At 43.3% G+C, this 116249-nt stretch overlaps 1 protein-coding gene across 5 annotated transcripts; it reads left to right on the top strand.

Moving 5' to 3' along the window:
- Positions 1-14391: 14391 nt before the first annotated feature.
- On the top strand, positions 14392-65974 carry ston2 (stonin 2). Of its 5 annotated transcripts, XM_024436842.2 has the most exons (9): positions 14392-14484; positions 20765-20942; positions 30118-30267; positions 33557-33766; positions 56418-57856; positions 58638-58970; positions 59069-59291; positions 61187-61389; positions 62669-65974. In XM_024436842.2, exons 2-9 carry the CDS (start codon positions 20852-20854, stop codon positions 62756-62758), a joined length of 2739 nt encoding a protein of 912 aa, XP_024292610.1. In that variant the 5' UTR covers positions 14392-14484; positions 20765-20851; the 3' UTR covers positions 62759-65974. The 5 variants fall into 5 exon arrangements, with proteins under 5 accessions (XP_024292610.1, XP_024292611.1, XP_024292612.1 ...); XM_024436843.2 differs by lacking the exon at positions 30118-30267; XM_024436844.2 differs by lacking the exon at positions 14392-14484 and having other exon boundaries at positions 20804-20942; positions 30118-30260.
- The last annotated feature ends 50275 nt before the right edge of the window (positions 65975-116249 follow it).

The raw sequence follows: 116249 nt of genomic DNA, 5'->3' as shown, positions 1-116249 counted from the left end.
CATCATCAATCAACACTAGGTAACACTGGCCAATTGGCTGTGCCTTTATGTGTTTTCCACCCTTCAGTCCTACATTTTAGTGTCAGTTTCCCAGACTGTGGAAAGAGAAGATGGGAAGAGGAAAGAAGAATAAGGACAGGAGGAAGAGGAAGGGAGAGATAAGAGGTGAAGGGGGTGGTATGTACTCATTGTCTGATACACTGGGTATCACACAGTGTGCTATGGACCCGTTCCTGTAGAGGAAGAGAGGGAAAGGACAGGGAGGGAAGAGGAGAACAAGAGTATGCTTCTCTGTGTACACATGTTTTGAGACACAGTGCGTCTCTCACACTGTGTGACATGTTTTCTCCAGCCCCATAACTCACAGCCTGTTTGTGTTGCACTGCACACTGTGGACACACTAATTACAGACCAACAGTCCTAATCATAGACCACTATAAATCTCTCTCTCTCTCTCTCTCTCTCTCTCTCTCACTCTCTTCCTCTCGCACACTTTCTCTCCTTTTCTCTCACTTTCTCTCCCTCTCTTACCCATGCGCCACACCCTCTACCAACCTCCATTTTTATGCAACAGCAGCAATAAACGAAGGAAAGAAAGTGCATTTAACCAGTCGCTGTTCTACCACTCTCTAATATTTGGCTCCATGCATGGTCCTCCACCATGGTAGCCCGACCTATCATCCAACCTGGTTGTTGACTGTTTGTTCTGTCTGCTGTGCTCTTTTTACACAACACGTGTGGGAAAAATCGATATAAATGCTCATGTTAAACAAGTAAACTTCTCATTGAGAATTCATTTTTATTTTACAATAGCAACCTAGCAGTACAATAGACCTGCAAACAGAATATTTGGAATATGCCATTCATGTTTTTTTGTTAAGTGATCATCTGTCCACTTTCTGACAGTCAACCTCTGTGTCCAAAATCGCACCCTATTCCCTTTGTACTGCACTACTTTTGACCAGGCCCCTATGTGGCTAACCAAATGAGGCTCTGGTGAAAAGCAGTGCACTATACACTGAATAGGGTGTGATTTCAGTATTCCAGACGAGCCGCTGACCAGTGTAATACTTCCTGCATGGTGATGTCATCCCATAGGCCCTGTCCTTCCCGAGAACGCTTGATTGGACATAGGTCACCGCCACCGACCTGCTACCTGACACCAGTCCAATCGCTAATGACGTGTTGCTTGACTTTGATGACGGGGAAAGACACAAGAGGTGGCGATCATTTGGGCTTATGTCTTACTTTCTTCCTGGTGCTCTGCTTGGCCTGGCTCTGCTCAGTTGTCATGGATACAAAACACTCGTTTCTGAGAAGGGTGGGGAAAGGTGACAACTGGTGAACATTACTCAAACGCTCAGCTATCACTGTTAACTCCTACCTGAAATGCCATGTTGACATTAAAGGGGTATGTTATGGTTTGAGTTAGTATCATCTCAGATGTCGTCTTTATTGCTGCTCCCTACACAGATGAGGATGGGGTTTTAAGTGGATACGTGTGTCTGTGTGTGCGCACGTGTGTGTGTGTGTGTGTGTGTGTGTGTGTGTGTGTGTGTGTGTGTGTGTGTGTGTGTGTGTGTGTGTGTGTGTGTGTGATGCCAGATGTTTCATTGTTCACACCAACACCCCACAATCCTTCACTACTGAGAACCCACACGGGAATCACCCCACTGCTTTCTCCCGTTGTTGCCAAGGTAGCATAGAAATGGAGGTGTTCATTACATCAACGAATCAATAACCCCCCTCAGATAGAAACACATACACACCCCAATCCGCAGACACCAGATAATAACCTGACAAATCCGTGCCCGTCCCCCTAATGCGTCCCAGGGTCCCTGTAACTCAGACACAAATACAGCAGCATTACATGAAAGCCCCAGTATTAGGCTGCCTGTGTTTGAATACATTTGCAAGTCTCCCTATCTGTGGGAAGAGGGCTTGATTTGCATGGGGCTGCAGGCTAGGGGGATTTGAGAAAAGATTGAAGGCTTTGGTGGCAGCCTTGAGGAACGTGCCATGACTTCATGTAAGGACACCGACTGGAGTCTGGGAGGGAAGGGAGGGTGTGTAATGGATGCTTCAGTACTGGCACTGTGTCACTGTAACTAGACAAGAGGCTTGTAGTGCAAAACAGGGGTGGGCAACTCTGGTCCTGGGGGGCTAAAGAAGGTACTGGCTTTTGTTTCAATAAATCAAAGTGTCATGGTCTTCACTTCGGGTGTGTTAGAGCAAGGCCTGCATACAAAAGCCTGAATACATTGAGCTGTGACTCCAGTGTACCCCTAAGGTTGTAAAAAGACAGTTGGTGTCTTCACATTGTGCCCTAAAAACATCACAAAACACTATCTATGTTTGTTTACAGTTTGTTTTCACTGCCATGGCCTGGCCCTGAAAGCTTTTCTGTTTGTGTGTGCGCGCTTGTGTGTGTGCGAGTGTGGTGCTTGCATCTGTGTGTCTGTGCATGTGTGTCTGTACTTGCCTGTGTGTGTGGGTGTGTATGGTGTGAATCACGTTGAGGAATGTGACTGCATGGAGACAGAAGGTAATGAAGCTGGCATTCCATGCAGCCACTGCTGACAAAGCACCTGCAAATGCCAACCTATGTTACTCCCATTCCCTCGCTCTCTCTCTCTCTCTCTCTCTCTCTCTCTTCCTCTCTTTGCCTCGCTCTTTCTTCTCTCTCTCTTTCTCTTTCTCTCTCTCTTGCTCTCTGTCTCTCTCCCCCTCCATTACAAATGAGGCTGCAGTAAAGTTAATGTTCTGTGTCGGAGCGTCTAACTGCAGGTAACCCACTTAGCTTTCCGCTGAGCTAATGCCCTTGATCTTTCATTAGGAGTCTACCTACGGCACCTAGGGGAGAGGAGGAGCAGCCGAGCGAGGGATGAGACAGAGAGAGAGAAAGAAAGAGGGGAGGGGGGAGAGCCCTTCCATACTCCTCTGCGTTTATTTTTCTACACCCTAGTAGTACTCATTCTCTTAACGGTATTAAAACTTTTGTCTTGAGCTTTCACTGTACCTATCTATATGTGCTATGGTAAGAGATGTGTGTGTTGACAGGGAGAAACTTCCTGTTGAAATAGACTGGTGTTAATGATTGTTTTGTACGACAACACACTTTGTTTTGGTAGCAACCAACGTCCTGAAACCTGTTCAGTGGGCATGAAAGCTGTGTACCGGTAAAGGTGCCAACGATGTCCCCGTGTGTTCTTGTTGGTTACATAAACGGGAATGTTCTTATAACAGTCACTACTACATAACAGTAATGATCCCTGTGACATCTGGATATGTGTGTGTGTACAGGATTGGGGAGTAACTGGTAACATGTAATTAGTTACATGTAATCTGATTACTATTTTTTTTAACTGTAATCAGTTACCAGCTAAAATATTGTCATTAGATTACCAATACTTTTGAAAAACTTGATGATTACTTCTGGATGACTTTTGGATTACTTTTCCCTAAAGAGGCATTAGAAGAAGACAAAAGGACTCATCAAATGGGCCTAAATACCAGCAACAGTGTGTGAAAACCTTGTGAAGACTTACAGAAAACGTTTGACCTCTGTCATTGCCAACAAAGGGTATATAACAAAGTATTGAGATAAACTTTTGTTATTGACCAAATACTTATTTTCCACCATAATTTGCAAATAAATTCATTAAAAATCCTACAATCTGGATTTTTTTTTTTCATTTTGTCTGTCATAGTTGAAGTGTACCTATGATGAAAATTACAGGCTTCTCGCATCTTTTTAAGTGGGAGAACTTGCACAATTGGTGGCTGACTAAATACTTTTTTGCCCCACTGTATGTGTGTGTGTGTGTATAGGATAGGATAAACTTAATCGGAAAATTATCTTTGACACACTGTACTGCTGTATACATTACACATTCAACATAATATAGCACTTTACCCACATACACATTACTTCTCACACAGCTACATAGATAATACATATTGCACATTACCTTACATTTAGTCAGTGGCGAACTAACACAGCTCAGCTTTACTTATTGTCATTCAGGTATTTGATGGACATGGTAATGAAAGAGTGCTTATAACTGTTTTTATAACTGTTTTTACTTATAACTGTAACAGCTTACACATAGGGACCCTATAGAGTCTGTCTGAGGGGAGGAGGGACCCTATAGCGTCTGCCTGAAGGGAGGAGGGACCCTATAGCGTCTGCCTGAAGGGAGGAGGGACCCTATAGCGTCTGCCTGATGGGAGGAGGGACCCTATAGTATCAGCCTGAAAGGAGGAGGGACCCTATTGCGTCTGCCTGATGGGAGGAGGGACCCTATAGTATCTGCCTGAAGGGAGGGGGGACCTTATAGCATCTGCTTGATGGGAGGAGGGACCCTATAGTATCTGCCTGAAGGGAGGAGGGACCCTATAGCGTCTGCCTGAAAGGAGGAGGGACCCTATAGTATCTGCCTGAAGGGAGGAGGGACCCTATAGTGTCTGTCTGATGTGAGGAGGGACCCTATAGCATCTGCCTGAGGGGAGTCCTGATACTTTATTTTATTTTATTTCACCTTTATTTAACCAGGTAGGCCAGTTGAGAACAAGTTCTCATTTACAACTGCGACCTGGCCAAGATAAAGCAAAGCAGTGCGACAAAAACAACAACACAGAGTTACACATGGGATAAACAAACGCATAGTCAGTAACGCAATAGGAAAATCTATATACAGTGTGTGTAAATGTAGTAAGATTAGGGAGGTAAGGCAATAAATAGGCTATAGTGGTGAAATAATTGCAATTTAGCATTAACACTGGAGTGATAGATGTGCAGATGATGATGTGCAAGTAGGGATACTGGGATGCAAAAGAGCAAAAATAAATAACAATATGGGGATGAGGGAGATGGGTTGGCTATTTACAGATGGACTGTGTACAGGTACAGTGATTAGTAAGCTGCTCTGACAGCTGATGCTTAAAGTTAGTGAGGGAGATATAAGTCTCCAGCTTCAGTGATTGTTGCAATTCATTCCAGTCATTGGCAGCAGAGAACTGAAAGGAAAGGCAGCCAAAGGAAGTGTTGGAAATATACCTGCTGGAGCGCGAGCTACGGGTGGGTGTTGCTATGGTGACCAGTGAGCTGAGATAAGACGGGCTTTACCTAGCAAAGACTTATAGAGGACCTGGAGCCAGTGGGTTTGGCGACGAATATGAAGCGAGGTTCAGCCAACGAGAGCATACAGGTCGCAGTGGTGGGAGGAATATGGGGCTTTGGTGACAAAACGGATGGCACTGTGATAGACTGCAACCAGTTTGCTGAGTAGAGTGTTGGAGGCTATTTTGTAAATGACATCGCCGAAGTCAAGGATCGGTAGGATAGTCAGTTTTACGAGGGTACGTTTAGCAGCATGAGTGAAGGAGGCTTTGTTGCGAAATAGGAAGCCGATTCTAGATTTCATTTTGGATTGGAGATGCTTAATGTAAGTCTGGAAGGAGAGGATACTCAGAGTGACGTACATGGGAGTCTGTTCAGAAATAGTCTGTAGGGAGGGATGGTGCCTCACACCCATGACCTTCAGGACAGTTTGTATCAGGCAGGACATTTGAGATTTTAGTTGAACTGATAAACTGCCAAACCAGACTGTGACGCCACATCTCAGGATACTCTCTACTCTCTAAGGAGCGTCACTTTCTTGTCACCTCCGGAAACTCAGAGTCTACGTAGGAAATTGTTGGACTCTGCAGCAGACACTCTCTACTTGGAGATTCCCGCTAAGCGCATTGTCCAAATGTGCATTCATGTACTTGTATGAGTCTCTCTGAACTAACCTGTGTTATGTTGACATTGTGGACAACCACACACGAGTGGCCGACAGGTTTGGGGACAAACACAATCCTCCGTTTTCTTCACATTAAGGATGAGATAGATGGTGGCCATCACACCACTGGACAAGCCTCTGGATCGTTGACCTGTACACAGCAGTATCAGCATCTTTATACATCAGACCAAGAATGGCAAGAACTTGAAAATATAGTTATTGTGTGTGTGCATGTATACCCATGTGTGTGTGTGTGCATGTGTGTGTGCCACAGGTGGCTGGTGGGAGGAGCTATAGGAGGACGGGCTCATTGTAATGGCTGGAATGGAATCAATGGAACGGTATCAACCACATCAAACACATGTTTGACTCCGTTTCATTTGTTTCATTCCAGCCATTACAATGAACCCATCCTCCTATAACTCCTCCCACCAGTCTCCATGTGTTTGTGTGTGTGTGTTTAACTTAGTCCAGTGCAGAGGCCCATTGATTGACCTGTGATTTTAATAGTGGTGAATCAGTGTGTGTCAGTGGACAGCTGCAAACACTGTAATCCCCTGTCAACACTCTTATCAAATCAGGGACTCATCAGACACTGTTTACCAATGCAATGCAATGCAATCTCAGCTGTGTGTGTGTGTGTGAGAGAGAGAGACTCAACTACAATTCCAACTAAGGCAACAGATGTATTATCCCTCAGCAGCCAACCACATTCAGTGTGTACGTTTAGTGGAGAATGGGTATGGGGAAGAGATGAGCATGTTTGGACATAGAGTATGTACTTGCCCGCTGGTACAGTTCCTGGTACGGGTATGGGAGCATGGCTCAGCAACTGTTACTGCATCGTCTCCTGTTCTCCATTCCATTTCAGAGAGGAGCACAAGCCTTGTTAGATCAGCCTGTTTATTGACCCTCTCAGGATAGTAAAGGAGTAGGTGTAAGTTCTCTCTCTCACCTGCTACAATGCTGCATAGTGTGTGTGTGTGTGTGTGTGTGTGTGTGTGTGTGTGTGTGTGTGTGTGTGTGTGTGTGTGTGTGTGTGTGTGTGTGTGTGTGTGTGTGTGTGTGTGTGCGTGTGTGCGTGCGTGCGTGCGTGCGTGCGTGCGTGCATGCGTACGTACGTGTGTGTGTACGGACCTATACAGGCTATAATGTGCGGCTCATCCATACAAATTGGAGGTAATTTAATAAAAAGTTCCCACTGATGTCTCCTTTGATAGTTAGACAGTGTATCAGCGCCTCACTTGTCCCTAATGTCCTCCTCCTGTTTCATCTATTACACTGGAGAGAACGAGAGAGGGAGAGGGGGGAGGGGAAGGGAGAGGGTAGAGGGGAGGAGAAGGGAGAGGGGAGAGGGGAGGGGAAGGGAGAGATGGAAGAACAAGGAGAGAGGGGGGTGAGAGGAAGATGGAAAATGAGATAGATAGAAAGAGGGAGGGAGGGAGGGAGAGACTAGTGCATGAAGAAAGAGAAGAAATATAGAGAAATTGAAAAAGGTTGTGAGAGAGAAAGAGAGAAGGATGGAGAGAGTGACTGAGATGTCGAAGTGTTGTGTTTTGTGTGCTGTGTTGTTCTGTTCATTTGCATCATTTACATATTGTACTGTACTGGGTATTGAATTGACAACGTTTAGATTTCAACCTACTCCCCATGCCAATAAAGCATGTTTGAATTAGAATTAGATGGAAGGAGAGGTGGAGACAGAGTGAGAGAGATGGAGAAGAGATGGATAGAGAGAGAGAAAGAGTGCCTTGGGCATTTTAATTGCTTTGAAAGTAGGTTAACCAGAGGGATGAATTAGCTGCATGTGGAGTGAATGAAGTACAGAGGAGGAGGGGAGGAGTGGTAGAGAGGAGAGGAGGAGAGGAGAAGAGAGGAGCTTGAGAGAAGAGGAAAAGAGAGGAGCTGGAAAGGAGATGAGAAGGGAAGTGAGGAGAGCTGGAGAAGAATGGAGAGCAGAAGTGAGGAGAAGAGAGGAGAGGAGAGGCAGAGAAAGGAGAGGACAAGCGATGAGAGACAGGAGAAGGGGAGGAAAGGTAGGGCTGGAGAGGAGAGGAGGTTGACAGTATTGTGTGTGTGTGTCTGTGTGCAAGTGTGCGTGAGTCTGTGCATTCCCGCCCGCGCCCGCGCACGTGTGTGTTTGTATGAGGATAAAGGTATATGATAAGACAATAGTGGTCACATCTAACACAACTTTAACTGTAAAGATGGCAGACAGGTGGTGTCCCTCGTAGGCAGCGGCAATGTCACTTTACAGGATTTTGAGCAACGACCTAGTCTCACCGGCTGTCCATAGGTTACATAGCATGCGTCCCAAATGGCACCCTATTCCCTTATATAGCACACTACTTTTGAACAGGGCCCATGAGGCCGAGCAGGGCCCATAGAGCACTGGTGAAAAGTAGAGCACTACACGGGAAATAGGTTGCCACTGTACAGCAGTGGAGGCTGGTGGGGGGAGCTATTGGAGGACGGGCTCATTGTAATGGCTGTTATGGAAAAATGGAAATGAGTCAAACACGTGGTTTCCATATGTTTGATGTGTTTGATACCTTTCCATTGATTCCATTCCAGCCATTACAATGAACCAATCCTCCTGTAGCTTCTCCCATCAGCCTCCACTGGTATACAGTATGTACAGTACATTTACAAATGCATGTCTAGCAATGAGCTAACCAAGCAGCAACTTGGTAGATGTTGCCCTCAGGCATACATGGACTTTAGAATCTCAGATCAGCCTGTACTACACCAATTTAAACTTCAGAAACCATGAGGAGAAAACAGAAATCTGACCATAGATCAGTATGAATTCTACTCCTCCCGTGGATGCTAACCATTTAAGGCACTAGCTATCTAGCTTTGCCAGAGCAACTTGATCTTATTTAGTGTCGTGTAAAGAGCCAAAATGTATCTTAGTGGGTGGTCTCCTCCATTGAGTGTGTGTGTGTCTCTGTGTGCGTGTCTCTGTCTCCCTCCCTCTGTGTGTGTGTGTGTGTGTGTGTGTGTCTGTGTGTGTGTGTGTGTGTGTGTGTGTGTGTGTGTGTGTGTGTGTGTGTGTGTGTGTGTGTGTGTGTGTGTGTGTGTGTGTGTGTGTGTACTTGTTTGACAGTGAGAGAAGGGAAGTCACCCCTGAGCTCTTGCCTCTGTTCATGGTGGTAAATGTAGATTGCGTCTTCTGGCAGATAGGCTAACCTTGAGGGGCTCACCTGGGAGGCACAACACAGACAAAGAGAGGAGGTTTAGTGTGTGTGCATGCATGTGCGTATGTGCGTGTTTATGCAGTTTAAAGGCTGAGGGTGGAAAGAGGTTTGCTTTCCCTTTCATGTGGATAGATAGATAGTAAGTGGTTCCCTGTAAATCAAGTTCAAGTAAAGGGGGTCATTTTCTCCCTCTCTCTCTCACTCTCTCTTTCTCTGTATGTCTCTCTCTCTCTCTCTCTCACTCTCTCTTTCTCTGTATGTCTCTCTCTCTCTTTCTCTGTATGTCTCTCTCTCTCCCCATCTCTCTCTCCCTCCCTCTCTCTCTCTCTCTCTCTCTCACACACATTCTCTCTAATGATACCTGATGCATGCTTTTATCTGTCTCTTCCCTTCCACCTTCATGAGTCTCCATCCCATTTTTTCTGTCCCTCCCTCCCTTTTCCTTATTTAACCCTCTTTGCCCATGCGCAGCATCTATATCCACTTCCTCTCAAATGATAGTCTTGCAATATAGCTTTATTCAGTGGGGGAAAGGGGCAAGTGTCAATCGACATACAATTAATACATAACGGGAAAGATTTCCATGACTCTGGCGCTATCTACTGGCAAATGAGGAATGCACTCAATATTGCTGTTGATAAAGAGTCCTTAATTTCAAACCCACCAGGTGCCTCTAAATATCTACTGAATTTGTCAGTAGACCTATGCTACTAGTTTATGAAAAACACATCTAACAGCCTTATCGCACTGTCAATTGTGGCTCGGTGAAATACATACAAAATACATTCTGACAAAGGAAAAAAGGATGTTTAAAATATTTTGACTTAGGGCAAAGTACATGAGGTCTGGGAATTTAACAAAAGGAAACACTGGCCAATAGGCTACATTTTAATCAGAAACTCACTTTATAGCAAAATAAAGACACCACAGTGACAATGAAACAGTACGATAATACACTACATGGCCAAAAGTATGTGGACACCTGCTCGAACATCTCATTCCTGAAATCATGGACATTAATATAGAGTTGGTACCCCCTTTGCTGCCTCCTTTCTTCTGGCAAGGCTTTCCACTAGATGTTGGAACTTTGCTGCGGGGTCTTGCTTTCATTCAGCCACAAGAGCATTAGTGAGGTCGGGCACCGATGTTTGGCGATTAGGCCTGGTTCGCAGTTGGCGTTCCAATTATTCTCAAATGTATTCGATGGGGTTGAGGTCAGGGCTCTGTGCAGGCCAGTCAAGTTCTTCCAGACTGATCTTGACAAACTATTTCTGTATTGACCTCACTTTGTGCACGGGGGGCATTGTCATGCTGAAACAGGAAAGAGCTTTCCCCAAACTGTTGCCACAAAGTTGGAAGTACAGAATCATCTAGAATGTCATTGTATGCTGTAGCTTAACATTTCCCTTCACTGGAACTAAGGGGCTGAGCCCGAACCATGAAAAACAGCCCCAGACCATTATTTATCCTCCACCAAACTTTACAGTTGGCATTATGCATCCGGGCAGGCAGCGTTCTCCTGCGTTCTCCAAACCCAGATTCGTCTGTCAGACTGCCAGATGGTGAAGCGTGATTCATCACTCCAGAGATCGTGTTTCCACTGCTCCAGAGTCCAATGACATCAAGCTTTACACCCCTCCAGCTGACGCTTTCCATTGCGCATGGTGATTTTAGGCTTGTGTGCAGCAGCTCGGCCATGGAAACCCATTTCATGAAGCTCCCACTGAACAGTTATCAAATCAAATCAAATCATACTTTTCACATACACATGGTTAGCAGATGCTAATGTGAGTGTGGGTGAAATGCTTGCGCTTCTAGTTCCGACAATGCAGTAATATCTAACAAGTAATCTAACAATTCCACAACAACTACCTAATACACACAAATCTAAAGGGGTGAATGAGAATATGTACATATAAATATATGGATGAGCGATGGCCGAGCCGGCATAGGCGCCATAAATCAAATCAAATCAAAGTTTATTTTTCACGTGCGCCAAATACAACAGTGAAATGCTTACTTAAGGCTCTAACCAACAGTGCATTTTTAAAAAGGTATTAGGTGAACAATAGGTAAGTAAAGAAATAAAAACAACAGCAAAAAGACAGTGAAAAATAACAGTAGCGAGGCTATATACAATAGCGAGGCTATGACAGTAATGAGGCTACATACAGGCACCGGTTAGTCGGGCTGATTGAGGTAGAATGTACATGTAGATATGGTTAAAGTGACTATGCATCTATGGTAAACAGAGAGTAGCAGTAGCATAAAAGAGGGGTTGGCGGGTGGGTGGTGGCGGGACACAATGCAGACAGCCCGGTTAGCTAATGTGCGGGGGCACTGGTTGGCCGGGCCAATTGAGGTAGTATGTACATGAATGTATAGTTAAAGTGACTATGCATATATGATGAACAGAGAGTAGCAGCAGCATAAAATAGGGGTTGGGGGGCACACAATGCAAATAGCCCTTGTAGCCATTTGATTACCTGTTCAGGAGTCTTATGGCTTGGGGGTGAAAACTGTTGAGAAGCCTTTTTGTCCTAGACTTGGCACTCCGGTACCGCTTGCCATGCGGTAGTAGAGAGAACAGTCTATGACTGGGGTGGCTGGGGTCTTTGACAATTTTTAGAGCCTTCCTCTGACACCGCCTGGTGTAGAGGTCCTGGATGGCAGGCAGCTTCGCCCCAGTGATGTACTGGACCATTCGCACTACCCTCTGCAGTGCCTTGCAGTCGGAGGCCGAGCAGTTGCCATACCAGGCAGTGATGTTGCAGCTGTAGAAGGATCTGAGGACCTTTTGAGGATCTGAGGACCCATGCCAAATCTTTTAAGTTTCCTAAGGGGGAATAGGCTTTGTCGTGCCCTCTTCACGACTGCCTTGGTGTGTTTGGACCATTCTAGTTTGTTGGTGATGTGGACACCAAGGAACTTGAAGCTCTCAACCTGCTCCACTACAGCCCCGTTGATGAGTATGGGGGCGTGCTCGGTCCTCCTTTTCCTGTAGTTCACAATCATCTCCTTAGTCTTGATCACGTTGAGGGATATGTTGTTAGGTTGCACCACCCGGCCAGGTTTCTGACCTCCTCCCTATAGGCTGTCTCGTCGTTGTCGGTGATCATTCCTACCACTGTTGCGTCATCTGCACACTTAATGACGGTGTTGGAGTCGTGCCTGGCCATGCAGTCGTGGGTGAACAGGGAGTACAGGAGGGGACTGAGCACATGTAACTGATGTGGAATGGCTAGCTAGTTAGCGAGGTGCGCGCTAATAGCGTTTCAATTGGTGACGTCACTCGCTCTGACACCTTGAAGTAGTTGTTCCCCTTGCTGTGGAGCGATGGGTAACGATGCTTCGAGGGTGGCTGTTGTCTATGCGTGCAGAGGGTCCCTGGTTCAAGCCCAGGTAGGGGAGAGGAGAGGGACGAAAGCTATACTGTTACATTGATGCTGTTGACCCGGATCACTGGTTGCTGTGGAAAAGGAGGAGGTCAAAAGGGGGGTGAGTGTAACCGATGTGAAATGGTTAGTGGGGTGCGTTTCAATTGGTGACCTCACTCTGAGACCTTTAAGTAGTTGTTCCCCTTGCTGTGGAGCGATGGGTAACGATGCTTCGAGGGTGGCTGTTGTCTATGTGTGCAGAGGGTCCCTGGTTCGAGCCCAGGTAGGGGCTAAGAGAGGGATGGAAGCACTCCTGAGGGGCTCCTCTGTTGAGGATCAGCATGGCAGATGTGTTGTTACCTATCCTCACCACCTGGGGGCAGCCCGTCAGGTAGTCCAGGATCCAGTTGCAGAGGGAGGTGTTTAGTCCCAGGATCCTTAGCTTAGTGATGAGCTTTGAGGGTACTATGGTGTTGAAAGCTGAGCTGTAGTTAATGAATAGCATTCTCACGTAGGTGTTCCTTTTGTCCAGTTGGGAAAGGGCAGAGTGGAGTGGAATAGAGATTGCATCATCTGTGGATCTGTTTGGGCGGTATGCAAATTAGAGCGGGTCTAGGGTTTCTGGGATAATGGTGTTGATGTGAGCCATTACCAGCATTTCAAAGCACTTCATGGCTACGGACGTGAGTGCTATGGGTCTGTAGTCATTTAGGGAGGTTGCCTTCGTGTTCTTGGGCACAGGTTGCCTTTGTGTTCTATGGTGGTCTGCTTGAAACATGTTGTTATTACAGACTCAATCAGGGACATGTTGAAAATGTCAGTGATATATGGTATAAAATACAGTATACACATGATATGAGAGATGTAAGATATGTAAACATTATTAAAATGGCATTATTTAAAGTGGCATTGTTTAAAGTGACTAGTGATCCATTTATTAAAGTGGCCAGTGATTGGGGCTCAATGTAGGCAGCAGCCTCTCTGAGTTAGTGATTGCTGTTTAGCAGTCGGATGGCCTTGAGATAGAAGCTGTTTTTCAGACTCTTGGTCCCAGCTTTGATGCACCTGTACTGACCTCACCTTCTGGATGGTAGCGGTGTGAAGTGGCTCGGGTGGTTGTTGTCCTTGATGATCTTGTTGGCCTTCCTGTGACATCGGGTGCTGTAGCTGTCATGGAGGGCAGGTAGTTGTGCACGCCGAGGAACTTAAAACGTTCCACCTTCTCCACTGCTGTCCCTTCGATGTGGATAGGGGGGTGCGCCCTCTGCTGTTTCCTTAAGTCCACGATCATCTCAATGTTTTGTTGATGTTGAGTGAGAGGTTGTTTTCCTGACACCACACTCCAAGTGCCCTGCTGTCTCTACGTTGTTGATAATCAAGCACACTACTGTTGTGTCGTCTACTAACTTGATGATTGAGTTGGAGGCGTGCATGGTCACGCAGTAGTGGGTTAACAGGGAGTACAGGAGGGGGCTGAGCACGCACCCATGTGGGGCCCCAGTGTTGCGGGTCAAGTTCTTGTGGTAATGTTGCTTCCAGTGGCAATTTGGAACTCACCTTGGTTCCAGAGGCAGTTTGGAACTCAGTAGTGAGTGTTGCAACCGAGGACAGACACCCTAAGCACTTCAGCACTTGGCTATCACGTTCTGTGAGCTTGTGTGGCCTACCACTTCCTAGCCAAGCTGTTGTTGCTCCTAGACATTTTCACTTCCCAGTAACAGCACTTGCAGCTGACCAGCCGGCCCTAGCCGGGCATAAATGTTTGTCTATGGAGATTGCATGGCTGTGTGCTCAATTTTATATGCATGTCAGCAACGTGTGCTGCAATAGCCGAATCCACTAATTTGAATAGGGTGTCCACATACTTTTCGCCATGAAGTGTATAATAATGACTTCCTCTTCACACAGATAAACAAATAATAATAGTTGTTTTATTGTTCACGTCGACGTGTGAGTATTTCACGTTAGGCGATTGACCAATCACAAGCCGCGAGGGCAGCGCATGGTGCGTGCCCAATCCTTCCGCGTCACCGGTCTCACTCTCCAGGTCTCGTTCTGGTCGACAGTCTGGCTCACTGGAACACGGAGAGACTGCAGCGCATATAACACCAAACAATATCGGTACGTAACATTGAATTATTTGTTTTTCCCAAACCATTTTATATCACCTTTCCATGTAAGACTACCGGGCTACGTTGTTGCCAAGTGTTGCTCTTTCTCGAAGTTAGTAGAGGCTCTGATTCGTTGTGTGTCTGTGATACAATGTTGCGTGCAAGTGCGACAGGGCAAATCGGGTCGGTCAGTTGATCAACAGGTTGTTGCAGAGAAAGCCAACTGCCGTGAGTGTCGATCGAGAATCTGTCCGTAACCTGGTTGGAGAGTGAGAGGAAGTTGTTATTCTGTACCAAGACTGTGGGCAAACTTGAGTCTCTTGATCAATGCTTGCAGGATTCTGTCAATAGTTGCAGAGGAGTAGCCTAAAAGCATGTATTGGGTTATGGCCGCTAAATACATCCCACATTAACTGGTCTATATAGTCAATAGATTACACCAGACTACTTAGCCTACAGTTTAAATTGTGGAAATAGTAGGTTACGGTGATACATTGCCATAGCTCTCCTACATTGCGTTACCCTTATATGCCAACACAGGTAGAAAGTAGTCTGAAGCAAAGTAAACAGACTCACATACAGACCAACTGTAGTGGTGCTAGTTATTTAGCATGTCCCGGTGACTTTATGTCAACATTGTGCCAGCAGTATGTTTACATTAGCGGAGGGGGGTAGGGAGCATGCCACAGCAGAAATGATGAGGAGGGGGGTTCGGGGTCACTGCCGAATGCTATCACAACTATGTGACAGACTTACTGATGGAAGTGTGTGTGTTTAGACACTACCCCCACACAAACATATGGTTGACAGTGCATGTCTGGACCCTTGGCCTGGCAGTGGTGTGTGTGTCTCGGCTGGGCGCTGAGTCAGGGTTTGGAGTGCGCCCAGGGTTAGAACAATCCACCCCTCTGTTCTCCTCCTTCGTTGACTCCCTATATCCCTCTCTCCTTACCTATCCCTTCATACTCTCACCCCTCTATCCCTACTTTCACTCACATCTCTAATCCCTTGCACTCTATATCATCTGTATCATTACTCCTTCCCCTTATCCCTTCATTTACCCATTCCTTTCATTGCATATTAAATTAAAGAAGAAACACCCCAGCCAGCCAGCCATTTATACTGCATTCATTTCAATGGCCATGAAGGAACACAGAGCACAGGAGAGGAATCACTGAAGACAATTAAACCATAGCCATCTGTTGGATTTACATGGTTGTTTTGGTTAGGGTTCATGTCTACTAGCAAGAAATTTAGCCTACCCCTTTTGGCAAACAGATTTGAAGAGGCTCCCCAAGGAGAGACAGTCTTGTAGACCATTAGATATTTTTCAATAATCAAAGTTCGGTCTAACCGTGTGTCGTCGTTCATTACGTAATTATTTTGGGTCAGAGACAGAATAGTAGAATAGGATATGAGTTTACATGAGTACAGTTTTGAATGCTTCACTACCTGCCCAATGAGCTGAGAGAGCTGTCGAAGAGCAGTGGGCTAGTCTCTCACAATCACCTTGATCTCTTCAGTTATCTCTCTCTCTCTCTCTCTCTCTGTGTGTGTGTGCACGCGTACAATTGTTACTGTTAGGCTACTACTCCGTTTCTCAGATATGACACCTTCTTTGTCACATCGAAATCATGCAAATAAGCATGTCAATTGTGTATTGTGGTGGATTTGGAACCATAGTGTCTTTTTGGAGTAAGTGTGAGGGTGTGGGCTTGATTGAAACCAAGCCTGGATGTTTGGTCTAGGCCAAATACACTGTCAGTTATCATTAGAGACGGGGTGTGTACTTGGTCTGTCAAGCAGACTGTGGGAGGGAGAGAGAATCCACCAGAGAGAGGAAGAGGAAGGAGCTGGAAAAGTGTCTTTCTCTCTGTGAGAAAGAGGAGAGACATTGGCAGAACAGATGTGCATGGAAGGATACAACCAGCCATCCTCCAGAGAAAATGAGCGAGGGGGGAGAAACTAGAAATGGAATGAGTCAGTAATGTTTATCGGGCAGTTACAGAGACTGTGTTTCCTTTTAACGTTTCCTGTCACTGTCGTCCCGCCCCCCCCCTTCTCTTTATCCACCTCTTCCACCCTGTATCTTTCTCCTACTCTCTCGCTTTGTTTCTCTCCACCTTGCTCTCTTGTATTTCTGCTGCGTCTCCCCGTCTTCTCCCCCCTCTCACTTTTCTCTCCTTCGGAGTGTAATATGGAAAAACTGTATGTGATGGTTTTCGGCCGAATATGTATTTTCCTCTCTCCTGACCTTTCCTGACATTTTGAAGACTTATCTGTGACCTTTGCGGTGCATATCCGATGTGAATCCTCTATTACACACACTGTGACTGTGCCCTGGTACAAAAATATGTTTCCTCGCTATCCCCAGTATTACAGTGGGAACTTAGTGACTTCTAGTATTTAAAGAGCAGGAAAACTCCCATGATCTTGTTAATGAGGATTTTGATTTTGGGATTCTCAGGAAAACATGTTTTCATATCCGGTGAAAGTGTTTCCTAAGTAGTGGGATGGGGTTGGGGGACAGGACAAACAGGTTGATTGTGTCCAACTCAAACGGGGTTAGGGATATTTCATTTGAAAGGTTTTAGGTGGTTCACATCAGTAATGGTTAGGGAGCCACTGCTCCAGCAGACACACTGTGTATTTTGTATTTATTATGGATCCCCATTAGTTGTTGTCAAGGCAGCAGCTACTGTTCCTGGAGTGCAGCAAAATTAAGGCATTTATATACAATTTAAAAAACATTACATGAGATTAGATAACAGATTTCATAACACATTACGTGTGTGCCCTCAGGCCACTACTCTACTACCACACACAGTATCTATAACACAAAATCCGTGCGTATGTTATCGTGTGTGTGTATGCGTGTGTGTCTTCACGGTCCCCGCTATTGTGTAATGTGTATTTTTTATCAATTTTTAAAAAATATGATTTTACTGCTTACATGAGTTACTTGGTGTGGAACAGCATTTCATGAAGTCATTGCTCTATATAGTGCCTCCCATAGTCTGTTTTGGACTTTGGGACTGTGAAGAGAACTCTGGTGACATGTCTTGTGGGGTATACATGGGTGTCTGAGCTGTGTGCCAGTAGTTTAAACAGACAGCTCAGTGCATTCAACATGTCAATACTTCACACAAATAGTAACAAAGTCAATCTCTCCTCTACTTTGACACAGAAGAGATTGACATGCATATTATTAATGTTAGTTCTCTGTGTACGTTTAAGAGCCAGCCTTGCTGCCCTGGGAACCACACATGCGGAGATCATCCGTTCACCTACTCTGCGTCTCACAAGACTTGTCGGTTGGAATCAAAAATTTCAAATTTGGACTCATCAGACCAGACAGATTTCCACCGACCCGTACACAGAGAACTAACATTAATAATGTCCATTGCTCATGTTTCTTGGCCCAAGCAAGTCTCTTCTTCTTATTGGTGTCCTTTAGTAGTGGTTTCTTTGCAGAAATTTGACCATGAAGGCTTGATTCACGCAGTCTCCTCTGAACAGTTGATGTTGAGATGTGTCTGTTACTTGAACTCTGTGAAGCATTTATTTGGGCTGCAATTTCTGAGGCTGGTAACTCTAATGAACTTATCCTCTGCAGCAGAAGTAACTCTGGGTCTTCCATTCCTGTGGCGGCCCTCATGAGAGCCAGTTTCATCGTAGCGCTTGATGGTTTTTGCGACTGCACCTTGAAAGTTCTTGAAATGTTCTGCATTGACTGACCTTCATGTCTTAAAGTAATGATAGACTGTCGTTTCACTTTGCTTATTTGAGCTGTTCATAGCTGTAATATGGACTTGGTCTTTTACCAAATAGGTCTTCTGTATCCCACCCCTACCTTGTCACAACACAACTGATTGGCTCAAACGTATTAAGAAGGAAATACATTTCACAAATTAACATTTAACAAGGCACACCTGTTAATTGAAATCCATTCCAGGTGACTACCTCATGAAGCTGGTTGAGAGAATGCCAAGAGTGCAAAGCTGTCATCAAGGCATCTGAAATATAAAATATATTTTGATTTGTTTAACACGTTTTTGGTTACTACATGATTCCATATGTGCTATTGTCTTCACTATTATTCTACAATGTAGAAAATAACTCTTTAATGAGTAGGTGTGTCCAGACTTTTGACTGGTACTATACATTTTTCCACCAGCAGATTATGATTGATAATCTAATATGCTCCACTTAACTCAAACAAAACATCTCCCACAATCTTTTTATTATCAATTTGTCTCAGCCAATCATCAGTCATTTGTGGTGATTGCTGAATGCCCTTCCCTATAAGTGTGCTGAAAATATGTGTTTACATTGAAATAGCATTGTATCTGGTCATTCTTGGGTAGTGGAATTACTTTTGATTCCTTCCAGGCCTGAGGGCACACACTTTCTTGTAGGTTTAGATAGAATAGATGGCCAATAGGAGTGGCAATATTGTCTGATCTCATCCTCAATAATTTTCCATCCAAGTTGTCAGACCCAGGTGGCTTGTCATTATTGATAGACAGCAATATGTTTTTCACCTCTTACACACTAATTTTGCGCAATTCAAAATTGCAATGCTTGTCTTTCATAATTTGATCAGTTATGCATGGATGTGTAGGTAGTTGGCAATATCAGTGGTGTTTGATGAATAAGCCATCTGATTCAATGAATGATGCAGCCGAGTTTTGCTTTGATGAATGATGCAGCCGAGTGCTCCAAAACTTTTACTATCATTCTTTATATAATTTATATTTGTTTCATAGTACAGTTTCTTCTTATTTTTGTTCTGTTTAGTCACATAATTTCACATTTTACAATATGTTTGGGCTGTGCAGCCTGACTTATTTGCCATTCCTTTGGCCTCATCCTTCTCAACCATACCATCTTTCCATTCCTCATCAATCCACAGGGATTGAACCGTTTTTAGTAATTGTATTAATGGGTGCATGCTTATTATTAACTGGAATAAGCAATTTCAGAAATGTGTCAAGTGCAGCGTCTGGTTGCTGTTCATTACACACCACAGACCAGCAAATATTCTTTACATCTTCCACATAGAATATGTTTTGTAGTGATTCCTATGACCTCTTATACGGTATCTTAGGCCAGGCGTTGGAACTTTTGGTTTTCCTAGATATGACTACTATATTATGATCAATACATCCAATGGATTTTGATATTGTTTTTAGAGCAGATTTCTGCAACATTAGTAAAGATGTGATCAATACATGTGGATGATTTCATTCCTGTGCTGTTTATAAATACCCTGATTGATTGACTGACAATCTGATCCAGGTTGCAGGCACTGGTTACAGTTTGAAGCTTTTTCTTCCAGATACTGACTGTTCGCATTTGGTCGTCTATAGCAGCTTCCCATATTAATGGGCTTTAGGTGAGGCAGGTAAAACTGTAGCCATATTACTTCAACAGCATTAGAAGTTAAGAACTTAACTCAATGGGAACTGAAGTGGTTAATTAAGTACTCATAAGAGCAGGAAACAACCACTTTAGAATCAAGGTTTTGTATAGAGGATTCTGTGGAAACCAACTTATTTCATAGCCAGCATCATGGTCACATCAGATCTGTGGGCTCAGGGGCTGGTAGACTAGGGTTGAGGTCTGGGACTGGCAAGCAGGGGCTGGAGAGCTGAGGCTTCCCGGATTTCAAAAGTTCCTGACACAGACACACTGACAGTGTCTTCCTGTCCTGAAGAGCACGACCCCCCATAAATAGAATGGACACGTATTGTCAACAGCTCGATGCCGACTTTTGTTATGGTGAACTGAATGCTCATTCTGTCTCTGCTGGTTAGTCAACAGTGAGTCAGTCTATAGCATGCATCCCAAATGGCACCCTCTTCCCTATATAGTGCACTATGTAGGGAAGATGCTGCCATAGACTTCCAGAAAGTGTCTGTGTTGTGTTTGAGTGCAGCACATGGGAAGGGGAGTTTGCTGTCTTGTAGGTGAGACCAACGTTGAATCTTTACCAAGAGTAGCTTATCAAACCAATATGCTTGTTGTCCTGTAGTTGGTGTCTAAGCAACTTTATTACAGGACTGCCTCTGGTACACACACTTCAAACGCTTAAACAGTCTGCTATGACTCCTAGGTGTCACACCTGATGTGTTTGAATGCAGCTGAGGGTTTCTTGGTTCTCAAACAAACCTTGGTCCTCAGACCTATGTGTCAGCAGCAGGTGGCTGCCAAGATTGTGCTTCAGTTTATCATTCCTCCATGTTAACTCTCTCTCTCTTTGTCTCTCTCTTTTGTCTCCTCCTCAGCGTGTCCAGTTGTGCATGGATGCAGACAGGTGTGAGGGCAGGAACTAGTGGAATCTAGTGGAGTGTATACACACACACACACAAACCATGGCCACTGCCAGCAGAGTGGGCTCGGGAAGAGCTGGTTGGGTGGCGTTTGCAGATGAAGCCTTCGGGACGAGCACAGAGCATCAAGCAGGTACGAGTCATATTGTGAAAGTCATTTAAATCCTATACTGTAGGATGAAGTTCAGGAGTAGATGTGTTTTTTTTAAATGTCATCATTTTATGCATATATACAATTAAGCACATATTTACCTGGCAAGGAGATGTCTGGGTCAGCACGCTAACAGACTGTACATCAATAACACACTTAGTGAATTTGGCAGGTATCCTTTAGATCCCTGAACACAACTCTGGACCATGAAGCCAGTTCCACTGCATTTTTCATTGTTCCCTTCCAATCAGGGACTTATTTAGACCTTTGACACCAGGTGTGTGCAATTAATTATCAGGTAGAACAGAAAACCAGCAGGCTCTGGACCTCGTAGGGTTCGAGTTGAGTGCCCCTGCTTTAGATTCCCCTGAGGAACTTTGCCGGTGTGTATGGATGTGTGTTAGGGTTGGGCGGTATTCAGATTTCCATACCTTCATACCGGGATATACGGTATTACAGCAGTGCACACAAGGGGCCCTATTTATTTCTTATACTATCAAAGTACTAGCAAATTCCCATTGTGGATGCTATCTAGCAAGTGCAAGCAAGCATAAACTATTTGAAAGGTCAGACAACCTAGCTTAAAATGTTATACAATTATTTTAAAAGGCTACTCACAATTGATCCAGGAGGGAATTGATTGTCTCTGCTCTAACCAAGAAGCGTGATCTTGCAAGCTAGCCACCTATAGCTAGCAAGTTGGCAAACCAAATTCATAGCTGGAGCCCTGAGCTACAGAAAATATGTTTTACACATCTTAAATAGTTAACTTATAAGATATTAGCTGTCAAACATTAATGGGGAATTTCAAGTGTAACTTGTTCACCTCTTGTGGATCCCCATGATTCTTCCATTTGCTCCATGTGCTCTTCGTAGTGCATCTTTTCCTTTCAAGAGGATTCAACATGTATCTAGATCGATACGATACAGGTACGATACCTTTTAGTTTGAAAAGATTCAGTGCGATTTGGTTCAATGCGATGCGATGCACTAAGTTTTGTTGCTTAACTTCTCTGGGATATGTGGGACAGTAGTGTCCCACCTCATCAACAGCCAGTGAAATTGCATGGCGCCATGTTCAAAACAACAGAAATCCCATAATTAAAATTCCGCAAACATACAAGTATTTTACACCATTTTAAAGATAAACTTCTTGTAAATCCAGCCACAGTGTCCGATTTCAAATAGGCTTTATGGCGAAAGCACACCAAACGATTATGTTAGGTCAGCACCTAGTCACAGAAAACCATACAGCCATTTTCCAGCCAGGGAGAGGGCTCACAAAAATCAGAAATAGTTATTAAATTAATCACTAACCTTTGATGATCTTCATCAGATGGCACTCGCAGGGCTTCATGTTACACAATAAATGTGTGTTTTGTTCGATAAAGTTAATCTTTATGTCCAAAAACATCATTTGAAATTGGTGTGTTATGATCAGAAATGCATTGCCTCAAACAAACATCCGGTTAAAGTGCAGAGAGCCACATCAGATTACAGAAATACTCATAATAAACATTGATAAAAGATACAAATGATATGCATGGAAATATATATTAACTTCTCCGTAATGCAACCGTTGTGTCAGATTTCAAAAAGGCTTTACGGCGAAAGCACACCTTGCGATTATGTTAGGTCAGCGCTAGTCACAGAAAGACATCTAGCCATTTTCCTAAGAAGGAGAGGTGTCAGAAAAGTCATAAATAGCGTTATAAATATTCACTTACCTTTGATCATCTTGATCGGAATCTCAGTTCCACAATAAATGTTTGCTTTGTTCGATGAAGTCCATCATTTATGTCCAAATACCTCCTTTTTGTTCGTGTTTAGCCCAGTAATCCAAATGCATAATGCGCGATAATTTGTTCAGACAAAATGTCAAAGTTATTTTACAGTTCATAGAAACATGTCAAACGATGTATAGAATCAATCTTTCGGATGTTTTTATCATAAATCTTCAATAATGTTCCAACCGGAGAATTCCATTGTCTTTAGAAATGCAATGGAACGCAACTACCTCTCATGGGCGCGTGCGTGATCAGCTCATGGCACCCTGCCAGACCTCTGGCTCAAACAGCTCTCATTCTCTCCTCCTTCACAGTAGAAGCCTCAAACAAGGTTCTAAAGACTGTTGACATCTAGTGGAAGCCTTAGGAAGTCCAATATGACCCCATAGACACTGTATATTTGATAGGCAATGACTTGAAAAACTACAGACTTCAGATTTCCCACTTCCTGGTTGGATTTTTTCTCAGGTTTTTGCCTGCCATATGAGTTCTGTTATATTCACAGACATCATTCAAACAGTTTTAGAAACTTCAGTGTTTTCTATCCAAATCTAATTATATGCATATTCTCGCTTTTGGGCCTGAGTAACAGGCAGTTTACTCTGGGCATATTATTATCCAAGCTACTCAATACTGCCCCCCCAGTCCCAAAGAAGTTAAACACATTCATTTTCCATTCTAAATTCAAATCTGCTGCTTATGATTCTCATGAGATGGGCCTTTCTGTGCTGGATCTATCTGAGCTGACTTCTCTCTCTCGTGTGTCTCTGTGTGCCTGCCTCCCTCCCATATGAGAGACTAGGCATCTAACACTCCACTAGACTAGGCATCTAACACCCCACTACCAATATCAGATTAGGGGTGAGGGGCAATTTCACCCCATCTCCAAATCAAATGTTTTTTTCCTCTCGCTTCGGCCATGCAGTGCGCCTCACAAAAGTGACTGCTCTCCTCATTCTGAAATTATTAAATTTACCCGGTATATCAAAAAATATACAGCAAAGCTATGTAAACTATTGCTGATGGTGAACCTGAACAATCAAAGTAAAATATGTTGTACGCCCTGGTCAGCAGGTACTGTACAGTCAGATGAGTTGCCTCTTATTTTATTCCGGTAAAACAACATTTTCAACAGCACGTAGAGTGCCTTCAGAAGGTTTTCAAACCCCCTGACTGTTTCCACACTTTGTGTTACAGCTTGAATTTAAAATGGATTAAATTTAGATTTTGTGTCACTGGCCTACACACAATACCGCATAATGTCTAAGTGGAATTATGTTTTGACACATTTTTTCAAATTAATAAAAAATGAAAAGCTGAAATGTCTTGAGTTAATAAGTATTCAACCCCTTTGTTATGGCAAGCCTTAAGTTCAGGCGTAAGAATTTGCTTAACAAGTCACATAATTAGTTGCATGGACTCACTATGTGTGCAATGATGGTGTTTAACATGATTTTTGAATGACTACCTCATCTCTTTACCCCACACATACAATTATCTGTAAGGTCCCTCAGTCGAGCAGTGAATTTCAGACACCGATTCAACTACAAAGACCAGGGAGGGTTTTCCATGCCTCATATAAAAAAAACAGACATCGAATATCCCTTTGAGTATGGTGAAGCTGTTAATTACACTTTGAATGGTTAATCAATACACCCAGTCATTACAAAGATACAGGCATCCTTCTGAACTCAGTTGCTGGAGAGGAAGGAAACCGCTCAGGGATTTCACCTTGAGGCCGAATTAAAACAGAGTTTAATGGCTGTGATAGGATAAAACTGAGGATGGATCAACAACATTGTAGTTGCTCCACAATACTAACCTAAATGACAGAGTGAAAAGAAGGAACCATATACAGAATAAAAATATTCCAAAACACGCATCCTGTTTTGCAATAAGGTGCTAAAGTAAAACTGCAGCAAATGTGGCAAAGAAATGTACTTTATACCCTGAATACAAAGCGGTATGTTTGGGGCAAATCCAACACATCACTGAGTACCACTTGATATTTTCAAGCATGGTAGTGGCTGCATCGTGTTATGGGTGTGCTAGAGTTTTTTGGGGGGAGCGATAAAAAGAAACTGGTAGCGCTAAGCACAGTCAAAATCATAGCGGAAAACCTGGTTCAGTCTGCTTTTCAGTAGACACTGGGATACATTTACCTTTCAGCAGGACAATAATCCAAAACACAAGGCCAAATATACACAGGAGTTGTTTACAAATACTACATAGAATGTTCTTGAGTGGCCAAGTTACAGTTTTGACTTAAATCAGCTTGAAAATATCTGGCAAGACTGGAAAATGGGTGTCTAGCAATGATCATCAACCACCTTGACAGAGCTTGAAGAATTTGGAAAAATGATGTGCAAATATTGTACAATGCAGGTGTGCAAAGCTCTTAGACTTACCCAGAAAGACGCACAGCTGTAATCACTGCCAAAGGTGATTCTAACATGTATTGACTCAGGGGTGTGAATACTTATGTAAATTAGATATTTCTGTATTTAATTTTGAATACATTTGCAAATTTTTCCAATAACCTATTTTCACTTTGTCATTATGGGGTATTGTGTGTAGAATGATTGAATCCATTTTTAATTCCGAATGCACAGTATACGGTATATCGCCCAAACCTAGTGTGATGAGTTGGCCTAAATGGATAAGGCTAAATTGAAATGTTTCTAACAGAATAAATATTGTAATGAAACAGCAGGGAGAAGGTCTCGAACCCTCGACCTTCTAGCCCGAGGTCCGGCGCGCTATCGACTGTGCCGCAAAAGCATGCTTGTGCGGCTGAGTCGATTTCCGCGCTTATAAACCCAGGGTCGTTATACTATGGAAAGCATATGCATAACCATGGTAGCCATTAAAAGGGAACAGTTTGGAGATTATGGAAACATTATTAGACTAAAGGTGAGGACACAACAGTTCACCTGACAAAAGATTGAATCCAAACATTGCACTGTTGATATTCTGTGCATTTTACATTTATTGGAATGTGCATTTTACATTTATTGGGGTATTTAGGGTAGGTGCAACATGAGACGAAGGGTTTGAGTGAGAGGTCTAACTGGTATCTCCAAGTGGCCACCTCCTCTGAAGTGTGCACAGCTCCTAAGTACATTCAATGCATGTTTATGACTCAAAGAAGCAGGGGTTGAGGTTTCGTTCCACTGTTCAACATAAAGTTCTGAACCAGTCCGAACCCACAAAAAAGTAACGGTTTATATCGTTCCTTTCTGTTCCTTTTTAACCTGTGAAGTCAATTATTATTATTATTTTTTACATTGAGCTCATTAAATGACTTCACCAATCAGTGTTGATAGAGCAGGAAAGCTAGTTGTTTACATGCATGATGGATAGGCAAGTGCAGCCTATGGCGTGAGATGCGAAATATTTTGCGTATGGGGAGAGAGCGAGAGAGAGTTGAGGATGCTTGAAGTGCTGGGCATCTTGTTATGACTAGCATTATATGAATTAGGTCCACAGGATTAACCTAGGAGTGGCTTCTATTGAGAAGCCTCTCCTAGGTTAAGCTAGGTTGAGTTGAGCTAGCTAGCGAATACACTTTAGCGAGCTAGCTAGCGAACGCGCTTGAGCTAGCTAGCGAACGCGCTTGAGCTAGCTAGCGAACACGCTTGAGCTAGCTAGCGAACACGCTTGAGCTAGCTAGCGAACACGCTTGAGCTAGCTAGCTAACACGCTTGAGCTAGCTAGCTAACACGCTTGAGCTAGCTAGCTAACACGCTTGAGCTAGCTAGCTAACACGCTTGAGCTAGCTAGCTAGCTAACACGCTTGAGCTAGCTAGCTAGCTAACACGCTTGAGCTAGCTAGCTAGCTAACACGCTTGAGCTAGCTAGCTAACACGCTTGAGCTAGCTAGCTAACACGCTTGAGCTAGCTCGCTAGCTGGATAACACGCTTGAGCGAGCTAACAAATTATGGCAGGGGAGGGTCAACAATTTATAGAGAGGGTCTAATGGGTGGGGAGTGACTAATGGGTGTGTTTCCCTGTGGGTCCTGTTTTTTATTTTACATCCACGGGAATTTAGACGTTTTCTGAACAGCATATTGTTAGAATTAACTGAATTCCAACTGGTTATTGGGACAAACATGATTGCCATTCTAATCAAATCAAATCAAATCACATTTTATTTGTCACATACACATGGTTAGCAGATGTTAATGCGAGTGTAGCGAAATGCTTGTGCTTCTAGTTCCAACAATGCAGTAATAACCAACAAGTAATCTAACTAACAATTCCAAAACTACTGTCTTATACCCACAAGTGTAAGGGGATAAAGAATATGTACATAAATATATATGAATGAGTGGTGGTACAGAGCAGCATAGGCAAGATACAGTAGATGGTATCGAGTACAGTATATACATATGAGATGAGTATGTAAACAACGTGGCATAGTTAAAGTGGCTAGTGATACATGTATTACATAAAGATGCAGTAGATGATATAGAGTACAGGGATGAGATGAATAATGTAGGGTATGTAAACATTATATTAGGTAGCATAAAGTGGCTAGTGATATATTTTACATAATTTCCCATCAATTCCCATTATTAAAGTGGCTGGAGTTGAGTCAGTGTGTTGGCAGCAGCCACTCAATGTTAGTGGTGGCTGTTTAACAGTCTGATGGCCTTGCGATAGAAGCTGTTTTTCAGTCTCTCAGTCCCAGCTTTGATGCACCTGTACTGACCTCGCCTTCTGGATGATAGCGGGGTGAACAGGCAGTGGCTCGGGTGGTTGTTGTCCTTGATGATCTTTAAGGCCTTCCTGTAACATCGGGTGGTGTAGGTGTCCTGGAGGACAGGTAGTTTGCCCCCGGTGATGCGTTGTGCAGACCTCACTACCCTCTGGAGAGCCTTACGGTTGTGGGCGGAGCAGTTGCCGTACCAGGCGGTGATACAGCCCGCCAGGATGCTCTCGATTGTGCATCTGTAGAAGTTTGTGAGTGCTTTTGGTGACAAGCCGAATTTCTTCAGCCTCCTGAGGTGCTGCTGCGCCTTCTTCACGATGCTGTCTGTGTGGGTGGACTGTGATGTGTATTCCCGAGGAACTTAAAACTTGCTACCCTCTCCACTACTGTTCCATTGATGTGGATAGGGGGGTGTTCCCTCTGCTGTTTCCTGAAGTCCACAATCATCTCCTTAGTTTTGTTGATGTTGAGTGTGAGGTTATTTTCCTGACACCACACTCCGAGGGCCCTCACCTCCTCCCTGTAGGCCGTCTCGTCGTTGTTGGTAATCAAGCCTACCACTGTTGTGTCGTCCGCAAACTTGATGATTGAGTTGGAGGCGTGCGTGGCCACGCAGTCGTGGGTGAACAGGGAGTACAGGAGAGGGCTCAGAACGCACCCTTGTGGGGCCCCAGTGTTGAGGATCAGCGGGGTGGAGATATTGTTGCCTACCCTCACCATCTGGGGGTGACCCGTCAGGAAGTCCAGTACCCAGTTGCACAGGGCGGGGTCGAGACCCAGGGTCTCGTGCTTGATGACGAGCTTGGAGGGTACTATGGTGTTAAATGCCGAGCTGTAGTCGATGAACAGCATTCTCACATAGGTATTCCTCTTGTCCAGATGGCTTCGCGAAAGTCATATTCTTGGTCGTACTGATGGTGAGTTGACGCTGCTCTTATATTCAGTAGTTCTTCTCGACTGTATGTAATGAAACCTAAGATGACCTGGGGTACTAATGTAAGAAATAACACGTAAAAAACAAAAAACTGCATAGTTTCCTAGGAACGCGAAGCGAGGCGGCCATCTCTGTCGGCGCCGGTTGGTGGAGTGCTACAGAGATGGTTGTCCTTCTGGAAGGTTCTCCCATCTCCACAGATAAATTATGGAGCTCTGTCAGTGACCATCGGGTTCTTGGTCACCTCCCTTACCAAGGCCCTTCTCCCCTGATTGCTCAGTTTGGCCGGGCAGCCAGCTCGAGGAAGTCTTAATGGTTCCAAACTTCTTCCATTTAAGAATTGAGGCCACTGTGATCTTCAATGGTGCATAAATGTTTTGGTAACCTTCCCCAGATCTGTGCCTCGACATAATCCTGTCTCGGAGCTCTAAGGAAAATTCCTTTGAACTCATGGCTTGGTTTTTGCTCTGACTTGCACTGTCAACTGTGGGACCTTAGACAGGTGTGTGTGCCTTTCCAAATCATGTCCAATCAATTGAATTTACCACAGGTAGACTCCAATCAAGTTGTAGAAAAATTGGAAATAGGATGCATCTGAAGTCAATTTCGAGCCTCATTTTGAGCCTGAATACATATGTAAATACGTTTTTTTTATTTTACGTTTATTTTTTAAATCCTTAACCTGTTTTCGCTTCGTCATTATGGGGTATTGTTGATGAGGATTAAAAAAAATCCATTTTAGAATAAGGCTGTAACAAAATGTGGAAATAATGTGGGAATACTTTCCGAATGAACTGTATACCATGGCTTTAATTGAACTAATTTGATGGTAGAAATGTGTTCAACATCCACTGAAGTAGCTAGCAAGTTTACTAGATAGGACAGTAGTTGTCTTGGCAACCAAACAAACAGACCTGCTAGTTTAGCTAACCAACCATCAGTCCAAGCTTCCTATTATGAAAATTGAAATAACAATGCCAATAATGTTTTCAATTTGACATTTACTTGCAAAAGCAGCTCAAACATAGAACATGTAAGAATAAACTATATCCATATATTTTTCTACTGTGCAAATAGACTCTGCGTCATAGGGAAATGATGTACACTCTAGATGTACACTCTTTAAGCCAATCAGAAATGAATATTCAACAAAGCCATTGTATACAACAAAGCCCCCCTCCCCCCCAAAACAAATATTTTTTCAGAACAAATCATGTGGTCAATAAAAAAATAAAAAATGTTAATGTGACACTGTATATTACATGAGTTTTATTATATGGAAATGTGACGTGCACATTTGGACTCACAGGTGTTTAGCTTGCTTGTATGACATCAACACAATATTTATTGTAGTCCTCTTAATTTACAGCATTTCCCTCACTCAGACAACAAAACATTTGCAAAAGTTGCCCAATTAGCAGGAGGATGGGGGCAACTTCTTGTAACGAGTGGTGCTCAAGTTCAGAAGACTGTCAGTCAAAACCCATACAGAGCTGTGAAGTGGAGGCCCTGAGCTCTGACAATATGTATAGCATGTTACTGGTACAGCCACTACAGTCCAATTTAGGTGCTTATCAGTGTCTAAACCTGCCATTTTCAACCCGTATTACAGGATGTAAAGGGTTAAACGAGGAATAGGGCAGAAATGTTGTCATAGAAAGACATTCCCTTGGTTCATTCTGCGTGTGTGTGTGTGTGTGTGTGTGTGTGTGACACATTAGATGTGGACAGCAGCTTGCAGAGGCCTAGCCCCGCCCCTTCTGAGAACTCTTCCAGTGTCGAGCTGTTAGCCCCTCCCCCTCAGCAGAACGCATGGGTCTTATTCGAAGAGAAGCCCTGGCCCTCGCCCAATCCGCAGTCGCAGGTAAAAGGTAATTACTCGCTCACTATCGCTTTCTAGCTCTGTAGAATTCTATACATTGTGAAAGGGACTCTCGCATACTCTGTATACTTGCAAAAATATCCTTTATTAAAAGTACACAGGTTTTGGTCACAGGTTCCCCCTATCATGATGATTTGGTCACCTCCTATTTCTCCTTCTGTTCTTCCTCTTCCCTACCGTCCCTCTTGTCTCCATCCATGCTTTGATCTCCTCCACTGTTTTCTTCTCCTCTGTTGTTTTTGCTTTGTTTCTCCCAGTCATCTTCGTCTTAACACGAATGTCTCCCTCCTCTTCTCTCTCCTTCATCTCCACCTCCCTCTGTGTTCACTCGTCCTACTCCTTAGTATTTATCGCTGCCTTCCTTCCTTCTCCACCCTCCTCCTCTTCACCTCTGGCGTCTCCCTTGAAAACGACAGACCGAGATAGGCGGCTGTTGTCTATCCAGTGCAGTAGAGAATGCTGGGTAATGGCACCATACTCGATGGCTGCCACCCAGGAGTGTACAGTATGTGTTGCTCTCTCTGCTGGTCTCTGAAGTGGTGCACTAACACACACTAACACGACACAGTCAGCACCAACACACACCAAGACTGAAAAGTAGCCATTATACCACACATACCCACATGGGGGGGGGGGGTGAATCAGGGAAATTGATTGCAATCTCCAATTATTTGATCTTTAGAAAATTGAAAAACATGTATTTTTGTATAGTGTACACGACCAACGTTAAAATCACAGAATCGTAATTGCAACAAAACATTATAACCATAGTTTAATTATTTTTTTGTGGTTGTTTATGGAAGTCATTCTTGATGACCAAAACGGCATTTAAACTAGCAGACAATCATCGTTGGTATTGGGGGTATCTATGCCCCATACTCATTTGTAAAAGTCTTAGTTAACAAAGAGTACATACTCCCATTGAGTCATTAGAACACTAGCTAACTGCATGTAACTGAACATTTTCTGGGGGGCTTGGTCATTACCTAATGCAGCGGCTATGACTGAAGCCAAACGAGCGTTGTCTTGGGGGTTGGTTTAATGTGTGTGTCTCTTGTGTGTGTTCACACATGGAAAGTGTTTATACATTCAGTCGCTCAGCCTTTCACACCAAAAAAAATGTAAACTCAACACGCAACAATTTCAAAGATTTTACAGATTTACAGTTCAGGAAATCAGTCAGTTGAAATAAATTAATTAGGCCTTAATCTATGGATTTCACATAACTGGGAATACAGATCTGGATCTGTTGGTCACAGATACCTTAACAAAACAACAAATAGGGACATGGATCAGAAAACCAGTCAGTATCTGGTGTGACCACCATTTGCCTCATGCAGTGCAACACATCTCCTTCGCATAGAGTTGATCAGGCTATTGATTATTGCCTGTGGAATGTTGTCCTACTCCTCTTTAATATCTGTGTGAAGTTGCTGGATATTGGCGGGAACTGGAACACGCTGCCGCACATGTCGATCCAGAGCTTCCCACAATTGCTCAATGTGTGACATGTCTGGTGAGTATGCAGGCCATGGAAGAACTGGGACATTTTCAGCTTCCAGGAATTGTCTACCTCTGCATGTGACATGAGACTGTGCATTATCATGCTGATACGTGAGGTGATGGCGGCGGTTGAATGGCATGACAATGGGCCTCAGGATGTCGTCATGGTATCTCGGTGCATTCAATATGCCATTGATAAAATGCAATTGTGTTCATTGTCCCTAGCTTATGCCTGCCCATACCATAACCCCACCGCCAACATGGGGCAGTCTGTTCACAACGTTGACATCAGCAATCCGCGCGCCCACACGACGCCATGCATGCCGTCTGGCCGGTACTGTTGAAAGCTGGCATTCATCTGTGAAGAGCACACTTCTCCAGTGTGCCAGTGGCCAGCGAAGGTGAGCATTTGCCCACTGAAGTCAGTTATGATGGCAAACTACAGTCCGGTCATGGGCCTGGTGAAGTTGACGAGTACCCAGATGAGCTTCCCTCAGACGGTTTTTGACAGTTGTGCAGACATTCTTTGGTTGTGCAAACCCACAGTTGTCCGGGGGGGGGCTGGTCTCAGATGATCATGCCGGTGGAGAAGCTGGATGTGGAGGTCCTGGGCTGGCGTGGTTACACTTGGTTTGCGATTGTCAGTCCGGTTGGACGTACTGCCAAATTCGCTAAAAGGACATTGTAGGCAGCTTATGGTAGAGAAATGAAAATGAATTTCTCTGGCAACAGCTCTGGGGAACAGTCCTGCAGTCAGCATGTGAAATTGCACGCCCCCTCATGACTTGATATGCCACACCTGTCAGGTGGATGGATTATCTTGGCAAAGGAGAAACGCTCACTAACAGGGTGTAAACATTTGTGCGCAACATTTGAGAGAAATACGCTTTTTGTGCTTATGGAACATTTCTGTGATCTTTTATTTCAGCTCATGAAACGTGGGACCAACACTTTACATATTGCGTTTATATTTTTGCTCATTATAGAATCGTTCCATACTCCAAGTCGATATTTGCGTCTTAAGAAGGTATGCCCCTCCTGGTCAGAAATCCCGATCTACGGTTTGCAATGCTCCCACGTAGGGAAATAGGGCCTGGAAGAAGAGCCCAGTGGCTTCAGGCTACTCGGCGTGTGAAATGTGGGGAACCGGTGTCCAAGTATGCTACACGTAGCTATGTGTGTGGAAAACATTTCATCACAGGTAAGACATTTTAACTTGTTTAGTATAGTCTGTATCTCCACTCACTACTTGTAGCTATATAGTCTGTTGTTGGTCTTGGCTAGCTCAATGTTCCGGCCGGTAGCTAGCTAGCACTCACTCGTGGCAGCTCGCACCGCCATAAATGGGGCATAAGGGAAGCCCTACAATATTATGTTTGCCTAAGTAGTGAGGAGGCTCGGGAGCAGGCCGTGTTGAAAGGTCATCTGTAGACATGTTGTACTTTTCTTACATTTTGAAATGGTCTAAAACAAGAAGACAATGTTTTTCTGAACTTTGTTTTCTGTTATGAGGAATCTCCTTTATATGAATCTGTATTTCTAAGGCATTCTGGTAGATTGAGTTATTATTGTAGGTTCAAGTACAGATAAATAGATGGCCCTCTCATATTAATTACAGACGTGTTAATTAAAATCTCCACAGCCAATGATCAACAGCAAAGGGGGTTGAATGACACTCCTATACATTGGTTTATTTATGTGGTAAAAAAAAATAAGTATAGTGTTTGCGTGTTTATGATAGTGTGTGTAACCATGTGTCTCTGCCTCTTTGTCAGGTACTTCTAGACACAGTGTCTGTTCCACGGCCAGTTTCTGGAGTGCCGTCCCGCCCTCAGAGAGCAGCTGGACCCAATCAGAACCAGGCTCAGTCTGGACCACACAATCAGGGAAGAGCTCTGTGAGCATGGGGGCGTCATCTTGTGATCTTCCCTCCCTAAACGCAGAGGAACGGCACAATGAGTCGTCATCCCGACCCCAGTCACCCAGTGAGTATGCACGTACACACACACACACACACACACACACACACACACACACACACACACACACACTTGTTGGGAAATAGTTAGTTATTGGGAAAGAGTATTTGACCTCTAAGCCCCTCAGGTGTGCTACAGAAAGGAAGTGGGCAATGGTAGTCATAGATTGCTGCCTACTTAAATTATTAGATAAGGTACACACACACACACACACACACACACACACACACACACACACATTGCGCTTACAAGACCACACCTTCCTCTGACTCTCTCCCTGTCTGTGACTCAGCTCAATTGCTTTCAGCCACTCCCTCTGTCAGAAACAGAGAAGGGGAAGGGAGAGAAGAGGTAAGGAGAGGGGAATGAATTTAGAGGAGAGCAGAGTCCAGCGGCCTGCTCCCTAAGGATGAGGGAGCTTAGAAGGAAGTTTGGTAGGGATGAGGAGGACATGACTTATACTGGGTGGGACAGCGAGAAGCTGCCTTAGATATAATGTTTTTCTATCCACGTTGAATTGATTTGCTACAGTAAGTCACACAGAAAAGTGAAGTAAAGCATGTGTTGGAACCGCTAGGAATAGTGTTTGAGGAAATGTTCTATGTGTTTAGGGATGTGGTCTGTTCTTGCTGGTATATTTCAACAGAAAAGAGAGAGACTAAGGGAGAAATCTCAGGCTGATGGGACACGCACGCGCAAGTTTCCATAGAGACAGGGTTAGAGGGGACAGAGTCTTGGCGAGTTGAATATTTCTCTTGATGAGATAAATGGGCTTGTCCTCATAGCCGGTCTCTCTCTCTCTCTCACTCACTCACTCACACACACACACAGACACACACACACACACAAGAATGCTGTTAATTAAATGCAGCGCACTATTCAATACCATAGTGCCCTCGAAGCTCATCACTTAGCGAAGGACCCTGGGATTTAACACCTCCCTCTGCAACAGGATCCTGGACTTCCTGACGGGCCTCCCCTAGCTGGTGAGGGTAGGCAACAGCATATCTGCCCCGCTGACCCTCAACTCCGGGGCCCCTGAGGGGTGTGTGCTTAGTCCTCTCCTGTACTCCCTGTTCACCTACGACTCAAACACCATTAAATTTGCCGACGGCGGTAGGCCTGATCACAGTGAGACAGCCTACAGGCAGGAGGTCGGAGACCTGGCAATATGGTGCCAGGACAACAACCTCTCCCTTAACGTCAGCAAGACAAAGGAGCTGATTGTGGACTACAGGAAATGGAGAGCCGAGCAATATTTGCTATTTATTTGCTATTTTTCTTACATTTTAACTCTGCATTGTTTGGAAAGGGCTTGTATGAGGCCAGTGGTGACTTTAAAACAGTTATAGTTTAATGGCTGTGATGGGATAAAACTGAGGATGGATCAACAACATTGTAGTTACTTGACAATACTAACCTAAAAGACAGAGTGAAAAGAAGGAACAAAAGAAGGAATAAAAAATATTTCAAAACATGCATCCTTTTTTGTAGTAAGACGCTAAAGTAAATCTGCAACAAATGTGACAAAGAAATTAACTTAATGTCCTGAGTACAAAGCATTATGTTTGGGTAAATCCAACACATCACTGAGTACCACTTTTCATATTTTCAAGCATGGTGGTGGCTTCATCATTTTACGGGTATCCTTGTCATTGGGGTGGACTCGTTTTTTTTTAGGATAAAAAGAAACAGAATAACACTAAGCACAGGCAAAATCCTAGAGGAATACCTGATTCAGTCTGGTTTCCAACAGACACTTGGAGAAAAATTCCCCTTTCAGCAGGACAATATTGTAAAAAAACAATGCCAAATATATGGACTTGCTTAAGAGATAACGTTGAATGTTCTTGGGTGGCCTAGTTACAGTTTCGACTTAAATCATCTTGAAAATCTATAGCATGCCTTCATAATGGCTGTCTGGCAATGATCAACAACCAACTCGACAGAGCTTGAAGAATTTTAGAAAGAATAATGTGCAAATATTGTACCATCAGGTGTACAAAGCTCTTAGACTTACCCAGAAAGACTCACAGCTCTAATTGCTGCCAAGGGTGATTCTAGCATGTATTGACTCAGGAGTGTGAATACTTATGTAAATTAGATATTTCTGTATTTAATTTTCAATAAAGTTGCACACAAAAATAATACATGTTTTCACTCTGTCATTATGGGGTATTGTGTGTAGGTGGGAGAGAGAAATACTTAATACATTTTGAATTCAAGGCTGTAACACAACAAAATGTGGAATAAATCAAGGGGTATGACTACTTTCTGAAGCCACTAAGTATTCAATCTTTCTCTCACTCACCCTCTTTCTCTCACTCTTTCATGATATGTTCATTTTCTCTTCCCGGTTCCCCTCTGTCGCTCCCTTTTTTTCTCTCACTCTCTCTCTCATTAATCCTTCCATAACTAAGCAGTAGTGTTAACAGGAAGTGGATTTGTCTGTTGATATGATTATTGTGTATACCCGTCTGGAGCACTAGAGACTCCCAACGTGTGGCTGGCTGCGTCTCAATAGTCTCCTCTCATGGTCTCCTTTCCTTTTAATAGACAGATGAGGAGAGAAAAACACTTTTGATTATTGAGATACAACTTTAATGTTGACTGAGAAGTTCTATATTATATGGAACAGACTGCCTTATCTTCTGTCTCTTCTCTGGAGTAACCTAGTCCTAGTATACGAGACAAGGGAAAGACACACACACACATTCCCAGCAAGAGGGGAAGGAAGCGTTGAAGTGGCTGCTTCTTCTTTCTTAATGAGGGGTTGTGACAGAACTTTTGTTGTTTTGGAGGGAAGGGTGGTAATTATCCCTGTGTTTATGGTGGAAATTGGACAGTGGGAGAGGTGTGTGTATATCTCTGTCATTCTAAACTGCGCTACACTAGTAATAATTCTCTGACAGATGTGTGAGGTTCGGGGCAGAAGTTTTTGCGAGTGTGTGTGTCCATGAATTATGGATTGTGTGTGTTCAGCTCTGCTTGTCAGTTCAGCTAGGAAGGCAGCCTTAACAGGGAGAGACATAGTAGAGGAGACTAGAGATGCACAGTCTGGCTCACACTCACTCAATCACTTACTCACTACCACAATGGTTTGGGGCGAGTTCCAACATGAAAATATAGGTTGTCCCGTTACACCGAATCCTCCACCCCTCCCCTGTAATTACCTTTTCCCTAGAGCACTATTTATTTTTTATTTAACCTTTTATATAACCAGTAAGGGCTCATTGAGATTTGAAATCTCATTTTCAAGCGCGTCCTGGGCAAGATAGGCAGCACCAAGTCATTACACAATTACAGACAGACAACATGAAAAACTACAAGTAATCCAGTAAGAACAATAGAATTCACAAGAGTATAACAAAATCATAAACCAGCAAATTAAAAACATTGACGGGTCAGGGAATCAGCCTCAAAATTCTTCTTCAGTGATTTAAAAACACCAATCGGGACAAGTTCTTCCAGTTTAAAAGTATTTTGTAAGGCGTTCCAAGCCGATGGCGCAGAGTACATAAAAGCCCTTTTACCAAATTCAGTACGGGCGTTTGGAACAGTTAGCAGGATAAAGTCCTGTGAACGAAGAGATTACCCATCACATTTCTGAACAATAAAAATGGCCAAGTAAAATGGTAGTAAACCCAAAATTGCTTTGTAAATAGAAGTATACCAGTGACTGAGCCTACGAGTGACTAGAGAAGGCCAGCCAACCCTGGTATATAAGGTGCAGTGGTGCGTAAGGATTTTGCAGTTTAAAATAAATCTCAATGTGCCATGGTAAAGGGTGTCAATTGATCTCAAACACTGAGCGAAAGCATTCATATATAAAATATCCCCATAGTCTAGTAAAGGCATATACAGTGCCTTGCGAAAGTATTCGGCCCCCTTGAACTTTGCGACCTTTTGCCACATTTCAGGCTTCAAACATAAAGATATAAAACTGTATTTTTTTGTGAAGAATCAACAACAAGTGGGACACAATCATGAAGTGGAACGACATTTATTGGATATTTCAAACTTTTTTAACAAATCAAAAACTGAGAAATTGGGCGTGCAAAATTATTCAGCCCCTTTACTTTCAGTGCAGCAAACTCTCTCCAGAAGTTCAGTGAGGATCTCTGAATGATCCAATGTTGACCTAAATGACTAATGATGATAAATACAATCCACCTGTGTGTAATCAAGTCTCCGTATAAATGCACCTGCACTGTGATAGTCTCAGAGGTCTGTTAAAAGCGCAGAGAGCATCATGAAGAACAAGGAACACACCAGGCAGGTCCGAGATACTGTTGTGAAGAAGTTTAACCTCTTGATTCTAGCCATCCCGGATCCGGGATCGTGAATACAGCCTCAAGCTCATTACCATAACGCAACGTTAACTATTCATGAAAATCGCAAATGAAATGAAATTAATATGCTAGCTCTCAAGCTTAGCCTTTTGTTAACAACACTGTCATCTTAGATTTTCAAAATATGTTTCTCAACCATAGCAAAACAAGCATTTGTGTAACAGCTAGCGCAGCTAGCGTAGCATTTAGCGTTAGCATCAGCAGGCAACATTTTCACAAAAAACAGAAAATCATTCTAATAAAATCATTTAACTTTGAAGAACTTCAGATGTTTTCAATGAGGAGACTCTCAGTTAGATAGCACATGCTCAGTTTTTCCTGAAAGATTATTTGTTTAGGAGAAATCGCTCCGTTTGGTGCGTCACGTTTAGCTACGAAAAAAACCTGTATCCAGGAGTGTAATTATCCCCGCAGCTCATTAGCATAACACAACGTTAACTATTCATGAAAATCGCAAATGAAATGAAATTAATATGCTAGCTCTCAAGCTTAGCCTTTTGTTAACAACACTGTCATCTCAGATTTTCAAAATATGCTTCTCAACCATAGCAAAACAAGCATTTGTGTAACAGCTAGCGCAGCTGGCATAGCATTTAGCGTTAGCATCAGCAGGCAACATTTTCACAAAAAACAGAAAATCATTCAAATAAAATAATTTACCTTTGAAGAACTTCAGATGTTTTCAATGAGGAGACTCAGTTAGATAGCAAATGCTCAGTTTTTCCTGAAAGATTCTTTGTTTAGGAGAAATCGCTCCGTTTGGTGCATCACGTTTGGCTACCAAAAAAACCCGAAAAATCAGTCATCAAAACGCAGAACTTTTTTCCAAATTAACTCCATAATATTGACTGAAACATGGTAAATGTTGTTTAGAATCAATCCTCAAGGTGTTTTTCACATATCTCTTCATGATATATCGTTCATTGAAAGCCTCCTCTCTCCTCTCAATCACTGGATGACTGCGTGCAGCTTGTAGATTACGCACCAATTTAGACAAAGGACACCGGGCGGACCCCTGGTAAATGTAGTCTCTTATGGCCAATCTTCCAATGATATGCCTACAAATACGTCACAATGCTGCAGACACCTTGGAGAAACGATAGAAAGGGCAGGCTCATTCCCGGCGCATTCACAGCCATATAAGGAGACAATGGAAAACAGAGCCTCAAAAATTCTGCCCATTTCCTGGTTGAAGTTTCATCTTGGTTTCGCCTGTAGCTTGAGTTCTGTGGCACTCACAGATAATATCTTTGCAGTTTTGGAAACGTCAGAGTGTTTTCTTTCCAAAGCTGACAATTATATGCATAGTCGAGCATCTTTTCGTGACAAAATATTGCGCTTAAAACGGGCACGTTTTTTTATCCATAAATTAAAAGAGCGCCCCCTATATCCAAGAAGTTAAAGCCGGATTTGGATACAAAAATATTTCCCAAGCTTTAAACATCCCAAGGAGCACTGTGCAAGCGATAATATTGAAATGGAAGGAGTATCAGACCACTGCAAATCTACCAAGACCTGGCCGTCCCTCTAAACTTTCAGCTCATACAAGGAGAAGACTGATCAGAGATGCAGCCAAGAGGCCCATGATCACTCTGGATGAACTGCAGAGATCTACAGCTGAGGTGGGAGACTCTGTCCATAGGACAACAATCAGTCGTATATTGCACAAATCTGGCCTTTATGGAAGAGTGGCAAGAAGAAAGCCAGTTCTTAAAGATATCCATAAAAAGTGTTATTTAAAGTTTGCCACAAGCCACCTGGGAGACACACCAAACATGTGGAAGAAGGTGCTCTGGTCAGATGAAACCAAAATTGAACTTTTTGGCAACAATGCAAAACGTTATGTTTGGCGTAAAAGCAACACAGCTCATCACCCTGAACACACCATCCCCACTGTCAAACATGGTGGTGGCAGCATCATGGTTTGGGCCTGCTTTTCTTCAGCAGGGACAGGGAAGATGGTTAAAATTGATGGGAAGATGGATGGAGCCAAAATACAGGACCATTCTGGAAGAAAACCTGATGGAGTCTGCAAAAGACTTGAGACTGGGATGGAGATTTGTCTTCCAACAAGACAATGATCCAAAACATAAAGCAAAATCTACAATGGAATGGTTCAAAAATAAACATATCCAGGTGTTAGAATGGCCAAGTCAAAGTCCAGGCCTGAATCCAATCGAGAATCTGTGGAAAGAACTGAAAACTGCTGTTCACAAATGCTCTCCATCCAACCTCACTGAGCTCGAGCTGTTTTGCAAGGAGGAATGGGAAAACAATTCAGTCTCTCGATGTGCAAAACTGATAGAGACATACCCCAAGCGACTTACAGCTGTAATCGCAGCAAAAGGTGGCGCTACAAAGTATTAACTTAAGGGGGCTGAATAATTTTGCACGCCCAATTTTTCAGTTTTTGATTTGTTAAAAAAGTTTGAAATATCCAATAAATGTCATTCCACTTCATGATTGTGTCCCACTTGTTGTTGATTCTTCACAAAAAAATACAGTTTTATATCTTTATGTTTAAAGCCCGAAATGTGGCAAAAGGTCGCAAAGTTCAAGGGGGCCGAATACTTTCGCAAGGCACTGTACATGTAGCTGATACTAGCCTCCTTCTGGCTTCAAAAAGAAAAACAGGTCTTATTCCTAAAATAAAATCCCAACTTCAATTTTTTTGTAAGTTGTTGAATATGAAATTTAAAGAGAGGCCGTCATCAATTAAAATTCCAAGATATTTATGATGTTACAGTTTTAATCTCATTGCCCTGACAGATAGTAATAGGTGAAAGGTTCAGAGATATATTTCTTTCTTTAGAAAACACCATTAGTTGAGTTTTGTCAGTATTGAGTATAAGCTTCAATTGACACAAGGTATGTTGAACAGTATAAAAAGCAGTTTGGAAAGATTTTGTGACACACGAGGAACAACAATAAATAACAATGTCATCAGCATAAAAGTGAAGTTGTGCATTTTGCACATTTTTGTCTAAATTATTATATAAATAGTGAATAAGAGGGGACCAAGTACAAAGCCCTGGGGCACACGATTACAGACAGACAATTTAGCAGACATGCGCCCATCAACTTGAGTGCACTGAGTTCTATCAGACAGATAGTTAGCAAACCATGCAACTGCATGCTCTGAAAGACCTACACCCGACAACCTCTGCCTCGGTATAGCATGATCAACTGTATCAAAAGCCTTAGAGAGATTAATAAAAAGTGAGACACAGTGCTGTTTTTTGTCAAGGGCTTCAGTGATATAATTTAAAACCTTAATTGCTGCTGTAATTATGCTATGCTTCTTCCTGAAGCCCGATAGGTATATTGATAAAATAGAGTTAGTGTATAAAAACTCTTTTAGCTGTTTACTCACAAGGTTTTCAAGTATTTTCACGAGGGGTGACAGCTTTTGAGATTGGGCTATAATAATTTAATGAGTTGGATCTCCCCCTTTTAAAAATACTGATTTCCAGATCTTTGGAATGTCATTACATTCCAGGGTTAGATTGAACAGATATGTAAGTGGTCCAGCTATGAAACCAGCTGCCAGATTTAAAAAGCACCTAACATAATGCTTCCTTTTGACTAGAGCTCAGTGCCACTCATTTTGGTTTGGCACCTGTGTCTGTCACACATTCAGTGAGGCACCTCACTAAAACGTTCAGAAATACACTGCTCAAAAATATAAAGCGAACACTAAAATAACACATTCATCCTCTGAATGAATGAAATATTCTTACTAAACACTTTTTTCTTTACATAATTGAATGTGCTGACAACAAAATCACACAAAAATGATCAATGGAAATCAAATTTATCAACCCATGGAGGTCTGGATTTGGAGTCGCACTCAAAATTAAAGTGAAAAACCACACTACAGGCTGATCCAACTTTGATGTAATGTCCTTAAAACAAGTTTTAAAAAAAACAGTAGTGTGTGTGGCTGCCACGTGCCTGTATGACCTCCCTACAACGCCTGGGCATGCTCCTGATGAGGTGGCGGATGGTCTCCTGAGGGATCTCCTCCCAGACCTGGACTAAAGCATCCGCCAACTCCTGGACAGTCTGTGGTGCAACGTGGCGTTGGTGGATTGATTGATGTGCCATCCTGGATGAGCTGCACTACCTGAGCCACTTGTGTGGATTGTAGACTCCGTCTCATGCTACCACTAGAGTGAAAGCACCGCCAGCATTCAAAAGTGACCAAAACATCAGCCAGGAAGCATAGGAACTGAGAAGTGGTCTGTGGTTATCACCTGCAGAACCACTCCTTTATTGGGTGTGTCTTGCTAATTTTCTATAATTTCCACCTGTTGTCTATTCCATTTGTACAACAGCATGTGAAATTTATTATCAATCAGTGTTGCTTCCTAAGTGGACAGTTTGATTTCACAGAAGTGTGATTGACTTGGAGTTACATTGTGTTGTTTAAGTGTTCCCTTTATTTTTTTGAGCAGTGTATATTGAGCAGAACAGACATGCCTCTCTTGACATGTAGAGTTAAGGAATCATGTCAGTTCTAATCATGACATGTCTATGCAACAATCAGTATGCAGTTGAAGTCGGAAGTTTACATACACCTTAGCCAAATACATTTAAACTCAGTTCTTCACAATTCCTGACATTTAATCCTAGTAAAAATTCCCTGTTTTAGGTCAAGTTAGGATCAGTTATTTTAACAATGTGAAATGTCAGAATAAAAGTACAGAGAATGATTTATTTCAGCTTGTATTTCTTTCATCACATTCCCAGTGGGTCAGAAGTTTACATACACTCAATTAGTATTTGGTAGCATTGCCTTTAAATTGTTTAACTTGGGTCAAACGTTTCAGGTAGCCTTCCACACGCTTCCCACAATAAGTTGGGTGAATTTTGGCCCATTCCTCCTGACAGAGCTGGTGTAACTGAGTCAGGTTTGTAGGCCTCCTTGCTCGCACACACTTGTTCAGTTCTGCCCACAAATTTTCTCTGGATTGAGGTCAGGGCTTTGTGATGGCCACTCCCAATACCTTGACTTTGTTGTCCTTCAGCCATTTTGCCACAACTTTGGAATTATGCTTGGGGTCATTGTCCATTTGGAAGACCCATTTGCGACCAAGCTTTAACTTTCTGACTGATGTCTTGAGATGTTCCTTCAATATATCCACATAATTTCCCTTCCTCATGACGACATCTATTTTGTGAATTGCACCAGCCCCTCCTGCAGCTAAGAACCCTCACAACATGATGCTGCCACCCCCGATGTTCACTGTTGGGATGGTGTTCTTTGACTTACAAGCCTCCCCTTTTTTCCTCCAAACATAACGATGGTCATTATGGGAAAACAGTTCAGACTTGAGAACATTTCTCCAAAAAGTACAATCTTTGTCCCCATTTGCAGTTGCAAACCCTAGTCTGGCTTATTTTTATGGCGGTTTTGGAGCAGTGGCTTCTTCCTTGCTGAGCGGCATTTCAGGTTATGTCGATATAGGACTCGTTTTACTGTGGATGTAGATATTTTTGTACCTGTTTCCTCCAGCATCTTAACAAGGTCATTTGCTGTTGTTCTGGGATTGATTTGCTCTTTTCACACCAAAGTACGTTCATCTCTAGGAGACTGAACACGTCTCCTTCCTGAGCGGTATGACAGCTGCGTGGTCCCATGGTGTTTATACTTGCGTGCTATTGTTTGTACAGATGAACGTGGTACCTTCAGGCATTTGTAAATTGCTCCCAAGTCAATCAGAAGCTTCTAAAGCCATGACATCATTTTCTGGCATTTTGTGAAATAATCTGTCTGTAAATAGTTGTTGGAAAAATGACTTGTCATGCACAAAGTAGATGTCCTAACTGACTTGCCAAAGCTATAGTTTGTTAACAAGACATTTGTGGAGTGGCTGAAACACTTAGGTTGGAGTCATTAAAACTTTTTTATGTAAACTTCCGACTTCAACTGTATGTAGCACCCACCTGAACGGAACAGTTTGTGTGTGTGTGTGAAGGGTGTTGTGTGTGAAGGGTGTTGTGTGTGTGAAGGGTGTGGGACATTATTATAATGGGGAAAAACTGAGTAACTAGTACTCAAAATTATAGCAGGAACAGATTAGCCATGGGATGTCCTGAGGTTCTCAGAGTCCCTATAGATCCCTGCAGGGGGCCACTACCAACATTTTAAAGACTGACCTTTGACCTCAGGTTTGACCTTTTGACATTCAGGTTCACTTTAAAATGAGTGTGCGGGTGGGGGTGCTGCAAATATTTTCGATGGATACAGTAAATGCACAATTTTTACTTTGTAATTTTAGTCATTTAGCAGACACTCTTTTCCAGAGAGACTGACAGGAGCAATTAGGGGAGGGTTTCCCAAACTTGGTGGTGGGACTTGGGACCCCAAGTGGTGAACATTTAGTTCAGCTGTGTCGTGCCAGGGTAAAAAAACTAAATATACACCCCTTGGGGTCCTCAGGACTGAGTTTGGGAAATGCTGAATTATGGTAAAATGCCTTGCTCAAGGGCACATCAACAGATTTCTGACCTAGTCGGCTCGGGGATTCGAACCAACCTTTTGGTTATTGGCCCCAAGCTCTTAACCGCTAGGCTACCTGCCGAAATTCACACACCAATAGCGTTCGCTGGCCCGAGAGTTCTTAGCAACTCTGAATGTAATTTGCACCGATTTTACAAATGGACTCGTGAAAAATGTTGGCTGTCAGACGTCTACAGCAGGTGGTCCCTAAAAAAGAGCATGCTGAACGATCGGCAGATGAACGCGAGATCCACTTTCGGTGCGATGTGTGCGAGCCTTAAGTCCCTGTTGCTGACTGTACTGCTCAAGAATGGAGCGCATGGTTAACGCCTGCTAAGGTACACACACTTGCGCACGCACACACACACACACGTAATATGCATGTGTAGACCCATGCTCATAGATCAACTACTACACAGGTAAGCAACCAGCGGAGGCGTAGATTAAAAGGCTGACGGACTGTTTAACTCACGAATGTAAGTAGTGAGAGAAAGGGAGAAAAGGGAAGGTAAATAGTGAAGGGAAGTAGTTTGAACGAGAGAAAGCGAATTAGAAAGAGACATGGAGAGAGTGTGGGGAAAATGTGAAAAGAGAGAGGGGCAGAGATTTGAGGTAAATATAGAGAGAATAGGTAGAAGAAAGGTACGAGAGAGAGGACCCGAACAAAGTAAACAGAGAAAGAGGGAGAAGTAGGCAGGCTCCTACCCGCTCCTACATGCCCCTGTTGAACTATGCAGGGTGGCTGCTGAGTCACATGACCTGACCTACAGCCAGCACTATGGAACAGCAGGGAACTCCTCTCCCTAGTCCGCCTTTCATCCAGCTCACGCGCACACACCCGACAGACCACACACTCCTTTACTGTGATACTACTTGGTGAGCGACACTTCATTTTCTTTTGCGCATCTTTGACTAGTTATTTTCTTTTGTCTTCACTCCTTTAGTTACATCTTTGCAAGGTGTGTGGTGTGTATGTGTTTGGAGGGGGTAGTGTGAAGTGTAGTGTAAGTGTGTAATGTTTGGTTGGAGTGGTTTGCTGTCTTTGTTTGCAGTGTGTGAGTGAATGATCCTGCTGGGTAGCCTTTCCTGCGTAAATGTCCTTGACTTGAGAGTGTGAGAATAGAAGACGAATCAATTGTGAAAAGCCTTATTGTTGTGTTCTTTGCTCTGCCACGTTAGTTGCTGATATAACGGAAACGTCTCTCCTGTCTTCTGAGATAGCTAAACCGGAGGGAGAGAACAGGGTAGACGGAGGGAGTGAATGAGAGAGATCTGCTGAGAGAGTGAGTGGGTGCGTGTGTGTGTGTGTGTGTGTGTTTCTAAATTCCCACTCTGTTAAGTCCTGATGAAGTTTTAGAGGGGTGTTCTCTCTCTCTCTCTTTCGTGCCACTGAGTCTTCATTGTGGTCTCTACTTGGCAAGACAGCCTGATCATCTGGTGCTTAGCAACAGGAGCCAGTCTTTTCACAGGGTCTTAGTCCACTGTTGATGAATAATGACACCCTCCCTCCCATCTCTATTGCTGTCTCGCGGCTGGTCGCTGAAGCAAGAGGTGTGTGTGTGTTTGTGCGCATGTGTGTGTACACTTTGCAGTCAATACAAAGCAAATGAAACTAAAACTAGTTAAAGGGATGTGATATCAGTTATTCAGCGACATGTTATTAAACTGCGCGTGTGCGTGTGTGTGTGTGTGTGTGTGTGTTATATGTGCCCAAGTTCTATTAGCCGAATGTACGGGATACGCATGGTATACATCGTCCAACAAAGTACTTATGTGAAGGATCCTTCTCAACAATACAACAACAATAAAAGATAAGAATATGAACATAAAGTAAATGGCTCAATAGAATAGAATAAACGTTTTAGCATAAATATAATAACTTATAGTCCAATATTTACACGTGTATTGGGGAAGGGGAGGATGTGTATAAACTGAGCATTACAAGAGTCTGGTAGCAGCAGTTACGATATATGTGTGTGTGTAGCATGAATGTATATGTCTGTATATTGTGTTCTGTTGGCTGTATTCAACGGCAGTGGATAATGTATGTGTGCGTGTCTGTGTGTTAGTAGACTACCATTTGGCAGCCGGTCAGGTGCTGTAAATTTCCACTTTCCCAGTAATCCTCTCCTCTCCCCCAGTCTGGCTGGTTACCTCTGTCTTTCTTTCCTTCTGTTTCTCTCTCTGTCTCAACATGAACATGAAGAGACTTGTCCTCCAGAGCTCACGACTGCCACAGAAGTAGCCACAGTAGTTCACATACTTCTTAGGTGGTGTCGGCGGCACTCAAATATTGTCTCCCTCTTCCCTGTCCTCCCTTTATCTCCTCCTCTCTCCAGCCCACAGATACCCGATAAGTCACCACGGCTCAGCAGCTCACCCATTTGCTTTTGTTTATCCAAAGAAGTCTAAAGCCCCATTTTTTTACCTGGTCCTAACATGTCCTTTGTCTTGATCCTGTCCACATTCTGATTGTGGCCACATTTTTAGAACGGTGTAGAGGATTAAAAGACGCATTGTGATCAGGTCTTCCTGACCACCTCCAGAGGTAGTCGTGCACACGTTGTCTGGATATCTTACATGTGTAGACAGATCTGGACAGTGAAACAATTTAAATGATAGTTTATCCTGCCTTCTAAAATCATCGATATGTGTCTTAAAATGTATAGAGGTAGACCAGAAGCCACATCCCTTATTGGCAGATGAGTGGCAACCCTGATTAGAAGCAGCTGCTGGTCATCGGTTGTTCACCTGTGTTCCCTGTAAATGCTGTTTTGAATTAAAGAGTTGTACCTACACATTGAAGAAGGCTGGAAAGCCAAAACATCTGTGTATGCTATCCCTCCTGCAATGGAAAAATATACAGTTTGAAGTCGGAAGTTTACGTACACTTAGGTTGGAGTCATTAAACTCGTTTTTCAACCACTCCACACATTTCTTGTTAACAAACTATAGTTTTGGCAAGTCGGTTAAGACATCTACTTTGTAATTTTTCCAACAATTGTTTACAGACAGATTATTTCACCTATAATGTCAGGAATTGTGAAAAACTGAGTTTAAATGTATTTGGCTAAGTCGTATGTAAACTTCCGACTTCAACTGTGTATATATACCTTAGCCAAATACATTTAAACCCAGTTTTCACAATTCCTGACATTTAACCCTTGTTTAACTTGGGTCAACAAGCATTTCGGGTAGCCTTCCACAAGCTTCCCACAATAAGTTGGGTGAATTTTGGCCCATTCCTCCTGACGGAGCTGGTGTAACTGAGTCAAGTTTGTAGGCCTCCTTGCTCACACACTCTTGTTCATTTCTGGCCACAAATTTTCAATAGGATTGAGGTGAGGGCTTTTGTGATGGCCTCTCCAATACCTTGACTTTGTTGTCCTTAAGCCGTTTTGCCACGACTTTGGAAGTATGCTTGGGGTCATTGTCCATTTGGAAGACCCATTTGTGACCAAGGTTTAACTTTCTGACTGATGTCTTGAGATGTTGTTTCAATATATCCACATAATTTTCCTTTCTCATGATGCCATCTATTTTGTGAATTGCACCAATCCCTCCTGCAGCGAAGCACCCCCACAACATGATGCTGCCACCCTCATGCTTGACGGTTGGGATGGTGTTCTTCTGCTTGCGAGCCCCCCCTTTTTCCTCCAAACATAACGGCTAAACAGTTCTATTTTTGTTTCATCAGACCAGAGGACATTTCTCAAAAAAGTATGGTCTTTGTTCCCTCGTACAGTAGTCTGTTTTTTTTATGGCAGTTTTGGAGCAGTGTCTTCTTCCTTGCTGAGCGGCCTTTCAGGTTATGTCGATATAGGACTCGTTTTACTGTGGATATAGATACTTTTGTACCTGTTTCCTCCAGCATCTTCACAAGGTCCTTTTCTGTTGTTCTGGGATTGATTTACACTTTTCGCACTAAAGTACGTTCATCTCTAGGAGACAGAACGCGTCTCCTTCCTGAGCGGTATGACAGCTGTGTGGCCCCATTCAGGCGTTTGGAAATTGCTCCCAAGGATGAACCAGACTTGTGGAGGTCTACATTTTTTTTCTGAGGTCTTGGCTGATTTCTTTTGATTTTCCCATTATGTCTAGCAAAGAGGCACTGAGTTTGAAGGTAGACCTTGAAATATATCCACAGGTACACCTCCAATTGACTCAAAATATGTCAATTACCCTATCAGAAGCTTCTAAAGCCATGACATTTTTTCCCTGAAGTTTCCAAGCTGTTTAAAGGCACATTCAACTTATTGTATGTAAACTTCTAACCCACTGGAATTGTGATACAGTGAATTATAAGTGAAATAATCTGTCTGTAAACAATTGTTGGAAAAATGACTAGATGTCCTAACCAACATGCCAAAACTATAGTTTGTTAACTAGAAATTTGTGGAGTGGCTGAAAAACCAGTTTTAATGACTCCAACCTAAGTGTATGTAAACTTCCGACCTCAACTTTGTATATATACAGTACCAGTCAAAAGTTTGGACACACCTACTCATTCAAGGGATTTTCTTTATTTTGCTATTTTCTACATTGCAGAATAATAGTGACGACATCAAAACTCTGCCATAACATGTAGTAACCAAAATGATGTAGTAACCAAAAAAGTGTTAAACAAATCAAAATAGGTTTTATGTTTGAGATACTTCAAAGTAGCCACCCTTTGCCTTGATGTCAGCTTTGCACACTCTTGGCATAAAATTAATTCTGAAACTCACAGGCAGCCAGTGCAGAGACCTTAAAACCGGTGTAATATCTGCTCTCCATCTGGTCTTGGTCAGTATCTGTGCTGCAACATTCTGTATGTTTTGCAGTTGACCAATGCCTTTCTTGGGAAGACCAGACAGGAGAGTATTACAATAGTCAAGCCTGCTTGTAATAAAAGCATGGATGAGTCTCTCTGTATCAGCCTGAGAGAGAAATGTTTGCAAATTGGCAATGTTCCTAAGCTATTTTGTTCACATTGCTAATGTGTGATTTGAAATTGAGTTCAGAATCTAAAATAACAGCTCGGTTTTTTTACCTGGTGTTTTATCTTTATTGCCTGTGAATTAAGATGTGCGGCCAGATTCTCTCTGTGCTTTGGCTCCAACAATAAGTACCTTGGTCTTGGTTTAGCTGGAGGAAGTTGTGAGCCATCCAAGTATTTAAATCACTAATACAGTCTAATTTATCCGTGGAGCTAAAATCCTGTCGTGACACTGGATTGTGAAGTTGTGTATCGTCTGCGTCGCAGTAAAAATCAATGCTATGTGTTCTGATGACTATGTCAAGGGGCAACATATATATAAACTGAACAGTACAAGACCCAAAATGTAACCTTGTGGAATGCCACATGTGATTTGTATTTTCTCTGGGTTATGTTCACTATGGGTGACAAACTCTCAACCGGTTAAATAGGTCCTGAACCAATTTATAACTGGACTGGAGAGGCCAACTCACCTCTCCAGTCTGTCCAGAATGACACCATGGTCAAGTGTCGAATGCAGCACTTAAATCCAAGAGTACAAGATCAGAGAGCGGTTTGGCATCTGTGTTGGCGCTAAGATCATTTACCACTTTAAGTAAGGTCGAGAGTTTGAGAGTTTGTCTATGCTGTGGTGTGCCTGAAAATCAGATTGGAATTTTTCAAAAATACATTTGGCACTTATTGAAAAAATTATTTTTCAAGAATGGACGTTTGGATATTGCTAAAAGCTGAAGAATCAAGATGACTTTTCTTCAGAAGGGGTTTCACCATAGCAGTTTTCAGTGCAGTGGGGAAAGTTCCTGTGAACAGGGAGTGATTTAACAATGGCTTGTAATTCATCAGATATGCAATTAACAACTGTTTTGAAGAAGGTGGTGGAAGTAGCATCTCAAGAAGGGAGGTAGAAGGCTTACATTGTGATATCACTTTCCTGAGCATTTCTGTGTTAACCAGGGAAAATAACTCCATAGTGCCTTTACGTGATAGGCTAGGGCACATACCATCAAACTTCTCATCATGTCTTGCTTGACAGATACCCAGCCTAATGTTTTTTATATTATCTCTGAAATATGCCTCAAACTCATCACATTTAGATGTCGTGAAAAGTTCACACAGGTTTGCAGGGGTAGGATTTATCAGGCCATTAATGTTCGAAGCACGCACTCAGATTATTCTGATTTATTAGCGATCAACTTGAGCCCGTCTGGCATTTCTAATTGTCTTGTTATATATGCCAAGTTGCTCTCTCAGAATATCCTAATGGACCTGCAACTTTGACTTTCTCCACTTCCGCTCTGCCTTTCTGCAATTTCTCCACGATCATCCAAGGGGGTTCTCTGTTTGGATGTGTCCTTTTTTCAACTTTACTGGAGCTTCAATGGTCACCCTTTAATTTGCTATTAATGTTATTAACTAAATCATCACAAGGAAGGCAGAATAGGTGGAGGAGTATTATTTACACACTCAGTAAAATCTGTAGCAACTTCAGAGGTCAGATAGCGTTTTTTAATAATGTGTTCAGATTTACCCTGTACAAGGTAGTAAAAATCCAGTGGTGATCAGATAAAGCAACATCAACATTAGAGGATGTGTTAATAGAAAGCCCCTTGTTAATAACCAGGTCCGGTAAAAAGCCCCTTGGTAATAACCAGGTCCGGTAGAAAGCCCCTTGGTAATAACCAGGTCCGGTAGAAAGCCCCTTGGTAATAACCAGGTCCAGAGTATGTCTGCGGTTATGGGTGGGTCCAGTAACTTGGGATTAGGACGTGCATAGTGAGTAGTGCAAGAAGGGATTCCTGTAGAGGGCCCAACAGCAGTGAATCATGGGTAATGTAGTGTGAATGGGGTGAATAGACTACAAAGGCAGCAGCTAGTTGAAAGCCCAGTGGATTCGTATTGTGTTGGTTTGAATGGAGCCTTGTTGTATTGTAGGGTTAGTTAGCTTGCCTGGGGGAACTGTGAATTGTGAGGATGTCGGGTATGTATCTCTATGTCAACATGACCTTGGAGCCTCAACAACCTTGCATGGCCTTGTGTGTGTCTATGTGTGTCCCTCTGCTTGGCAAATTAGTTTGCCACACTCGTACAGCAGAGTTCGGCCTGCATTGTCTGTGCTCAGAGGCCGAACATTTATCCTCTCTCTGTCTCTCTCTCTCCTCCCTATTTCTCGCTCTTCTCCCTATCTCTCCCTCCCTCTCTTCTTCCTCGATCTCTTCTCTCTTCCCCCCTCTCTCTCCTTCTCTCCTTTATCTCTCTTATCCTCTCTCACGCTCTCCCTCTCTATTAGAACAGAGCGTGGAAGACTGATACATTCTGAGTGGAGGAATGTAGTGAGGGGAAAGAGAGAAAGGAGAAGACATTCAGGTCACTCACAAGGAGCCTTGATACTAATCTATAAAAAAAGAAACAGACGGACTGACAGACAGAAAACGTAGGCCACACTGGGATATCTCATTTTGTACTAATTGGTATATATGTTCAACTTTTAGTAAAGGTCTAAAGGAATTCCTTAGCAATTTTACAACAGTTGGGTTCCTTCAGGTCAAATGTGGTTTTCCTCCGCTTTTCCTTTTGAATGTAGGCAATCTATAGTATGTAGTAGAAGTTTAGAGAGCGGTATGGGGAAGACCTGTGGCTGCTGACACAGAGGAATTCGACCAAACACAATTTCCAGAGTCAGCGATCCTATTGTGATTGTACAATATGCGCACACGCACGCAAACATGCGCACACACACACAAACATGCGCACACACACACATACGCGCGCACAGTATAAACATTCAGCCCCCTCCTGTACTCCCTGTTCACCCATGACTGCGTGGCCACAGGTCAAACTCAATCATCAAGTTTTCTGATGACATAACAGTGGTAGGCCTAATTACCATCAATGATGAGATAGCGAGAGCCCTGGTGGAGTGGTGCCAGGAAAATAACCTCTCCCTCAACGTCAACAAAATGAAGGAAAGGATTGTGGGTGACAGGAGACAGCAGAGAGAGCACGCCCCTATCCACATCAACAGGGCTGCAGTGGAGAGTGTGAAAAGCTTCAAGTTCCTCGGAGTGTATGTCACCGACGACGTGAAATGGTCCATTCGCACAGACAGTATGGTGAAAAAGGCGCAACAGCACCTTTTCAACCTCATGAGGCGGAACAAATTTGGCTTGGCCCATAAGACCCTCACAAACTTCTACAGATGTACCATTGATGTACCATGTCGCTCTAGATCACCCTGTATATCACCCGGGCTATATCATCATACTGTTTTAACCACTACATATGTAAATACTGTATTCTAATCATGGATCATCCTATATAACTACTGCTGTACACAACTTTTCTATTCATATACTGTCTAAACACACCATTCTATTATACAAAACATTAAGGACACCTACTCTTTCCATGACATAGACTGACCAGGTGAATCTAGGTGAAGGCTATGGTCCCTTATTGCTGTCACTTGTGAAGTGTGAGGGGGTCCAAATACTGGGAGGGGGGCTTTTGGTCATGTAGTGCATAGGTATACAGCGCATTCGGAAAGTATTCAGAACCCTTGACTTTTTACACATTTTGTTATATTACAGCCTTCTTCTAAAATGTATTCAATTATTTGTTTCCTCGTCAATCTACACACAATACCCCATAATGACGAAGCAAAAACAGGTTTGTTCAAGTATTTGCTAGTTTATTAAAAATAAAAACTGAAATATCATATTTACATAAGCATTCAGACCCTTTACTCTACTTTGTTGAAGCACCTTTGGCAGTAATTACAGCCTTGAGTCTTCTTGAGTATGACGCTACAAGCTTGGCACATCTGTATTTGGAGAGTTTCTCCCATTTTTTTTCTGCAGATCTTCTCAAGCTCTGTCAGGTTGGATGGGGAGCGTTGCTGCACAGCTATTTTCAGGTACCTCTTTGTCTCGATCCCGACTAGTCTCCCAGTTCCTGCCTCTGAAAAACATCCCCACAGCATGATGCTGCCACCACCATGCTTCACTGTAGGGATGGTGCCAGGTTTCCTCCAGACTTGACACTTGGCATTCAGACCAAAGAGTTCAATCTTTGTTTAATCATATGAGAGAATCTTGTTTCTCATGGTCTGAGTCTTTAGGTGCCTTTTGGCAAACTCAAAGTGCGCTATCATGTGCCTTTTACTGAGGAGTGGCTTCCGTCTGGCTACTCTACCATAAAGGCCTGGTGGAGTACTGCAGGGATGGCTGTCCTTCTGGAAGATTCTCCCATCTCCACAGGGGAACATTAGAGCTCTGTCAGAGTGATCATAGGGTTCTTGGTCACCTCCCTGACCAAGGCCCTTCTCCCCCGATTGCTCAGTTTGTAATGTGACAAAATGTAGAAAAAGTCAAGGGGTCTGAATATTTTACGAATGCACTGTATGTATGTCTCTCTCAATTCAATTTCAATTTAAGGGATATATTGGCATGGGAAACATATGTTTACATTGCCAAAGCAAGTGAAATAGATAATAAACACATTTGAAATAAACAATAAATAAAAAATAACAGCAAACATTACACCCACAAAAGTTCCAAAAGTATAAAGACATTTCAAATGTCATATTATGTTCAAATAGTTAAAGTACAAAGGGGAAAATAACCAATGCAGAAGCACGGTGGCTAGGAAAAACTCCTGAAAAAGGAACCAGGCTCTGAGGGGTGCTTAGTCATCTTCTAGCTGTGCCAGATGGAGATTCTAAGTATAAGTACATGGCCATACGTGTCCAGCAGGGTCAAATAATAATCACAGTGGTTGTAGAGGGTGCAACAGGTCAGTACCTCAGGAGTAAATGTTAGTTGGCTTTTCATAGCCAAGCATTCAGAGGTCGAGTCAGCAGGTGCGGTAGAGAGCGAGAGAAAGTCGAAAACAGCTGATCCGGGAAAAGGTAGCATGTCCGGTGAACAGGTCAGGGTTTCATAGTCGCAGGCTGGATCAGCAGTACGACAAGTTGGACTGGGGACAGCCAGGAGTCATCAGGCCAGGTAGTCCTGAGGCATGGTCCCAGGGCTCAGGTTCTCCGGGAGGGGAGGGAGAATTAGAGGGAGCATACTTTAATTCACACAGGACCCCAGATAAGATGGGAGAATTACACCAGCTATAACAGCCTAAACGCATGAGATAATGAGCAGCATTAGTCACTCAGTTTCAAGAAATGGTTTCATCCTATGTACAGTTGTGGCCAAAAGTTTTGAGAATGACACAAATATAAATTTTCACAAAGTTTGCAAAGATAATTTTTGTCAGATGTTACTATGGAATACGGAAGTATAATTACAAGCATTTCATAAGTGTTAAAGGCTTTTATTGACAATTACATGAAATTGATTCAAGAGTCAATATTTACAATGCTGACCCTTACTTTTCAAGACCTCTGCAATCCACCCTGGCATGCTGTCAATTAACTTCTGGGCCACATCCTGACTGATGGCAGCCCATTCTTGCATAATCAATGCTTGGAGTTTGTCAGAATTTGTGGGGTTTTGTTTGTCCACCCGCCTCTTGAGGATTGACCACAAGTTCTCAATGGGATTAAGGTCTGGGGAGGTTCCTAGCCATGGACCCAAAATATCAATGTTTTGTTCCCCGAGCCACTTAGTTATCACTTTTGCCTTATGGCAAGGTGCTCCATCATGCTGAAAAAGACATTGTTCGTCACCAAACTGTTCCTGGATGGTTGGGAGAAGATGCTCTCGGAGGATGTGTTGGTACCATTCTTTAGTCATGGCTGTGTTCTTAGCGAAAATTGTGAGTGAGCCCACTCCCTTGGCTGAGAAGCAACCCCACACATGAATGGTCTCGGGATGCTTTACTGTTTGCATGACACAGGACTGATGGTAGCACTCAACTTGTCTTCTCCGGACAAGCTTTTTTCCGGATGTCCCAAACAATCGGAAAGGTGATTCATCAGAGAAAATGACTTTACCCCAGTCCGCAGCAGTCCAATCCCTGTCCCTTTTGCAGAATATCAGTCTGTCCCCTGATGTTTTTCCTGGAGTGAAGTGGCTTCTTTGCTGCTCTTCTTGACACCAGGCCATCCTCCAAAATTATTTGCCTCACTGTGCGTGCAGATGCACTCACACCTGCCTGCTGCCATTCCTGAGCAAGCTCTGTACTGGTGGTGCCCTGGTCCCACAGCTGAATCAACTTTAGGAGACGGTCCTGGCGCTTGCTGGACATTCTTGGGCACCCTAAAGCCTTCTTCACAACAATTGAACCACTCTCATTGAAGTTCTTGATCGTCCGATAAATGGTTAATTTAGGTGCAATCTTACTGGCAGCAATATCCTTGCCTGTGAAGCACTTTTTGTGCAAAGCGATGATGATGGCACACATTTCCTTGCAGGTAACCATGATTGACAGAGGAAGAACAATGATTCCAAGCACCACTTTCCTTTTTAAGCTTCCAGTCTGTTATTTGAACTCAGTCAGCATGACAGAGTGATCTCCAGCCTTGTCCTTGTCAACACTCACACCTGTGTTAACGAGAGAATCACTGACATGATGTCAGCTGATCCTTTTGTGGCAGGGCTGAAATGCAGTGGAAATGTTTTTGGGGGATTCAGTTCATTTGCATGGCATAGAGGGACTTTGCAATTAATTGCAATTCATCTGATCACTCTTCATAACATTCTGGAGTATATGCAAATTTCCATCATACAAACTGAGGCAGCAGACTTTGTGAAAATTCATATTTGTGTCATTCTCAAAACTTTTGGCCACGGCTGTATATTATGCATATGATATGGTTTTATAATGCAATATGAATTTATATATTTTAAAAATCTGCTTGTTTTTGTGTAGATTTGTCAGTGTTCCAAGAGGATGAAGGTATAGAGATGGATTCAGTCAGCTGGACTTCCAACACCAAACTCCCCGGCACCCAATCAGAGACCCCCATTTCCTCTGGACGCTTCTCCTCCTGGGTGACCTTCGACGATGACGAGGACAAGCCCCACCACCTGGAGCAGCCATCCCACACACGGTTGGATGATCTCAGCCACTTCCAGGATGCCAATAGTGATCTGATTGGTTCTCCTCCCAACGTTTGGAAGCAGAATGGGAACCAGCAGAACCAGAACCGCCACCTCCTGGACCTGACGCCAGACGGAAACCCTCCTAGATCCCTTCTGATTGAACCTAGAACCGCTCCCCTGCTCCCCGGTAGGACTAAACCTTACACCAAGAAGAACCCTTTCCTGTGTGAAGAGTTCAATGACATCCAGCCCTCTCCCATTAACCCCTTTAGTTCCTACTTTGACTGTAAACAGGAAGTGGCATCAGAGACGATCCAGAGTAATGGCTCCGCCCACCACCTGGAGAGCTCTCCCTGTGCCTTCTCCTTTAGCTCTCCTTTCTTCCAGTCTTTCAGCTCCCACAGCCAAGAGGCCAAACGAGAGTCCATTCTCGTCTTCTCCTCCGAGTTTGAGCCCACCAGAGGAGGAGGGGAAGAGACAGTCAGCCATGTCACTCCTCCCTTAGACAGACTAGACCTGGATCAGCTGAGAAACCTCCAGATCACAGACCCAGACGATCCAGGCAGCCCTACTTTGCCTGATGACTCAGTGGAGGATGCGGAGGAGGCGAAGGAAGATGGGTTGGAAGGAGAGGATGAGGGCACCCCCTACCTCCCAGATCACATGACCCCCCAAGATGGCTGGGCCATGCTGCTCCGTATACCAGAGAAGAAGAACATCATGTCGTCACGCCACTGGGGGCCTATCTATGTCCGTCTGTCTGACGACGGCGTGCTCCAGATGTTCTACGAGAAAGGTCTGGAAAAACCCTTCAGGACCCTGAAACTTGACCCTCGCTACGAGGCGGCTGAGCACCGCCTGCAGAATTACGAAGAAGCCGGCCGCGTCCACACGCTCAGTGTGGACCTCGTCCAATACCGTGAGAGGAGGCGAATCCAGCCGAAGTCACCCGTCACCCACCAGCCAATCCGTGAGCAGCTGGTGAAGCTGGGCAACACCTGTTACCACGACTTCCTGAGTTTTCGTCATGCGCTGGTGGAGGTGCTGAGGCGGTTGCCGGCAGTGACGGGTGGGGCGTTGACGGGGTCGCCCGTAGGGGCGGGGCTGACAGAGGAGGAGGTTCAGGTGGAGGTGAGGGATGAGTTCTACGGGACGGTCGCTGCGGGAGATGGGAGGATTCTGAAGCAGCTTGTGATGACTCGTGTGCACGTGCTGGCCTTCCTCTCTGGGTCGGCAGGCTGCCGCCTCGGACTCAATGATGTGCAGGTAAAAGAGAAGGAGAGCGTGTTAAAACAGACGTCCAGTTACGAGTGAAAGGCGAGGGTGGTTCATGTTGGGTAGCTTATAGGTGTGTGAAAGAGAGATTTTTGTAGGGTACACATTGGATCCATTGGAGGCTGCTGAGGGGGAGACGGCTCATAATATTGTCTGGAATGGAGTCAATAGAATGGTATGAAACGCATCAAAAACGTGGTTTCCATGCATTTGATGCTATTCCATTGACTCCATTCCAGACATTATTATGAGCCGTACTCCCCTCAGCGGCTTCCACTGAATCATTCGTATGAGAGGAGGATTTGGATGGTGAGATGTGTACACATCAGAATATTGGCCCTGGAGTTCTGCAGACACTTATTCAGACAAAGGTACAAACACTGAAATACACCCACAGGTTCACCTCCAATTTGACTCAAATTATGTCAATTAGCCTATCAGAATCTTCCAAAGCCATGACATCATTTTCTGGAATTTTCCAAGCTGTTTAAAGGCGCAGTCAACTAAGTGTATGTAAACTTCTGACCCACTGGAATTGTGATATAGTGAATTATAAGTTAAATAATCTGTCTGTAAACAATTGTTGCAAAAATTACTTGTGTCACGGACAAAGTAGATGTCCTAACCGACTTGCCAAAACTATAGTTTGTTAACAAGAAATTTGTGGAGTGAAAAACGAGTTTTAATGACTCCATCCGAAGTGTATGTTAACTTCTGACTTCAACTGTATACATGAAAGTATTAAACCCCCCTCTTGATGTTGTTACTCTAGGTCAAAGGTAAGGAGGTGGTCTCCAGACACGACATCATCCCCAACACCACCACCCGCTGGATCCGCTTACGTGACTGCGAGCTTCATGACGAACACGCAGACGAACTAGAGTTCCTGTCGTCACGCCAAGTTGTCTTCACACCGCCACCCTGCCGCCGCTTCCAGCTGCTCGCCTTCCGCACGGCCTTCGCTGAGAAAACCCTCCCCTTCACACTGCGCACTGTTGCCTCCGTCCGCGGCGCCGAGGTCACCCTGCAGTCCTGGCTGCTGATGTCACAGGGGTTCTCGTCCAATCGGGACACGTTGAACCTCATCCCCTGCGAGAATGTGGCGGTAAAATAATAATAGAATATTGTGCCTCTTGCAGTTTTATTATTGAACTTCACTTCCCTCAGTCATTTGCTAACATTGATTATCATGCTTACCCCTAGATCCGCTACCCCATCCCTGAGATTTGGGCCAAGAACTTCCGTCGGGACGGGGTGATGGGGGAGAGGTCACTGAAGGCGAGGTTCAACAAGGGTGCCAGCTTCGGCACGGCGAGTACTTCCGGGTCAGAGCCAGTGATGAGGGTGACCCTTGGCACGGCCAAGTATGAACAGGCTTTTAAAGCTGTGGTGTGGAGGCTCAGCCGCCTGCCAGACAAAAACTCTGGTAAGAAGTTGTTGTGGTCAAACTCAGTAAGAGAACTATTCCTATTCTCACTGTAGAAATGCAAAAATACACAGCTATTTCACTAGCGGTGCACACGCCTTTGGTAAGGAGGGAAGGAGTTTGAGGCGATACCCTGCTATTGTCACTGTGAAAAGGGCTAGATCTATATTTGCTTTACCAGTCACACCTGACAGCGGAGAGATGGCTCATTTCAGACACTACGAGTAGGTTTCCCGGACACGGATTAAGCCTGATCTAAAAACACATGTTCAATGGAGAATCTCTATTGAAATAGCTCTTTATCTATTTCACTAGGCGTAATCTGTGTCTTCATGTGTGGAGGATCAGGTCCATTCCCTTGTATTCTCATTCTTCCGACGATCCATTTGAGGTTTCATCACAGTGCCAGTCAGTATTAGTGGAGCTGGTTTGTATTTCACCCAGCTCAGAGGGACAGGACATGGGGGATGTCTCTATTTCACCCAGCAGTGAGAGATTATGAACATTGATCTGTTTCTGCTGTCATTACACTGTGCAGACTGTCAATAGTCCTTACCCCAGGCACTGTCAATATCCTAGTGTGCGTATGTGTTATAGAGTTGTTTGTGTGTGTACATGCAGGCATGTATCCGTGAATGATTGCGTGCGTCTGTGCCCGTGTGTGCGTGCGCCCATGCACGTGTCTGTGCGTGTGCATGAGTTCACCCTTGTGTGTGTTCTCCCTGGTCCCAGTCCAGTGTTGTTATGTCTCTGTCAGAATGCGGCCCCCTTCAGGCCTTTCAATAGGCTGTCAGCATGGCTGCCTGTCCTGAGTACTGATTGGCCAGTCAAAGCCCTGGCTGTCACCATGCATTACCTCACAAACCCACAGGCCACAGGCTTCTATTGTAAATACATGCTCTGCCACGGGCTGCTCCAACCACCCCCACCCTCCCTTCTATTGTGGGCCCCTCTTTTTTTTCTCTCCCCCTTTTTCTTCTTTCTCTCTTTACCCTCTGCCTCTCGTCCCCCTCTCTCACTTTTCGTCCCTCTCTCACTTTTCTTCCCCTTTCCCCTCTCTTTAGCCCTTGCTTCAGCTCCTCTCCCGCCTCCTCATCTCCCCCTCTCTACTTAACTGGGCCAAGCCTGCCCTCCATTTTCTCTCTCTCTTTCTTTTGTTTGCACCGTCTTTTGTCTTTCTGTCTGCCTTGCTTTTTCTTTCTCTCTCCTCCTTTGTGTTCCTTCTTCTTTCTTCATGCTTATTCGTCCCTTCGTTATATGTGTGCTACAGTCCACACGGTGATGCCAACTTTGGGGCTGTAATTCCCTGCGCCACAAATGAGAGAAGCATGGTGGTATGCTGGTTAACATTTCACTGCTACAGTCCTCTACTCCAACTGTACAACAGAGGATATTCTTTCTGACCTCTGACCTCACGGCACTTCCTGTTTTGACCCCTCTAGGTGGCCGTCCCGTCCGTGCTCAGTGTCATGATGTTCTTGGCACAACTCTCACCCTCTCTGTGGCCCTGTCCAGAGACAACTGCTAGCCCCTTCCCCTAGGCACTTCATGAAGACCGGAACGAATTGGATAGGCAAAGCAATAGTTGTGTTGTCACCTGATAAGTTTGATGTAGATTTCAATGTTGCTTACAACTATCCAATCTAAACGTGTTTAGGGGAAAGGATTTGCTCTTCCTTTCTGTGCTGTGTGTGTGTGTGTGTGTGTGTGTGCGTGTGTGTGTGTGTGTGTGTGTGCGTGCGTGCGTGCGTGCGTGCGGACCCACCGGGATGACAATCCTTCTCCACCCAGAGTGATCGCTGATGATGAACGTGTGTGTTTGCGTTACGTGGTGTGTGTGTTGATGTGTTCGTCTGCATGTGTGTTTAATGTACGTTTGTGTCTCCCCCTGGCAGCGTTGGGTCACCCCCACACCTTCTTCTGTCGTCTGGAGCTGGGTTCAGACCGGGAGGTGCCAGCTTCACTGCAGAGCCACCTGGAGGTCGAGTTTGACATGCCCGCCGCCTCTGCCTCCAAAGCCACCGTCCGCTCCCTCTCTGTAGAGGACAGGGCAGACGCCAAGAAGTGGATCAACTACAAATCACACTACTCCTACCAGGTAATAGACCAGGGTGTTTGTGCGTGGAGCTGTAGCCTTTTGTGAATGGGCTGACATGGTAAAATTACATACACACACGTTGGGTGTCCTCCATAACCTTCTGGCTCAGCTGTGGGAGCTGTTTTCTGTCGTGTGTTTGCCCGTCCAAACATGTAATTAGGCACGATGAGCAACCCCCTCTGGCTCCCACTAACAGTAGCTAACACGGTAGTCGGCACTGTTGCTGCAGATCAACACAATCAACAATTTAACGCAGGGCCTGTATCCACAAAGCATCGAGGAGAGTAGGAGTGCTGATCTAGGATCTGTCCTTATAGTCTTATTCATAATGATCTATAAGGCTAAACTGATTATAGGTTAGCGCGCGTACTCAGAGACGCACAGCACAATACAGCACAATAGCAGGATAGCAATGTTTTTATACGTTGAGCTACACTATAGTTGTAATAATAGCAGTGGTTCGGTTCTCCTAGAAGTATTTTAGGTCACAAGGACCATTTCAAATTAAGGATTTTTAAACAAGGTCAATATCCTTCACATTGGTTAATATAAAGTACATTGTAGAGACTGCGTGTAACAGGTTAATTCCCATGTGTACGCTTAGTAGAATGCTTCAAGAGCACAGTTGAGCGTTAGACAGATGACAGCGGGCAAGGATCAGCTACTAGTGGTCCTATAACTAGTGTGGCTAGCCAGAGCCTAGTCCAACCCGGGGATCTATATCTACATCCAGGTCAAGTCAAGGCATCAGCCAGGGTCGACACCTCACCAGAACAACCTAGTTTACGTGGTAGGCAGCGCTACGCCACTAACCTCTGCTCAGACCTTCCGCAACCTCCGACTTCTCTCTTCTCTAAACGGAGACATAGATGGATTGCCTTGATTGTGTGTGGGAATGTAGCATACTATTTATCTGTCTCATCACTGATCTCACTGTACGGGCTATGATCGCCACCTTGTGGCCAAAGACAATCGCACCTTCATTTAAGTAGAAGGTATTGCTCACTGATCTCTCACTGTTCATATACAATACAACTCTATGTCCATTTAGTTACAGCAAACAATGGAAATGTGTCTTCTGTTCCGTTCTCAACCCCCCCCAGACAGCACACATCCCACATACAGCTGAGACGAGCACAGGGACAAGCTGCATTGCAGTTCTTGTTTTGAGACTCCGCAACAGATCTATGGAGATTTTTAGTGCTTTTAAGCAGTAGGCCTCCATAGGTGTCCTTGTGGTTTTTGCCTTTCTGACCATGTCGCCCCTCCTGTCCCCCAGGTGCCTATAGAACAGAAGACAGGCGGCCTCTCAGAGAGCAGCAGCCCTACACTGGACCAGGACCAGCCTGGAGAATGTGCACAGCAGTGAACACACAGACAGACAGACGGATGTAGGGAGGGCGGGAGGATCTGATTACTGCTTTTTTCACAGGAGAAGGGAGAAAAGTCACTTTTTGCACTTTGAAGAACTGTACCGGAGGACTAGTTGGCTGATGTTTGTGCATAGATTGGATGTAGACTGAATGTACACTGGACATAACTGATTCTCGATAGGACATCAACTTGACATAGAATGGGTCTAGTGGTCGTAGACTGGACATAGACTAGATCTACACTAGACCAACTGGTTATAGACGGGTCGTGGACTGGTATGACTAGATGTACTGCCACCGGACAATTTATTAGGTACACCACCCCATTCACGAAAATGGATCGCTCCTACAGACAGTGAGGCACACGGCCATGGCTTGCTATATAAAGCAGGCATTGAGGCATTCAGTTACTGTTCAGTTGATTGTTAGAATGGGCAAAACAAGTGACCTAAGCAACTTTGAGTGTATTATGATTGACGGTGCCAGGCGTGCCGGTTCCAGTATCTTAGAAACGTCCAGCCTCCTGGGCTTTTCATGCACAACAGTATCTAGGGTTTACAGAGAATGAGGCGACAAACAAAAAACATCCAGTCAGCAGCAGTACTATATGGGCAAAAACAGCTTGTTGATCAAAGAGTTTGAAGGAATCAGCAAGAATTGTGAAAGTTAACAGGCGGGCCACAATCAGGCAAATAACGGCGCAGTACAACAGCGGTGAGCAGAACGGCATCTCGGAACGCACAACTCGTCAGTCCTTGTCATGGATGGGCTATTGCAGCAGATGACCACACCGGGTTCCACTCCTATCAGCTTAAAACAAGAGGAATCCGCTCCAGTGGGCACGCAATCACCAACACTGGACATTTGAGGAGTGGAAAATCATTACCTGGAACATGACAGTGAGTTCAGTTTACTTGTGTGGCCTAGTCAGTCCCCAGACCTCAACCCAATAGAGCATCTTTGGGATGAGATGGAACGGACTGTTCACAGCATGAATATACCGCCATCCAATCTGCAGCAACTGCGTGATGCCATTGCGTCCACATGGACCAACATCCCTGTGGAATGTTTCCGAGACCTTGTAGAATTCCCCAAATAATTCAGGCTGTTCTGGAGGCAAATGGGGGTCCGACCCGGTACTATATGGGTGTACCTAATAAACTGGTCGGTGAGTGTAGATTCTGCTTTGTTGTAGACTAGATATAAACTGGACTAAACTGGTTGTAAAATGGATGTGACTAGATGTAAACTGGATATACTCTTCTTAAACTAGTCGTAGACTGGATATGACTAGATGTAAACTGGATATAGACTGGACTTAGAATAGTTGTAGACTAGGGAAACTCATTAGACTGGAGGCTAATTAAGGATCTTGCTTTGTTCATTTTTTTATTTTCTTAAAAATGTTGATTTGGGCAGACTAGTCTTACTGAGGGAGAGCTATTAGTTTTATATGATGATTCATTTATTGTGAGTGGATCAGCTTGGCCTTGTGGTCTTACCCCATTGGGGTACAGCAAGGGCAACGTTACAGATCGTTCAGATAGAAATGCATTGCGCAGAACAGATGTTTGTCTGTGAGAGTCAAATATTGCGTTATGATGGGGATTAGTCTGACATTGTAAAGCCTGGCATTTCAGTAAACCAGGACATTGAGATAAGTGAAATAAGTGCCAGGAGTAAAGTCATTACAGTCTTAGTGGATTTCATGCACTCTTGAGGCTAATCGAAGCACTAGCTAATGTGCTTCTACAGTACGTGTTTGCTTCAGTGTTCATTGACCTTCCACACAATTCTCAATCAATAGATTTAAGAGGCTTACATTGTCAGTGTTGGTTCAGTATTCGACTGAATGCTCTTGTGTTCAGTCAGGTGTTAGGTAAGCATAAATGCTTTCTGCTTTTCTCTCTCGCAAAGTTGAATGTTCTTCCAAAAGGTCTTACAGGTACTTCGGTCCTGTCATTTCACATGGTCGTCTTAACCAGTCTTTCCGTGAGTTAACAACAGTCAATACTGCAATTGGTGATGATGATGATGCAGAGTTCTAATACGCTAATGACAACATACTGTAGTTTGGCTATTTTGGCTGTACTTGGAAACTGCAGCATTTTTTTTAAATACATTTTTTGTTTTTATAAATGTGCTTTACATGTACAATGTGCATCCATCCGTATTACTAACATTGACTCAATGTGAACAAGATACTGTATGTACAAAACATAACTATATTCTGCAATGGACATCATCTGCAGGTCTAAACACTGATGTCCACTTTTTTCTAGCTGCTCCGTTGTGTAGTTGGTCACAATTGTAGGTTACTGTTGTCGTTCAGTTGGTACATTTTGTGCAAAAAAATGCTTCTTTATGAAAATGGCCCTTACTTGAAGCATCTCAAAACATCCCTTAGCAGAGGGAATTTTGTTCTCAACAGCGCAATAAATCAAACTCAACAAATGTACTGATAAGGGGGGTTGTTGTTGTTTAGGACAATGCACAATGTGTTCTTGTAGCGAGGAAACATTAAATAATTAATTGTAATTATATAGAGAGTGAATAGTTTATATATTTTTTCTTCTAGATGATTAACACGTTTTTCATGTAAAATTTTGTCAAGTGAGTGGAATGTTAGAAAATAGGTCTTAACTGGATCTGGGTTACCTAGTTTACCATCTTTGAGAAAAAAAAGGAAAAACAACATGGAAATGGGTCAATCCAGATCTGGATGGGAAACTAGTCCAGAAAATCATATACAATAGAACATTTGAATAATTTGAAAAGATGTTTTCAAGCTCAAGATATCTAGACCTCTTTTGAGACCTCATTTGATTTTCGAAGAAAAGCCTGTTGTATAAGCCCAGTACATTTCAATGGTTTTCCAAGAAAACTTGAACTCCTTAGAAAAAAAACAACAACATTGTTATTTTTATTTATGACAAAACACCATATGACTGTGCTCTGCTTCTGTGTACCTAAAAAGATGCATTGTGGGTCATGGGATTAGTCTATTTTGGTAACATGGGTTTGTGTTCCGTACATGGCAACTGTTTATATCATAAGCTGCAACCTGTAAATAATCCATTCTGCAACACTAGATGGATAAGATCTGTACCTTTGACAGATCCAATTGGAGTACTCAAGAATGCTAGAGGTATATTTGCTGAAAATGATACTTTAAACTGGAAAAAGGAATTAAATATATTTTTCTCTTTTGAGTATTGCTTTTTTTTTTTTTTTTACTAACTCCAGGAGGCCCTGCAAAACAAAATATCACTAACACACAACAGACAGTTTCGACAATCCTAGAATACACACTAGCTATTCTTGCGAATTCCTTTCTCTGATGTTGCTTTGTTCTCTGTTGCATTGTTCCTCACACAATCTGTGAGTAGCGACATTTTCTTCTTATTTACAATGGCGGCCTACCGGGGAACAGTGGGTTAACTGCCTTGTTCAGAGACAGATTTTTACCTTGTCAGCTCGGGGGATTTGATCAAGCAGCGTTTCGGTTACTGGCCCACCGATCTAACCACTAGGTCACCTGCCGCCCCACTAGGCTACCTGTCGCCCCACTAGGCTACCTGCCGCCCCACTTGGCTACCTGCTTCAGTTCCATTCTAGTCCAGTTCCAGTCAACTCAGAAGTTCTATATGCAACATGAATAAAACAAATTACACAAGATATCAATTATTTCTATTGTCAAATCTGATTCCTCAATTCAACATTTACAAACTGGTTGGTCATCATAAAAATAAAAAATAAATGTTTTATTGTCATACCGGCTAGATGCAGTGAAATATGTTGTTTTACCGGGTCATCCATGGTACGAGGTTCGGGAACCACCGCCCCCAATCAACTGGAGAACCAATAGAATCCAGCCTCTCTCGGCTGTGGTTCTCATTCTCCTTGGTGCGTGGCAACACCTTGGATTCCTCCAGTTCGATGACCTGCTCCTTGGTGTGTCTACGTTCTCTGCTTCTGAGGAGCGCCAGGATTTGGGTTCCAGGACGGGGGACCCCTTTGCTCCTCTTGCCCCCAGCGGAGTTGCCCATGACGCGCTGTGCTCCTCGTTAGAGCTGGGCCTGGTGTTAACACAGACCCACACGGCTCAGCAACATCAGGACATCCCCGTGGAAGGCAGAGGAAGGGGGAGACCAAAAACCATTAGAGAGATGCATGAGGGAACTACTTCAGAAGAGCTTGTTGGATCTAACCTGAATGAACAAGTACCATCAATAGAGACTGCTCTTTCTGAACTTTTAGAGAGTCCATAGAAGGAGATGGGCGCCAGACACAAGTTGAAGATGTGCACGGCCATATGTTTGTGAACGTAGCACACGCGCACACCACAAACGCCAACACATTCTGCGCAAGCAGGGCTACCACGTAGACCATGGCGGGCGGTCGAGTCTGTGTCCATGAGCAGACCGATAACTCTCTTGTAGCTAACACCAGGCACAGCAGCCAGCCAGCTAGCATTAGCACCGCTTCATGGCGGTCAGCGTGTAGACTGACAGCTCGCTGGCGAACACTGAGCGCCCCGGCCAATTGGCAGCCGGCGTCAGTCGATGGCGTAGTGGTGGTACTGGGAGCGCATGTAGAGGTCCACAGATGATGTGAGCAGGAGGTACACGCCCATGTGGAGGTCTGCCAAGGCAAGGTTGCATAGGTGGGAAGTGGATGATTGTCAGTTTGTCATTGCTGGTCAGCAGGATGAACAGGACCAGGAGGTTAGCAAGGATGGCTAGCAGGCTGACCACCGACACCTGCATGAACCCCAGGCTCATCACGACCTCACAGGGGTTGAAGGTGTCCCAAAGGACCTCCTTGGATCGCTGAGGTTTGGCAGAGCTGGTTAGGTTGCAAATTATAGACTCCACGTGTCTAGAATATTAAAGATCCACATGGGCATGGTCCCATACAAATACACTAATAGGTTAAATACAGTCGCTAGTGAAAGTCTACAAACCCCTTGCACAATCTTCACGTTTTGCCTTAAAATTGTATCTAAAAAGGAATTACATTTTTCCTACTGATCTATGGAAATGTCCTAATTAATATAAAATAAAACATCAATACTTATTGATTGCGTATGTCTTCACACCCAGAGTTAATATTTGGTGGAACACTTTTGGCGACCATTACAGCTGTGAATATTTTTTTAAATAAGATTCTACCAATCTTTGCACATCTCTTAACCCCTGTGAGTCTAGGAGGTTGGGGGAGGGGATATTGAATTGGGCCTTTACTACGATAGCCAAGAGAAACACAATGAATAACACATTCATAAATGGCAAAAAAAAATGTATCATAAGAAGTGTCTGTCTTATATCTAGGAGATATTGGAAAGCTCAGGAAATACACTACATGACAAAAAGTATGTGAACACCTGCTTGTTGAACATCTCATTCCAAAATGAAGCCCCAGACCATAATTCCTCCTCCTCCATCAAACTTTACCGTTGGCACTAGGCATTGGGGAGGGTAGCGTTCTCCAGGCATCCGCCACACCCAGATTCGGCCGTTGGACTGCCAGATGGTGTGATTAATCACTTCAGACGACCTGTTTCCACTGCTCTAGAATCCAATGGCGCTGAGCTTTACACCACTCCAGCCGACGCTTGGCATTTGCGCATGGTGATCTTATGCATGCATATAATGTTCCAAAGTCAGTTTGGAACATTATAGTGGGTGTTGGAACTGAAGATTGACAATTTTTACACTCTACGCGCTTTAGCACTCAGCAATCCCGTTCTGTGAGAATGTGTGGCCTACCACTTCGCGGCTGAGCCGTTGTTGCTCCTAGACATTTCCAGCTCACAATAACAGCACTTACAGATGGCCAAGGCAGAAATTTGACGGTGCCACGTTGAAAGTCACTGAGCTCTTCAGTAAGGCCATTCTACTGGCAATGTTTGTCTATAGAGATTGCATGGCTGTGTGCTCGATTTTATATACCTGTCAGCAACAGGTGTCGCTGAAATAGCCAAATCCACTCATTTGAAGGGGTGTCTTCATACTTTTGTATATATTGTGTATGTGGAACGGGTTGTCTAAACCTCAACCTCAACTCGAACAATTCCTGACTTGATCAAGGAGAGTTGTTGTCCACACTCCTCGTCTGGTGTAAAGTTGAAAGCATTCAAAGCATAACCATGCAAGAAGTCTGACCTATCCTGAACCATAATCTGGCTGGAATGGTTTGCTTCAAAACTGTTGTCCGTCTCCATACAGAGCCATGCATTCCAAATGATAATGTTTGAAGTTCAAAGGATTCTTATTATATGATCCTGTAAAACTATCATTGTCCACCAGACCGATAACTATGCATTTTGATAGTGGTCCTAGAAACCAATTATCTTGATTATACACGCGGTTACCTGAAGCTAAACTAATTGTCTTCATACACCCTTTCGATTGGTTACTTTGCAGCTTGGGGATGTCCAAGTTTCACGACTGGAGATAGTCACTTTCTTGACAAAAAGTGACGCCGATACTATGTGAATACGGTAACGTACATCCCCAAAACACCCATCAGACAAAACTCATCTTTTTACAACGCACCAGGCGAATCTTAATGTCCCCAACCATTCAACATGAGTTTCTCTTAAAATAAAATGTCACTGTATTTAAGTCCAATGATTCCAAATATTGCAATATCCGGTGAATTTGCAGCCCCTTTAGTCAGTCCGCTGTTAGCCCTTGCAGGGTCGGTCACGTTAATTTGCCCCTCGCTGTGTCCTTGGAAAACAAACCCGCTGAAAATTGCGTCCACGGAGTGTCAGCACTATAATTCAAAATGCTTTCTATGATATGCGTGATATGGTTATGTAACGTTACTACTTCTCTGACTGATTAAACGATTATCCAAGGAAACATCCACCTGTGTGAAAACATGTTTACCATTGGATAATTGATAAGACCTACAGGTGTTCCGGTGTCAATATTTGTTCCATTAGGTTTAGTGACTGTTTTCACTTAGGTATAGCAAGGTATTATTCAGATCGACATCATCTTCACCATTGCCAGCTATGAAGAACTCCAAATGTGCTTTATCCGAGATTGCTAGGAGGCTGTACTTGAATGTATGTATTTTTCTCAGTAATGTTTGTGTAAATGGAAGGGTGAATACATCCAACTCTGATTTGGTGCACTCCCCAGACGTACTATGTTATAGAGCCGTCACACCTTTAAAATATGTTTTAAACAACCCTGCTGTGTTTGCTCTGTGAGGCCTCCATGCTGCTCGTTTCCTTTCATGTGGGGACTGTCAAGCTGCCATGGATAGATGTTACTACACAGTGTGTTTTAGGCAAAATAAGTAACTTAATGACATGGTCTAACCATGAGTGCAAAGAACCACTATCGCTAATACGTACAAATGTGAGCTCTCATCTGAACATGAATAAATAGGTAACTTGAATTGGGCCTACAAGCAACAGTGCGAGATAAACAATATACTGTATATTTAGTCTGGCAGTTTCCCCAGTCATGGCAGGGCCTGGCCACTAGAGGGAACTACCAGCAAGCAAACGGTCAGTCCTGTGAGGAACTCATCAAGCCCAATCTTCTTGTATTTTATGGGGTGCATTCATCTGCCCAGGCGTTGCTGACACATGCCTGGGGTGTATTCATTACGCCAATTCTGTTGCAAAATGTTTCTTAAACGGAAGCAAATGGAACGAAACGAAGAGGGACCTACCTGAATTTGTCCAATAGAATCTATTGTTTGGCTCGGTTTGCTTCCGTTTGGTTGTTATTAAACTGTAAACGGTTTCCATAATGATTACACCCCAGATCTTTCAACACCTAGATTGTTATTTTACCAAAGGAGGCTAGTGGGAGGAGCTATAGGAGGGCGGGGTCATTGGAATGGGATGAATGGAACGAAGTCTAACTTTTATTTGTCACATGCGCCGAATACATGTGTAGACCTTACAGTGAAATGCTTACTTACAAGTTCTTAACCAACAGTGCAGTTCCACAAAGAGTTAAGAAAATATTTACCAGATAAAGTAAAAAATTATAAAAAGTAACATCATAAAATAACAATAGCGAGGCTAAATACAGGGGGTACCGGTACCGGTCAATGTGCGGCGGTACAGGTTAGTCGAGGTAATTTGTACATGTAGTTAGGGGTGAAGTGACTATGCATAGATAACAAATGGTGAGTAGCAGCAGTGTAAAAAACAAATGAGGGGGTGTCAATGTGAATAATCTGGGGGCCATTTAGTTAATTGTTCAGCAGTTTTATGGCTTGGGGGTAGAAGCGGTTAAGAATCCTTTTGGTCCTAGACTTGGTGCTCCGGTACCGCTTGCCGTGCGGTAGCAGAGAAAACAGTCTATGACTTGGGTGACTGTAGTCTCTGACAATTTTTGGGGCTTTCATCTGACGCCGCCTAGTCTATAGATCCTTGATGACAGGAAGCTTGGCCCCAGCGATGTACTGGGCCGTATGCGCTACCCTTTGTTGCACCTAACGGTCAGATAACGAGCAGTTGCCATACCAGGTGTTGATGCAAACAGTCAGGATGCTCTTGATGGTGCAGCTGAAGAACTTTTTGAGCATCTGGGGACCCATGCCAAATCTTTTCAGTCTCCTGAGGGGGAAAAGGTGTTGTCGTGCCCTCTTCACGACTGTCTTAGTGTGTTTGGACCATGATAGTTTGTTGGTGATGTGGACACCAAGGAACTTGAAACTCTCGACCTGCTCCACTACAGCCCCATCGATGTTAATGGGGGCCTGTTCGGCACCCCTTTTCCTGTAGTCCACGATCAGCTCCTTTGTCTTGCTCACATTGAGGGAGAGGTTGTTGTCCTGGCACCACACTGGCAGATCTCTGACCTCCTCCCTATAGGCTGTCTCATCATTGTCGGTGATCAGGCCTACCACTGTTGTGTCATCAGCAAACGTAATGATAGTGTTGGAGTCGTGTTTGGCGACGCAGTCGTGGGTGAACATGGCGTACAGGAGGGGACTAAGCACACACCCCTGAGGGGCCCCAGTGTTGAGGATCAGTGTTGCAGACGTGTTGTTATGGGGTGGCTCATCAGGAAGTCCAGGATCCAGTTGCAGAGGGAGGTGTTTAGTCCCAGGGTCCTTAGCTTAGTGATGAGCTTTGTGGGTACTATATGGTGTTGAATGTCAATGAACAGCATTCTCACATTTAGTTGAAGTCAGAAGTTTACATACACTTAGGTTGGAGTCAATAAAACTCGTTTTTCAACCACTCCACAAATTTCTTGTTAACAAACTATAGTTTTGGCAAGTCTGTTGTGTCATGCACAAAGTAGATGTCCTAAGTCATTTTTCCAACAGTTGTTTACAGACAGATTATTTCACTTATAATGTATCACAATTCCAGTGGGTCAGAAGTTTTTACATACACTAAATTGACTGTACCTCTAAACAGTTTGGAAAATTCCAGAAAATTATGTCATGGCTTTAGAAGCTTCTGATAGGCTAATTGGAGGTGTACCTTGGAGGTGTACCTGTGGATGTATTTCAAGGTCTACCTTCAAACTCAGTACCTTTTTGCTTGACATCATGGGAAAATCAAAAGAAATCGACCTTCACAAATCTGGTTCACCCTTGGGAGCAATTTTCAAGAGCCTGAAGGTACCTCGTTCAGCTGTACAAACAATAGTATGCAAGTATAAACACCATGGGACCATGCAGCCATCATAACGTTCAGGAAGGAGATGCATTCTGTCTCCTAGAGATGAACATACTTTGGTGTGAAAAGTGCAAATCAATCCCAGAACAACAGCAAAGGATATTGTGAAGATGCTGGAGGAAACGGGTACAAATGTATCTATATCCACAGTAAAACGAGTCCTATATCGACATAACCTGAAAGGCTCAGCAAGAGAAAAGCCACTGCTCCAAAACCGCCATAAAAAAAGACTACAGTGTGCAACTGCACATATGGGGACAACGATCATACTTTTTTGAGAAATGTCCTCTGGTCTGATGAAACAAAAATAGGACTGTTTGACCATAATGACCATCGTTATGTTTGAAGGAAAAATGGGAGACTTGCAAGCCAAAGCTCACCTTCCCAATTGTGAAGCACGGGGGTGGCAGCATCATGTTGTGGGGGTGCTTTGCTGCAGGAGGGGTTGGGGCACTTCACAAAATAGATGGCTACATGAGGAAGGAAAATGATGTGGATATATCGAAGCAACATCTCAAGACATCAGTCAGGAAGTTAAAGCTTGGTCGCAAATGGGTCTTCCAATTGAACAATGACCCCAAGCATACTCCCAAAGTTGTGGCAAAACGGCTTATGGACAACAAAGTCAAGGTATTGGAGTAGCCATCACAAAGCCCTGACCTGCTTCTATACCTGCATTGCTTACTGTATGGGGTTTTGGCTGGGTTTCTGTACAGCACTTTGTGACATCAGCTGATGTAAGAAGGGCTTTCTAAATACATTTGATTGATTGATTGACCTCAATCCTATAGAAAATGTGTGGGCAGAACTGAAAACGCGTGTGTGAGCAAGGAGGCCGACAAACCTGACTCAGTTACACCAGCTGTCAGGAGGAATGGGCCAAAATTCATCCAACTTACTGTGGGAAGCTTGTGGAAGGCTACCTGAAACATTTGACCCAAGTTAAACAATTTATAGGCAATGCTACCAAATACTAATTGAGTGTATGTAAACTTCTGACCCACTGTGAATGTGATGAAAGAAATAAAAGCTGAAATAAATCACTCTCTCTACTATTATTCTGACATTTCATGTTCTTAAAATAAAGTGGTGATCCTAACTGACCTAAGACAAGGAATTTTTACTAGGATTGAATATCAGGGATTGTGAAAAACTGAGTTTAAATGTATTTGGCTAAGGTGTATGTAAACTTCCGACTTCAACTCTATATAAATCATAAAGATGTGGTACTGGTGATTTTAAACACTTCTCCAATCGTTGTTGAGAGCTGACATTTGCTCAGCGCAAGACAAGACATAGGCCAATGTCAGAGGCCCTATTGTCAACCAATGACATTTCTCAAAATCCTTTCGGCCTAAATTCCAGCCATACTTGGAGAGGACAGTTTAGCAATACAGCCCAAGGGGGTATGGTATATGGCCAATATACTACGGCTAAGGCCTGTTCATAAGCACGATGCAACGCAGAGTGCCTGGATACAGCCCTTAGCCGTGGTATATTGGCCATGGACCACCAACCCCGAGGTGCCTTATTGCTATTATAAACTGGTTACCAACGTAATTAAGAGCAGTAAAAATAAATGCTTCATCATACCCGTGGTATACAGTCTGATATACTGTACAATGCCTGTCAGCCAATCAGCATTCAGGGCTCGTTCCACCCAGTTTATAATTATGTATAACTACTTACAAAAATGTGCTCCTGTCAAAGAGCTACAAAAGTAAATAGCTGTACTTGACCAAGATACAAGGTCATTTCGTCAAACTTGTGAGGCTCTCCATGCTCAATAGTTGCTCATTCAACATATTTGCTGCTGCTTCACCCAATCCCGTGTTTCCTCCTTCCTAACTGTTTATTCTCTGTAAAGAAAAAAAAAAGACCAACCAGAAATGTTTCCTTGGCCATATTTTCATAAAACAGCCACGTGGTCTCACGTTTCTGCATCTTCGAATTTTGCACGAGGCATGCTATAGTCAACTTGGTGCGCTTTTGTTCCGTGCAGTGTGCGCAGGCGTGTAGTGTCACTAAGCCACCTCACAATGGTGAACCAAATACGCTGTTGACCAAAAACACCCCCCCATTTCTTATGAGATTTTAGGGTGGTTATCTGAACACTCACCTTTTTTTTCATGCAGCCAAAACCGAACAAAGCATGCTTGAATTAAAACAGAATACAGAAAGGCTATATAGTTTAATACCATCTGCTCTAATTGACAGCATGGCCAATGTTGAATGTTTATCATTTTAAACTTGGAAAAGAGACCCTTAATCTTCGACTTGGGACCACACAGCCACTCCACTGAATAGTAGGCTAATTATTGTTTTGCAATGCTTGCAGTTAGCCACTGATTCCTTCCAAACCACTCATTGTTGAATTTGCGATTTCCAACTGTTTGTGTAATGTTTATGGCCGATGAGCACTGATACGTTTTATCTGTAATTTCTCTTCATTATTTCTCTTCATATGACAAGGATTAAAAAGGATTTGTCAGTAGATTGTAGACTTGATTCATGATGACGACTGCTAGCTAAGATTTTGAAAGTTTGATGTTGACATGATCAGTCCAATCAAAGCTACTGTAGATATGTGATTTGACGTATTTTGATCTGTGGCCAATGACCTTGATTGAGCCTTCTTGGATGGGCAGTTGAAATGTAAGTATATGGCAGAACCCAAGGGGCTTGATTTTGTAGCTTTAGTAAGCCTTAGAATTGGCCTGTGACATAGTGTCCCCATGAGTGATAGAACACTGAGCAACACTCCATATTTTCTGTTGGCTTGCCCCACCACCACAGAAAGCACTGAGCTAGGCTGAAACACCTGCATTTTGGAGCTGCCTTACTCAATAAAACAAAAAAGAGGCCATGTTTGTATGCGGCTTTATTAATCCAATTATACATATATATGGTGACACGTATTAATGCCAAAATAACATGCAAAACAGGAAATCAAAATCAAATCAAATCAAATTTATTTTATATAGCCCTTCGTACATCAGCTGATATCTCAAAGTGCTGTACAGAAACCCAGCCTAAAACCCCAAACAGCAAGCAATGCAGGTGTAGAAGCACGGTGGCTAGGAAAAACTCCCTAGAAAGGCCAAAACCTAGGAAGAAACCTAGAGAGGAACCAGGCTATGTGGGGTGGCCAGTCCTCTTCTGGCTGTGCCGGGTGGAGATTATAACAGAACATGGCCAAGATGTTCAAATGTTCATAAATGACCAGCATGGTCGTATAATAATAAGGCAGAACAGTTGAAACTGGAGCAGCAGCACGGTCAGATGGACTGGGGACAGCAAGGAGTCATCATGTCAGGTAGTCCTGGGGCATGGTCCTAGGGCTCAGGTCAGTTGAAACTGGAGCAGCAGCATAGCCAGGTGGTGAGCAGCGACTGGGAGACCAGCGACTGGGAGACCAGTCAGGATCGAGGGAAAAATGAAAGGAGCAAAGTACAGAGAGATCCTTGATGAAAATCTGTTCCAGAGCACCCAGGACCTCGGACTGGGGTGAACGTTCACTTTCCAACAGGACAACGACCCTAAGCACACAGCCAAGACAACGCAGGAGTTGCTTTGGGAAGTCTCTGAATGTCCTAGAGTCCGGACTTGAACCCGATCGAACATCTCTCGCGAGACCTGAAAATATCTGTGCAGCGACGCTCCCCATCCAACTTGACAGAGCTTGAAGAAAGGGAGAAACTGCCCAAATACACGTGTTCTGAGCTTGTCGTCATACCCTAGAAGGCTTGAGGCTGTAATTGCTGCCAAAGGTGCTTCAACAAAGTACTGAGTAAAGGGTCTGAATACTTATGTAAATGTAATATTTCATTTTTTTTTTTTTTTAAATAAATTAGCAACAATTTCTAGAACCCTGTTTTTGTTTCGTCATTATGGGGTATTGTGTGTAGATTGATGACGGGGAAAAAACAATTTAATCCATTTTAGAATAAGGCTGTAACATAAAAAAATGTGGAAAAGTCAAAGGGTCTGAATACTTTCTGAATGCAATGTATTTGAGCCGAAATACTGAAAATACTCAGGAGGCCAAATGACAAAGTTGTTTTGCTGTCGGTAGACACGAGGCAGTGTTGTTCAGTACAGTACAATTTGGTGATCGATTCGGCCATAACGGGGCTTGCTAACACCACTACAGCCAAGTTTAGCTAGCCAGCTGTGCTTGCTATACCTACTGTAGTCTAACGTTATAGCTAGTTAACCAACTAGCCTAGCTCGCCTCAGTGCCTACCATTTATCCAGCAAAACTGGATAAATGTGTTGATGGTGGAGAGTAAAGGAATGACTTTGGCTTCATGACTCATCTTAGTCTTGGAGTAATTATACCTGTGTGTTGTATTTTGCTAGAATGTGTCTGTCAGATGTCTCATATTCTAACACAATGCTGCTATAGTAGGAATACAGACAGTACACAATGATTGCCCATGAATATCTAATAGCATTTTCATCTTTCTCTCACAGACTATTACAGTACCTCTTGGATACAAATAAGTTGATGACTCTCAAGAGATGTGATTGTTGTTATGGGAACTATCTCCCCTTGTATCAAAGTGACGCCGAACACCTCACCGCACCACACAAACACAGCATATGGAAGTATTCCCTTTGTAGAACTGTTGTATTTATTATAAGCGTTAGTAGTATAGCTTTCTTCTACTGAATGCACACTGAGTATACAAAACATTTAGAACATGCTCTTTCCATGATATTTATATTTATTTAATATTTAATTTAAATATTATTTAATATTTATTTAATTAACTAGGCAAGTCAGTTAAGAACAAATGCTTAGTTAACAATGATGGCCTCCTGCGGGGACAGGAGCTGGGAGTAAAAAAATCAAATGAAAGTTGGTCAAAAGACACATCACAACAAGAGAGACATCACAACACTACATAAAGAGAGACCTAAGACGACAACACAGCATGGCAGCAACACATGACAACACGGTAGCGACACCACATGGCAGCAACACAAACATGGTATACAAACAGTGTTAGGCACAGACAACAGCACAAAGGGCAAAAAGGTAGAGACAACAATACATCACGCGAAGCCATCACAAGTGTCAGTAAGACTGACCAGGTGAATCCAGGTGAAAACTATCCCTTTTTGATGTCACTTGTTAAAATCCATTTCAATCAGTGTAGACGAAGGGGAGGAGACAGGTTAAATAAGGATTTTTAAGACTTGAGACATGGATTGTTTATGTCTGCCATTCACAGAAAAACTTTGTCTTGAATACAAGACATGTCTTCTTATTTGCTATATTGACAGACTAATCATGTCATGAATATCACAATGAATTTATCCAGAAGTTGAAGTCAGCACTTCATTGGTTTCTGATGCAGCTGCAATCAGTTGAGGATGCCTGGTCATTCTTTAAATGTAACTTCCTCACCATTTTAGATAAGCATGCTCCATTCAAAAAATGCAGAACTAAGAACAGATATAGCCCTTGGTTCACTCCAGACCTGACTGCCCTCGACCAGCACAAAAACATCCTGTGGCGGACTGCAATAGCATCGAATAGTCCCCGCGATATGCAACTGTTCAGGGAAGTCAGGAACCAATACACGCAGTCAGTCAGGAAAGCAAAGGCCAGCTTCTTAAGGCAGAAATTTGCATCCTGTAGCTCTAACTCCAAAAAGTTCTGGGACACTGAAGTCCATGGAGAACAAGAGCACCTCCTCCCAGCTGCCCACTGCACTGAGGCTAGGTAACACAGTCACCACCGATAAATCCATGATAATCGAAAACTTCAACAAGCATTTCTCAACGGCTGGCCATGCCTTCCTCCTGGCTACTCCAACCTCGGCCAACAGCTCCGCCCCCCCACCCCCCCTGCAGCTACTCGCCCAAGCCTCTCCAGGTTCTCCTTTACCCAAATCCAGATCGCAGATGTTCTAAAGAGCTGCAAAACCTGAACCCGTACAAATCAGCTGGGCTTGACAATCTGGACCCTCTATTTCTGAAACTATCCGCTGCCATTGTCGCAACCCCTATTACCAGCCTGTTCAACCTCTCTTTCATATTGTCTGAGATCCCCAAGGATTGGAAAGCTGCCGCAGTCATCCCCCTCTTCAAAGGGGGAGACACCCTGGACCCAAACTGTTACAGACCTATATCCATCCTGCCCTGCCTATCTAAGGTCTTCGAAAGCCAAGTCAACAAACAGGTCACTGACCATCTCGAATCCCACCGTACCTTCTCCGCTGTGCAATCTGGTTTCCGAGCCGGTCACGGGTGCACCTCAGCCACGCTCAAGGTACTAAACAATATCATAACCGCCATCGATAAAAGACAGTACTGTGCAGCCGTCTTCATCGACCTTGCCAAGGCTTTCGACTCTGTCAATCACCATATTCTTATTGGCAGACTCAGTAGCCTCGGTTTTTTTGATGACTGCCTTGCCTGGTTCACCAACTACTTTGCAGACAGAGTTCAGTGTGTCAAATCGGAGGGCATGCTGTCCGGTCCTCTGGCAGTCTCTGTGGGGGTGCCACAGGGTTCAATTCTCGGGCCGACTCTTTTCTCTGTATATATCAATGATGTTGCTCTTGCTGCGGGCGATTCCCTGATCCACCTCTACGCAGACAACACCATTCTGTATACTCCCAGCCCGTCCTTGGACACTGTGCTATCTAACCTCCAAACGAGCTTCAATGCCATACAACACTACTTCCGTGGCCTCCAACTGCTCTTAAACGCTAGTAAAACCAAATGCATGCTTTTCAACCGTTCGCTGCCTGCACCCAAACGCCCGACAAGCATCACCACCCTGGATGGTTCCGACCTAGAATATGTGGACATCTATAAGTACCTAGGTGTCTTGCTAGACTGTAAACTCTCCTTCCAGAATCATATCAAACATCTCCAATCTAAAATCAAATCTAGAATCGGCTTTCTATTCCGCAACAAAGCCTCCTTCACTCACGCTGACAAACCCAACCCTAGTAAAACTGACTATCCTACAGATCCTCGACTTCGGCGATGTCATCTATAAAATAGCTTCCAATACTCTACTCAGCAAACTGGATGCAGTTTATCACAGTGCCATCCGTTTTGTTACTAAAGCACCTTATACCACCCACCACTGCGACCTGTATGCTCTAGTCGGCTGGCCCTCGCTACATATTCGTCGCCAGACCCACTGGCTCCAGGTCATCTACAAGTCTATGCTAGGTAAAGCTCCGCCTTATCTCAGTTCACTGGTCACGATGGCAACACCCACCCGTAGCACGCGCTCCAGCAGGTGTATCTCACTGATCATCCCTAAAGCCAACATTTAACAATTAATTAAAAAAATTAAACATTTTGTCACTTGTAAATATACTTCTAAAAAATATTATATAAAACACCATTAACTACAGTACATATGTACATATGTACAACAGCTAGCAATATCTATACCACAATACAGTTTTGACCATATTAGGCGTTCTACCTTATATAATACTACAGCATCAGTTTAACTGAATATGGATGTAGTGTTGGTCGAATGTTCTTCAGCAGGTGAGCCTCTTGTGTTGGGTAATGGCAGCTGGTTTAGCAGGCTTTGGTGCTATGGCGATGTTCTTCACAACCCACTTCACTGACCTCTTGCAGAAGATTTATGCCCTGCGAGTCTCCTGGTATGACATGAAGATTGATAATGAGGATGTCCAATAAACCACGTTCATCTGTACACAAAAAAAGGTACAGTAGACTGGTATGTGTTTTGTTACACTCAGAGTCAATAATGGGGCATTGATATAGGCTGTTAGCAAAGATGTGAATAGTGTGAGGGGGGGGGCTTGACTTGTAAACAGTATGTTGTTGTATATATGTTGTATATTGTATTGTTGTGTATAAGCATCTACAGTTGTGCTATTGAGTAGACAAGCACTGCCAATGATGGAGTGCATAGGTTAGAAGAGTATACTAACAGCCACTCTCCTCCGTGCCAAAGAGCTGACTGCGATGCTGCGAAAGGTTTTTGGAGCACTTGTCTTGTAGACAGTTTAGTGTATCAGATGATGTTGAGCTTATTCCAGACTGAAAGCTTTCATCCAATGGGTTTACAGGCTCTGTACTACTACATCTGGTGTCAAGATCATCATTATTATCAGCAGCAGGAATGTCTGTAGACACTTAAACTACCAGGGCCGGCGCCAGAACGGTTTCTCTGGATCTGGTTATATATATAAAAAAATTTAAAAAAGGTTAAATAAATTGTATTTACGGAGTGCCTGTTACAACTATGAAACAGAAAGCATTGGTGTTGGAACCCGGTCTGCAAGATGCATGGTCAAATTTCGAAAAACATCAGTAGCCTAAACATCATTACAAGCGCCAAGTGTGCTTGATAGTGAAAATCATCACAAAAGCAATAAAGGCATTATGAATATGTGTTGATATGACAGCAGTTATCAGTTGGAGCATGTCCACGTCACATAGCCTGAACAACGAAAGCTGTTGAGTGCGTTGCTGAATTAATTTCTTGCTCGAGATGTAGGCACTGCTCCCTCCTTGATGACATTTTGTGCTGATAATACCCCATAGAATTATCACTGGCTTGTTCTATTCCAAATGGTGGCATCCTCGCTCACTGGTCTCACTGTTTCATTTGATGGTGGTGTGCTTTTATCTGATTGTAAAACAAATAACTTCAAAAAGTAGGTTACCTTCACGTGTTAGTTCAAAATAGCATCCAATCAAATGAAACAGCGCCCTTCTGTCTTACAATGTGTAGCCATCTGATGCGGTCTGGTAAAAAATAAAATGTCATGCCATCCTCTTTTAGTCCAGCCAGCATCAGATACACGGGCTACACATACTGAGACAGGGAGGCGCTGTTTTGCTTGCTCGGATGCTTTATCTGACAATGATGGGTCTTTCTGTCGGGGCACATCAATATTTTATTTGGATGGGCAAGGAGGTACGGTAGGGCCCGCCCATAATGCCAGCCCAGCCAGCAATGCTCCCTCAAATGTTTTTCATCACTGAGCTACTGAACCCAAACTTGAACATTCTGACAATTCTGTGCAACTTCCGGCGCGTGTTTACTGTGAACACTGAGGTTGTACCCGCTTTAAGTTAGTTATTTTTTAAAAATGTATTTACTTTTTCCCCCTTTTTCGTGGTATCCAATTGTTACTTACAGTCTTGTCTCATCGCTGCAAGTCACGTACGGACTCGGGAGAGGCAAAGGTCGAGAGCCATGCGTCCACCGAAGCACAACCTAACCAAGCCACACTGCTTCTTGCCACAATGCCCGCTTAACCCGGAAGCCAGCTGCACCAATGTGTGGAGGAAACACCATACACCTGGCAACCGTGTCAGTGTGCATGCGCCCGGCCCACCACAGGAGTCGCTAAAGCGCGATGGGACAAGGACATCCCTGCTGGCCAAACCCTCCCCTAACCTGGACGACGCTGGGCCAATTGTGCGCCGCCCCATGGGTCTCCCAGTCACGGCCGGCTGCGACAGAGCCTGGACTCAAACCAGGATCTCTAGTGGCACAGCTAGCAACTGGGATGCAGTGCCATAGACCACTGCGCCACTCGGGAGGCCCCTTTTAAGTTAGTTTTAAGTGGTCAAGAAGGCTACTGTGGCTATATGATCATAATGTAGGCCTACCATCAAAAACAATGTAGAAAATGCATCCCATAACATTTTAACATGGAAATAGCTGTTCTATCGTTCCTCCTCCAGTAGCAGCCAATGTGTGGTGTTCAATGTAGACCTGCATTCCATGAGACTTTTGAAAAATACATGCAGGGCTTGATATTAACCTGTTTATCCACTTGTCCTTCAGACAAGGAGCTGACTGAAAATGTTGTGTTGTTTGACCACTTTACAAAATAATGTGCATAATTATTCCCATACCATTATTACAGAGAATCAGACAAATTATACTGCCCTCTGCCTACTGGCTACATGGTTTATTCAAGCATGTCTCAAAATACAACACTGCCTTTATCTGACATGTTGTCTGATGTTTAGAAATGCACATGTTTTGTGCTCTCGTAGGAAGCAATCACTCCATCATTACTGACTACAAATGATCTATATCTGGGCTAATAACTCACTAATTAGCAAAGGATATGAACAAACGTGCACAAGTCGCTACATGTTGCTTTTCGCTTTGATCTCAAAACAAGGACATCTACTCAAGACCGCAGATGCTGTAAAAACAGTCCAGTTCAAAGTAAATGGCACAGATCCATATATGGCAATAGTCTATTTGCATATAGGCCTATAGGCTTATGACACACCGGTCTGTGTAGAGTATTTTCCTGTCAATGCAATAGAATTCTACTCAGATGCGTTCTGCCTAGAATAAAATCTCTTGCATAGTTAGTTTTATTTGGTATGTTGCATTGAAAGTGGCTAATATTGCATTGATTCGATCACAATCCTCACAGTAAAGGGAAATGTGGATAGTGTTATCTAACGGGGAAAACTCTGTGCTTCTCTGCATGTGCTGATATTTCTTCTGTGTGGCAGTGCCGGGGAGCTGCACGCTCAGTTTAGAGGGAACATTGCCTGCAAGGTACTTGTATCCACCCACCCCCCTCCTGTCAATCAATATATCATGCATACTAACCTTCACACACACAATACCCACCCCAACAGACACTAGTATGTTGGGTAGTCAGTCACCCACACCATCCCCTCCTTGCTAATATCAAATGTTCTCCAATTTAAACTTTAAGACTTCAAGAGCAATCAACTACAACTCCATAATACAGAGAACTACAGTAGAAGTGGTAGCCTACTTGTAAACACGCCAACTATGACAACAAGACACGGACCATGGTGCTGAGTGTGATGTTGATACCACTGCAGATGTTGATGGGATCAGACTAAATAGAAGACATAATATTAGTCACATTAGCCTCTGCCGTATTTAGTTAGCTAACTAGCTAGCTAACGTAACCTAATGAAGCTAATGTTAGCTTGCAAAATTACAAATCTCATAGCCAGATAGCAGCTGGCTTTTTATTTATTTATTTAACCTTTATTTAACTAGGTATGTCAGTTAAGAACAAATTATTATTTACAATGACGGCCTACACCGGCCAAACCCTACCCGGATGACGCTGGGCCTATTGTGCGCCACCCTCTGGCTATTTACATTGATATGCTTTGAATGTTACCCAGCATATAAAAGCTAGCTAGCTAGATTTTGGTTTAGATCATCAAAAGTAGTTTGCTAGTTAGCTAGGCTACGTTATCTTAGCTTGATTAATTTTCTTCTGCACTGATGTTGGTTGATCGGATGCCTTCCTCTTTGAAGTGTAGGGGAAAATCGATGGAATAGCATCACTTTTCAACGTTCGAAAACATGGCAACCCCACCAGTTGAGACTTCAGTTCTATTTTGAAAATACAGACATTTTGATATTTCTCACAACAATTGGATACACATCCACGGCGCGGTACGACGTCCTGAAATCGCTATGAATTCTGGACATTGTTGTTTGCTTACAACCAGGAAAGGTAGCTCGCTCATTTCTACAGTACCAGTGAGATTCAGAAATGCTCATATATGCGTGTAGTGAGGAAATTCTCAATTTTTTGTTGTTGAAATATGACAGATATGTTAACATTAATGGACATACTGTAAATCGTGAAATAGAGCAGCGGTGAAATGTATCTTTAATGTCACCTGCCATGACTGATCAAAAGTAATTTTCTTATGGCTCTCTCTTGTCCCTCTGCAGCAGACATATGGGGAGCAATATGTTTGGAAAATCAAATCGCAATAAAATCACAGTATCAAATAGCATACCGTTGAAGTTTACCTTAGCCAAATATATTTAAACTCAGTTTTTCACAATTCCTGACATTTAATCCTAGTAAAAATAAATTCCCTGTCTAGGTCAGTTAGGATCACCACTTTATTTTATGAATGTGAAATGTCAGAATAATAGTAGAGAGAACGAATAATTTCAGATTTTATTTCTTTCATCACATTCCCAGTGGGTCAGAAGTTTATATATTACATATTACATGTTCAATTAGTATTTGATAGCATTGCCTTTAAATTGTTTAACTTGGGTCAAACGTTTTGGGTAGCCAACCACAAGCTCCCCACAATAAATTGGGTGAATTTTGGCCCATTCCTCCTGACAGAGCTGGTGTAACTGAGTCAGGGTTTGTAGGCCTCCTTGCTCGCACACACTTTTTCAGTTCTGCCCACAAATTTTCTATAGGGTTGAGGTCAGGGCTTTGTGGGATGGTGTTCTTCGGCTTGCAAGCCTCCCCCTTTCTCCTCCAAACATAATGATGGTCATAATTGCCAAACAGTTCTATTTTTGTTTCATCAGACCAGAGGACATTTCTCTAAAAAGTACGATCTTTGTCCCCATGTGCAGTTGCAAACCGTAGTCTGGCTTTTTTTGTGGCGGTTTTGGAGCCGTGGCTTCTTCCTTGCTGGGCGGCTTCTTCCTTGCTGGGCGTTTTACTGTGGATATACCTGTTGTACCTGTTTCCTCCAGCAACTTCACAAGGTCCTTTGCTGTTGTTCTGGGATTGATTTGCACTTTTCGCACCAAAGTACGCTCATCTCTAGGAGACAGAATGCGTCTCCTTCCTGAGCGTTATGATGGCTGTGTGGTCCCATGTTGTTTATACTTGTGTACTATTGTTTGTACAGCTGAACGTGGTATCTTCAGGCGTTTGGAAATTGCTTTCAAGGATGAACCAGACTTGTGGAGATCTACAATGTTTTTTCTGAGGTCTTGGCTGATTTCTTTTGATTTCCCCATCATGTCAAGCAGAGGCACTGAGTTTGAAGGTAGTCCTTGAAATACATCCACAGATACACCTTCAATTGACTCAAATGATGTCAATTAGCCTATCAGAAGCTTCTGAAACCGTGACATAATTTTCTGGAATTTTCCAAGCTGTTTAAAGACACAGTCAACGTAGTGTATGTAAACTTCTGACCCCCTGGAATTGTGATACAGTGAAGTATAAGTGAAATAATCTGTCTGTAAACAATTGTTGGAAAAATTACTTGTGTCATGCACAAAGTCGATGTCCTAACCAACTTGCCAAATTAACAAGAAATATATGGAGTGGTTGAAAAACAAGTTTGAATGACTCCAACCTAGGTGTATGTAAACTTCCGACTTCAACTGTACATATAGAATTGTGAGATTTGTGAAATTGCAATACATATTATATTGGCACCTTTGTATCATGATAATATCATATTGTGAGGTCCCTGGCAATTCCCAGCCCTAATAGTAAGCACTGTTGGCCGGCTAGTAAAATATTATGAGATTACAATTACATTAGTTTTACAATTACAATTAATTGACAATTACATTAGTTTTAGCTACCTTTGACTGGAAGATGCAGCTTGGTCCTTTTCTCTCACCTTGCACCTGGCTACCGGGGAAATTTTTTGGAAGGTTGTAGCTGTTTTTACTTCGCTTATTGTGGTGATTTTGTCAGAAGGAACATATCTGATTCTCCAATAATCAAACAGACAGATAAACTGTGGTTTATTCAGGTATTCATGACAGAAAAACAAACATTTTCATACAACTTCCTTGTTCATATCCAACACCCTGTTCTCGTATCATTTTTCAGTATTAGAAACAGACTTGGTCAGAAACAGAGTAACTATAAGTGTAGGCAACTGTAATTGTAGCTGACTGATTCTCATTACCCAGCCAAACAAATGTAGAATAACATTCTACACAAATGTAGGCTATAGGCTACGTAAAATAACCTGGTAGGCTTACTCTAGCAAGCAAACAAACAAAATCATTTGCATAGGCTATAGGCCGTACCTGTTTAAATAAAAATAAATTGACCTGTTTGTTGTTTCAAACTGTCTGAATTCCTTAGACAGGATTTTCAGCCAGGTTGGTTTTGCGTTTGGCCTTGTTGGCATAAATGTGACGAATCTTTGAATGAATAAAAGCAAGTATGCTTACCGGTAGCTCAAAAGTTGGAGCCAATTTTGTTACCATATTTACTTCATTTCTAGGTTGCGTGTACAGTTTCAGAATATAAACATTGCATGAGCTGAATTTAACGGCATCTTTGTGTAAGTAAATACAGTAGCCTACAACAAGCAGTGGCGATTTTAACATGAAAATATTGGTGGTGCAAAGCTCATATGCATCGAAACTGCATTGAATGCACTAATAACCAATCCCAGAAATAAGTTTTGAGCTTTGTGTCGTAGCCACGACAGACAAAGATAGATAGTTAAGCAAACTTTACTAGGCATGTTGTCAACCAGCACATGAATGAAGTAAGTAACAACTGGTTTCCGTTTCCTGTGTAACATCAATATGATCAACGTCAATATTGCTACATGTTCTCTATGCCTTTTTTGTAAAAAAAAATTTTTAAAAGGACAACAAAAAAAAGACTCCACCTAACTTTGGCTTGTATGTCCATGTCTGCAGTGGACAGAAATGTGAACTGAATGTTTGTTTACTGTCTCTGACTGTCCATTATTTGTTTTACCTTCATACAAATTCTTTCGGATGGCAGTACCAGACCTTCTGTGGGGAGTGTTGATTACATCAGGAGGTGCTTGACCTGAGATGTTTGGATCTTCTTGTTGAGGTGCAGCACTCACCTCTAGGCTGTGTTCAGCACCTTGCTGGCTCTGTGCCAGGCTCCACAACAGTGCGGAAATCCTCCTCTATTTCTCTGCTCTTCCTCAGGTGTTTCCTGTTCCTCCTGAAGACTTGTGCCTGTTCTGTCTTCACCTTGTAGGACCTTTGCTCCACAGGTCTGACTACTGTGGCCCTCTGCCACCGCTGTTTTTGTCCTGTGAGTGACTGAACTCTCACCCTGTCATCTCGTTGCAGCTCTGTGAGATCCTTAGCAGAGCTGTCGTAGTTCTTTGCCGGTTTCTGTTGTCTGTCTTTGAACTTCTCCAGCTGACAGTTTGCCATCCCCGGTCTCAGAAGATTTTCACTCATTATAAGTAGTGTCGTTGTACGCATGTATACTGTAGCTAAGAAAGTACTACTAAGTGTAGGTTGTGTAATGAGCTGTTAGTAGTGTTCACCACCCTAATAATTTGGTCCCCTTTTCCATCTTAATTTTGCCTACTGTTCTGACTTGGTGGTGCACGTAGTCAATAGCCTGTTTTAGAGAAATGTAATCATTGAATATTGTAAGAGCTTTCATTGTCTGCTTATACGCACCCTTTATTTATCGTACGCTTCTGACTTGGTGTACAGGGAGAACACTAAGAACGACCCATGTTCTGAATTATGTCGCTGTACATTTCAAAAGTGCTGAACAAATAGTTATATTGACTACGTCTGTCCTACTTTAATGTCTTAATCGAAATGACGGATTGCCTCTTATCCGCTTGTCGTCCCCTTATGCCATAGTTTGTACATCTCAATAGTCAGTAGAAACCACATTTGTTTAAGCAAGTCAGCCATATTAGCTATGTTTTTTTTAAATGGCAGGAAATGAGGCTGAATGAACTGTTTTGCTGCCAGACAAGGGTCTGCTAATAGCCAGGTGTAGCAGTGGTAAGGCGTTGGGACTCTGCTGTTGGGACAGCTTCATGTAGGCCCTAACAGTTTGTGGGCACCGTTTGTCACCGTTATAGTGCAATTCATGTATTGTTAAGTGTTGTGTAGTGGCTTTGCTGGCGTGCATCTAAAGAGGATTATTATTTTTTTGCCCTACCAAGATTTACATACTAAAATCGCCTCTGCGTTAGACAGTACATTGTAGCTAGACTAGTTTTGATCTATCCCATTACTCTTTGCAAAATACAAGACAGACCAGGAATTGACACGCTGTCTGACATAAAACAATGGTCTCAATGTTAAATGACTTTAGTTCACCTCTACCTTCATTTATCAGAATGTTGGGAATCAATCAAGTTTGTGTCTGCAGATGCGTGCATGCGTTCGTGTGAGGTCAATATTGTCAATCTATAAATGTTAATTCTTCTGCCGGTTTCTGATGATACAATTCTATGAAGTGGTTTAATTGTTGATCTAATCAATGTGCCTGTTTGATGACAGCCTTGTGACATACAGCCTGTCTCGTTGTGTAGGCCTACACCACTGCTATAAAGCCATCTTGACTTTAAATCATAGAGAGTCACACCCATGTCATCACCAACACCCCTTCTATCCTTTGTGACCATTGACCCCATAGAAGACAAGTCATTTCTTTCTATAGCCCAGTCAGGAAAGTGACATTTCCTGATCGCTGAGCTCAGCCAGGTCCCAGATCCCCATTGTTCTTCAGACGAAACCTTGCAGTCTACTTATCCTCCCTCCTCCCCCTTCGGTCCTTACAGTTAATTATTTGGAACAGGGTCTATGTGAGCGGTGTGATTTGGTCCTGGCTGAGCTTGAGACTTGGACAAAAGGCCATGGGATTTATTTCAGAGAGTAGAGAGAAGGCAATCTGAAGAATCCCTCCAACCTTTCTTTGAACGAGAGGGAAAAGGAGGGAGAGAGGAACAAGTCTGTTTGAAGGCTTTCTCACGCTTGTGCATTTGTCTTTTCTAGCATGTCTCAATTATGAACTGTAGAGTTAGTTAGTGAAGGAAAATAGTGTAAAATAGTGCCGTGAAGTGCTTTGTGATGCCGTGAAGTGATGCCGTGAAGTTTCTGCTGATTGGCAAGTTGGTTGCAGTTGACAACAAAGCAGCATGACAGAAATATGCCACGTTTTTGAACTACCTGTAGTTTCTTTGAGAAGATACATAAAGCGATCTGTGCATTTGAACAACAGCTTAAATACACCCATTTCACATTTACTTGTCAAAAACTGAGTGATTGCTGCTGCACAAGCTGAAACATTTCTTAACAGATCAGATTATACTATTTAGAACAAGCAGGCAGCTCACAAACGAACGAGTCCAACAGGGTCACTGGTTACCACAGCTTCAAAGTCATGAAGCCTGCCTATTTCTACAATTTATCTTCTTAAAATGTGATTTTAAACCTAACCTTAACCCTGACATAAACCACCATGTTAACCTTATGCCTAACTTAACTAAAACTTTTTTTTTACAATATAAGCCATTTGAATTTGTGACTGTGGTAACTAGTGGAAACCAGGGAGGTCGCAACAAGCATGCAGATGCAATAAGTGAAAATGCATCTAACTGGGGATAGCTAGCTAACATAATGTCACAATGCCAAGAGTGTGTGAAGCTGTCATCAAGGCAAAGGGTGGCTACTTTGAAGAAGCACTTTTTGGTTACGACATGATTCCATATGTGTTATTTCATAGTTTTCATATGTGTTATTTCATAGTTTTTAATTCTACACTGTAGAAAATAGTATAAATAAAGAAAAACACTTGAATGAGTAGGTGTGAAAACGTTTGACTGGTACTGTAGTTGTCCAGTTTTTCATGGCCCAAGGCTTTCACGACTGTTATGATTATTTATTTACAAGTGAATTACAATTAGTGTTTTGTACCTGATAGAGCAGATCCAGTCTAACATGCAGAAAGTAAGCCATCCTGGCACGAGAGACACATTGGGGGAGGGAGACTGGAGTAGACCCAGAAGCTATGACTGAATGCACATTTGAGCACCCCATGACGCTCTATTTACTTTGTGCTGCAGTTCCCCCTCATGGCAAATAGCTGGCAAAATCATCCAAGCAATGTTGGCAAGGCCTATGCAGTGATGGAGCTGCAGCTGCTGGTAGTCACTGAGGGGCAGAGTAGTATGTAACTGAGCAGCAATATATTTTTGAAACAGGAAAATTCACAAATTTACCACACTTTTATGATACATAAAACTTTTTTTTTTAAATCAATCACACATTAATAATTTTTTTTACCAACCCCTAACGTCCTAATGGGCGGGCCGCCGTGGGATGGCAAATGACACTAAACCTTTTTTTAGTGTTGACTTTTGTTTGTTCTTAATTGCTGTGTTATGTTGTACTGCTACCTTTTCATGTGTTGCTGCCATGCTATGTTGTTGTCTTACTGTAGGTCTCTCTTTATGTAGTGTTATGGTGTCTCTCTTGTCGTGATGTGTGTTTTTTCATATCTTAAAAAAAAATGGTATCACAGCCACCGTTCCCGCAGGAGGCCTTTTGCCTTCTGGTAGATCATCATCGTAAATAAAATAAAAAAATACCTATTGAGATACTGGAGCTTGCTAGATTGCCTAATGACTTGTATAACAGCAATGGTTGTTTGGAGTCTATCATTTTTAACCTTGAACCTTTATGCTAATAGTTTCCCCCCTCCATTATCCTTCTTGGTCATCTTCAATGGTGTCATGTTTCCAGCTTCCAGACATTTCTTTGGCTTCTCACCCCTTAGTGGTCAGACATTTCCTTTCCTTTTATTTTACTAAGTTTAGAGGTCATTCAAGTACAAGAATGTGCAAGATGACTAAGATGGTTGTTACTAGTTACCACACCCACAAAGTCAAAATTGGCTTGATCGTAAACATTCATGAATACAGAAATGAGCTTTTTGTTCTTAAGGTTAAGCATAACGTTGTTCTTAAGGTTAAGCATAACCTTAACAGTGTGGTTAAAGTTTAAAATCTGATTTTAAGGGGGTTATGACTTTGTGGATGTGGTAACTTGTGATGACCCAAGAAGATGCACATTGAACTCAATCCTCCAGTATCTACTGTCATACTTTATGGTTTCTCATACAGTTGCATTGTCTGTAAGTAACTGCTATTGAATTATATTTTGTTGTTTCATGACCAGATCATTGTTATGTTGCTACATTTTGTGAAACTTCTATGGTAGCTAGCTACTGGTGGAATGGTGCTAAGTTTACTTTATTAGACTCGATATACTGCATTGTATGCTGTCTCTTTCCTTTGTATCATTACTTTGGGGTTTGAATTGTGTAATCCCTTTACAAATAATACATTCTGAGTTATTTTTTAAATTTATTTTTTAAATTTCTTATAAATCACCATTTTGTGGGGGGGGGCAATCACAAAAAAAAATGTTTGGGGGGGGGAGCAATCCCAAGTGTGGCGCTGCCCCTAACGCCCTAATGGGTGGGCCACCGCCACCGGATGGCAAATGACACTAAACCTTTTTTGAGTGTTTACGTTTTACATTCTCATTTTCTTATTTACTGTGTTATGTTGTGTTTACGGACATATTCAATCGATCCCTATCCCAGTCTGCTGTTCCCACATGCTTCAAGAGGGCCACCATTGTTCCTGTTCCCAAGAAAGCTAAGGTAACTGAACTAAACGACTACCGTCCCGTAGCACTCACCTCCGTCATCATGAAGTGCTTTGAGAGACTAGTCAAGGACCATATCACCTCCACCCTACCTGACACCCTAGACCCACTCCAATTTGCTTACCGCCCAAATAGGTCCACAGACGATGCAATCTCAACCACACTGCACACTGCCCTAACCCATCTGGACAAGAGGAATACCTATGTGAGAATGCTGTTCATCGACTACAGCTCAGCATTTAACACCATAGTACCCTCCAAACTCGTCATCAAGCTCGAGACCCTGGGTCTCGACCCCGCCCTGTGCAACAGGGTACTGGACTTCCTGACGGGCCGCCCCCAGGTGGTGAGGGTAGGTAACAACATCTCCACCCTGCTGATCCTCAACACTGGGGCCCCACAAGGGTGCGTTCTGAGCCCTCTCCTGTACTCCCTGTTCATCCACGACTGCGTGGCCACGCACGCCTCCAACTCAATCATCAAGTTTGCGGACGACACAACAGTGGTAGGCTTGATTACCAACAACGACGAGACGGCCTACAGGGAGGAGGTGAGGGCCCTCGGAGTGTGGTGTCAGGAAAATAACCTCACACTCAACGTCAACAAAACTAAGGAGATGGCGTACACATCCTCGGCGTACACATCACAGACAAACTGAATTGGTCCACCCACACAGACAGCATCGTGAAGAAGGCGCAGCAGCATCTCTTCAACCTCAGGAGGCTGAAGAAATTCAGCTTGTCACCAAAAGCACTCACAAACTTCTACAGATGCACAATCGAGAGCATCCTGTCGGGCTGTATCACCGCCTGGTACCGCAACTGCTCCGCCCACAACCGTAAGGCTCTCCAGAGGGTAGTGAGGTCGGGCACAACGCATCACCGGGGGCAAACTACCTGCCCTCCAGGACACCTACACCACCCGATGTCACAGGAAGGCCATAAAGATCATCAAGCACAACAACCACCCGAGCCACTGCTTGTTCACCCCGCTATCATCCAGAAGGCGAGGTCAGTACAGGTGCATCAAAGCTGGGACCGAGAGACTGAAAAACAGCTTCTATCTCAAGGCCATCAGACTGTTAAACAGCCACCACTAACATTGAGTGGCTGCTGCCAACACACTGACTCAACTCCAGCCACTTTAATAATGGGAATTGATGGGAATTGATGTAAAATATATCACTAGCCACTTTAAACAATGCTACTTAATATAATGTTTACATACCCTACATTATTTATCTCATATGTATACGTATATACTGTACTCTATATCATCTACTGCATCTTTATGTAATACATGTATCACTAGCCACTTTAAACTATGCCACTTTGTTTACATACTCATCTCATATGTATATACTGTACTCAATACCATCTACTGCATCTTGCCTATGCCGCTCTGTACCATCACTCATTCATATATCTTTATGTACATATTCTTTATCCCTTTACACTTGTGTGTATAAGGTAGTTGTTTTGGAATTGTTAGCTAGATTACTCGTTGGTTATTACTGCATTGTCGGAACTAGAAGCACAAGCATTCCGCTACACTCGCATTAACATCTGCTAACCATGTGTATGTGACAAATAAAATGTGATTTGATTTGATTTGATGTTGTGCTGGTGCCTGTTGAGATACTGGAGATAGCTAGATTGTCTAATAACTTGTAAAACAGCAACAGTTGTTTGGTGTTTTATATATTTTTACTTTTAGTTACAGTAGGCTAATAGTTTCCCACCCTCCATTATTAGTTTCCAGCTAAATATTTATTTGGCTTCTCACCCCCTCGTGGTATGATGGTTCTTTCCTTGGTATCATTACTTTGGGGCTTGAATTGTGTAATCCCTCTGTATATGCACATAATGTTCTTAATTCTGAGTTATTTTTGATTGAGTATTTATTTTTCCTCGTAGTTTCATCTTGTATCATTAAAGTGGACAAAGATGATCACGATCTTGACTCCTGAATTATGATAAGGCATTTAGCTGTGTGTTAACTCATACCGTAGCGTAATACGATGGAGAACGGAATAGTGAAAAGACAGCAGAAGGAACCTTCGTCTCCCTCGTCAAGACTCCGTGCAACTCACCAAGCCCATGTCAGACACCCATCCATGCCTGATGTGGAACCTATTCCAGATGATGAACCACTGACATCACCAGCACAAAAGGGAGACACTGCCCAGCACCATGGAGCAGTAGACCAACGCAACGACCCCCGCAACACTTCCACAGCAAAAACCGAATCATCAATCCGAACGTTCTAAATCCTCAAATCACAACCAGACAAGAAATTAACCAAGTTTTATACATGTCATACACCCCCCCATTTACAAATGTATACATACAACATACAAACAACAACTTACAGAAAACACACAAACCGTGACTACATCTCATCTGCCCAGACCCGCATGCTAACATCCCCTTCCCTAGCATCTGCATTGTTGTTTGCCACTTGGTCTTAAATTGTACTATTTTGTTTTTCTCGGTCGCCCATGCTATTTCAATATTTCAATAATAAATTATTTGATTTTTCCATTGTGTTAATGATGGCGGATTGACTGATTTCCAAGTTTTTTGTATATGTTTTTTTCAAGATGAGTGATATGAAGAGAATCGTCGAGCCCATTGCGTATGTCACTACAACCCCATATGCCATGTCTTGAAATATGCAGACAGACAGAATAAAAGTAGGCTTACATTATACTTCTTACAGTCATAATAAATTATAATAAATTCTATACATTAGTTTATACTGGATGAAGCGTATATTTTCGTTAACTGTAATTTTCTTAGTTATGCTCCTACGTTCCCTCCATCTTGTGAAAACATCAGTTATTTGTACATCTTGGTTCCAATAGTTTATATATTTTTTAAAGAGATTGTCAGTAGATAGGCTCTCTGCAAGGTTTTGTATATGTTCCCTATCATATGAACACTTGTGATAGGTAACTTTTACGTTCCACAATCTACATTGGTCAGTCCTAAATTGCTTTTTAATTCTGTCATGGAAATAAATGTATTGACTATTACCAAGTCATTTACGTTTTCTATGCGTTTAGTATTCCATGTGGAACAGTTTATCTGTGAATTCTGGTTGAAAAAGCTAGCCTTTGCTCTCCTGACTGACTGTGTATTGCATCCTGACTTCCCTGAACAGTTGCATATCGTGGGGACTATTCGATGCTATTGCAGTCTGCCACAGGATGTTTTTGTGCTTGTCAAGGGCAGTCAGGTCTGGAGTGAACCAAGGGCTATATCTGTTCTTGGTTCTGCATTTTTTGAACGGGGCATGCTTATCTAAGATGGTGAGGAAATTACTTTTAAAGAATGACCAGGCATGCTTGACTGACAGGATGAGGTCAATATCCTTCCAGGATACCCGGGCCAGGTCGATTAGAAAGGCCTGCTCGCAGAAGTGTTTTCGGGAGCGTTTGACAGTGATGTGGGGTGGTCGTTTGACCGCAGGCCCATAGCGGATACAGGCAATGAGGCAGTGATCGCTGAGATCCTGATTGAAAACAGCGGAGGTGTATTTGGAGGGCAGGTTGGTCAGGATAATGTCTATGAGGGTGCCCATGTTTACAGATTTAGGGTTGTACCTGGTGGGTTCCTTGATGATTTGTGTGAGATTGAGGGCATCTAGCTTAGATTGTAGGACTGCCGGGGTGTTAAGCATATCCCAGTTTAGGTCACCTAACAGACCAATATCCGACGTTAGATGTGGGGCGATCAATCCCAACAATGCTACTAAAGTAACCCCTGCTACTACTAACATGGCCCATGCCTATAGCCTCCTTCAATTACGGTCCCTACAGCGACTGCCGTGAGAATTAGTCCTGCATGTAATCTGTCAAGTGTTCGCTGGCTGTTAGAAATTGGGAAAGAGATTCATGTGTTGGAAGAATATCCAACCTAACAAAACTCCGAATCACAGGTTTCTTGAAAGTTGACCATAGTGTCTGAAATGCCACCACTATCTCTTCTACTCTCACCATGATCTGGGTATGCGTAATGTTCAATTTAACTGAATTAACTCCCTATATGGTGCACAGTTAGCTGTCCTCCCTCTCCTATGACCTATCTCCTGTAACAATATACAGTCTCTGGGGAAGATACTTCTCTATCACCATGACCTTAATTCATCAGCCCCCACAGATCTTCCCTGCAGTCACGTTCCATCCCACATAACAGCCCTATGTAAACATTCAAACACCTCGCCTCCTGCTACAGATACATTTGCACATATATCATTCCATCTAACCCATAACACACTAGTCACTACTCCTAATGCACTTCTTCAGCTATAAACATACTAAAACACTCTCAAATCAATTAGTCAATATACATCAGTCCCTCCTCTGGAACAAAGATCACTCTTATGTTCCACGAAACCTAAAAACATATTGACTTGAAAAGGAAAGAGAGAGAAAAATACATGTGTAATAACTTCACACCACCCATTGATGCGAATAAAACTAGGGGGAAAAAAACATCCATACGTTACATTCCATGCCCATGTTATGCTAGTCTCCATGCCCTCTCCTTCATTTTCATCCTTGGACGTTATCGAAAACACAGACTATGAGCCTTGTATGTAATTAATTGTACCGTAACATCCAGCCATCGCTATGTATTGATCCAATTTAACATTATAATTCTGATTACATGGTAAAACAAAAGAGAAAAAAATATATACCGTTGAAGTCGGATGTTTACATACACTTAGGTTGTAGTCATTAAAACTCGTTTTTCAACCACTCCATGAATTTCTTGTTAACAAACTGTAGTTTTTGCAAGTCGATTAGGACATCCACTTTGTGCATGACACAAGTCATTTTTCCAAAAATTGTTTACAGACAGATTATTTCACTTATAATTCACTGTATCACAATTCCCGTGGGTCAGAAGTTTACATACAATAAGTTAACTGTGCCTGTAAACAGCTTGGAAAATTCTGGAAAATAATGTTATGGCTTTAGAAGCTTCTGATAGGCTAATTGACATCTTTTGAGTCAATTGGAGGTGTACCTGTGGATGTATTTCAAGGTCTACCTTCAAACTCAGTGCCTCTTTGCTTGATATCATGGAAAAATCAAAAGAAATCAGCCAAGACTCAGAAAAGTCTGGTTCATCCTTGGGAGCAATTTCCAAACACCTGAATGGGACCACACAGCTGTCATGCCGCTCAGGAAGGAGATGCGTTCTGTCTCCTAGAGATGAAGTACTTTAGTGCGAAAAGTGCAAATCAATCCCAGAACAACAGAAAAGGACCTTGTGAAGATGCTGGAGGAAACGGGTAGAAAAGTATCTATATCCACAGTAAAACGAGTCCTATATCGACATAACCTGAAAGGCCGCTCACCAGGGAAGAAGCCACTGCTCCAAAACTGCCATAAAAAAGCCAGAGTACGGTACATGGGATCAAAGATCATACTTTTTAGAGAAATGTCTTCTGGTCTGATGAAACAAAAATAGAACTGTTTAGCCATTATGATCATTGTTATGTTTGGAGGAAAAATGGGGAGGCTTGAAAGCCAAAGAACACAATTCCAACCGTGAAGCGCGGGGGTGGCAGCATCATGTTGTGGGGGTGCTTTGCTGCAGGATGGACTGGTGCACTTAACAAAGTGGATGGCATCATGAGGCTGGAAAAATATGTGGATATATTGAAGCAACATCTCAAGACATCAGTCTTGTTAAAGCTTGGTCATCAGACCAAGTTAAAGCTTGGTCGCAAATGGGTCTTCCAAATGGACAAGGACCAAGCATACTTCCAAAGTTGTGGCAAAATGGCTTAAGGACAACAAAGTCAAGGTATTGGAGTGGCCACCGAAAAGCCCTGACCTCAATCCTATAGAAGATTTGTGGGCAGAACTGAAAAAGCGTGTGCGAGCAAGGAGGCCTACAAACCTGACTCAGTTACACCAGCTCTGTCAGGAGGAATGGGCCAAAATTCACCCAAATTATTGTGGGAAGCTTGTTGAAGGCTACCCGAAATGTTTGACCCAAGTTAAACAATTTAAAGGCAATGCTACCAAATACTAATTGAGTCTATGTAAACTTCTGACCTACTGGGAATGTGATGAAAGAAATAAAAGCTTAAATAAATCTCTCTAATATTATTCTGACATTTCACATTCTTAAAATAAACTGGTGATCCTAACTGACATTACTGGAATTTTAGAAAGCCCTTTTTAATTCCCTGGTCCACTGAGGATAGATGCAGAACCTCAGTCTGACACCATTAAAAGGTAATTTACCACCTTCACAAGTGCAGTCTCAGTGCTATGATGGGGTCTAAAACCAGACTGAAGCGTTTCGTATACATTCTTTGGTCGCCAGCTGGACGTTGTTTCCTCCAACACATTGGTGCGGCTGGCTTCCGGGTTAAGCAAGCAGTATATCAGGAAGCAGTGCGGCTTTTCAGGGTCGTGTTTCGGAGGACGCATGGCTCTCGACCTTCGCATCTCCCGAGTCCATACAGGGGTTGCAGCGATGGGACAAGACTGTAACTACCAACTGGGGAGAAAAATGGCTGAAAAGTACAAAAAAACAGCATGATCATTAGAAGTTGCACCTTGTGTCACACGACACAATGCCACTGATGTCTCAAGTTGAGGGCACATGCAATTGGTATTTTGATGGCAGGAATGTTCACCAGAGCTGTTGCCAGCTCTCTACCATAAACCGCCTCCAACATCGTTTTAGAGAATTTGGCAGTATGATTTCCTTATATGAACTGTAACTCAGTAAAATCATAGACATTTTTGCATGTTGCGTTTATATTTTTGTTCAATACATGTCTCAAGTAAAAGCCTTGGGTAGCGAGTTGATACAATTCCAAGTCTGGAAGTTTAAAACCACCCTCAGACTTAAGGAGATGGAAAACATCCCTTTTTATTCTATGAATGTTAATTTCCCATATAAAGTCTGTTATGGCCGAGTATACTTCTTTAATAGAATGTCTTGGGTGGGGTAATTGGTATTAGCCATGCCATTCTAAAAAGGTTTATTTAACATGTAAGATTTATGGGAAGATTATTCAATTTAATTAGATCTGCTTTCATATTGTTGAGTAATGGAGTAAAGTTATCTTTATATATTTGTTGTTTGTTGTCACTTATTAAGCAATCTAAATATTGAATTATATTTTTGGTCCATTGAAAAGGTTGCTATAGATTGTGTTATTATTATTTTTACGATTGACACTATATATTTTTTTCCAAGTTAATTTTATATCCTGAGATTTTAGCGAGTATTTTTTTAGCAAAGTTTCAATATTGGTCAGGCATATAAGGAGATCATCTGCAAATAAGTTTCTTCTTTCCACACAAAATCCCCAAAGAGCTACACAGGCAACAGCAATGTACAGTCAAAAAGCACCTGTGTCAGTTCACAAAACCAAAACGTAATTGTTTGCTGATTCCCCCATAAATGACATAGATAAGAAACTGAAGAACTCAAGAAGCAATGTCCCCATTCACAACAAGCCACATCCTTTCAGCAGATGCTGTGGTTTTAGAGAATGGACCATTTAGAACCGCAAGGCCTTCTTAAAGGAATATGGAATCTGTTTCAAATTGTTGCACCTCCTCAGCTCACTTGGCACAAGACTGCAACATGTCTGTTAATTGTTCAGAGTGCAAGAGTGAAAGCCACAGTACAGCTCTTCACCGAGGTCCAGCCCCCTGGACTACTATGGCCTCCTCTGCCTCAGCAGAGAGGACATCAGTGGAGCATCCTGCTCAATGCTTCTGTCTATAGTATGAGCTGGTCAGTATGTGTAAGTAATCCTTTCTAACGTAGCTAACATTGAACCTGGTTGGTTAGTTACCTGCAGATTCATGCAGGGTAGTAACTTTATGAGTTGGGATTATGGTTAATTTTTTAGCTAGCTAGCTACATGTCTAAACAAAAGAGTCCACTACTTAAGTACCTATTTCAATAGAATGTTTATGATGTCACCGCGACAGCTGTCGATAGACGTAACTGGTAAATTTGCTTCGGCTATCTACTCCAATTTCAGAGCACTCTTGTCTGAGTGTGCCAGAGAGCAGAATGACTGATGAAGTCCAGTGACACACACACACACACACACACACACACACACACACACACACACACACACACACACACACACACACACGGTAGGATATTCAGGTCAGAAAAAGCTTTATTGCCCTCACATGGTAGTATTTAATGAGGTCACCTCTATCTTCAACTAGGTAGTCAATCATGCAACGTAAAACCACTTCTCCTGTCTCCTCTTTGGGGGAATTGCTTGGGTTCTGAAATGAGGTATTCCACACAAACCACATACCATTACAGTTTTTTCAATTGCTATCATGCATTGGTCAAAACTGAAGTCATATAGTTGAAACTCTTCACACAGTCAGAGAAACAGAAGTGCAGACTTGTTGCTGTGCGTTTTGTTGCCAACCTTACTTTGCTACCTGACAACTTTACGGTTTTTACTTTTTAATTACCATTTATATTTTTAGTTTTTCCCTCACTCAAATTTTTTAAATTCAACTTTTTCACTCCGGACACTTTATCTGGACATGGTTCGGCAGGACTTCCAACAGCCGAAGCTAAGTAGTAACATTAACATGATGCCTTCTATTTGCAGTCGGGGTAATTTCTAATTGCAAGGGTCATTTCAGTGTAGGAAAGGATGAAACAGCGTCTGTGCCACCAGTAAGTACAGATAGTAACGTTAGTACAAATCCCCTCGCAAGGTCCCCGCAGCCGGACAACTTTCTCATGGCTTTTGGAGGGAAAAGCTGTGCAGGAATGCTCAACCGGTGTCGCTCATTCAGCCAACAGAAACTTTCCACTGGTTTTCCCCATTAAGCAGCGAATCGGAGTCTGAGGCCGAGCCTTCTCTGGTCTCTACTCCTCCCGTTACTGGGTCTGAGACACCGAAGCTTCCCACCATTAGCTCTGACAAATTGAAAACCCTAGTCATTGGCGACTGCATTACCCGCAGTATTAGACTTAAAACAAATCATCCAGCGATCATACACTGTTTACCAAGGGGCAGGGCTACCGACGTTAAGGCTAATCTGAAGATGGTGCTGGAGAAAGCTAAAACTGGCGAGTGTAGAGAGTATAGAGATATTGTTATCCACGTCGGCACCAACGATATTAGGATGAAACAGAGGGGGTCAGAGGTCGCCAAGCGCAACATAGCTTCAGCCTGTAAATCAGCTAGAAAGTTGTGTCGGCTTCGAGTAATTCTCTCTGGCCACCTCCTAGTTAGGGGGAGTGATGAGCTCTACAGCAGAGTCTCACAACTCAACCGCTGGTTGAAAACTGTTTCCTGCCCCTCCCAAAAGATAGAATTTGTAGATAATTGGCCCTAGTCAATGAACTAATCACTGATCATAATCTTGATGTGATTGGCCTGACTGAAACATGGCTTAAACCTGATGAATTTACTTTGTTAAATGAGGCCTCACCTCCTGGTTACACTAGTGACCATATCCCCCATGCATCCCGCAAAGGTGGAGGTGCTGCTAACATTTACGATAGCAAATTTCAATTTACAAAACCCCCCCCGATGTTTTCGTCTTTTGAGCTTCTATTCATGAAATCTATGCAGCCTACTCAATCACTTTTTATAGCTACCTGGTATACAGAAAATACCCGAGCTCTGAAGCAAGCTTCCAGAAAATTGGAACGGAAATGGCGCCACACCAAACTGGAAGTCTTCCGACTAGCTTGGAAAGACAGTACCGTGCAGTATCGAAGAGCCCTCACTGCTGTTCGATCATCCTATTTTTCCAACTTAATTGAGAAAAATAAGAACAATCTAAAATTTATTTTTGATACTGTCGCAAAGCTAACTAAAAAGGAGCATTCCACAAGTTAGGATGGCTTTCACTTCAGCAGTAATACATTAATGAACTTCTTTGAGGAAAAGATCATGATCATTAGAAAGAAAATTAGGGACTCCTCTTTAAATCTGAATATTCCTCCAAAGCTAAGTTGTCCCGAGTCTGCACAACTCTGCCAGGACCTAGGATCAAGAGAGACACTCAAGTGTTTTAGTATTATATCTCTTGACACAATGATGAAAATAATCATGGCCTCTTAACCTTCAAGCATCATACTGGACCCTATTCCTACTAAACTACTGAAAGTGCTGCTTCCTGTGCTTGGCCCTCCTATGTTGAACATAATAAACAGCTCTCTATCCACCGGATGTGTACCAAACTCACTAAAAGTGGCAGTAATAAGGCCTCTCTTGAAAAAGCCAAATATTGACCCAGAAAATATAAAAAACTATCGGCCTATATCGAATCTTACATTCCTCTCAAAATGTTTTGAAAAAGCTATTGCGCTGCAACTCACTGCCTTCCTGAAGACAAACAATGTATACGAAATGCTTCAGTCTGGTTCTAGACCCCATCCGCACCCGCACTGAGACTGCACTTGTGAAAGTGGTAAATTACCTTTTAATGGTGTCAGACCGAGGCTCTGCATCTGTCCTTATGCTCCTAGACCTTAGTGCTGCTTTTGATACCATCGATCACCACATTCTTTTGGAGAGATTGCAAACCCAAATTGGTCTACACGGACAAGTTCTGGCCTGGTTTAGCTCTTATCTGTCGGAAAGATATCAGTTTGTCTCTGAGAATGGTGTGTCCTCTGACAAATCAACTGTAAATTTCGGTGTTCCTCAAGGCTCTGTTTTAGGACCACTATTGTTTTCACTATATATTTTACCTCTTGGGGATGTCATTCGAAAACATAATGTTAACTTTCACTGCTATGCGGATGACACACAGCTGTTCATTTCAATGAAACATGGTGAAGCCCCAAAATTTCCCTCGCTAGAAGCCTGTGTTTCAGACATAAGGATGGCTGCAAACGTTCTACTTTTAAACTCGGACAAAACCGAGATGCTTGTTCTAGGTCCCAAGAAACAAAGTGATCTTCTGTTGAATATGACAATTAATCTTGATGGGTGTACAGTTGTCTCAAATAAAACTGAAGGACCTCGGCGTTACTCTGGACCCTAATCCCTCTTTTGACGAACATATCAAGACTGTTTCAAGGACAGCTTTTTTCCATCTACGTAACATTTCAGAAATCAGAAACTTTATGTCCAAAAATGATGCAGAAAAATTAATCCATGCTTTTGTTACTTCTAGGTTAGACTACTGCAATGCTCTACTTACTGGCTACCCAGATAAAGCACTAAATAAAGTTAGTGCTAAATACGGCTGCTAGAATCCTGACTAGAACCAAAAAATGTGATTATATTACTCCAGTGCTAGCCTCCCTACACTGGCTTCCTGTTAAGGCAAGGGCTGATTTCAAGGTTTTACTGCTAACCTACAAAGCATTACATGGGCTTGCTCCTACCTATCTTTCCAATTTGGTCTTACCGTACGCTACGGTCACAAGACGCAGGCCTCCTAATTGTCTATAGAATTTCTAAGCAAACAGCTGGAGGCAGGGCTTTCTCCTATAGAGCTCCATTTTTATGAAATGGTCTGCCTACCCATGTGAGAGACTTTACTGAAGACTCATCTCTTCAGTTGGTCATATGATTGAGTGTAGTCTGGCCTAGGAGTGTGAAGGTGAACGGAAAGGCTCTGGAGCAACGAACCACCCTTGCTGTCTCTGCCTGGCCGGTTCCCCTCTCTCCACTGGGATTCTCTGCCTCTAACCCTATTACAGGGGCTGAGTCACTGGCTTACTGGTGCTCTTCCATGCCGTCCCTAGGAGGGGTGTGTCACTTTAATGGGTTGAGTCACTGACGTGATCTTCCTGTCTGGGTTGGCGCCCCCCCTTGGGTTGTGCCGTGGCGGAGATCTTTGTGGGCTATACTCAGCCTTGTCTCAGTAAGTTTGGTGGTTGAAGATGTCCCTCTAGTGGTGTGGGGGCTACGCTTTGGCAAAGTGGGTGGGGTTATATCCTGCCTGTTTGGCCCTGTCCGGGGGTATCATCGGATGGGGCCACAGTGTCTCCTGACCCCTCCTGTCTCAGCCTCCAATATGTATGCTGCAGTACTTTATGTGTCAGGGGGCTAGGGTCAGTTTGTTATATCTGGAGTACTTCTCCTGTCTTATCCGGTGTCCTGTCTGAATTTAAGTATGCTCTCTCTAATTCTTTCTTTCTTTCTCTCTCTCAATGAGGACCTGAGCCCTAGGACCATGCCTCAGGACTACCTGGCAGGATGACTCCTTGCTGTCCCCAGTCCACCTGGCCGTGCTGCTGCTCCAGTTTCAACTGTTCTGCCTGCGGCTATGGAAGCCTGACCTGTTCACCGGACGTGCTACCTGTCCAAGACCTGCTGTTTTCAACTCTCTAGAGACAGCAGGAGCGGTAGAGATACTCTGAATGATCGGCAATGAAAAGCCAACTGACATTTACTCCTGAGGTGCTGACTTGTTGCACCCTCGACAACTACTGTGATTATTATTATTTGACCATGCTGGTCATTTATGAACATTTGAACATCTTGGCCATGTTCTGTTATGATCTCCACCCGGCACAGCCAGAAGAGGACTGGCCACCCCTCATAGCCTTGTTCCTCTCTAGATTTCTTCCTAGGTTTTGGCCTTTCTAGGGAGTTTTTCCTAGCCACCGTGCTTCTACACCTGCATTGCTTGCTGTTTGGGGTTTTAGGCTGGGTTTCTGTACAGCACTTTGAGATATCAGCTGATGTAAGAAGGGCTTTATAAATACATTTGATTTGATTTAAGGCCCTGGTAGTTAATACACGGGCACATGGTTTTGTTCTTCTTCTCCACAAAGAAGAACCCTGCGCTGGCAGGGGAGGCAGATGGACGAATACTCCCTGCAGCAAGAGAGTCCTCAATGTACATTTCCATGGTCTTGGTCTCTGGACCCAAAAGAGATTAAAGCCGCCCCCGAGGCAGAGTAGTTCCCTTGGAGAAGATTGATAGCGCACTAATAGGGTCGATACGGAGGGAGAGATGTAGTGTGAACCTTGTTGAAAACCTACTGGAGGTCCTGTTACTCCGTGGGAATGGCGGAGTGATCCGATGCTTCTCCAAGCCCGCAGGAAGATGTCGCGGAGTAGGTTGCGCCGACTTCAGACAGTGCGCGTGGCAAAACGGGCTCCAACCCATGATAGAACCAGTAGCCCAGTCAATCAGAGGATTGTGCCTCTGGAGCCATGAAAACCCCAAAACCACGTGTGCATGAGGGGATTCAATGATCAGGAACTGCATAGACTCACTGTGATTAACTGCCACTCTCAGGTTAATGGGAAACCTGTGGGTGTGGGTGTCTCTGCCAATAGAGCATCCATCCATCCATGGAAATGTAGAGGGGTTGTGTGGGGATTCCCAGCTCCAACACCAGGGTAGCGTCCATAAAGCTCTTGTCGGCCCCATAGTCAATGAGCACCCAGAGAGATTTGGACTGAGAGTTGAGAGAGTTGAGATCCATGGGAAGATCTAGTGCTGCAAGCTCGTCTTTAACCACCTCCGATAATCCATGCAGGAACATGTCAAACAGAGCTTTCGGGTTGCAGGCACTCTCAGCGGGCCAAAGGTCAGAGTCTGACAAGGACAGGACGGCAGTCAGGGTCAGGGCAGGCAGAAGTTCAAAAACCAGGTCAGAATCAGGCAGGTACAGAACGGCTGGAAGGCTCAGGGTCAGGGCAGGCAGAAAGGTCAAAACCGGAAAGGCTGGAAACAAAAACTAGAGAGCGGGGCAAAACAGGTGCATAAGCTAATGATCCATCATGTATGACATTCCTGGGAGTGTGTGAACTTAATTTTTGTATTACCATAACATTTTTGTATGTTCTCTATAGTTATGTATTTGAAAATGTATCAATTGACCAATTCTGTACATTTGGGCAAACTCCTGGCAGACCTGGCAAAATATTGTGAGGTAATATAATTCTTCACTGGATCAGTCTGAAACTTTGCACACACACTCCTGCCATCTGCTGGCTAAAATCTAAATTACACTTAGACTACTATCTGAAAGTATGGCCTTTCTCTTGCATTTCAAAGATGGTTAAAAAAAATGGTTTTGTTTTTTGTATTATCTTTGACCAGATCTAATGTATTATATTCTGCTACATTAATTTCACATTTCCACAAACTTCAAAGTGTTTCCTTTTAAATGGTATCAAGAATATGCACATCCTTGCTTCAGGTCCTGAGCTACAAGCAGTTAGATTTGGGTATGTCATTTTAGGTGAAAATTGGAGAATAAAAGGGTATGATCCTTAAGTTAACCAACCAATAGGAATACATAACCATTATACTACATATTTCTGCAGTCGCAAGTAGAAACATAATCAACCATGTTACACATGCATGCGCACAAGTTTGAGTCTATGCGAATGCGAGTGGTGCAACTCTTGTGTGAAAAACGACTCTGTTTTTCTCATCACTTGAATAAACCCAATGACATCCCCACTGTGGTAAGAAAACAATGTACAGTAGTAGGTTTGGATGGGGACTCTGTGGGAAGACCTTGAGATGACTTCTGCTGCATCACTTACATGCTAAATAGTTTTTTACTGAAACATTCCTTAGAGGATTCCTGCCGGTGCTGCATATTGAATTTGCCTGAATTTGTTTGAGTTGGCATCACACTCAATTTTGCAGAGGCAGACTTTATACATGTTCACATTATGTCATACACGTGATGATCCTCCAAGACAGTGTTCTGCATGTGCTATGGTGCTGGAAAACCGAACAGGGTGTGCAGGCTTTTGTTCCAGCCCAGCACTGAAGCTATACCCATGATTCAGCTAAGGATCTAATACATTTCAGTCCATCTCAGTTGATATGTCACAAAGATAATCAAAGTCTAAAGCATTTAGAACTGTTATAATTTACTTTAATTGTATCCTTTGTATAAATTAAACTTGATAGTTTCTATGAACTCTGCACAGAAAAAAACAAATTTATTCTAATAAAATGCTTTCAAAACTATGTGGGAAAATAAGAAATTCATACACTTGTGGCCAGTTTATTAAGTACCCATCTAGTACTGGGTCGGAGCCCCCTTTACCTCCAGAAGAGCCTGAATTCGTAGGGGCATGGAAAAGTTGCTCAACTAGTATCAAGGACCTAATGTGTGACAGGAAAAACATTCCCCACACCATTATACCACTGACACCAGGCAGGATAGGGCCCATGGACTCATACTGCTTACGCCAAATTCTGACTCTGCCATCAACATGACAGAACAGGACCCGGGATTCGTCGGAGCAGGCAATGTTTTTCCACTCCTCGATTGTCCAGTGTTGGTGGTAGCGTGCCCACTGAAGCCGCTTCTTCTGTTTTTTAAACTGATTGGAGTGGAACCCGGTTTGGTCGTCTGTTGGAATAGCCCATCTGTGACAAGGATCGACAAGTTGTGCATTCCGAAATGTTGTTCTGCACACCACTCTTGTACTGTGCTGTTATTTGCCTGTTTGTCGCTCGCACGATTCTTGCCATTCTCCTTCAACCTCTCATCAACTAATTAGCTGTTTTCACCCACAGGACTGCTGCTCACTAGATGTTTTTTGTTTGTCGCACCATTCTCGGTAAACCCTAGATACTGTGTGTGAAAATCCCAGGAGGCTGGATGTTTCTGAGATGCTGGAACTGGTGCGCTCAAGTCGCTATTTAATTATTATTATTATTATAATATTTTTTTGCCCTTTTTCTCCCCAATTTCGTGATATCCAATTGTTTTAGTAGCTACTATCTTGTCTTATCGGGCTTGGGAGAGACGAAGGTTGAAAGTCATGCGCCCTCCGATACACAACCCAACCAAGCCGCACAGCGCCATCCAACCCGGAAGCCAGCCGCACCAATGTGTCGGAGGAAACACCGTGCACCTGGCAACCTTGGTTAGTGCGCACTGCGCCCAGCCCGCCACAGGAGTTGCTGGTGCACGATGAGACAAGGATTTCCCTACCGGCCAAACCCTCCCTAACCCGGATGATGCTAGGCCAATTGTGCGTCGCCCCACGGACCTCCCGGTCGCGGCTGGTTATGACAGAGCCTGGGCCCGAACCCAGAGTCTCTGCAGTATAGCACCCTTAACCCCTGCGCCACCCTGGATGCCTCTCAAGTCGCTATTTTTGCCCATTCTAATGTTCAATCAAACTGTAACTGATCCTCGATGCCTGTATATCAGCTTTATATAGCAAGCCACAGCCACATGACTCACTGCCTGTAGGAGCGAATGATGTTCGCGAATGGGGTGGTGTACCTAATAAACTGGCCACTGAGTGTATATTCATGCGATATACACCAAGAATTGATCTTGTTTTTAGTATAGTTTCATATTGAACCCATTAGTGGGTATTTATCATCTGCACGGTTCAACTATCATTTGGAAAATTACTCTTCCATATTTTAAACAAGGTCGCACTTAAAGCACCTTGATTAGCATTAGTTCCCTTTCAATAGATTCACATTTCCCCTTTCGACCTGATTGCATTCATAAGGCATGGGAACTCCTATTGTCAGATATCTAAGCTCGTTGGGTAGCTTAGGTCTCAAAGGAAAATGATAGAGTGCATTTCAGACTAATTGAGATGTTGAGAGAATGTGAGGTTTTCCCAAATTATCTTGATTAGTACCTTAATCCCTCTCTCTCTCTCTCTCTCTCTCTCTCTTTCACACTCATTCACTCATTCACTTGGTTTCTCTATTTATTTTTGTATTTATCTCCCCCTTCTCTCTCCCCTCATGTCATTATGGAAATATATATTTCTGTGAATGGTCCAACCATCCTTCTGACTGTGAATGTGTTAAGCCCCACCACTAGAGTTGCAAAATTGCGGGAAGGTTCAATAAATTCCATTGTTTTCTTGAAATCCTGGTTCGAGGATTGTCGGAATCAAGAGGTAATTAGCAGGAAGTTCGGAATTATCCAACCAGGATTTCATTGAAAATTCCTGGAATTTTGCAATCTTACCCACCAGACACACAATCATGTTAATCCCTGACTCAGCACCTGACATTTCTTAAAACATAGTCGTTACCATGACCCGGCCCAAGTCCTCTAAAACGAGCCCAAAACCTGTCCCTTACATGCACTCCCTCCCAGACATAAGATTATAATATGCTCTTACCCTGCTGCTCACACAGTCCCAGACACTTCAACATTTAGGCATTCTCAGAAAGAGTCTGAAATCCTGATTTCATTCGTAGACCACACAAAGCTCTGGTTGTACACCTCAGATGTGAACCTATAGTGTAGGTGTGGAGAAGAAGGAGAAGATCAACAAAAATGTCCAATTTGATAGATTTCTATAATCAAATCAAATTGTATTGGTCACATACACATGTTTAGCAGATGTTATTGTAGATGTAGCTAAATGCGTGTGTTTCTAGCTCCGACAGTGCAGTAATATCAATACACACAAATCTAAGTAAAGGAATGGAATTAAGATTATAGAAATATAATGGACGAGCAATTTCAGAGCGGCATAGACTAAGATACAGTAGAATAGTAAAGATGACATTATATACATACGAGATGATTAATGCAAAATATGTAAACATTATTAAAGTGGCTAGTGTTCCATTTATTAAAGTGGCCAGTGATTTCAAGTATATGTACTGTATATAGACAGCAGCCTCTAATGTGCTAATGATGTCTATTTAACTGCCTGATTGCCTTGAGATAGAAGCTGTTTTCCGGTCTCTCGGGTCCCAGCTTTGTTGCACCTGTACTGATGTCGCCTTCTGGTTGATAGCGGGTGAACAGGTAGTTGCTCGGGTGGTTGTTGTCCTTGATAATCGATATGGTTGTCACTGCTGTAAAATACAACGACAAAAGCAATGTTGCAACAACAAAAACATTGCCTCGTGTGTAATGGAAACGGCAGCTGTAGGAGAAATGTTTTAGATTAACAAAATGTTTTTCCGTTCGACAGGGGTGGATCTTTCGTTGAACTTTCTTTATTGTGACAAATGATGATGCCCGATCATTTTGAAGGTACGCGGTGCACGTGATGTCATCACGTAACCACATTGAACAAAAATGTAAACGCAACATGCAACAATTTCTACGATTTCAAATGCTTAAACGGGTGACATGCCTGGTGAGTATGCAGGCCATGGAAGAACTGGGACATTTTCAGCTTCCTGGAATTGTGTTACAGATCCTTGCGACATGGGGCCACGCATTGTCAAGCTGAAACATGAGGTGATGGCGGTAGATGAACGGCACGACAATGGGCCTCAGGATCTCACCACGATATCTCTGTGCGTTCAAATTGCCATCAGCAAACCACTCGCCCACACAACGCCATACGCCTGCCATCTGTCTGGTACAGTTGAAACCGGGATTTATCCATAAAAAAAGAACACTTCTCCAGTGTGCCAGTGGCCATCGAAGGTGAGAATTTCCCCACTGAAGTCAGTTACGATGCCAAACTACAGTCAGGTCAAGACCCTGGTGAGGATGACGAGCACACAGATGAGCTTCCCTGAGACGGTTTCTGACAGTTTGTGCAGAAATTCTTTGGTTGTGCAAATCCACAGTTTCATCAGCTGTTCGGGTGAGTGGTCTCAGACGACCCCACAGGGGAAAAAGCCGGATGTTGAGGTCCTGGGCTGGCGTGGTCACACGTGGTCTGTGGATGTGAGGCCGGTTGGACGTACTGCCAAATGGAGGCACCCTATGGTTTATGAACATTCAATGATCGAACACTCTGGTGGACCTTCCTGCAGTCAGCATGTCTACTGCGCACTCCTTCAAAACTTGAGATATCTGTGGCGTTGTGTGACAAAACTGCACATTTCAGTGGCATTTTATTGTCCCCAGAACAAGGTGCACCTGTGTAATAATCAAGCTGTTTAATCAACTTCTTGATATGCCATACTTGTCAGGTGGATGGATTCTCTTGGCAAATGAGAAATGCTCACTAACAAGGATGTAAACAAATTTGTGCACCATTTAAAAAAATATATGTTTTGTGTGTGTGTATGGAACATTTCTGGGATCTTTTATTTCAGCTCATGAAACATGGCACCAACACTTTACATGTCACGTTCATATTTTTTTTCAGTATATAGAGCTCTACTGCTTGATAAATCAATTTTTCAACACTAAAAATAATGTTTCTTTGCAGGACAAGGATTGTCTTGACTTTCAAAAATGCCCAAATCGCTTTGCCTTGCTTCTCTGGTTGGCTAGACGCAAGATTCACCATCCAATCATTTCAGCTCTACACCATGGCACAGACCGTGGTGATACTTTGGTGCATGAGAATTATTAGAATATTTCAAATATTAGTACATTTTTGCATTCTATTCATGCTGGCTTTTACAGGATATCTGAAACTTGAAACCGATAGGTGGGAGGGCATACAGGCTGTCGCCAATTTGTTTACACGCAATTTACCTAAATGGTCAATGGAAACACTTCAACCACTTCATTTTGTAGGTGTGACATCATCAAACAAGACAGCTCAATGGAAACGCACCGTAGCAGAGAATTGTTTTTCTATGCAAACTTTCTAAATGTCGACAAAAAAATCACTGGACAGCTATTGTCACAGGGGATGATGTGGTTAAATCTGGACTATTGTAGAATTCATCAAAAGATAATGATTGGGGATGGCATGGGGATGGCATGAAAGCAGGTTTTGAGAGAAAATACAGTAAAACCAAATGCACAACACACAAATTAGAACTTTTTCAAAAAAACATCAGTAGATTAAAATATCATTCTTTATTCCAATCAGTGCTGTGTTGTCTCTACTATTTCCGTTTACTCCCACACAGTGTTCCATACGGTACATGCCCATGCTTTTAAGTAATTTGTTTACTCCAAACATTTAGGTTTGCAAAATTCTGGTAACTTTCGCCAAATTCCATATCCACAAAGTGTCTCAGAGAGATGATCTAGGATCAGTTTTTCCTTTTGAGATTTATAATGAATTAAGATTTTTATTTTATTTTTTATTTTACCTTTATTTAACCAGGTAGGCAAGTTGAGAACAAGTTCTCATTTACAATTGCGACCTGGCCAAGATAAAGCAAAGCAGTTCAACAGATACAACAACACAGAGTTACACATGGAGTAAAACAAACATACAGTCAATAATACAGTATAAACAAGTCTATATACAATGTGAGCAAATGAGGTGAGAAGGGAGGTAAAGGCAAAAAAGGCCATGGTGGCAAAGTAAATACAATATAGCAAGTAAAACACTGGAATGGTAGTTTTGCAATGGAAGAATGTGCAAAGTAGAAATAAAAATAATGGGGTGCAAAGGAGCAAAATAAATAAATAAATTAAAATTAAATACAGTTGGGAAAGAGGTAGTTGTTTGGGGCTAAATTATAGGTGGGCTATGTACAGGTGCAGTAATCTGTGAGCTGCTCTGACAGTTGGTGCTTAAAGCTAGTGAGGGAGATAAGTGTTTCCAGTTTCAGAGATTTTTGTAGTTCGTTCCTGTCATTGGCAGCAGAGAACTGGAAGGAGAGGCGGCCAAAGAAAGAATTGGTTTTGGGGGTGACTAGAGAGATATACCTGCTGGAGCGTGTGCTACAGGTGGGAGATGCTATGGTGACCAGCGAGCTGAGATAAGGGGGACTTTACCTAGCAGGGTCTTGTAGATGACATGGAGCCAGTGGGTTTGGCGACGAGTATGAAGCGAGGGCCAGCCAACGAGAGCGTACAGGTCGCAATGGTGGGTAGTATATGGGGCTTTGGTGATAAAACGGATTGCACTGTGATAGACTGCATCCAATTTGTTGAGTAGGGTATTGGAGGCTATTTTGTAAATGACATCGCCAAAGTCGAGGACTGGTAGGATGGTCAGTTTTACAAGGGTATGTTTGGCAGCATGAGTGAAGGATGCTTTGTTGCGAAATAGGAAGCCAATTCTAGATTTAACTTTGGATTGGAGATGTTTGATATGGGTCTGGAAGGAGAGTTTACAGTCTAACCAGACACCTAAGTATTTGTAGTTGTCCACGTATTCTAAGTCAGAGCCGTCCAGAGTAGTGATGTTGGACAGGCTGGTAGGTGCAGGTAGCGATCGGTTGAAGAGCATGCATTTAGTTTTACTTGTATTTAAGAGCAATTGGAGGCCACGGAAGGAGAGTTGTATGGCATTGAAGCTTGCCTGGAGGGTTGTTAACACAGTGTCCAAAGAAGGGCCGGAAGTATATACAGAATGGTGTCGTCTGCGTAGAGGTGGATCAGGGACTCACCAGCAGCAAGAGCGACCTCATTGATGTATACAGAGAAGAGAGTCGGTCCAAGAATTGAACCCTGTGGCACCCCCATAGAGACTGCCAGAGGTCCGGACAGCAGACCCTCCGATTTGACACACTGAACTCTATCAGAGAAGTAGTTGGTGAACCAGGCGAGGCAATTATTTGAGAAACCAAGGCTGTCGAGTCTGCCGATGAGGATGTGGTGATTGACAGAGTCGAAAGCCTTGGCCAGATCAATGAATACGGCTGCACAGTAATGTTTCTTATCGATGGCGGTTAAGATATCGTTTAGGACCTTGAGCGTGGCTGAGGTGCACCCATGACCAGCTCTGAAACCAGATTGCATAGCAGAGAAGGTATGGTGAGATTCGAAATGGTCGGTAATCTGTTTGTTGACTTGGCTTTCGAAGACCTTAGAAAGGCACGGTAGGATAGATATAGGTCTGTAGCAGTTTGGGTCAAGAGTGTCCCCCTTGAAGAGGGGGATGACCGCAGCTGCTTTCCAATCTTTGGGAATCTCAGACGACACGAAAGAGAGGTTGAACAGGCTAGTAATAGGGGTGGCAACAATTTCGGCAGATAATTTTAGAAAGAAAGGGTCCAGATTGTCTAGCCCGGCTGATTTGTAGGGGTCCAGATTTTGCAGCTCTTTCAGAACATCAGCTGAATGGATTTGGGAGAAGGAGAAATGGGGAAGGCTTGGGCGAGTTGCTGTTGGGGGTGCAGTGCTGTTGTCCGGGGTAGGAGTAGCCAGGTGGAAAGCATGGCCAGCCGTAGAAAAATGCTTATTGAAATTCTCAATTATGGTGGATTTATCATTGGTGACAGTGTTTCCTATCTTCAGTGCAGTGGGCAGCTGGGAGGAGGTGTTCTTATTCTCCATGGACTTTACAGTGTCCCAGAACTTTTTGAGTTAGTGTTGCAGGAAGCAAATTTCTGCTTGAAAAAGCTAGCCTTGGCTTTTCTAACTGCCTGTGTATAATGGTTTCTAGCTTCCCTGAACAGCTGCATATCACGGGGCTGTTCGATGCTAATGCAGAACGCCATAGGATGTTTTTGTGTTGGTTAAGGGCAGTCAGGTCTGGGGAGAACCAAGGGCTATATCTGTTCCTGGTTCTAAATTTCTTGAATGGGGCATGTTTATTTAAGATGGTTAGGAAGGCATTTAAAAAAATATCCAGGCATCCTCTACTGACGGGATGAGATCAATATCCTTCCAGGATACCCCGGCCAGGTCGATTAGAAAGGCCTGCTCGCAGAAGTGTTTCAGGGAGCGTTTTACAGTGATGAGTGGAGGTCGTTTGACCGCTGACCCATTACGGATGCAGGCAATGAGGCAGTGATCGCTGAGATCTTGGTTGAAGACAGCAGAGGTGTATTTAGAGGGGAAGTTGGTTAGGATGATATCTATGAGGGTGCCCGTGTTTAAGGCTTTGGGGAGGTACCTGGTAGGTTCATTGATAATTTGTGTGAGATTGAGGGCATCAAGTTTAGATTGTAGGATGGCTGGGGTGTTCAGCATGTTCCAGTTTAGGTCACCTAGCAGCACGAACTCTGAAGATAGATGGGGGGCAATCAGTTCACATATGGTGTCCAGAGCACAGCTGGGGGCAGAGGGTGGTCTATAGCAGGTGGCAACGGTGAGAGACTTGTTTTTAGAGAGGTGGATTTTTAAAAGTAGAAGTTCAAATTGTTTGGGTACAGACCTGGATAGTAGGACAGAACTCTGCAGGCTATCTTTGCAGTAGATTGCAACACCGCCCCCTTTGGCAGTTCTATCTTGTCTGAAAATGTTGTAGTTTGGAATTAAAATTTCTGAATTTTTGGTGGTCTTCCTAAGCCAGGATTCAGACACAGCTAGAACATCCGGGTTGGCTGAGTATGCTAAAGCAGTGAATAGAACAAACTTAGGGAGGAGGCTTCTAATGTTAACATGCATGAAACCAAGGCTATTACGGTCACAGAAGTCATCAAAAGAGAGCGCCTGGGGAATAGGAGTGGAGCTAGGCACTGCAGGGCCTGGATTCACCTCTACATCGCCAGAGGAACATAGGAGGAGTAGAATAAGGGTACGGCTAAAAGCTATGAGAATTGGTCGTCTAGAACGTCTGGAACATAGAGTAAAAGGAGGTTTCTGGGGGCGATAAAATAGCATCAAGGTATAATGTACAGACAAATGTATGGTAGGATGTGAATACAGTGGAGGTAAACCTAGGTATTGAGTGATGAAGAGAGAGATATTGTCTCTAGAAACATCATTGAAACCAGGAGATGTCATTGCATGTGTGGGTGGTGGAACTAATAGGTTGGATAAGGTATAGTGAGCAGGACTAGAGGCTCTACAGTGAAATAAGCCAATAAACACTAACCAGAACAGCAATGGACAAGACATATTGACATTAAGGAGAGGCATGCTTAGTCGAGTGATCAAAAGGGTCCAGTGAGTGGAGAGGTTGGTTGGTGATTTAGACAGCTAGCCAGGCCATCGGTAGCAAGCTAGCATAGGATGGAGGTCTGTTGTTAGCCACCTCTTGCGTTCTGTCAGTAGATTAGTGGGGTTCCGTGTGGTAGAGGGGATTAATCCAAATCACACAACAACAACAAAAATAAAAACAATAGATATAGTTATAGAGGCCCAAGAAGAAAACATAATAATAATAAAAATAAATAAATTGTCCGATTGTCTATTCAGATAGCAGCCGGTAAGACAGCTAACGGTTAGCAGGCCGCAGATGGGCGTTCAGGTAACGTCGCGACGGAGGAGCCAGCCGGATCTCCTTCGGGTAGATAACGTCGGCAGTCCAGTTGTGAAGGCCCGGTGGGGCTCCGCGTAGGCAGTAAAACGGGTCCGGATAGGTGACTGCAGCCCAGGAGTGATTGATGGAACTCAGGAGTGATTGACGGAGCTGGCTAGCTCCGGAATAATTGATGTTTGCTCCGGAATCGACGAAGGCCGATAGTCACACGGATAGCAGCTAGCTAGCTGTGAGATCCGGGTATGAATGTCCAGAGAGCAGTCGAAATCCAGGGACATGGAGAGAAAAATTGGTCCGGTATGTTCCGTTCCGAGCCGCGCTGCGCCGTACAGAACTGGCGATAGATTTTCGAGCTAAAGGATAGCTGATGACCACAAACCGTGGTTAGCTGAATACTAACGATTTGCCAGTAAAGGAGCTAACTAGCTTCTGAACTAGCTTCTGGATTAGCTTCTGGCTAGCTTCTGGCTAGTTTCAGGCTAGCTTCTTGGAGTTTCTGGCTAGCTTCTTGGAGGATTACAGATTTGAGGTAAATAATACTTTTTATAAATATAAATTGGTGAGGCGGGTTGCAGGAGAGTGTTTTGAAGATGAGTTGATGGAAAATAAAAATAAAATGTATGTGAAAAAAGTTGTAAATATATATATATACAGGACACGA

The sequence above is a fragment of the Oncorhynchus tshawytscha genome, linkage group LG11, assembly GCF_018296145.1.
Source record: "Oncorhynchus tshawytscha isolate Ot180627B linkage group LG11, Otsh_v2.0, whole genome shotgun sequence".
Lineage (NCBI taxonomy): Eukaryota > Metazoa > Chordata > Actinopteri > Salmoniformes > Salmonidae > Oncorhynchus > Oncorhynchus tshawytscha.
This window is presented reverse-complemented; position numbering and strand designations above follow the sequence as displayed.

Coding starts and splice junctions, on each gene's coding strand:
- ston2 (XM_024436842.2), top strand. CDS start 20,852: ATGGCCACTGCCAGCAGAGTGGGCTCGGGAAGAGCTGGTTGGGTGGCG. Junction 20,943..30,117: donor GAGCACAGAGCATCAAGCAG/GTACGAGTCATA, acceptor GTGACACATTAG/ATGTGGACAGCAGCTTGCAG. Junction 33,767..56,417: donor ATCCCGACCCCAGTCACCCA/GTGAGTATGCAC, acceptor GTTTTTGTGTAG/ATTTGTCAGTGTTCCAAGAG.